The sequence below is a fragment of the Pseudonaja textilis genome, chromosome 2, assembly GCF_049901715.1.
Source record: "Pseudonaja textilis isolate UNSWEBS1 chromosome 2, rPseTex1.2, whole genome shotgun sequence".
In the NCBI taxonomy this organism is placed as follows: Eukaryota; Metazoa; Chordata; class Lepidosauria; order Squamata; family Elapidae; genus Pseudonaja; species Pseudonaja textilis.
Window position 1 is genome coordinate 73,259,856 of NC_141991.1, and position 136,097 is coordinate 73,395,952.

At 39.0% G+C, this 136,097-nt stretch overlaps 1 protein-coding gene across 3 annotated transcripts; it reads left to right on the top strand.

Annotated features, from left to right (window-relative positions):
* Window positions 1-12,116: 12,116 nt before the first annotated feature.
* PDGFRB (platelet derived growth factor receptor beta) lies at window positions 12,117-106,861 on the top strand. Of its 3 annotated transcripts, none has more exons than XM_026696600.2 (23): window positions 12,117-12,277; window positions 48,188-48,270; window positions 53,169-53,444; window positions 54,274-54,540; window positions 55,731-55,870; window positions 57,538-57,712; window positions 65,796-65,988; window positions 66,480-66,595; window positions 69,566-69,692; window positions 70,462-70,667; window positions 72,885-72,979; window positions 73,695-73,827; window positions 75,202-75,306; window positions 75,691-75,801; window positions 77,778-77,931; window positions 81,814-81,980; window positions 92,963-93,072; window positions 94,921-95,043; window positions 99,832-99,943; window positions 100,180-100,279; window positions 100,375-100,480; window positions 101,966-102,210; window positions 103,009-106,861. In XM_026696600.2, exons 2-23 carry the CDS (start codon window positions 48,219-48,221, stop codon window positions 103,115-103,117), a joined length of 3,222 nt encoding a protein of 1,073 aa, XP_026552385.2. In that variant the 5' UTR covers window positions 12,117-12,277; window positions 48,188-48,218; the 3' UTR covers window positions 103,118-106,861. The 3 variants fall into 3 exon arrangements, with proteins under 3 accessions (XP_026552385.2, XP_087780423.1, XP_087780424.1); XM_087924297.1 differs by lacking the exon at window positions 12,117-12,277 and adding an exon at window positions 16,967-17,025 and having other exon boundaries at window positions 77,778-77,937; XM_087924298.1 differs by lacking the exon at window positions 12,117-12,277 and adding an exon at window positions 17,014-17,043.
* Window positions 106,862-136,097: the final 29,236 nt, after the last annotated feature.

Here is a 136,097-nt window from a genome sequence, read left to right on the forward strand (position 1 = left end):
CAGAGTTATCTTCCAAAAATATCTATGCAGTAGGATGTTCAGAACCACGTGCTTGATTCTCAACAAAGCCCATGAAATAGTAAAATTGGGCAAGAGGAAGTGTGGGTGTGCCAAGTATGTTCCATAGCATATGCCAATATTCTAAAGTATATCAGCTTATAATAGAATATAGCTGAACAAGGAGTGGGCTGTACAAGTAAAACAGCTGTGTAGCAACTTTGGCATAAGCATTAATCCTATGCTGAATCTGCTTTACAATATCTCAACATATTTTCCCAGTTAAAGAACTGGTCCATAGACTGGTAGAGCTGTAAAGATCCAGATTTTGTCATGTATGTAGAGGGGTAAAAAAATTGTTGTAACACTTGATGTTCACCTGAACACCCACATACTTACTTGGGATTTTTTTTTAATCTCTCCATTTATACCTTCTTATTTGCTTAATACATTTTCTAGGACTGGAAATTAAGAAAAATAATGTGAGGTGCATTTATAGATACAATTTAAGTAATTCTTTACCATTAATAAATTTAGAAAGATGGAAAGATGAAAAATAGCAGAGCTGGAAGGAGGGAGGACACCAATCAATATTTTAAAGATGTAGGGAGGAAGGGCCCTGCCTGAAGGCCCAAAGGCAACCCACATTTCTAGCTCTGTCCAAATAATTTCAGTCATTTGGAATACTGCCTTTATTACTGCAATGAGGAGAGATTGATGCCTTCTGTTCCTCTGTTAGAACGCCACGCCCTTGCCCCAGAATAAGCCATTAAAAATGATAGAAAAAGCCTTATTTGCTTGTTGTAAGAATGTAACAAAGCTCTTATGACCTTTTTTTCACCATCTCAAGCAGTTTCAAAAGGCAATGTGTTGAAAGAGGTAAATTGCTAGAAACTGGGGATGCTTGCCAATGTTGGTTGCTTATCTCCTCCAAATTCCTACATACAGACCTGAAAACCTGGAAGGGGAATGAGGGAATGGCAAGCAACACAATTGGGTATGACAAAAATGTGTAAACATTTGTTTTTATAACTGGTGCATTACTCCTTAGGCATCAATAACTGTAACCAAACATTTCCAATAACTGTTGATCAAATCAGTTCTAACCATCAGCTTGGAAGAATTTTAGCCCATTCCTCCTTACAGAAGAGTTCAACTCAGGCAAAGATACTGGACTAAAATCCACACATGGTTGGAAAAAATGCCAAAAAAACATATAGATTTTAAACCAGAAATATTTTTATTGGGAAATATTTCTATATTTTACTGGAAATATAGAGAATTGAAATACTTGATTGTAAATGTATTAACAGCGGCTAGAATTGTATTTGCTAAAAATTGGAAAAAGGAGAAAATACCAATGCAGGAGGAAGTTATCAAGAAAATAATGGAATGTGCTGAAATGAGTGAATTGAAATTTGAAATTAGACAGCAAGAATACAAAACAACATTACAAGATATGGGATTTATTTTATCAATGGTTAGATAAACAAATATGGAAATGAAATATTTTAGAGAACATTACAATATAAAGATAATAGAATTATGGAGAATATAACATAAGGATATATTTTTATTGGATGGATTTATGATGATGTAATGAATGTTACAATATAAATTAATTTAAAATGTTGAATATGTCACATAAAATGATGGAATAATAGTTGTAGTCAAATAAATGATTAACAATGATAATAATATACATATATATACTAGATGAATAATATGAGAATTTGTACAAATTATAAGTGAGGACTATGGAGATGAACACAAAAGACTTGTTACCAACCGACCCACTGTATGTAACTGGAAGTTTTATGTTTTATGTTTTGTTTGTGTATGTTTGTCTAAAATAAAAAGAGTTCAACCCAGGGATATTGATGAACTTCCTTACACGAATGCTATTGTTTCAAGTCCTTCCACAACATGTCTACAGCAGTGGCCCCCAACCATTTTTGTGCCACAGTCCGGTACCGGCATCACAAAATGATCCGTGGCCCGGTACCAGCATCAGCACGCATGACAAGGCAAGGCGAGCTGAGCAACCGGCCAGCCAGCTGTCCCCCACTTCTCCCCGCCACCTTCAACTCCTCCTTTGTACCTTTGTCGATGGGCTTCGCTTCGGGACGACTTCAGGACGGTTGCTCAGCTCGCCTTGCCTTGGGTGCTGAAAGAATCCTCGTGCCTTAGTTTTGTTCAAAGCCCCCCGCCCTTCAATGAAGCTAAGGCGCAAGGACTCCTTCAGGACCCAAACTCCGCTTTCCAACCGGAAAAGCTCACCCGGAAGCACTTTCTTGTCAAACAAGATGGCGGTGCCCAGCAAACCGACGGCCCAGTAGGAAATGTTCCATGGACCGGTACTGGTCCGCGGCCCGGTGGTTGGGGACCCCTGGTCTATAGGACTAAGGTCAAGACTTTGATTTGGCCATTCAAAAACACTCACTTTCTTTTGCTTTAACTGCTATTTGGTTGATTTGCTTATATTTTGTGGGTTGTTGTTTTGCAGTTCTCACTCATGAGCTTCATTTCAGGGAAGGTACCCTGACATTTTCCTGAAGAATTTGGTGATACAATTTAGAATTCATAGTTCCATCAATGATGGTGGCAAACAATCTTGGTTTGATTAACCTGTGGAGATTGACAAGGGTATTGAATTGCCTCCATTTGTACACAGTCTGCCCAACGGTGGACAAATACAGTCCAGACTGTTTGGAATAATTTGTGTAGCCATTTTCAAACTGGTGAGCATCATCGGTTGTTTTGTTTGTCAGAAATCTCCTTTGTTTGAGGCCCATTAACAAACTTCCACGCAGTGCTGGGATTCTACTGGTTCGGACCAGTTCGGGTGAACCCCTTGCTCTGAAGATCAGCTGGCAGCAAACCAGTTCGCTGCAACAAGCACATGGTCCCGCCCGCCCCTGCTCTTTCCTGTGCTTCATTTCCTTTTGTTAGAGCATAGCTGATTCGCGCAGCAGAGCGGTTTGACTCAGCTCCGCTGTTTTAATTCACAGGGACTGCAGCAGAAGGTAAGTCTTAGAGCTTTTCTAAATGCGGAGCGTGCGAGCAGAGCATGCGATCACCAAACTGGTTGTTATACTGGTGGAATCCCACCCCTTCTTCCACATACCTAGGTTGTAGAATAAAATAGAAACTTTATTGGTTTAGTTATTTGACCATATCAAAAGTATAAAACTAAAGCAAATATACAAATGGAAGATCAGCCTTTCACAATCGAGACTCAAGACTTCTGTTCTTTAAATAAGGCAGGACCACCCACACTTGCATCTGATTGTCATTCCATTGATTGAAACACCTGGCTCTAATTTCCCCTCCCAATGAAATGATAATCCTAGAGATTCACATATTTTTGCCACACCCCGTATATAGCTACAGATTATTTTCCTCGATAAATTGATGAACAAGAATAACGGTCTTGACTCATTTGTTTAATGGGATTCTTTTTATCAGTTTTTAGGACTTGTGTGGAGAACATATCACATTTTTGATCATGTTTATAAAGAAATATCCAAAGGGTTCACAAACTTTTTAGCATCACTGTACAGCTAAACTCCAGGTTTCTTTCTGTCAATGGGTGGTGAAGCTCCAAAATGAGCAAAGAGAAACGGACTACTAGACCAATAGGTGTAGTGAACTGCCCCTCCCCTATCTTGGCTTGTATAAATCTTCAATATCTCAGTTAGCAAATGGTTAATCCTTTCAGCAAGTAAGTGCCTCCAGATGTGCTCCAATGACTGGGCAACCGGAAGACACTGCTATTATTACTCATATTGGAGCAGGGCTGCTGCCTCTGAGACTATTCTCCCACCAAGTTAGATATGCAAAGCACTTAAGTGTGGGGTGGGGGAGAGTTCTGGGAACAGCCAGATCTACAGACAAAAGGTCAGTGCCATTTGGCATTTGGAGGCTGTGCACTGTCCTATTGCGATGCAAGTGAAGGAACTGATGCTACCAGAGAGGGAGCATAGCGCACTGCATAGTGCTTCTGATTCCTCAAGAGGAAAGTTTCATTCTCCGTAACTAACTGGATCCACACAATCAACACAAGTAGGAAGAAGCCTCCTGCTTGCCTGTTACTTTTGGAAACAGACATGCATCAAACACTGGAACAGACAGTGAAGGAAAACATGACTTTTTCAGCAATGAGGCATCAGCAGTTCGCACATCTGAGGTCGCAGGGTTTTTCATTTAACTACAAACAAACAAATTCCATGTTTGTATAAGTGAACTTGGGACCAGACTGCCTTTTTCAGTTATTATTTAGAAGCTCCTTGGTTATTTCATGGGTGACGTATAAATCCCCTTAGTTAGCATGACTGCCCTTCTCCTGCTGCAGATTACAAGCTCAGGGCTGAGCAGGAATAAAGCAGGATTTTTTAAAAAGTTCTTCTCTGCAAAATGTAACAAGAGGCATTTTGTACTCTCTTGTGAAAAGATAAAAATCTCTTTTCCACAGGCATATAATGTTGAGGGGAAGAAGGAGTACAACCCATTTCCAATACTAAGACCTCCCCTACCATTAAGTCCAGGAAAGCATTAGTGAACAGAGTTTATGGGCCACGTAACTGCATTCCTGAGCCAGCTTGCTGTTCCTGGGGGCGGTAAAAGACACTGTCCGATCCCCGGTGCTGAAATAGGATTCAGCTGCCATGCTAAACTGCTCTCATATATGGTTTAAATGGGGCTGTCTTGCTCTTCTGGAAACAAGCACATTTACTCTTAGTTAGGTTCTTGCAACTCCATGTAATAATGGGTATTTTTCACCGGCTGCGACAACCCAAATAAGGTTTTGCACATGCTGTCAAATGAAAATGTGCACCTACATGCATATCTGAATTCCAGTCTGGCTTACCCTACTGCTTTTAAAATGGTATGCCAATTCCCAATCTGCCTGATATAGTGCTGTGTTGATCGCAAAATTTTGCTTACTACCCTACAAAAACTATTGAGGTAGTTTTACAACATTGGTAATGCTGGCCTCATAACAGGGATGTATTTTCTCTTTCCCATTATTCAGCATGAACAAAACAGGTAGGCTTTGTCTGTGCTGTATGTGTGTGTGTGTGTAGATAGATAGATAGATAGATAGATAGATAGATAGATAGATAGATAGATAGATAGATAGATAGATAGAGATAGAGAGATATAGATATAGATATAGATATAGATATAGATATATATTCATTCTTAAGTCTTCACGGGTACTTACATGTATGGCATTCAGCTTTGTTTGGGTATTTTCCCACATCATTGTAGTTGTGCTTTTAAAGTTGTAGCAACGTTTCAGCAGAATCTCATCTGCCACCATTGGCAGAAGCCTGATGATGGCAGATGAGATTCTGCCAAAACGTTGGTACAACTTTAAAAGCACAACTACAATGACATGGGAAAATACCCAAACAAAGTTGAATACCACACACACACACACACACACACACACACACACACACACATTTAACAAAAGGTGATTCTGGGCAGCATACAACAATGGAATAAAACAACCTTGGGCTGGTTTTGCTGGAAACATATGGATGAGTGAGGGAGAGAGAGGAAGATGGAAGGAGAGAGAGATGGAGAGAGAGAGAGGGAAGGAAGGAAGGAGAGAGTCCTAAAGTCATGACCGTTCTTCCAGGCATTGAGTTGGTCTCAAGTTGAGGGCCCTATCAGATTTTTTGGGGTGTGGATGTTGCTAGCCACCTGTGACATTAATTTCTCCCTAAGATCAATACATCAATATCTAACCACCAATTGCTGATGTTGGACATTTGGGAGACTTCAAGAGCATAGAGGTCTAAAGCACTATCCCTAAAATTGTGCCATGGTTTTAAATCTATTTTTGCAAAATTCCTTAAAAACACAGCACTGTTATTCTTATATTTTCTAGAGCATTCAAAAAGCCAGAAGAAACAGAAAACATTCTAATTTTGAATGGACTCAATGTTCCAATAAATATTCCTTGCCCAAATTACTCATAAGTAAGGAGTACAACATTCCTAGCAGAACTCAAACTCAATATAAGCCACACTTACTGGAGTCATATTTTCAGAATGAGGCATGAATTCAAGAGTGTTCCTTTAAAATGAAGATATTTTGAAGCACAGTTGAATATCCTAGTCTTATCACTAATTCTTGTCTCCGCCTTCTAAGGAATGAGAGGAGCAAGATAAAAGACATGACTTACACACTGTAGAATTCACATCCAAGAAACTATTTATCCTTAATGGAAAAATGTGTGCAGCCTAGTCATTTATCTTGGCCTGCTATACTCAAATCTATACAGAACATAAACAATGCAGGAATTCCCTCTCAAAAGGAAAAAAAAAATACTGTTTAACATCACACAAATTAATGCAACCTTCTTCAACTTGGCACCACTTTAGTTTTCCATCAATCCAGCAAGTATTTCTAAAGCTAGAAAAGATGCCGTCTAATACATCTGTAGGTGCTATCTGGGGAAATCTATTATGAGAAATAATGACGAAAGAAAGATTTCAAAGAATCATGTGCTATTCGTTTTACGATGCAGAGTCTGCAGGTTTTCAATTATTAAAAGGGGGAACATTCAGATGGGAATCCACCGGTATCAGGAGAGAGGTGGGCAGCATGGTTATCCAGGGCTGGGATATGTGATATCTCCAGACATCGCTACAGAACTTCCTGCTTCACTCTGGGCTCCATTTCAGAACATGTTGCCATTATTGCAGATAAAATAAACCATTTGCTCTTTCATCTCCGGACCCATATTGCACCAATTTCCAGACTGATAAAATAGTGCAAGATGATCTAGTTTCAGTGCTCCAAAAGGAGCATATGGAGCCTACAGAAAAGCTTTCTCTCTTCGGCAGCTATTGTTGTTTCCCTGTTGTGACTATTTGAGATGGCATCTAAGCTCAGGAATTAATTCAGCATATGGACTCCAACTATCATTGCGTCATTGTAATGCTACAATCTTTTCTTCCTTTCAACCTGTGACTAAATAATTGCAGTTCATCGCAGGTACACCTTATATGTGCTGATAAAAGAAACCCTCCAAACTTTGATAAAGATGTTGGACGTTTACAATTTCTACTTGTGCTTTAAGTTCTCAGGAATTTGCAACATGAAAATGTCATCTGCACAAAACACAGGAGGTAATCCTTATTTGACAACCACTTATTTAGTGGCTGTTTGAAGTTGCAATGGCATTGATACTCGCAACCAATCTTCCGAAGTCACAGCTGCTGCAGTACCCTGTGAATAGATAATTGTGATCTGGCCACTTGGCAACTAGCTGGCATTTATGATCTAGTTGTAGCTAGTTGTAGCATTCGATGCTCACATAATTGTCATTTGCAATTGCCATCGTGACTACCAATTGCAATTGCCATTTCTGGGAAAACGGCAGAGAAGGCTGCAAATTGCACCTGTAAGTTGCTCTTGCTGCTATTTCTCTTGAGGAGCCTGCTATGAGATTCCAGAGAATACCGCTTCCCTTGGCACTCCATAATGCAGGGCTGTCAAACTCTCAGCCCACAGTCTGGATGCGTTGCGCACTCCTCACGCCCTCACCTAGTTTAGCAAACGGGGAAAAAAACTCCCAATATGTCATCTGGCCATGAAGACAGGAGTTGATACACCTGCCATAGTGCCTGTAGAAGCTTATTTATTACTGTTAAGTTACTACACATTCCACCAAGAGAAGAATAAACAAGCAAGTGAATTAACAAACAGCTTGGCTCTAGGGGTATGGTCTGCAGAAGTTGACCTTACAAGAAGTCTAAGCTTTGTGCTTTTGGAGAAAAAAAATGACAAAAAAACCCTAATAAAAACAATTGGAACATGCTCAAAAGCCCTTCTGGGGTAAAAGAAATCAGCCAAGAAATCAGAAGATGAGTCTTTTTAAAGACTGACAAACTCAGCTGGCAGAGACTGAAGTTGTTTGTTTTGAACTCCATGTATCTTTCAACTGCTAAATAGAGAACCAGAAGAAAGAAGTGGAGTGTCATGAAAAAATTGTTACTGTAAGTTGCACTCAGCCACACTCATGCAGCAACATCACACCTCATTTGGCCACACTCCATACCACTCACCTGTCTGTTGGCCTGCTTGAAAACAGTGCAGAACTTACAACTCCCTGAGGGTTTCCCCATTGACTTGCCTGTTGGAAGCCAGAAGGAAGTCAGAAGTCAAAAGTCCTTGAATAAAAACGTGAGATCTTTGCTTACCAGCAGCAATGGGGACTGCCAGGATGGCTGTTGCTAAGTAACAGAGTCACATCACACTGTGCTTTATAACCATGTTGCTTAGTGATGGAAATTCAGTACTGTAATTCCTATTACTGTTGTTAAGTGAGGACTACTTGTAAGTCTGTTGAATCACATCCTCTGTGATGGCTTTAAGCTCACATTTATAAACTCAGTTTGCTTTAGTCATTCAGACCAACAAAATTAAGCTTAAAAAGGAGGCATCCAAGCAAGAATTCAGCAGCTTCTGGAAAACACCAAGTTTATAGAGAGGCCTCTGATTTTGTTTAGCTGAACAATTTCTATAGACACCCATTCAACACACAGTTCAGGACATCACTCAATTGATGAATTGTTCTTCATCGTTGAAGAACAATATAATAGAACCACCTAATTAAAAAGACATACAAAAACCAAGACATTTAAATAGAAAAAGTGCTGGGGGGAAAACAAAATATCATACCAATCCCAGACACAGACCTTGGGGAGAAAATAATAGGTCTTTAATGCCTTCTGAAAACTTGGTAGGATCAGAGCTAGCTGGATCCTGGAGGAGGAGGTGCCGTTTTAAAGGTCAGGACAGCAATGGAGAAGAAAGGTCTTCTGGGGAATGTTACAAGCTTTGTGTACAGAGCTTGCCAACATCAGAGATAATTGGAGATAAGCTGCTCTTGAAGGACTTTATAGATAAGAGCCACCTCCTAAATTACACCCAGAATCAAAGTGGTAACCAGTGCAAATTTATGCCTGTTGCTTTTCTGCTAAGCACTGTGTTTTCTCAAATTCCACTGACGCTAACCTAGGCAAACAAGGCTGCATTGTGCAACTTCTGAACTGAGTAAGTTAATTCTGAGCATAGAATAATGTATTTAGTAAATTGCCTGAATATGAATACTGGGGAATTAGCCCCATTTGTTTCAATGGGTTATATTATTCGAGTTCAGCCATACTGGTAGATCAATTCATAGTGTAGACATATGATTGTTATATGTGAAATCAAGATTTTATTTATTGTTTTATTTATTTGATATGTCAATCGCTTACATGATAATGGGTATAAGTATAAACATGAGTAAGAGTACCGGAAATAGGTACAAATAATTGGGGACAATAGGACAGGGATGGTAGGCACGATGGTTGACATTCCTAAAACTGAGTGGGTCTTCTAATGATACCAAATTCAATGATATTAGATGTGATATCTTTCAGTCACATTTATATATGCTACGCTGCAGAGAACATGAAACTGTGTTTATAGCCTTATGACTTTTTTTTTGGCCCTAAACAGGCTGGCTCAAAATATTTTGCAGTTGAAATCAAGGACAAAAGAGCACTTTCTTCCTTATCTCGTGCAGAAGGCATATGGACTGGCAGTGGGGCTGTATTTGAATAACAATGAGATAGCATTTTACTTTATTACTCTAAAGGTAATAAACTAGCTTTTAAAATTTGATTAAATTTATTGGTGAATATCCAAGGACTCTTAGAGAGACTAGGGAAGAGATTATGAAGTATTCATAGCTTTGACATTTCACTGCCATTTTCCAACAATTGCCCCTGGAAAGTTATTGTCTGAGATTTTTTTAAAAAAATTTCCCATCTTTGAACAAAGCAATTATGAATACTTATGCCCATGTATTTATAATTCTCTACATATTTGCCATATTCTCTCTCTCTCTCTCTCTTTCCCAATGATGTGCGAAAATACCTGAACAAAGCTGAATAACATACATATAAGTACCCGCGAAAACGTAAGAAATTTTATATATATATGTGGCATTCAGCTTTGTTGGGGTATTTTCCCACGTCATTATAGTTGTGCTTTTAAAGTTGTAGCGACGTTTCAGCAGAATCTCATCTGCCATCATCATCATCATCATCATCATCATCTGGAATATATATATATATATATATATATATATATATATATATATATATATATATATATATATATGTTAACATTATATACACACACACACACACATATATATATGTATGTATAATTTCTTAAGTTTTCGCGGGTACTTACATGTATGTTATTCAGCTTTGTTCGGCGGACACAACCAGACGGACACAACCAGAAGCCTGATGATGGCAGATGAGATTCTGCCGAAACGTTACTACAACTTTAAAAGCACAACTACAATGACGTGGGAAAATACCCCAACAAAGCTGAATGCCACATATATATATAAAATTTCTTACGTTTTCGCGGGTACTTATATGTATGTTATTCAGCTTTGTTCGGGTATTTTCCCACGTCATTATAGTTGTGCTTTTAAAGTTGTAACAACGTTTCGGCAGAATCTCATCTGCCATCATCAGGCTTCTGTATTGTGTTCGTCACATCCATATGGCAGATGAGATTCTGCTGAAACGTTGCTACAACTTCACATAACATTTCTGAAGTAGGATAATTTGACCCTGGTCATTTGTGTCTTGAGTGAGGACTCTTGGGATGATTTCTTTCACGATCTATTGATTTTCTTGGCTGGCCAGTATTCTCAGGAGTCTTCTCCAAAGCCTTGTGTATTTTTACCTAGCCGAATGGCTCCTTGAGGAATTTGTTCTGAGCTCATCAAAAAGCCCACACAACAAAAAGCGCCTCTCGTTTCTTTTCTTCATGCCTACACTCAAGCAACCCACCCATCACCCTATGGCCTTTTGTGTGCGAGGCCCTTGGAGGGGTGGTGGCTCTTCAACAGCCCCTATTCGGGGAAGTTATCCATACAGAAAGCAAACTGTGATTCACATGCGCAAGGCCCCCTCCGAGGGTCTGTTTGTCAACCAGCCCATAGTTGCCTCCTTCGCAAAAACTTTTTCAACAGCGATCCCTCCCCAGCAAACAAATAACAAGGCAGGCCGCTAACTCAAGGTTATCTCCGCCAATAAGCCCCACCACGTCCGCTCTTCAACCCCCTCCACCCCACTCCGGTCCGGACACTCCTCCACTGGCTTCCCACGCCGCGCCAAGAAGGTGCGAGGGAGGGGAGGCGAGGCGGGGCCAGAGGAGGAGGAGGAAGAGCGAACGGGCGGGCAGCGCTCCTCACATGTGGCGGGAGGCCTCCCTTCTTTAATGAAAACATGAGTCAGCGGCTGGCGTCGGCCGCGCATTTTCTAAACATTTCCTCATATCCTGAGAAAGGGGCGAACCGAAGGAGGAGGGAAAGATGGAGGCTGGTAGGAGGGGGCCGGCGTTGGAGGCGGCGGGGTTTGGGGGGGAGAAGCCAGAATAGAAAACAGGCATCCACACCAGAGAGACAGAAATGAGGTTGAGAAGCTCGCAACCCTTAAAAAATCCAGTTTCGAACAGATCGGCGCTATGAATAGACACAACGCGCACACACTGATTCGATTGAGATTGTTCCACTCGGAGGATGGGATTCGGACCCTTCACACCGGCTTCCCTCGTTTTCCTCCGACTTTTTTGACCTGCCGCCTCTTTGGGCTGCAACGTTTGTTGCGTCTCTCAGTTCCACTTACTTGAAGCTAACCTTCCCCCCCCGCCCCCCTTAATTTGCCCTTCTCCAGAAAGGAAAAGAAGCCAAAAGGGTTCTTTTTTTTCCTCCCTTTTCTATTCTTCCTGTCTCCGTCTGCGATTGCGATCCCAAAAGTTTGAACCCAAAGTAGGATTAAATCAACAACCGCAAAGCCTCATTCCTGGCAGAGGCTTCTTGTTGGTTTAAAAGAACCGCTGCAGAGCTGGAGCAAGGGCTCGGTTTAGGATCCTGTGACGAATACTCGGGGGTGGGGGGGTAATAAAAAAAACAAACCAGAGCCTCTAGCCAGGCAGTGGGCGCTCTGGGCACCCTCCTCCTCCTCCCCCACCCAAGTCCCGCCCCTTCGAGCTTCAGACAACCCTCCCCAGGCATTTTTCCCCCCTTTTCCTTTCTTTTTCTTTTTTGCAAGACTGCATAGCTCAGCTGAAGGACTCGGGGCAGTCGGAGAAACTTCAGAAGAAAGATAAAACGAAGTTTTGAAAGGGAGTCCCAGCAAGTTCTGGGTGCCGTTTGGCGAGAGCCCTTTCTGCAAAGTTAAAGGTAAGCCCTTCCGTGGTCTCCTTTGCTTTTAGCTTGTTTGTTGCACCAGCCTAAAAGCAAGATGCAAATGGAAACTCTTTTTTTTTTAACGAATCCAGATGTGGAGAGCTCACCATATTTGCCTTTGGGATCAGTTTCCAAAAGGGCAAAAGGCAGCATTTGCAAAGATTTAAATGCTTCATTTTCCGTCAATTTCTTTCTTTCACTGAGTTCCAAAGAGCATCTCCATATAAAGCAGAGTTACAAAGCCCTTGTTTTAGGAACTGAACTTCAAAAGTCTGACAGAGAAATGGGGACAAACCTGAACCTTACTTGAAAGTAAGATTCTCAAGGAGAGAAGCAACTCAGAACTAAGGAGGGATTTCCTGACAGAACAATTAATCTGTTGGAAAAACTTGCCTCCAGAAGTTGTGAACGCTCCAACGCTGGAAGTTTTTAAGAAGATGTTGGATAGCCATTTGTCTGAAGTGGTGTAGGGTTTCCTGCCTAAGCAGGGGGTTGGACTAGAAGACCTCCAAGGTCCCTTCCAACTCTGTTATTCTAATTCTAATAAGATATTCAGTGCCCTAAACTGAAATTAGGAGATGCGAGTCATTGGGCTGAAGGTTCAGGTTTGTCCCCATTTTTCGTTCAGACTTTTTCTCCTGTTTGTGTCCATCCAGTGAAATACAGTGGCTAGCATTTGAAACATAAATTATTTGCAACATCATAAGGACTCAAAAAAGAAAGAAAAAAGTCTATTGGTTTGCCTGAGGATGGGAGAAAGCATCTCCCTGTGTCCTGTTTACCACCCTTTTTTGTAATAGTTTTAAGCTCAGATTTCAAGAGTACTAATACTGTACTAGTTTTACTTTCATTAGTTAAAGATGAACTCCATGATGTGTGAAAACGGCTTCTCTAGAGAGCCAAACACCAAAAGTGTGAAAAGAGATACAATATTTTGTTCTCAGAATATTGCTGATCATTGCAGAAGAGAAAACTTTTAACATAGTTGCTATCCTGAAAAGCGAGAAATGGCTAGTTATCTTTCCCATGCTTCACGCATCTTCTGTATCCCCTGCTAGTTAGTTTTTCTCCTTTATAGACAGTGCTGGCATTTATGCCTCAAGAAAAATAAATTGAATTGAAAACTTTTTGAGGGGGGATACTCTGGGTACAAGTTCAAAATACCCCAGTTCAGATTAGTGATAACTTTTTTGTCTTTTCTGTAATATCCCATGCTGTTCTGACCAAATTGCAAGTATCTAAAACTCGAAACATCCCCATTTCAAAATCTATTCCCCCCGCCATTCTGAACACAAATTAGAACAATTGTGCATGAAACACTTCTGGAATGGCTGGAACAGTATTGGGATGCTTCCAGTAATGCTGGAACAACCTGTCTCGAATTTGAAACAAGTATTGTGAGCTCAGAAGAGCTCATTTAGAACTTTTCTATTACTTGACCCATGAACTCACCAGAGTGGGTACTTCATCACATCAGTATTTCTCACAGTGTGTAGTACATTCAGTGCATATGCGTTTGGTAGGGCATCTCCTTAACCACTGTTGTAAAAGAACACAAGCTACAAATCCTGATTCCAATTTCAAAAATTAACTTCCTGGGTGGTCTTTGAGAAACAACTTCATTTCAAATCCATCTGGTGATACAGCAAAATTAATTAGTCTGTAGAATGCCATGACGACACTGCTAATATATTCAATATTTGGGCATCTAGATTAAAATTCATAGGTAACTAAAATACAGCTATGAGGCAGGAACACAAATCCCATAGCTGTTTATTTGAACATCCCTCTGTTTATTTGAAAGAAACACAATTGTAACATGGGCCTGCTTTCTTGCTACTATAATCAATTTTATTCTTATAGTGCCACTCTCTTTTATAATGCTCCTTTTTGGGGCGGAAGGTGTGAACTAAACAATGTCATATATGTTAATTTTATAATATTAATGTTTCAAAGGGTCTATTATTTATTCCCAATAATATGAATTTGTGACTGAAAGTTTTTTTAGCTGGTGTTGGCCTTATTATGCCTTGAGTTCTTTCCAAGAATCTAGAATGCTGCAATGTATCAGCATGGTATATGTGCAGATCCAAGCAATATGGCCTTTTGCAATTGACATATTTTTTTCTCCATGTGCAGATTTTTTATGTGCCATCCAATAACAAGTGTGACTACCATGGCCAGTTTATGTCATAATCTTTCCATTTCTGTTTTCAGATCTTGATACTTTTTTTATTTTTTCCAATTCTTTGTCTTTTTTTTACTGTCCCCTAGTATTGCCACATCAATTATCCACACTTTCTTTGTTTCAACTACAGTTATATCTGGTGTGTGATGAGCCAAAGTTTTATCAGTCTGTATTCATAAAACCTACAATATTTTAACATTATTATTAATATCATCATCATTATCTTAAATTTATTGGCAGCCCAACTGCAATTAGGGTTTGATAACTTCTCATAATGCATTTTAGATAATTTGACTCTCCTCTGCTTTTCTGCAGTTTTTCTTTGAACTATACCCAACTCTGGGTCCTTCAGGAAAACAACAAACAGACCCTGAGTGCCAGAACCCTGCAGAGAATATGCCCTGAGCCCAGGACTCCTTGCCTAGATTGAATTTGGTCTTTTTTATTCTTCCAGCTAGGCTTCATTCTGAAGAAACACGGGAGAGATTTAGACTACTGGCCAGCCAAGGAAGCAAATGCAGCAGGGGATATGTTCCCTCTCCATTTCCATTCTCCCATTGCTGCTGTGGCAGCTACTTCTGAACTGCAAGGCTCAGTGCCTGGTCTTATTTTCTGCTTCTAAGCAGTGGATAGACTCCCTGGCTAGTCTGTTAGCTCAGCGATCTTTGCTGCCTCTGGCACATGTGAATTGCTCAAATGCAGCCATGAAGTTGAATAGAAAATGATATGCTTTTGTTATTTCCTACCTGCCAAGTACTGAAGAAGTGGAGGACACTGTGTGCTTTTGAGAATGCATTAGAATTATGGAAAAAGCAAAGGGGTTAGGTTATTTATTTCCCAGTCCTCAGAGTCCAAAGATATTTTCTAGGAAAAAGTTGAATATTTGCGTTAGAAGATCAGCAACTTCACATTTGTTTTCACTGCATTAAAATCTAAGTATCCACCCAATATCCTTGAGTGGATATTGTCTGGACCTAGTGATTTATTTAGTCATGATTTGTCCTGGAGGCCTATGATTTCATCTGTTAACCTCTGTTTGCAGTACTATCTTATATCTTCCAATTCCATTCCTTTCTGTAGAATATCTATTGTCAGATAGACTGCCAACTCCCCCAACTTGTCTTACTTCAAATGTATTATAAAACATTCTGGTTAGTAGTAGCTTCTAACTGTAAGTAGCAACTTCTAACTAACATTGCCTGAATGTGAGCAAAGAACTTGGCCTGTATTGGTTGGATCTGGATAAACCTTAAGTCCATTAGGAGCACACACATGGAAAATTGAAAAAAAAAACTTTGGAAAAAGGCAATGGCAAATGACTTCCACATTGCTCTACCAGAATTACATGGATGGATAACTATACTGTAAACACCAGTACCTAAACTTGACACAAGAGAGTCTCTAATCTTAGTTTTAGCTTCAATATACAGTATTTTAAGTAGCTTGTATGATGACATTTTAAAAATACTGAGATCTCTAAGCATTTTGAAGACTTGGACCTCTATTTTCTCTTTTAATTTTTTATTAATTAAAAAAAAACTTTACTATTTAGAGAAATTTGTTCTTTTTAAATCAAATGCACTAATACTTGTCTAGTTTGTTGTTGATGGTGGTGGTGCACTCATGTGTTTCACAGGAATTACATCGTAGTCACTATTTCCAATTGGTTCATTTGTCTGTGTGGTTATTGCTTATATTGCATAAAGCACCATAACAATCATTCTAAAATAGAAATAAAAGATCATACTGCGATAATACAAAAGTAAAAAATAAGAATTATTGGTATAGAATTGCAAAGTAAATGGATTAAGACCAGATAGAAATCTATAAATTATAATCTAGTGTCTAAAAGTTTTAATTAATTAAGATAGATAACTATACATAAAGAAGAAGTAGTGGGATCTATAAGATCTTAGGAGAATGTAAAGTTATCTCAACTTGTATTGAGCCTAGTTACCTGTTCAAGCTCTACTAGCAGAGGTGGTATTTAGCAGGTTCTGACCAGTTCTGGAGAACCAGTAGTGGAAATTTTGAGTAGTTCTGAGAACCAGCAAATCCCATCTCTGACTGGAGATTTTACAGTATCCTACTCCTGCCAAACCCACTAAGCCATACCCATAGAACCAGTAGTAAAAAAATTTGAATCACACCACTACCTACTAGAATTTGATTGGGATTATGACAGTTATGATTCAACCAACTACAGCAAGAAAATAACAAGATAAGACATGGAATGGTATGTGTATAAGGTAGATGGGATTATAAGAGTGAATCATGGCAACCTAGGCAAAGTTCAGAATAACTTCACTTTGGAGGAGCTATTTATGTTTGATCATAGCTCTGACCCCAAACTGGGCTTCATTATCTAAAATCTCTACCTTTTGGTCAGTTAGCAGCAGACAAAGGTAATCAGACTCCAGCCTGTCTGGGTATCATATGGTAAATGGGGAAATATACATTATACATGTCTTGTAGATTTCTATTAAAAAGGCAGCAGTAACACATGATCCATGTTTTCAATTTCCCCTTCACTGCAGAGACAGAGGAAGCAGAGGTAGGAGCAACTATTTAGGTATGGAATTAGTTATGGAATCTACCTTCCAAAAGGTCAGAGGGGAGGGCATTGCAGCAGGCAAATGTAAAATATCTTCTTGTGGTTTGAAGGATAGTATGGTACAGGTAATGTGCAGGAGCCCATTTTTGTGAGTTCACTTAATTAATATAGATCATTTTGCAAGACCATATATCTGGTATGTTGCTTGAAAGATGCTTTGGCCTGATCAGTCCCATTGAAATCAATGTATCAGAGAAGACTCTACAGTGCCTTAGGGTGGCACCAAGTAGTTTCCACACACAGTGTAAAACAGATTGTATAACTGTGGCAAGGGGGCAACCTCTAATGGTCCTAAATTCTTAGACACCTATATTTGGAAGTTTTAAGACAGCCGCACTATTACTTTGGCCTCAAATACTTTTATTCCACTAGATATGTAATTACCTTCTATCTTAGAAAAAAAATCATAGTATGGCAACTATACTTCTGACCTGTTATAGAGATTGAGTTTGGGGCCTCCACAAGCCAATGGTGTAGACAACAAGTCCAAGATTTTTGAAGGTCTGAACCTATTCAGTGTTATTCCCTTTTCCTTGTCTCCTATAATTCTGTCTAAAAAGCTTTTTGAAACAATTGTTTTTATTTTTTGCTAATTAATAATAAAATAGTTTGTGCAGGGCTTAGGGCTCCCTTCAACCCAATGGGTGAAATACAAATGAAGGCTACATTATCTGAATGTAAAAGTAGTACAGTAGGTCTACCAGCCGGGTTTGGAGGAGGATGCTCTAAATTTTGTGAGATGTGCTACCATATAATTAATAAATTAATCCTTGTATTTGAGACAGATACTAAAGATTTATATGGTTACTTTTGTTCTGGTCGGTTGGGTGATCTGGGTCATCAAAGATGTGGGAATTGAAACATCAGCCGGAAAACTTAAAACTGTAAACCATCATTTATGAAAATGAATTTCTGGATCCCCAACTGTCAAACATGCTGGAATCTGAAGAAAATTGTCTTCTAGGCAATACTTCCTGCCTGGAAAAATAAAACCTTCCCACCTTGATTATTAACAGTTGGATACATATTTAAACTAGTTGGGACATAGGAAGCATTAATTGATCTGAGAGTAAGAACAACTGTGAGGCATATGAAATTATATATGTAGTAAAGCTTGTATTGAGTAGAAGAAAAACAAAACCCCTTTGCATTGCTTTTCTTAACTGTTGCCATGGATTGTGGTAACTGAACTGTAATTCTGTATCTGGCTTTGGATATTCAACTTTCTTCTGGCTTGTAACTTGATTGATGTTCTCTCCTTCCTGCAGGAAAATTTCAAAATTCTGGAGTTAGAAAATCAAGAGATCTTTCTCTTGGACATAAAAAGTTGCTTCCTTTTTCAGAGTGAAATTTTTGTGCTAATATGCTGTCATAGAAAGTAAGGGTAGCAGAGGATCTAGGCTTAAGTGATAGGAAACTCAAGACACTGAGTTTAATGAGTTTTTCTTAATGACTTCACAGTTTCTGGCAATTTTACTTCTCTAGTCCTGAGTCTTGCATTTATTGAGGAATGTTACAGTTTGGACAGCTGTGGTCAGAGCCCCTTGCTGTTCTTTCATTTGGTGTGATCCTGCTTGCATTTTCCTACTGCTGTTCTACTAAAAGCACAACATTAATTTTGCCTGGGCTCAGCTTTAACCTCTAGCCTTTCATTGGTATGCCTGACCTAGTGCCTGACCTCTATGGTATTCCCCACTGACCTCTTCTGTTCTTTCTGTATCCCTAAACTTATTCCCAGCTTTAGTATGACAAAGTACTAAAGCTAACGTGCAGTGGGACATATGCAAGCATCCTGTGTCAGGCAATCAGAACTGTCAGCTCTTTGCAGTTACTATCACTAAGCTAGACAGAAGGCTTGGTACATTAGCCCCCTCCCCTTAATCTCAGGATTCTGGTTGCAAATGGCACAACTCATCTACTTAAAAGGATAATCTTCGTGTATAGCACGAAGTGCTATTGTGCAGTTCTTTCAGGAGATTCTTAGGTTATGACTACAATGTTTAAAGTTTAAAGAAACCACCTCTAGCATCACCATTTTATGGTTGGTCACATAGCCAGCCAAAAGTTTAGACTGGATTTGGCATTTTAGCCTTCCTATCCAGTCCTTCCCAAGGACCTGGGGTAGGCAGATTGATGATGATGAGGAGGAGGAGGAGTCACACAGTCAGCATAATGCTTAGGCTGGAGCTGGCATTTTTATCCATTGATCGAATCCTTCCCAAGGACCTGGAAGAGGCAAATGGTGTTGTTTGATGGTGTTAAAAGTACTGGATGTAAGAGGCTTCATGCAAAGCTGCCTTTTGCAATTGACAGATGCTGAGTTTTTCCCGCAGTTATGGTTAGTCACACAGTTAGCCAAATTTTCAGACTGGATTTGACATTTTTACCCCCATCTCCCAACCCCCACCTGGGATAGGAAGATGTTTTATGGTGTTAGAAGTATTCTCGCAGGATAATTCCACCTTTTTAAATGTATCATTCAGGGTGGCAAATATACCTAATACAAGTAGTCTTGTTTAGTAACTACCCCATTTAGCTACCATTCACACTTGCAACAGTGATGAAAAATAACTTTGCAACCAATGCTCGCATTTATGACCTTTTCAAGTCTATAAAACAAAGTATTAGCTGAAGTAAGATCATTAACATGGCCATGCTTTCACTTAGCAAGCACTTTGCTTACCAACCTAGTTGCCAGGTCCAATTATGTTTGCTAAATGATGACTACTTGTATTCCGGCCTCCTGTTTTCCCCTCCACAACCCTGTGAGATAAGTTTATTTTATTACTCCTTGACTCTGGTTTAAAAAAACACATACTGTAGATTAATAGATACTCTTTATTGCTAGTGTGAGTCTATGGCCTGAGAATTGTGACTTGAATCATTTAATTCTGCTACAGTTCAGGACAGTGTTTTCATTTTGTATACAAAATTAAAGTTTGATCTGACTTTCAAATTGTTCTGGCCTGGCTTATCCTGGCAGATAACTAAAAGACATAACAAATGATACTGGGAATTACATTTGTTCGTTTAAACAAAAAGGGGGAAATCCCTTTAAAATGTATGAAAGGAATGTATGTGTTGTTTATTGGCATTCCTGTTTAAATAAATCTATAGGGTCCTTTCTAAATGGATGAGTAATAGGGCATAATTAATTTTCTATTCAATTATGCATAATTGTCAGTTATTGCTTGTACACCCTCTGAATATATTAATAATACTTTAGAAACCATGAGTATACCCTCTGTTTCAAGCATGTACAACAAGCTTATTAGTATCCTCTTGGTATTCTACCCACCAGTTGCTACTGGAATGTGAAATTGCCAAAGTTAAAGTGCACAACAAAAATATTTGTCGCTTTGTTTAGATATTTGATTCCTACTTGTTGTTTATACAAATATTTGTTATCTTTTTTATTGTAAGGGAGCAGGAAGTCTAGACTAGCCAATTCAAATAGGTGGGGGGGGGGGGAAGCAACATGTAAACCATAGGTAATTGAACTTTAAAAACAGCTCATAAGAAGAAATTATCTTTACAGGGACAAAGTGTTTTCATGCTGTCAGATAAAACCGCATGAGAGCTGTGATCCATCATCTTTTATTAAAAGGAAATGTTTTTGTAAGCAAGGCATTCAAAAACAACAACAACCAAGGGACCAACGTGTCACTGAGGTGTAGGAGGAATCCCTTCTTTTTCATTCTTGATTACATACAATCTCTTCAATCTCTTTTGTCCCTGTTATAAGCACTAAGCTAAGAACAGATTCAGCCAGCCTCCAATGTTCCTTAAAAATTCATTGGATGAAGTGGAAGAAAAAGAAGCATATTAAGTTAAATCAGGAAAAAAAAGAAAACACAAGGGTTTACTCTTTCATATTCCCAGCAGTAAGAATAATTTCCTTTCTCACTGAGGTCTTTTGACTTTTACAGAGATTGGCTTGTTTTTAGAAAGAATGAAAGAATTAAAAAAAACCTTGCAGAAATAAAATAAAAGCTAAGGCAGTAGGATTTCTGCAAGTCTTAGTGGGTAGTTCTTTTGCAATAACTAAACAAAGAAATGCTTCAACTCATTCCCAGAACACTGCCTTTAGTGTGAATGCATTAAAAGCCTGTGTGATAGCTCTGTATCACAGCAGTGACAAAGTATCTCATGGTACCATAATTAATAAAATGGTAAATATATACAGAAGTTATCCAACTCTATCTACGATCCTTAAGGTTCATAAATCATGCAGTAATAAATGTCACAAACGCCATGGAACATGAAATGTCATGAAACTGAAGAAACATTTTATTATATGTAGTGACAAGTAAAAAAAGTACTGAAAAGACAAACATGGCGCTATAAAAAATTGGAAATCAAATTTGAACTGAAATCACATTTTTTCTTATTATATAGAATCCCAGGAAAAAAAAAATCCTGCAGAAAAATATATGCTCACAGAAGCAAAAACATATTTTGCCCAGCACTGGAAGAAAGATACAATTCTGAAAATATCTCTTTGGGAACTTAAACTTGGAGATGATACAAGAGAATTAAACTGGGAGTATATGGCTAAGAAAAGCCAGAAGTAGCGAATGACCCCCCAAAAATTCTGGGAACGTACATGGCCATATTTATTGAGATTTTTGTCATTCAATTATCTAATATAGAATAGGGAGGTTGATAGTTTGTCTAAATATCTTTCAGTATTTTTCTCCTTACAGACTTAGTATATACACACAATATGGATCGCTGTGATTTTCCTCCTGTTATGACAAATTGTATACAGTTTGTATTTTTAATCTGATGATAAATCCTCAGAGGCAGGGGAGAAACTTGGACATTGTATGACTTCAGCCAATGTTCATTTTCAGTAATCTACTGTATATAGGGTTCAGAGCTTTTATATCAAGTTCTGATATTTGGAGACTGAACAGTTAATGTTCTGGCTTCTCTAGCTTGAAAGAATTTTTCTTCTAGTTTCAACTATGTGTTGGAAAATGCCCAAGTCTGCAGTTCTCTAGAAAGTAGAATATTTTTTTTTTTAAATGTATCCACAAGCCTCAAAAAAAAAATGAAAATTTATTTTATAGCTTGTCCAGGGCAAGAGAGAAAGATAAATAATGCCATAGAACTGAGGTGGCGTCTTTAGAATGGAGACTCGGGATGATTTGTTTTCTGCTGGCCCTGATTCAGAGTAAACCACAAGCAAACATATTTTCAGTATACTTTCAGAATAAATAAGACAATGAGACTTGCCAGGAAAAGCAATTCAAACATGAATGTAGCAATTTAATTGGTGCCAATTACTGTGTCTTGGTAATGTTGAGAATTCAGCCACAACTCCTTAAAATCCTGCATGTCAAAGAAAATGATAGTACTGGAAAAGCCATATGAATGGATTGGTTCAATGTGTTGGGAATCTATTACCTGTTCAGGTTTCCTGTAAGTGAGCAGTTATGAGATTTACACAAGTGACATTTTGTCAGACTTTGTCACATATTTGATCCATCAGCAACTTCTTAGTGATTATTAGTATTTTAGGATCACCTTCTTGTATAGGTAATGTGAGGTATCAGCATTTCTTTTCCTGTATATCTAAATACAATTTTCATTTAAACTCATCTGATATAATGTGTTAGGATTTTATGTTTTACTTTATTTTTTTATCTCCATGCAAATACTGTGTCCTTATTTGCAGATTTAATTTGCACACTTACTGCTCAAAGATAAGAGCATTCAAATGTGCACAAGATATTTTAACTCACATGCTAGTCTCCTTGTTTTTATTGTTTTCCAATCTAATAGAGTTTAATCAAAATATCTTTCTGCCTGGTTTTTATACCAATATATCAATGCAAGTTACGACCTGCACTTTAGTGTAATACTCTTTTTAGCTTACTCATTGGATTTAAGTCCATGGTTCAAACAAACTGATGTAATTCACTGGGTAATCCAGAAAATAAAAGAATTCCTGTAAAATATCAGGAGGGGAAGCATCAATGCCTCAGCCTGGTTTGTGATCTGATGGGCTGATATTAGGGAGGAAACACATAATTGACCTATCCTGAAGCATTGCAGCATTCAAACTTGGAGGAGGTATTTGGTTTGCGGCCACACAGGTTGAAATACTGGAGTTGTATCCAGACCTTCTGATACACCAAACTACTTTGCAAATTAATGTTTTCCCACCAACTTATTATTGAGTCTCTTCACACTCCTCCTTTTCAGCTCCCCATCCATTGTGTCCCATTCAACTTTGTGGCTGCAATGTGATTTTCTTGCTCTGATCAGTTTTATACAGGTTTTGTGTCTACGTTAAGATGGTATATCAGTATAGATACTGAATAGTTTACTTGCTTACTTTTTTCATATATCTTTATGCTGAATTTTCAATTGGGCTATCAAGCACAAGCAACCAGAACAACTTCCAGAATTATAAAATGGGTTTCTTTATTGTTGATGACCAGTTTACAAAAATCTCACCAGATTATCTGCTTTCCCTTGGGAAACGGCAGATAGAAACCTAAAGTTTCCTCCCCTGAATGAACTCTTAAGCTGGAATGTCTTTTAACCCACCCACCTCCAATTGGGGCCCTGTCTCCTTCAGCTGGTGATTTCATCACACTTTCCCCATTCCAACAAAAAACTCCACACTAGATAAAATCAGACATAAAATCAGAAAATGTTTCAAGCAAAAAATCTGAAAATGTTAATCCAATGAATAAAAAATATATTTAAAATTGGTCAACAAAAATGTCTTCCAAGGAAGAGGTTTACAACATTTTCAGGTGAAAGGATTGGAATAAACAATGTGACATTCTTGTTTTAAGCATAATAGCCTTTACTTTATGATGAATAAAAACACAAAGTTGATTAGATGACCAAATGGGAATGAAGGCGTATTCCTATAACTTGAAATTTTATTTTATTTTATTTTAGCACTGTGTATGTATAAACTAATGATTCCTGTAATTTGAGGATGATTGGCATGTTTGGAAGACACCTTGGGGTGTTTTTGCAAGATGGCTGGCAAGAGGAATATGATTAGTTATAAGGCACTGATTTACTAGAATATTCCTTGCCAGCCAATTTCCCCAGCTCCCAGAATGCTCCATGCCACCTATAAAAGTATCAATTTTCTGAGCAGGTGGGGACAGTTCAAAATATGACTGGCTGCCCACCCTTCTTATTTTTCTAAAGAGAATATTATTTTCTAAGAAAATAAAACTTCATTTTTATAAGGTTCACTTAGAATCCAGAGGCACTTCTAAAAATAAAGGGGGGCACTGATGTTACTCAAGAAGGTTTGTTTTTAAATGTAAGAAATTGTATAGTGCCTGGAGGGCTTTGTGAGGTGAAAGAATTCCCCATAGATCTAAATCCTTGAATTTCTGGAAAACATTCAAAGATAAATCAACTTTATAAAGTACTGAAAATATAGTTTGTTTGCATTCTGATTGTAGGAATCCTACTGAGTACTGGCATGCATCTAGGGTACATAAAGTTCCTTGGTTTTCTTCCTACATTTAATATTCAGTCTTAATGGGTATTTCTATTAACCTTCTATTAGTGTGTTTATATTGTTAATGTTCTGCATGTCTGAAACAATGCTTTCTTTTTCATTTGAATAAGCAGTAAGACATCTTTGTCTTACCACTGTAACATGCCTTCAGTGAGAAAACACTGAAAATGATTCTTCTAGAACAACCTTCCCCAACCCAATATTCTCTAGATGCATGCTGATAAGGGGTTTGTGGATTTGCCATCTCAATATATCTGGAAATATATTGGGTTGAGGAAGTCTGTTTCCACATTATATGCCATCAATTGATAAAAGGGCATTCCTGTTAAAATAAAATACTCAGATGCAAATAACATGAAATAACAACTTATTCCAAAATAAAATAAGTTTTAAAAAACATGCTTTTAAAATGATGGAGATACTCTCTTTTATAAATGTTGGAAGAAAAAATCACCTGGCCAGTACTTTTTCACCTCCGAAAGTGATTGGAAATAAACTGGAAGAATAAACTAATTATGTAGCTGAGATAAGAAGGCAGGGTCTTTTTCAATGTATGAAGAGAAGTCAACATGGTTAGCTGCCAGGATTTAAATTTGTTTTAGTCCTTCCCCCTTCCTTCCCCATTATACTAAGGGCTGGTGCCTACAATTTCTTTTCCTAAATGTGGAAATGTCTAGGTAGATTTTTGACTCTAATTTGGAGAAAAGATTTTGGTAGCTGGCAAAGAACAGTTACTATGGAAACTATGACTAGCTGTTTTAATGTACCAGTTGTTAATACTAACTTTATCCCATGTTTTCAAGATGGGACCTTATGACTCAGGAATGTTCCAGACTGCTTCCACTTAGAGAAATTAACAATCACAAGCACTTGTCCCAAGAGATTTGGCCCAAGTTGGGAGGATACAGTCTACTTTCTAAAGGAAGAAACAGGCAATGCAAGTGAAAACTATGCTAATGCTGAATTTTGGCCCAGGAGTTCGCCAAAATATTTTGCTGTCTAGTTCAGCCCACCAACTAAAGTTACTCATATTGTTAGTGTGCAAATCTCCTTTTTTTCTGGCTGGGAAATGAAAGAAACATTTGCTGTTCATGATAGCCCAACTGGGCACCTGCCTGCCACTGCTAAAGCTTACCTCAGGATGGTGCATAAATACAAGTTAGCAGAAAGAGCAGCCCAGAATAGCATTAATTTATACAGATCTGTGAATGGAATTTAAGAAGCCATTTTCTCAACTTTATGCTGGAGTTAAGAAAAAAAAAGATATGGGAAGAGTTGTGGTGCTAAAAATGAAAAATGGCACAAGAGCTTCAAATAAGAGTAGAAACTGCATATAAACTTGTATACGATGTACATAAGCACACACATACATGTCATATAATATATATGATTGAAATAGTAGGAGCTTACTGTGTTTTCTGGAGATTAATCCAGCACTTGGCTCCTGTTCTCTGCTGCATTCTCAGGTACGTCAGCAGGCATTCTCTCTGCCTGACCCTTCTGCATCCATAAAGGTATTTTCCCATAATCAGTTCCAAGATTTTTTTTTTTTTGCCTGCTTTTCCAAAGCAACCTAATGCTCTATGGGACTGTTTCTTGATGCTAATAAGGAGAAAGAGGAAGCATATGCATTGAGTGGGGTGAATATCAATGCGCTGAGACTTATTTATAACAGTGGCATTTTGCCAAACAGATGTTTCATTTTATTTTAAGCTTTTACAACACAAGCCACTTCTTTTCTGTTTTCTCTCCTACCCCTGAAATGGAGTAGGAAGGTTATGACATGGTCCTGTATACTTTCTGAAGAATTAACTAATTCTTCTGAAGAATTTACTAATAAGTCTGTTCATGATCGCACATGATTCTTGCTCATTTGTTAGTCCTGCTCTGCACAGAACTGTTGTTCTGCCTGTTGTGCATAATTTAGCTCCATGAGAAAGGCTCACAGATACAAGCTCAGTTCTAGAAAGGTTTAAAAAGGTACATACAATACATATTTATATACTTGACATGCTTGCTTATTTATAAGTCAGAAGATATATCCAAATATACGCTAAATCTCCATCAGCTTCAGAGGCAATCTTTTTTTCTTATGAGAAAATAATTAAGATCAGAGGTGCTGAGTCACATAACAGGGGTCATGCACAATATATAAAAACAATCATAATTGTTTCAATAGTCATTTCCTCTATTGTAACTGTGTTGCTCAGTACAAATACTTGCCAAACATTTTCAAAGATCAGACACTCAAGCAGTGAACATCTGGACAGTCAGGACTGCTTCAGATGGATCTCACTGCATATAACAGTATCATAGGCATGCACAGGTAGGGCTTGCTTAACGTCATGAGAATGTTGACAATTGCTAGCTTGTCTCACTGCTGCCAGGATGAAAAATGTAGCATCAGACTTGGGGTTTTGTCATTTTTTGTAGTTCCTATTGCTGAAGAAGGTTAAATCCTCCAATGTGGCAGAGAGGTTTTCATGCAGCCAACTCTGAACCATGAAGTTAGCACCCTGAAGTCAATTTCCCTGCCTTTTAATATTTTCATTATTTTATTTTATTTTAGGAAATTTATATTGCTGCCTATTCACACATGGCGACTCAAGGTGGCTTACAGGAATATAAAAACCTCATATATAAAACAATAAAACTAATAAAAGAGAATAATAAAATAACAAAAAAAACCCACCCCAGTGACAACACATCACACGAGCCATTTAATGGGCTCCATCCTGTTCTGCATTCCTCAGGCCCACTGGCAGAACTAGGTCTTCAGCGCCTTCGGAAGAGTGTCACAGTGGGGCCATTCTAATCTCTGGGGGGATGATGTTCCAGAGAGAGGGAGCCACCACGGAGAAGGCCCTTCTGGGTCCCAGCAAAATTAATGTGTAATATTAATTTTTTAAAAAAAGTTTTATTGTTTTTTAAGACAAACAAAAACAAACACAACATAAAAACCTCAAACCATCTTCCATATATGTACATACAGTGTGTCGGTTGGTTTACAAATTGTTTTGTGCTTCTACTTCGTAGTGTTCAATTAGAATTACATTGTATATGTTCTCATATTGTCAATCAAATATTCCTAAATACATTAATATCATTATTAATCATTTGGCTGTACTATTATTCATGTTTTACAAAATAATACATATTTTACTGAATTTATTTTATGACAGTTCATATTTCCATCTCAAATCTATCCTATAATCATTTTGTAGATATATATATATATATATAAAAACATCTTTATATATTCATTATGTTCTAAAAATCTACATATTTCATTACCATTTTTTATTGTCTAACCATTGATAGAATAGATCCCAAATTTTATAAAATTGTTTATCTTCTTGTTCTCTTATTTCAAATGTCAATCTACTCATTTCAGCACGTTCCATTATTTTCTTAATAACTTCCTCCTGTGTTGGTATTTTCTCATTTTTCCAGTTTTTAGCAAATATGATCCTAGCCGCTGTTAATACATTTACAATCAAATATTTCAATTTTTACTATATATTTGAGGTAAAATTCCCAATAAAAATATCTCTGGTTTCAATTCGATATGCTTTTTTTGTCATTTTTTTCCAACCATGTGTGGATTTTAGTCCAATATTTTTTGGCATCCACGCACGTCCACCACATATGGTTGTAATATCAATTTTTAACCATCCTTTCCTCTATTTTTTTTAAAAAAATATCTTCAGTTTTTATATTTTTAACATTTTGCACTACCCAGAGCCACTCTGTGAGGGAGATGGGCAGTTTCTAAATGAAACAAACAAACAGAGAAACAAATACCTGGTGCTCTCCAGGTGTAATATAATAACAACTTTCAAAATTCTCGGTAGTTTGGCTGTCAGAGATGGATCCCTTATTATTCGGTTTTCCCACTCTGCTTAGTGATCGAAAGAAGAAAAAGGAGCATTGCTATAACAGGCCCTTGTTACAAAACTTGGTGAGAAATCAGGAAGAATGCGAACTGATAAACTGCATGACCTTCATTGCCTATATATTAATGTTTAGGTAATGGAGGGGATCCCAAGGTGAACTTAAACTCAAACATATGCTAGTAGGTATATGTGAGAACCACTTCTCACACAGTTCACAAGCAAACACCCTGGTGTCAGTTCAATCCCTTACAAAGTATTAAAACAAAAGATGGTGAAACCATCCCTCCCACAATGAATGTTTTTTATCATACGAATTTGAATTTTGCAGCTGGCTTTTTAATTAGCTGGTCCAGGACATACAGTCTTTTAAGATATCTAGAAATGTGATCACTTTGTTGTGTCCAGGATACTTATTTCCTAATATTTATCTGGTGTTCCTTGTTATCCATGCTGTCTCTTTTTTCAATGCCTCTGTAATTTCATTTTCCTCCATTTATAGGTCATCTTTAGCTTCTTGGTCAAGGGTAGCAGCAGAGACCTCATAATTTCTTGGTTCTGGACACCCAGAGCAATTCAGTGGAAGGGTTTTGCTCCATTTGTAAGTTCTTGTGGAAACCTCTTCCCTTTCTGACATGCAGGATATTTCTGCCCTTAGTATACTCCTCCACCTCCCGCCTTTTTCAAGAGACAACTGTGTTGTATAGGTTATTTGTATTCTGTGTTTCTCTAATGTCTGTGGTATTTTTTTTTCTTTCTAATCCTCCTTGGCTTTAAGTTCCAGGCACTTGCATATAAGCTCCTGAGCAGTCTCACCTTTTGGTTTTCTGTGATCTGCACATTTACCCACATGATCTCTGTTTTCTTGATTATTTGTCAGCTTTGGAAGCCATATTCCACGCTGCCACATCGCCTGGAAAAGTGAGACGGGGTTGATTTTAATTGAGTAGTTCTAAATAGACAAAATAAAATTCTTTTTTTAGTTCAAAGTTATTAAGTGTGGCGTAGCAGAGAAAAAGGATCTTACACTGGGACAGATCGTGATTGGTCCATGTGATGTGATGATGGGAGAAAAGGGGATGGATTGTAGTTTGGGACATTGTGGGGAGTCCGGGAAACTTTTAGTTTCGAGATTCCACAGATGTGCCAGGTGCTATTCCAATAAAGGTGCTTCTGAGATTATGCTAGTCTCAGAGTTACTGACTGGAATGGAGGTTTGCTGGAACACTGACATTATCTCGAAACTCTGACATTATTCTTACTTCTTAGAAAAATCACCCCATCCCCTTGCCGTCTTTCCGTCTTCAGGTTTGTTTTGTTTTCCAATGATCTTTTTATTGTGAAGTATATATAATCTGTTTCTCTTAGTTTGTATATGTAGTCTACACTGGCCAGAATCTCCTGGTTATTAGGATGTGTTATATAAGTACCATTAAAAAATGTACTCATCATATCACAATTGTTTCCCTTCCTTCCCGCTCAATATCAGTTTAAAAGCTACTCTACCATAAAAGTATATTACACACCAACAGTATAATATCCTTCTGATTCAAATGGAGCCCATCTTTTATAACCTGGCTTATTTCCAGTGCCTCAAAAACCTAAATTTAACCTGTTGGCACTCTTATCTAATCCATGCAAGGAATTTACTCAGCTCAGCCTAATTGCCCTGCTTGTGGAACAGGTAACATTTCTGGGAAAACTATTGTGTGGGTCCTGGACCCACACAACAGCCTAAATTTAGCTTTCAGACCATTTCTCAGATCATTGGTATCAGTAGACACCAAAATATTAGTTGCTGCCCAGCATTACCTCCCAGACTATCTAGGTCAGGGGTGTCAAACTCATGTCATCATGGCAGCGTCACGTGACGTATTGGGACATTTCCCCCCTTCACTAAACCAGGCATGAACGTGGCCAGCATGTGACGCATCCAGCCCACAGACTGGGAGTTTTACAGTCCTGATCTATTCTAGATGGTACATAAAGAGATGAGGAACTTGCACTTTCTGCACAGAATTTGAGGGAATAAGCTTAGCATTGTGGGAAGCATATGGGTTAAACAAGTAGAAAGAAGGTACTGGGTTAAGTATGTAGAAGTATGTCCTGCCAACTATTTAACCAAGAAGATAATGTGGATAATGTTTTCCCAAAACAAAATGCAGACCTTTCAAAGACCCATGAAGTAATAGTGACTGGAGACTTTAATTACCCTGATATCTATTGGGAGATAAACTCAACCAAGAACATTTCAGCAAGAAATTCCTCATTTGTCTTGCTGATAGCTTTCTCCTTCAAAGGATGAGGGAAGGCATCAGGGGATCAACTTGATCTGATACCAATCCATAGGAACCTTCACACGAGATGGTTATAATATTCCAGGGTTGGCTCCCTTTCTGGGAACCCACAACCTCATTCCTGTTCAACAGCTATGTACGGTATATTAAAATGTGCATGTGTTTAATTGTTATTAAAGGAATGAACAAAAGTCATAAGAGAAAAAATAATAAAGAACAGTAAATCATGAAAATAGAAAAAGAAAGTTTATAAAGACATGGCTCCTTGATAGCAGTTATACATTTTTACTTTGCCACCTCTAAGGCTAAATAATTATTTCCTTCTTTCCATAAACTACCCTTTCAAATCCATAAATCACAAGTTCATTTTTCTTTTCTTTTTTTTTCCCACCAAAAAATCCATAAGGGGTTTCCAGTCACTAATAAATGCAGTTGTTGACCTTTTTCTAATCAAACAGGTAAATTTCATCTTTGCTGCTAATTCTGAATGTATTAAATTCTTTTTCAGTTGTGGAACATTCAACAATGTTGCAAGTCTAAGTTTTCACTGAACTACTGGAGATTAAAAAGAGACAGTTGCAAAAAATTCCAAGTAGGAAATCAGTATGAATTTTAAAAGTATCTAATCCGTGCATATTGACTTTCTATTGTAAAAGTGGAAAGTGCAGAAATGTCATCCAGGAAGAGTATATACAGGTTACCCAGATTTGTAAAGATTTTTCAGGAAAATCTACTGCTCACAATGAGTTGAAGTTGATGTAAAATAAGAACAATGAAAAAAGACTTCAGATATTCTCTAAATTAAAGTACAATAGCTACTTACTGAACATGGCGAAAGGCTAATAGATAACAATGGAAATGAAATTTTATTCTGACTTAGTTTCTTGGGAATCCTAGAAAGGCTGCCTTCAACCAAACACCAGGAGGATTACTGAGAGTGTATGCTCTGTGATTAGAGTCATGTGCCAGTAAGGAGAATGGTCCCTGCTCTATAAAAAAAAAATATCTGGAATAAAATTTAGGAAGTTAATTATGGCATGATCTACAGTTTCTTGCTCTCGAATTGCTCATATGAATTCCAGCATATATATTCAACTCACCCGTCATAATAGATGGCCATATTTACACTATACTAAGAACCAAAACTTCTTTTCCCAATAATCTCAATTTTTATTTGCTGCTGCTATTTTAGATGCTATATCTAAAGATATAAATCGCTCTGTTTGCTTTGCTCTTTAAAATTTGCATTATATAATGAATTTTCTTCAGACTGTTGCCCTCCAGATGGCTCTAGCTACAACTTCCATAAGTTTCAGGCAGCTGCCTGTTGTACTTCAACATATCTAGAGGACTTGAGAAAACTGGGCCTGGATTTAGAATCAACCTGGTGCCTGGAGCAACAGAATAAATCTTCTGCCATGCTGATCTTTCTATTCATATTTGAGATAATATTTATTAATTAGTGACTCTCAGTCTTTGATTGGAGAATCAGATTTTTGATTATGTCTTAATTTATATACCAATCTTCCAGTAGTTTACAACATCTAAAGTTATTGGAAACTATATAACAACTTCAACCAGGAATATGGGATGAGAAATTAAATCCAAAGTCCGGTAAACATGATATGTCATACCCAATGAAAACCTGGGTTCATAACTAAGCATGTTCTGCATTGGTTTCAACTACAGATAGTCCTCAACTTACAGTGGTTCATTTATTGACCGTTCAAAGTTACAACGGCACTTTAAAAACTGATTTATGACTGGTTTTTACATTTACGACCATTGCAGCATCCCCATGGTCACGTGATCAAAATCCAGATACTTGGCAACTGATTCATATTTATGACCGTCATTGTATCCCAGGGTCATGGGATCAGCTTTGCCACCTTCTGACAAGCAAAGTCAATGGGAAAGCCAAATTCACTTAACATAACAAATGCAATGATACAAAATGGGCCAACAAATGTTTCACTTAGCAACATACATTTGGGGCTCAATTGTGGTCCTAACTCGAGGACTACCTGTACTAAATAGGGCTGATCTCATTCAAATCTGTTACACTTTGGATGATTTGCAGAAAAAAAATTCTTTTCATTTTCAGGATAATGTGAGGGAAATTATCCCTAATGTAAGTCAAAGACATTTTAAAGATAGCATAAACTGCACAACTAAGGATTAACGATTTGTGTGGCTATTACAGGATTAATATAGCATGATATCTGAATAAATGCCCACCTGTATCTTTGAACTTCATTGTGGGTCAGCTAGATGTTCTTGAAAACTTCTTGAAGTAGTCTTAATTATAGTCTCGTTAAGTCTTATCATTTTGATTGCCCTTATATTTGTAATTGTTTTTGGATTTCTATTTTTATTGCATTATAAGCCACCCAGAGTCATTCTGGATAACAAGATGGGTGGCATATAAATATAATAAATAAAAGTACAGTGGGTTACAATACAGATAATCCTTGATTTATGACCACAATTGAGCTCAAAATTTCTGTTGCTAACTGAGATGTTTGGTAAGTGAATTTTGCCCCATTTTATGGCTTTTCGTGCCACAGTTGTTAAGTGAATCACTGCAGAAGTTAAATTGGTAACACAGTTGTTACGTGAATCTGGCTTCCCCATTGATTTTGCTTGTCACAAGGTCACAAAAGATGGATAACATGACCCTGGGACACTGCAACCGTCATAAATATGAGTCAGTTGCCAAGGGTCTGGATTTTGATCACGTGACCATGGGGATGTTGCAGAAAGTTTGTAACTGAAAAATGATTTTAAGTCACTTTTTTCAATACCGTTTTAACTTTGAACACTCACTAAATCAACTGCAGTAAGTTAAGGACTGCCCATATTTCCATACTCTGAACGGGTTCTAAAAATTATTCTCTCACAATAAAAATCAATTCAAGGAAATCCTATTTTATTGGAGTTTCACTTTTCCCTAGGCTCGCACCTGCAGCCTCATACCAAGTGAACAATATAAACTGAAGCAGAGATTCTGCTAAACCAAAATGGCACATTTTCCTCTTTTTCTAATTCCCCAGGAAGGTCAAGATAAGTAAATAATCACTCTAGATTGAAGCTAAAGAGGAAAAAAAAAAACCCCTATCAGATATTGAATATCATGCATGCATTAAGATCACCAATCCTTCGAGATCCTCAGTCATAGCTTGGTTTCAAATTTCAGACTTCTGTGTTTTATTATCAACTGTTTATGCATTTCAAAGCCAATCCATATGTGTATATTCTTTTTGACTTCAGTTAGGGGTTGGGAAAATGTCTTTCTGATAGTAATCTGGCCTATGAGTAAACATAATGTCATGGGATTCTGAAGACCCCAGGGGACAGATGTTGCAATAACAGATGTTTCCGGGAAAAGAGGAGAAAAAAGCCCCTTTGATTTATTCTTTTTATGGAGTGGGAAAGAAATGGATTTACAGAGACCAAGTCAACCCAAAGGATGGTGGTTAAATTTACTGCAAAGGCGAGTTTTGCACTAGATGATGGATATTTAGAGTTTACCTCTCTATGATCCAGGAGGAATAATTGATTGCCAAAAAGTGTGAAATGTAGTCAAGCCAAATGTTGGATTAAAACCTTGAGAAGTGCCAAATACTAAAACTCCTGACATGCTTCCTTTCTACACATGGGCATCTATGATCTCACTTAATGACTCAGATTCATTTTTTAAAAGGAGAAATATATTGTATTTTATTTTCTCTTAATTTATAACAGCTGTGCTGGGTTTGCTTGGCAGAATCTCAGCCTGGCAAAGCATTGTGGGAATTACTGGAAATGTGTGCTGGCCAAGCCCATCTTTGAAAAGAAAAGAAAACACATAGAAAAGAAGTGAAATGCTTTTCATTTCCTTTATGTGATATTTAATGTGCTAGGAACGCCTGTTAATTGTTCAATATAATCTCTCTCTCTCTCTCTCTCTCTCTCTCTCTCATATATTGCGCTATCATCTCTTTTTGGTATTATTTCAAAATAGTTGTTTCTCTAAAAATTATGCATTCATTGAAAACCACAACAGACATAAGATATTATCTTTCTTCCTTAAGCGTATAAGGGAGAATACCAATCTTTATAAAGGGCAGTCAACTAATTTGTTATTTACTGAGATGTCTGTACTTGGTCCAAGCAGTAAAATGCTCATTGAAGCAACAAAGAGCGTGGAAATATATATACTGTAGCTTTATTCTATTTGCATGTCTTTATTTTTTTTTATGAGTCCTAGCCTGTATATTCCCATTTTTCTTTATACTTTTTCTTTGAAAATTTGAGATCCTTTGTTTGCTTTCTACCAATTGCTATTATCTTAGCACTGATGTATATGCATTAGGGTGTTTCTAAAACAGCCCTTATTTTTGATCTTGGCACAGAATGCTGTTTCCTTAATTATAAATATGCTTAGGAATTTGCTTAATTATATATTATACTGCATAAGTGATTTGTGAACCTTTTATGGCTCTACAGATCCTGTGCCTACTTTTGGGTATGGTTCAGCTGATCAGTCAACATTTAGGCAGCAGAAACTGAATGCTATTTTGTACAGCTATTAGCTGCAAATAATTAGTCTTTTTCAAGAGAGTGGGGAGTGGGAATTAAAGCTATATCAACCAAACCTGAACAGTAGGATATTTGAATTGTATGTTGGTCTATGTCCATAAAAAAGAGATTGAGTTTTGAAGCCATTATTTGTGTCGGCTAATAATAAGATACAGATGCTGGCAATGAAATATCTAGGTGTCTTCACAACAGGTTAAGTGGGAATATGTGTAAAGTATTATTTTATCAATGACTGGACACACAGCTTGGAAGTTAACTTGACCCAATACTCTATTTAGCATATATGTTCTTCAACAATTGGCTTTTGTCCTGGATGGAAAGGGTCAACTCTACTCTCATAGCTCTTATGAATTCCCCTAGCCACATAAACAGCAAGTTGAGTTCTGTAGTGATTTGGGGGAGGGGGGGTGAGCACTAAGTCTTTCACTTTCTTGGGTCCCAGAGACTAGAATTCAAGGGATTCCTAGCCAGACTTGTCAATTATCATGAGAAGTTCCTATGAGTAGGAAACTTGAATAGCCAGTCATGGGGAACAATTCCTTTTAAGTGACTCCAGAGTCAGTAAAAGACTTTGGAAAAAGTAAGAGACTCTTAATAACTGAATTTATTTATTTAGCATATGGCAAATACGATATGGAGTGGTTCATATGTTAATGTCCAGTCCACCTAGCCATTCCAGGACAGGATGGTCTGTGTTGAAAAAAAATCATATAATAACAATGATCGTGGCAAAAAATGCTTCAATACTTATCAGAAATACTAGATGTTCTATTATCAGGTAAACCAACTTAAAATACCCAGCTCTTTTGTCTATTAAATCTGTAAAAAACATTGAATTAAGAGAGAGAATGTATTATTTTGCAATGCAAAATGGAAGGAGAACAACAATTCAGATAGAAGTGGTCTATTTATATTTGCAATCACATTGATTCAATAGTAGATCAAATAATAATTTTTAACAATTATGACCAATTAAACATTGACAGAATAATCAGTCATGTTTACAGGATTCTTCTTAAACTTACATGTTAAATAATAATGCTGCTACTATTGACCATAGTGTATAAAACTTAAGTCAGTATTAAATTAGAATCTTTTTTTCAAGGATGATCAAATTTTATTTTAAAATTATTTTGAAGTATGTATTAATAGTATTTCCCCAAATTACAATGATAGTCAAAATGATGTGCATTTAATGATATTATCGTACAAATACAGGTAAGCCCTCAATTATGGTAACTGGAACCAAAGTTTGGTAAGAAGGAGAGGGTACTGATTGGTTGCTAGATTCTACATGTTCCCATTAGTCTACTGTAGTGGTTCCCAAACTTTTTCAGTCCACTGCCCCCTTGGTGCTACAAACTCCTCCTCGGTGCCCCCCACCCAGGTGTGGGATTCAAATTTCTGTGGGTGTGGCCTAATTTGAGGGTGTGGTTTGCTGGTCACATGACTGAGTGGGCATGGCTTGCAGGTCATGTGACTGGGTGGCGTGGCCAGGTGACTGGCAAACCAAATACATCTGGTCCTCACTTAATGACCAGTTGTTTAGCAAGTGTTCTAATTTATGACTGGCCTCCCCAGAGCTACTTGATCAGTTTTTGGAGTTTTGACAGCTTTAGATCAGGGATCTAAATCCCACCCCTGCCTGTGTGTGAGAGAGAGAGAGGGAGAGAGAGAGGTTGGATTGCCAGAAAGCCAACGTCAGTCAAAATTCATATTAGTGGTCTCCGGGATTTAAAATTATGAGATGGGTGGTCCCTGAGGTCCAGAAGTTTGGCGATCCCTGATCTAAAGGGATGAGCCTGAGAGAGGGAAAGAGAGAGAGAAAATAAAGAGAAAAAGAAAGTGAGAAAATAAAGAGAAAAGGGAAAGAAAGAAAAAGGGACAAAGAAAGCGGGGGGGATGGAAGGAAGGGACAGAAAGAAAAATAAAGAAGGAGGGAGGGAGGAGAAAGATAATGAGATATCTATTCTAGTCCAATCACCTGCTCCAGCGGTGTTAGGAGGGAGTGTGTGTATATGTGTGTTCTCCTTGTAATTTACCAGTACATTTTGGTTTTGCCTTCTTCAGAATTGGCACTGTAATACATTGGGGAAAAGTAATTTTTAGGGGTGGAGATCTGGTCCAATGGATCCTGTTTAAAGCCTCAACAAAATGTGAGGGCTTCCTGATAGTCTTGACCATGTTTCGTCCACAAAACCTTTAATAGAAGCCAAAGAGGTTTCAATGTGCTGGCAAAGAAGTTTCACTGTGGAAAAGGGCCTCAGTCTAAACTAGGTCTCATTCAATCTGATGCATCAGTTCTCTCAATGGGTGAACCTGCAGGGCTGGCTGGTGCCTCGAACATCCCCCTGCTGCCTCTTAGTGCCCCTCTGCTGGCCCCCTTGGGGACACTAAGAGGTGGCAGGGGGACAGTGCATTGAACACTGTCACGGCGGCACATAATGTGCCACTGCTTCCACATTGGAGGTGCCGGCTCCAGACCGGTGCTACAGTCAATGGGTGAACCTGCAGGACCGGCACCTCAAATGCCCCCCTACCACCTCTTAGCATCCCCAAGGGGGCCATCAGAGGGGTGCTAAGAGGCAGCAGGGAGGCGGCGCATTGAACGTGGCCGTGGCGGCACGTAACGCGGCCGTGGCAGCACCTCCACATTGGAGGCACCGGCTCTGGAGCAGTGCTATAGTCAATGAGGGAACCTGCAGGGCCAGCGCCTCAAACGCCCCCCCTGCCACCTATTAGCACCCGCTGCCAGCCCCCTTGCCTCTTAGCGCCCCCTAAGGCATCCCACCCCCCCCAGGGGGCAGTACCGCCCACTTTGGGAACCACTGTTCTGGATTACATAAAAGGTGAATAGGAAGGTAAATCTATTCTGCTAGCCAGTGCCATTCTGCCAGCAATGTCATAGGATGCCAGTAATTTTACCAAATTTATCAGCAAAAATCAACCATGGTAGATACAGCTGATAAAAAGAAAACCCTTCAATAAATTATCTCTCTTACTGTTACAATGTAAAATTCTTCACTAATCAATGGAGGATAATTATAATGAAGACCATATAAATTAAGAAAATGTATTTTTTTTCCTCCAAATAGTTTCAAAACTATCACAGGTTAGAGGTAAAACAGATGTTCACTGAATTTTATCAGGTAACTGCTTCACAAGGAGATGTGAATAAACATGAATATTTGGAGTTTGGTTTACAGAGGCATCTTGTCATTTCAGTTGCAATCTTAATCTTGATTGGAAATTGCAGGAATAGCTTTTGCTATGCATGTACTTATAATGTACAATTACAGTGTGGCTGACCAGATATAATACGTTGCTTAAGAACATAATACAGTGGAAAAAATAAACTAGAAATGTCTAACATCTACCCACCTTTTGGCTATGTTGAGTCAGAATAAGTTACCTTTTATTTATCTTAGACTTGAAGAATGTTTTTCTTCTTTGTTTTCTTCCACTGCTGCTTCTTCTGCAAACAAGGTCGGTCTTACATACCATACATCTAAAATACCAAGATACAAATAGGTTCTCTTCATTGGTCTCATTTTGCAATCTTCCTGGGGACTTTATCGGTTGTGCTGCAGATTGACAATGGCAATAGAAAAGCCATTATGAAATTTCAAAATAGGTACAAGATTGTAAAATCTTGTGTAAAACAGTACATTATATTTGTGTTTGACCGATATTGATGATTCAATATAATTATAGACCAAGAACAGATTAAATGATTCTGTTCTCCCAATGAGCTGTGACGCTTATGCATTTTTAAGGGGAAAAAAAAAGAATAAAGGAAATGTAGCCATGTCATTCCATGGACATGTTTGAGAAATTACATTTGAGATGAATTAAAGAAAATTAGATACAGGTTTTTAAAAAACACAATTCTCAACTATTTCTTAGGCCATCAAATATTTCTTAGACTGGCTTAATTTTTTAAATATATTTCTGAATACTATCAAATACAGTAAGTTATTATTCTACATTACATCTCTAATATTTGGAAGGTGATATATATTAAAGAGTGGTATATTATAAATTATATGTTTACAGGGCAATACGTATTTATAGAACAATATGTTATATATTTAAGATATATATCAAATATGGGTCTCAATGTTGAACTAATTATTCAATAATAATTCCACCTCAGGGGTACCTTAGAATAAAGCTGTATTTAAATTTAACATACATGCTGATACAGTGCAATGTTCATTATATACAAAAAGCATCTACAGTGCATTGCTTTCAAATGACTCTTTGCTGATGTAAGCAGGAGAATCAGAGTCACCTGTTGATTGCCATTTCAGTAGGCAGGAGTGGGCCTTGGTTGTAATGTGAGGAATGCTACTGGCTATTCTTGAAATAGTCTCATTTGAGACATTTGCAGCAGCTGTATTTTCTCCAGAATGGATTTTAGGGAGCAAGAAGTGCCTGTTTCCCACTCAAATCAGGCTGACCACAGAATGGAATGACCTCTCATCTAGTCACATTCCTTTGCTTTAATAACAAATAGTTCACTTACTGGTTCCCTTCAGTCCCCATGATGGGCTAGTAGTTTCCTATTTTGCAATCTGTGCCTAGGAACAATAAACAAGTGAGATTTTTTTTCTACTAGAGGAAAATATAGGTTCTGCTCTTGATTGTAAAAGAATAGCAATAGAAGAGAGCATAATATTGGCAGTCGGAACTGTAAATAGTTCTATTTTTGTTTCCTTGTTCATTTTAAAGGGGCATCTGCAGGGGATCAATTTCTGGGATATCAATAGATGGCATTGCTTAATTGAAAAAACCCGAAACTCACCAGCCAGGACCAATGAAATCAGTTTTACTTATAGCTTCATAGATGCCCTTATATTCATACCTCTGGTGCTTGAGTGAAAAATGAAGACTTATCTATTTCCATAAGCTGTACATTCCCTAGAAGGAAGAAAATGCCAAGCAATATGAGTAGAAGACTTAGGATATTGTTTTACAATTAGTTTGTTAGGGGATTAGTCCAGAGGTCTCCAAACTTGGCACCCCCAATAGTTCAATTGGCTCATCCAATTAAATGGTGATAATGGGGAATTTTAAGCAGGTTATCTTGATATGCATGGATAAGAGAGATCAATTTTAGTTAGAGATGTCGGTCCAGCAGAAACCCAAGAACAATGCCATATAGGCTTTCTAGGTAAAAAGCAACCTTTTGAATTGTACCCAGATATTTACTCAAACCAATGTAGCACTTTTATTTACTTATTTATTTATTTATTTAATAAATGTATGTATATGGTCACCCAACTGACCCACAATATAAGAATTCCAGTACTAAACTGAAGCACCTTCTAATACCTAAAACCCATTTTTTACTAAGTGAAACAGTAGTGAGCAATTCAGGACAGATAAAAGGAAGTTCTTCTTTAGATAGCACATAATTAAGGCGTGAAGTTCAATGCCCCAACATGCAAAGATGGAGACCATATTGGAGTGTCTGAAAGACACTCCAGCAAGTTCATGGAGGTTCTCAAGGACTGCTAGGAACTATACATTATACATTCCCTCTAGGTTAAGAGGAAAGGATGCCTCAGAGCATTAGTCACTGTAGAATATAAAGTCACTGTGGAATATAAAGGGAACAGCACTCGTATCCTATTGTTAGGCTTCCTATGATCACCTAGTTGGTCACTTTGGGGCAGGACATTATATGGACCTGTGAGATTCAGTTTGATGTAACTTAATACAGTATATAGTACAATAAGAAAATAGGTGTTTGCCCAAACTTGATCACCCACAGATTGCAATTGGAAAAGAGATATTTAAAGATGCCTAAAGAGATTTTTAAAAAAGTTCTTCTTTAATAAGATCCGGGGTTGTAAATATTTGCATGTTAATATAAGCATGGTCATCATTGGGCACACATTATCTAGCTTTGCTTCAGTTTCCACTGATTCTGCAATGCTTGCAAGCATTGCCATCTTTTCACAGTAATTTCTTCTCAATTCTCTTTTCCCAGGGTAACTCAAGTACTGTTTATCATTAAAACCCTTGTTATCATGTCTTGCTTATCCAGAGGCAACCTCAACTCCCTGATACGCCTCCCTATCTCCAGATGCAAATGTATGACGCTAATTATTTGTATTCTGTCTGGCAAGGTCAAAAAGACAGCATTTGATGGGATCCATATGGCTTTTGAATGAAACATGGATTTTAGAACTAGTCTTTAAAACCTTTTATATAAATAACAGGAGGGGCCAGAAAGAGCCACTTTTTCAAGTGTTGGAAATATTGCTTGTCTGTGGATAATGTGGCATGCTGAATTTTTTGGGGAAATAGAGATAGAGTGCTCTCGTAAGAGGAGTCAGTCACTTTATTGTCTTTCTCACCAAGTCAAAATTGGAAAAAGAAGTTGAAGAGAAGGATTTTTTTTTTAAAAAACCATTGTCTTACATTCTGCATATTGGAGGCCCTCCACTACAACAGATAAAAAATGGAAGAACCAAAATATCCAAGAGTGATACTCCCATTCTCTGGTACTACTTTTGGTAACTTCAATTGCAACTAACTAATAGAAGCAAGTACAGTTGACAAGTAGCAGTTCTTTAACTTGGTTCTTTACATAAATACAAAACTGATGCAAGAACCAACTTGCTTAATCCCCTTGTACAATCTGTATCAGGATCAGCACAACTAATGCTTATTCTTACAAGCATTTCTTTATATTGTCTCCAAGTATAAACGTACTAATACTTGTTCAATTCACATTTGTAATTCCATATCCTCTTCCATAAAACAGCTCAATTTTTTCTTAATATTTTATATTTCCTTGTTTCCTTTACTTTCCACAATCACATACATGGGTGAAGAGATGCTTGTCTGTTTTACAAACTGTTAAAAGAGATATGTTTTTACAAATTGTTTTGATAAACTGTTATTTCTCAACTGTACTTGCTTCTATTAGTTAGTTGTAATTGAAGTTACAAAAGTAGTACCAGAGAATGGGAGTTTCACTCTTGGATATTTAGGCTGTTCTATTTCTTAGCAAGTGTGTACCACCTATTCAGAATGGACTGTTCAGACTGTCCCCTGAGATTGACAAGCTACATGTATTCTCTCTTAAGATCAAAGTCACTTGGGACAGTTACCTTTCCTGTCCCTTTGCCATATATGTTTGGACAGGTAAAGAGATTATCCTTTTAATGGTAAACTAAACCTGCAGTATTGCCCCACTAAACTTACATAGTAATAGCACTTAGACTTCTATACTGCTTCACAGAGCTTTACAACCCTCTCTAAGCAGTTTACAGAGTCAGTATATTGCCCCCAATGATCTAGGTCCTCATTTTACAAACCTTGGAAGAAAGGAAGGCTGAGTTAAACCCTGATCCTGGTGAGATTTGAACTGCTAAATTGCAGGTAGCAGGCAGGCAGCAGAAGTACCCTGCAATACTGCATTCTAACCACTGTGCCACCAAGGCTACTTACAATATGACGGTATGTCAGGGAACAGAACAATTTCTTAAATTATGTGCCCATTATTTGTCATAACTTTTAGAAGTTTTAATTGGATTGTATCATTTTTAGTCGCTGCTCTTTGTGTTCATATAGAAATTTTAGTATCAGTTTGATGCTGCCTGAAGTTCATTTTTGCCAAACAATGGCCATGATGACCCAACATACATCTCTAATTTTTTTTAGTGATAGCTTATTAGTTTTCTTAAACGCATCAGATAAGAAAACTTCAACAGCAGTATTTGAACTTGTTCTGAATAAATGAAATATATATTCTTTTCACCTGCCATAACATTGTAGAATTTTAGTCTGGGAAAAATTAGGAGGAAATATAGAATCTGTCCATAAATTCAGATTGTAGTGGAAATAACTCTGAGCTGAGTGTTGTACAGTAAGACACTTAGTTTAGGTCAGGATTATTTTGAGTGGATTTAGATGTAGATGCAGTTAGGCAATTTAGGGCACAAAATTGTTCCCAAAGCTAAATAAACAGGAAATAAATTCTTCTTGTAGACAAAACCTGGGAAAGCAGGAAAAGAAAGAATCCCAAGGCTTTTGGGGGGGAAAGTTGCTGAATAAATCAGAAACACATTGGGATTTACTGGTAAATCAATTAATTCAAGCTGAGCAAGACAAAAATAGATGATGATCATATATCGTTTAAGTATTTATTTCTCTAGCATGCTGAGCATACAACCAACAGGCCATAGTATGCCCTGGTTCAAAAGCTGACACCCACATTCTGTGGTTGCATTAAAGTTTGGGTCTGGTTTACTTCCATCAAAAGCAAAAAAATGTTCACATCCTCGTAATCTTTCAGTTCTCCCTGAAACCTAGACTGTGAAGTGCACCCCAGTATTGGAAATAATAAGGTAATAGCCAGGGGTGGGCTGCTGGGGTTCGCAGGGATTCAGGAGAGTCCCTAGCTAAGGTTTTGTGCAGTTTGGAAAATCCCCAAATCCCACTCCTGGCTGGCCTCGCCCACCCTGTCCTTCCCCTCCCAGGAAGTCCCCACACGGCCCCATTTTGGATTCAGGTAAGTGCAAGGCATGCACGGAGGCTCAAACCCCACCCCGAGTTTGGGTAGGCCAGCAATGGGCCCGTTTCCAGCTTCCAGGCAGCCTCCAGAGTCTGAGGAGGCTATTTTTGCTCTCCCAGAGGCTCAAGGAAAACCTACGGAGCCCAGGGAGGGCAAAAACACCCCCCCACACACACACTATGGTGCAGGAGGCCGAATAGGCCACGCCCACCATGGCCATGCCCACCCAGCAACTAGGCAGAGAACCCTCTGCTAAAATTTTTGAAGCCCAACCTGGTAAATAGCATGATCACCATTTATTGAGCAAATTTAAAGGCTGCTGCAAAGGCATTTTCTTTTTATATTAAGAAGGAATTTCAGGGAGAACAGTTAGGGCCTGGGACAGAGAAAGGTTACACACTCTTCTGCTTGTGCTTCATCCTGTTGCTGTTCCTTAATTCCTGAAAAATAAAGGTCATCCAGAAGGCCATTAGTGCAATGTGTAGTTTAAATTAAAGTGATACTACTATCTAAGCATAAAGGAGTCGCTTTTTTAAAGAAATAGATGTCCAGTTGTAGAAATAGCTACAACTTAGGACATCTAGATATGCAAAATAAAAAGTTTTGTTTAAGTGTTAACAGAAAGAGTTAGATTCACAGGCAAGTAGCCCCTTCCTAGCTGCAGATAATTTTCAGGTTAATCTTCAAAACTGTAAAATCTCTCCTCTTTAACAGTAGGCAGTCAGCAGCCATTTATTTCCCAAGTTAATTCTACTGTTTTTAATAGCTGCTTCTAAGATACTTTTCCCTATATTATTCTGTGGTCCTCAGCATATAGTCCACGTTAAATTGCCAGTTTCTTCAGAATAGCAAAGGAAGCGTTGAGCCCTTATGCCACAACTCCATTCCTTTGGGGCATTGTCATGCCCCTGAGGAGGAAGATGAACAGCTGATAGGGAGTGGGAGTGTGGCTCCATTGGCTGTGGAGGAAACTGGGGAAATGCAAAATCTGGCTGGGCAGAGCAGGAGAGAGGTAGAACAAGGGAGAGAGGTCAGAGGAAGACTCAAGCCCACCCCCTCTTCATCCTAGGGCACATAGGGAGGAATGAAGAAGAGAGCAACGTGGGTTGTGTGGCTTATGGAGGAGGAAAGGGCCCTGATTCCCTTCATCAGCCACAGCTGGGGAGGGAGTTTAAAAGAGATGCATGCTGAGTGTGGCAACTGCTGGGAGCAAATGTGTGTTTATCTTGTGTTGACTTTGCTTATCTGTGTTCCTGGTGTCTTCCCAACCATGTTGAGTTATTGCTGTGTCTTCATGTCTGAAATTCTTGCTCCTGCCCTGCCAAACTAATTACCTCATTTTGCCTTGATTGGACTTATAGTTACATTTTTTGTTGACCATGTTTTAGACTTGATTCTCTGCAGTCAAAGGCTGTTGCTGGAAGAGTTTTTTCTAGCCAGAAGGTAACCAGGACATTGGGGGCAAAGTTGGAGCTAATAAAGGGACTCCTACTGATTATCTGACTGTGTTGCCTTTGTGCCATGCCCCGGGTCATCACAGGCATCTAGAGCAGCAGTCATCAACTGGTGGGCCGCGGCCCACTGGTGGACCGTGAGAAAATTTTGGTGGGCCGCAAAAAAATGTCACCCCCTGAGCACCCACCCCCCAAGCAATTAATCCAGGCTGTGCAGAAACACAAGGCTGCACAGCCCACATGGCCCATGGGAACCCTCCCCGCCCACTCACTCCTTACCTCACTAACTTGCCTGCTAAGTTGCTATTTTTCCTTTTTCCGACCATCAGCTGTTCTGCTGTGCCGGGAGATTTAGATTAGCTAGGAAGCAGGAAATGGTTGGATTTCTTCCTTTCTAGCTAGTCTTTAGATCTTTGGTTCTGCTTTTAAGCACAGCCAAACCTCCCTAAGGACTGAAGGTTCTGTTATTCAGTGCAGACTCACGGCAAGCAAATTTGAGAGACTTGAGCTAGCCGATGGCAAATAGATAGATCACTGAATGATTCTATGAGCAATTCAATCTGCTTGCCGGCTTTGCCTGATTTTGGGTTAAAGTTGCTTTTTTTAATAAAAAATTCAATATTTATATAAATATTTATAATATTTACATACAAGCCATGCCCAGCCAGTCACATGACCACCAAGCCACACCCACAAATTAGGCCACACCCACAGAACCGGAGGGATTTAAAATTATGAGTTTGGTGGTCCCTGAGGTCCAAAAGGTTGGCGACCCCTGATCTACAAAGTGGGTGGGGCATGTGTTGTGATGTCATGACATTGCTAACATCAGCTTTATCATCCCTTGTCCCTCTATGGGTATGGATAGTGCCTGGCATGATGCCATCTTTTGTAATTTGCATAATCTCTAAATTTATGCAACAATTCAAACTGACAGCAAAAAGGTAGGCCCTCTGGAGCATATAGAAGCTGCAGCTCCTTCTGGAGATCATCCAGGAACTACACCTCAGGAAGCAATTTTTTGCTTTTAAATCCAAAATGTAAGTCCTACTGGCCTTTCCAGGGTTTCTCAGGCTTTCATATTGCTACATGATGCATCTGCGTAATAATGATCAGCAACAGATGTTACATGTTACAGTTGACAGTAATAGGAATTCATGATCAATACTTTCCATTCACTCTATATTTTTAACCTCTGTGCTTGGATTGAAAAGATAGTTTCCATTTCATAATTTTCAGAGAGACATAGTAAAAATATTTTTTTCAAAACACTGTCAATGGTAATGTTGACGGTAACTAGAACTGTCAATGCCCTGTCATCTGATAAACTTTATATCCCTCTCATGTCTGAGTTTAGTGGGGACAAAGTGAAGCTTTAAAGCTTTTTAATTATCTCTTTTGAGAGAGATGTGAAAAATAGATAGATAGATGGTAGGTAGTTAGATAGGCAGGCAGGCAGACCTAACAGGATTTGTTTCATGTTGAAGGATTTGTACCCTCCATTACATTTGTACAGTTGTTAGGCTGCCAGAAGAAGCTATGGTTAAATGTGAAGGGAATATAGTTTTCTTTACAAAATCTACATAGAGCAGGGGTGTTAAACTCGTGGCCCACTGCCCGGATGTGTCACCCAGTTTAGTGAAGGGGAAAAAAGTCCTGATACATCACATGATGGTGATGATGTGAGTTTGACACACCTGACATAGAGCCTTGCAATCCTACTGTATTTCTAGATTTGTGTATGAAACTGTTGAGAAGGCAAATAAATATGCTTAAGGAGCTGGAATACCAGGAGCTATCAATAGTATCAGATGATGGTATCACAAGTTCTTTATTCCACTCTCTTCAAAACTAAGTATAGTTGCAAAAGAGTTTTCTAGTATGATGCAATTTTTTCCTCCAAATATTTTTTCTTGTTGGTGTTCTTCCATCTGGAAAATGATACAGACCCCAGCCATAAGAATTTGACTGTACTTGAGAAAGTGGTCTGCTCAGTCTAGTTTTTTGGTGTTCAATTTTTCACTTATGAAATGGAAAACATAATTTACTTATGGGCACTTTGCATGAGCATACTCACATAAGCACACACACTGTTCCCAAGACAAGAAAAGGGACTTCAGAGCTCTAGAACACTTATTTATCTCCAAGTTCAAAGCATTCATCCTCATCCATCTAGAGAACATGTGTGAAACTCAAGAATATGAATACAAAAAGAGGGTGGGGTTAGATATAGTGGTTTTCATAGATATATACCTCATTCAGCTGCTATGTCCAAATTGTAAAGTAAATTGACCTCAGATGACGTAAGAAATTATGAAAAGTAGTCACAAGATGCTTCTTATCTCATTACATTGGGATGTTGTGGTTATGATTCAGTGCCAGCACTTTTCCAAAACTACAGTCGTGCAGTCAGCAGTAATGGCTTCAAGCTGCTACTTGGATTTTGTGACTTCTTCCCACAACAATGAATGCTAAGCCCAATTAAACCAATATTCTGAAGAGAGTAAAAAAGCAAGAGACATTGTCTATTTTTTAAAATCAGTACCGAGCCTAACGATTTGCATTGTGGAGACACTTGGCACTAATACTGATTGTTCAAATTAAAGTCAAAATTAGGGCAAGGAATTTTCCTTGCCCATTGCTTTTCTCCATCAAAGCAGATAGTCACTACCTTGGCTGCCATACACAACCCTAAAGAAAGGAACGGATTAGTCATTCATTCATTGTATTAATACGATTCTAATGTATCAATATTTATTAATCTACCCATGGCCATGGCATATACTGCCCACTCTCCAGATTCGTATGCATTACTGGTTTGGGTTTTCTTTTTACAGGATACTGCATGAAACAGAACTGACGGCCACAATGCCTGCTTTCTTGCAGAAGATGCTAGTCTTCTGGGTCCTCTTCCTCACAAGTAAGCAAACATTTGGGCATATTATGGATGTACAAATGCTTCTTTGTAAAGTGCTCACAAAGCTTCCATTTTGTATAGAAATAAGCTGTGATTGGCTATCTTTCATGTAGAGAAAAAAGAAATCCTTCCGAATCACATTTTGTGACTTTATTGCCCATATACAATTGCTTTGACATCTTTAAAGAATAGCATTTGCTTCTCAGCTGCAACATGCACGTTGCCTTGTGCGCACATGCATGCATACACACATACACTTCTGTAACTCAGGCTTACAGAATTTGTTATATTAAACAAAAGTCAACCAATTCACCGTCCATTTAATATGTAAGTCCCATTCATTTCCATGAAAAATTACTTCAGTGTTGATCACCACTTTTGGATAGTCACCGTAAGGGCGGTGGTATTAGGTATAATCAAAGTTGGAGTTCAAAGATAGAACCCCTGCTGTATATGCAAACCATTTGTGCTTGTACATGGGACAGGCAGAGTTTGCCAGACTACTGGCTAGTCTGGTTAAGAGAAGGACCAAGAGAGACATGATAGCAGTCTTCCAATATTCGAGGGGCTGCCACAGGGACGAAGGAGTCAAGCTATTTTCTAAAGTGCCTGTAGGCCAGACAAGGAATTATGGATGGAAACTGAACAAGGGGAGATTTAACCTGGAAATAAGGAGAAACTTTCTGACAGTGAGAACAATCAACCAATGGAACAGCTTGCCCTAGGAAGTTGTGGGAGCACCATCACTTGAAACTTTCAAGAAGAGATTGGACTGCCATCTGTCAGAAATGGTGTAGGGTCTCCCGCTTGGGCAGAGGGTTGGACCTACAAGGTCCCTTCCAACTCTGATTATCTGTTAAATCTGTTTTAGAAGCTTCCCTAATCCTGAGGATAGAAAGATTAATGCCTTCGGGAAAATTGGGAAAAAAGCACTTATATGTTGAATTGATGTCTTTTTCTCTGAATCCAATTCAGTTGATAACACTGTGCTTTGTTTCAGTAGGAACACAAATATTGTTTCCCAAAAGAATTCTAACAACTGGTTTGTACACTATCTCCACTTTTACCATGAATAGTCCAATTTTCTCTTTGTAATTGTTTTACTAGAGATGAGTCCAGGATCATAAACATAAACTTTCTCAGCTGACTTCTACATCTTTAGCAGGTGTTTTTAATGAAGATAAGGCAAAAGCAGATACCAAAAATTATCCTGTGAAATTTCCATCTTCTCAGATGACAAACCTAGGATTCATTGGGCATGTCTCTGTTTACTTGAAACTCTTATTTGTTTTTTCAGCCTTCTCCTTTTCCTTCTCTCAAAAGAAGGAAAGAAAGAGCAGTTGAGTATTGGTAGGCCACAGACACATTGCAGTTCATGAGTTGGGATCATTTTCGGAGCCTGAAAGTTACATGGGTTTCCTGCAGTGGTCTGTTAAATAAACAGAAAGACTCAAGGCAGCTAGAGAAACTGTCTCAGAGACATCCTTAAGGCTGGGGACTCACAAAATAAAGATGCAGAGCCTTGACATAAAATGAATCAACACAACAGTTTCCAGTTTCCAAGAGCTCTGCCACCGTTGCTGTCTTAAATCCCATCCCTAAATTTTAGTGCTTAAGTTCCATTGCTGACTTTCTACACCCTATTTTATTTCTGCAATAATTATACCTTTTCATCTTTCAATTTTGTAAATAAAATAACAGTCAAGAACAGGGTGAGAATTCTGTTTGAAGAGAATATTCTGCAGACCAGTCCGAAGCCTGTTTAGATGTGGGAAAAGTAAAAGCAAACTAGGGCATTTGTTTATTTTAAAAAGGAGGAGCTCTTAATACTTCTTTGAGTTGAATTCAGAGTTTTATGGAGCAGAGGTCCACTAACTGAAGGTGTCTGAGGGAGTGAATATGGAATGAATGAAGGGAATGGCAAATCCTGTGGCCCAAAAGGAGGGAGATCAGGATTGGAGGGCGAAGACCATCTTGTGGGCTCCTGGGCATGGCAAAACATAATGATGGTGACGGGCATGGGTTGTTATGTGAGCCATAGGGCAGGCCATTGCAGCAGATGATGCCACCAATGATTAGTACCAACAGCATGTTCTGGCGCCCTGAGCTCACTCCCAGACACTGGAAATCCTTGGAGGCCTTGTGGTTTAGTTGTTTCTGATGAATGCCAGGTCAGTTAGTAGTAAGGAAGAGCGAGCTGACCTAGCACAATCACTAAGACCTGGCAGAGAATAGCTCTGCTCTCAGAGATGTGCCCAGCTGGGTTAGGGTTTGGCACCAGCCAAGACCCCAGTGTAGGAGAGGAAAAGTGGCAGTGGTCATTTGAGAAACTCTTTTGGCCTTCAGGGGCCGTGCTTCCCAAGTTGGTTTGGGCTGGGGAAACTGGGCTTATGGGACCCGTTCCTGCAGCTGAGCTATTGAGATCAGGTGGGAGTGTTACCTACTGTATCAGCCTTCCTGCTGCATAAAAGTTTCCCTGCCTGAGCTGCTGGAGGCCATCTCAGGGTTAGTAGTGGAGTTTTCCAGGCTTATAGTCCTGGGGGACCTCAATCTGCTATCTGTGGGTACGGCCTTGGAAGAGGCACAGGAGATCATGACTAGCATAGCAGCCATGGGCCTAATCCAAATAATCTCAAGTCCAATTCGGGATAATAGATACATGCCAGATATGATCTGCTTCTTGGAGCAATGGCAACATGATTAGTGGGGAATAACCTATTGGTATCCCCCATGTCACGGTGAGATCATGCCCTATTGGCCTTCAGATTCTCTTATGCTGTTCTCTCCATAGGGAGACCAGACCCATTTGAGCAATCTGTCCCTGGCAACTAATGTCAACAAAATGGCTTCCAGAGGGAAATGGGGAATATCCAGTGGGGGGAGGGAGGGTGCTGTATGTTCCTGCCAAAACTCTGGTAATGTCATGGAATCAAAGGGCAGCCATGATTTTGGACAGGATCATGCCTGTGTGACCTCTCTTGACCCATCACTTCCAACTCTTCCCATGGTTTATGGAGGAACTGAAGGTTCAGAAAAGTGTTAAAACACACCTAGAATGTCACTGGAAGAAAATGAAGGATGACTCCAACTAGATAACACTTAGAGCTGCTTGTGGTGGTAATAGTGGAAAAGGTTACTATTTCTCTACCCTTATTGCAGCCAAAGGGTCCACCCTCCAGCAGCCATGTTCAGGATCACCTAATGGGACAGGAGAACTGTGGTGAATATCTTTAGGAATGTGGTGAACATCTTTGTTCAACACCTGACAGATAGAATCACTTGGGTTCGTTCCCAGTTGGAATCCATACATAGTACAGATCCATGTGAGATACCTGAGGAAAGATCTTGTACAGTTATCTGAGAATAGTGCAAATCCTGTTGGACTTGATGAAGTGGACAGGGTCCTCAAGGCCATCAGTGCAACCACCTATCAATTAGAACTTGTCCCTCCTGGTTGATGAAAGTTTCCAGGACGTGACAGCCAATTGGGTTCAGGCAGTGATAAATTCTTCACTGCACATGAATCTTATAGCTTCAACTCTCTAAAGTTACTCTGTGAACTTGTAACTTTGTGAAGTTACTCATTGTGAGGACCTCTGACCAGATGTGTGCATCTGAGCAAGTGTAGTCTTAAAAACAGCAGTAATTTGAAAACAGCCATAATTCATCCTTGGTAGGTGCTTATGTGATTGCAATTTATTTTTAGAATGTTTAGTTCATTACAATGCTTGTTTTGCACTAGGACTTTTTCAAATTCCAATAGGACTTTTTAAAAGTTTGGGCACTGTCCTATTTGTATGAAAATTGCTAATTTACATGGACTGATTGCGTGTCTTTAGTTTGTGCTCTTCAGGCTGAAATTAGGTGGCCGACTCAGCTGGTATGTTTTGAATTGCTCTTCTTATCAACCCCCTCTTCTACAAAGACCCTGCAGGAGAAGGACTGTATGGACAACTATTGGATCTGGTTGGGTGAGAGCTGTAGATCATAAATATGATGGTTTTGGTGTGTCCCTGCATAATAGTTAAGTGTCTCTACTGAACTTCATAGGGATATTAAGGTGGCAGGTTCACCTGTTTGTGGTGGTGATGACTGAACTAGGCAGAGGATTGTAGTCTGCAAGGAAAAAGAGGTCTTGGATAAGGAAGGGTTGCAGGTGTTGTAAATCAGCAATATGTGGTGAGTAGGTTATCCAAAAGGAGAAGCCATCTTCTGGTTGGTGACTCAACTGTAAGAAGTGTCTATTTAGGAAAGGATGTGGAGGTTTGAAAGAGGTGAGTTGTATGGCTGGTGCTACTGCCAGCAGAGAAAAGAGGCACATTGTTAAGATTTGTAGGAAGCAATTCAGGAAAATGCTGTCTATGGTATCATTTCCCATGGATTTCCTGGCAATTTTCATTTTCATTTCACATCCTTAGCTTGTTTAGATTTCTTTAACACAAACCACAGCAGACACTTCAGTAACAGGGGTCAAAATTAATGGGCCAGAATATGCCACGTTCTAGGAAGAAAAAAATATATCCTTATTATACTGGAGTTTTCCAGTTGTTCTGTACACAATGCCTGAATTATACTCACATCGTGCAATTACTCATAATTTATTGTTCTGCTGGAGTCCAATCTCAGGATCTTCCTAGAAGGAAAAGGCATTAGATGGAAAACAAGACCCTTTCATTCATGACTATGAATTCATTTTTTATCAAACATCTTGACTGGCTGGCCTCTAACCCCTGCCTCCAAATGGAAAATGATTTTGCTTTTCAAGCAGTTCTAATGTTTAGATTATTCAGAAAGATGTTTCTTTGTTTTTATCCCTGTCCTTACATTCATCTCTGTACATTCTTCCGTGATGCCCTATGTTCTGTCGCTTGCTCATTTCATTTCCAAATGATCTCTTAAAGGTGCCAAAGAAATCAGCTCCCTGGAAATTACTCCCAATGCCCACGAAGTTGTCCTCAACCTCTACACTGATTTTACCCTGAAATGTTCAAGCCACGACGAGGTTATCTGGAAAACAGACAACAAGCATACCAAATTGGACACTGTCCTGGAGAAAAGGGGCACCATTTTTACCAGCACCCTCACATTAAGGAACTTGACTGGTTTGAACACAGGTGAATATTCCTGTACCAACGATCAAGCCCTGGATGGAAAGTCCATCTACGTTTTTGTACCAGGTATTGGCGATTACACAACTTTGATACTTTTAATCAAGTAACTTATGTTTCATGCATATGCAGGTATTTGTTTCTGTGGAATGAACAGAAAGTATAGGAAAAAAAAATCAAGGACTCTGTTGTAGATGCAAACATGGCTTTCCAGATAACTCGGTCAAATTTACACATTTTCCAGGCCACACTACTTTTCCTAGAATATTTTCTTCTTCCTACTAGCATCTACCTGCTGGGGAGGGCCTTCAAGAGCTGAAGTAGAATGCCTAGATGTAAATCTTTCTTTTGTTTTTTATATACTGCATACCCTTTGGCTCTGGCTGTGGCCACCACTGTAATGGAGACCCTACAAATTTCATCTATGAGAATAAAGACTTTGAGATGGAGGCAAGAATTCTGTTCCTCCTTTAAACCCATCTATGGTGTCAATACAGGATTAAGACACAGGGTTTTTTCTTTGAGATAAATTCCTCTGCCTCCATATATAAAAATTACAACCTTGCAGCCTGTTTAAACCCAATGCCTACTATACTAGCTATGGAAATGTACATGTATATGCACTCATACACTTATACACATGCCAAACCCCAAAACATATACACATCTATTATACCATGGAACGATATAATCGAGAGGAACCAAGCCACATCTCTCTGCAGAGAAAATGTCATTGTTGCATTTCTCTTCCACATTCCATACTGAGCTGCACTGGTCACAAGTGTATCCCTTATTTCATCTAAGATGTAATCAATAATCTGTCTTCAGTCTTTGTGATACTTTTTAGATACCTCCCTAGTCAATGCCAAAACCAGCTTCTCTCCATTCTTCTTCACAGATCTCTCCATGCCTTTCCTACCAAGCATCCCTGAAGAGACCTTTGTGTTCAGCCCAGGTTATGGTGAAGTCATTATTCCTTGCCGTGTGACAAACCCCAATGCCACAGTATCTCTTCATGAAAAGAGGGTTAATGATCCAGTCCCTGGAATGTATTTTCCACAGCTAGGCTTTAAAGGACGGTTTGAAGACAGGACCTATATCTGCAAGGCAATGATAGAAGATGAAGAGTTTGAGTCTGAAACATTCTATGTCTACACTATCCAAGGTGAATCTTGCATCAGTGTTTACATGTTTTCAATATTATGCATAGCATTAACCAGTGTGTGGAGCAGAAAGGATTCTCTGAATGAAAACAAGACATCATCCTAGATAGGGGTGCATTGGGAATAGCACTTAGACTTATATAGTGCTTTACAGCACTCTCTAAGCAGTCAGCATATTGACTCCAACAATCTGGGTCTTCATTTTACTGACCTTCGAAGGATGGAAGGCTGAGTCAACCTTGAGCCAATCAAATGCAAACTGCCAGCAATCAGCAGAATTGCCCTGCAATACGGCATTCTAACTACTGCGCCACTCAGCAAGTGTATCTGCTTCCTTAAAAATGTTGAGCAAGCTTTGCAAAGAGATCCATCTTTACTTCCTTTGGAAAAAATACTTCTGTTTTAAGTGAGAGCACATTCATTAAACAACTGAGAAGTGAACATGTTACAGTGGAAGTTACATCATTACTTGCCAAAGTAATGGACTACTTTTTGGCACTTGAGCAGGGCTGATATGTCTGTGATAGGAGGCTGAATCTGTTTGATCTAAGCTATAATATTTAAGCTGCTTTGCATTTGGGCATTTGTCTGATTATTATAATGTGAATTTATTTTTCTGACATTCTTTCAATCTGAAATTGAGGGAATGGTCATGTCAAGTCACCTTGTTGATTTGCCAGAGGAGAAATATACTCAGATCTCCACTGTGATTAAGTCCAATGCCAGGCGAAGGCCTTTGTCCTATTCTCCACAAGATTTTAAGATTTTAGGTTCTAATAGAAGAGAATGTATCTACCTCAGGATTGAATATGGAGTCCTTGGTGCTCTCTGAGCTTCGTTGTTTGCTTGCAGACATTTTATTACCCAACTAAGTAACATCATCAGCCTGAGGGGGTTACCTAGTTGGGTAATAAAACATCTGCAAGCAAACAACTAAACCAGAGAGCATCAAGAACTCCACTTTAGAGCCTCTTGTAGTTCTGTACTGGGGTAGTTATTATTCACTGTTAACATCTTATGCTTTATTAATACTGAAGTTTTCAAATTGTCCATGCAGTGAAACCCACAGAAAACTATTTTCTCACTCTGAGACAACGGCATATTGATTGAGGTTGCTGAAATTATTATTTTTTTCATATAAGTTGCTGTGAGCTAACTTTCTTCTCTATTCACTAGTTTGGTTCTTTTACAGTTCCTTTTCCTTCATCCTTCATCAATGTTTCTATCAGTGCAGTGCAAACTATTTTGAAACAAGGTGAAACTATTATTGTGACATGTGCAGTAAGAGGCATTGAGTTGATCAGTTATACCTGGCGTTATCCTGGACAGATGGTAAGCAAGTAGACATGGATCTTTGTGTGAGTGTTTGCATTTGTGTCTGTGTTTTCTAATTTCCACAACACTGTCTTATGCCCTTATCACTGTCTGATATCAAACCATGTAGTAGGGCTATATCACTATTATTTATCCTTATCTTTCATATGACCTATTCCTTTAGCATCTTATGACTATTACTTCGTTGTTATGACTTGTGCTGATTGTTTTATTTATTATCTTATGGCTATTACTGAGTTTTCCATCTTATGATTCGTGATGATTGCATTATCATTATGATCATGATTTATCACCTGATGCTTGTATGTACACTGAGAACTTAGGCACCGGAGAAAATTCCTTGTGTGTCCAATCACACTTGGCCAATAAAGAATTATATTCTAGTCATAGGAAATTAAATAGACCCTGAGATATCTTAGAGAAATATGCTTAGATATTACTGCAAAATGGCAATTAAACATTTGGTCCTCTAAGCAAAACAAAGACATTTCCTTTCCTAATTATTACAGAAAGAACTGCAGACATTCTTTCCTAATCGCAATAAAGCCAAAATGACAAAATGTATATTGTATATACTCTCCAAATTCATTCATGTTGGCCCCACCATAGGAAAAGCCTAATCTGTTGTGTTGGTGCTAATTATATTTAAGTCCCTAAATAATGGTCAATTATATGGGAATAGTCCAATAAGTAGCTTGGTCTCACTGTGAACATTTTGAATTGGCCTCAGACGAGAGCCAGCAAGAAGTGAAGCTATTCCAATGGGTGGGTTATTGTGGATAACCAGGATGTTTCTGCCCTCTGATCAACAACAGTTTCTGGATCCACTTTCAAGCACTGGCTAAACAACAGCTTTACAATTCACCAACCTTGTGATTATCACATGATTTACCAAAAGCAGATCTTTCTCCTTTACATAGGAGTGAACTTGGATTATTAGCAAATGCTGATAAAAGGCCCTCCTTATCATTGAAGTTATGTGACTGTCCACAGCATGAGTGCAAATCGAAGAGAGCCCCCAAATCCCTAAAGGAGAATGCTTTAAGGCTTATCTCCCCAATCCTAAAGCTCAGATCCAGAAATCAGCAGCATCTTCTCAGTATTTAATTCATCTCGGTCACTTTGCAAATTATTTTGCAATTTAGAGACGTTTTTTTCCCCTTCACTTCTCCTCTGTGTATCTGAGATTGGAATACTGCCTTGTAATATCAACACAGATATTCTGTGGCAACTCATGTTTTTTTTCAAAAAATATAACATGGAGGCTGAGAACGATGTGCATTTTATCATCCAGAGTAGCAGATTTATATTTTCATTACTATCCAATATCCTCATCAAAGAAGTGTTCTGCAAAAGAGAATTAGTCTCCTGCTTCTTGAGAAGGGAAAAGGTATACTGCGCTTTTATTGTGTATATTTCAGGTTTGCTATTGGTATGTTTTCTACTGAAATCTTCCGTGTCGCATGTGCCGTGTAACCATCAGACACTATGCTAAAAAAAAGAGGAACAATTGTCATATTTTCACCATAAAGAAAATATATTAAATAAAAGCATTTAATCATTTGAGACAGCCTATGTCTGTGTTCCTTGTTTGAGCTTTGGAACTTTAAATGGACTAGTACTGAGTATTACTTCCACTGCATTATTTTTACTATCTTTTACAGGTAGGCAAAGAGGTAAAACCCATGACGCACATTGTTTCAGGAGACAAACATTATACTAGTTCCACCTTAACTATTCACAATGCAGACTTGGATGATCAGGGTCTATATGCATGTGAGGCCAAAGACACGTATTTTGGACAACAAGAAGAACAAAGTATCTTCATCAGAGTGATTGGTATGTTAGGCAAAATCTTTTTCTTTGTCGCCAGGCTGATACCAAATCTTCCTGAAATAACTTTTATAGCTATAGGCATTTCAGTAGTGCTGATTTTCATAGGCACCACTGGAAAACAAATCTCTTTTAATTCATTCCAGTTGAAAAATAATAATACAGGTAGTCCTCTACTTACCACAGTTCATTTAGTGACATTTAGGTCATAGTTACAACAGCACTGGAAAAAGTGACTTATGACCATTTTTCACACTTACAACCATTGCAGCATCCCCATGGTCACATGATCAAAACTCAGATGCTTGGCAATTGGTTCATATTTATGACGGTTGCATGTCCTGGAGTCATGTGATCTGCTTTTGTGACCTTTCGTTGAGCAGAATCAATGGGGAACCCAGATTTGCTTAACAGACTAACTTAACAATTGCAGTGATTCACTTAACAAAAGTGGCAAGAAAAGTCATAAAAAGGGACAAAACCCACTTAACAAATGTTTCACTTAGCAACATAAATTCTAGGCTCAACTGTGGTCATAAGCCGAGGACTACCTGTAGTGGGTAAATCAGTTTACCACTGTCATTTTGTTTTGTTTAAGAAATGAACATTTGTCATAAATGACTATAAACAAAATTACAAGGCATCTCTTATATTTTGCTCAAGATGTCAGCTATTTTTTTCCAGGAAAAGATATAGATTGCATAAGTGGCACAGGATGGGGATTTTTCTTTTTTAATTAAACTGGGGTTGTGTTCCAGACCCTGGTTTTCTTTCACAAAGCCTTGTGTGATGATATGCCAAGCTTCCGCTCAAATTGCTCACAAAAAAAGCATAACAGTATTTTCTTATTAGTTGCCTGATAGTTTTGTTCATTCAGAAACACTGAGAAATATTTGTTTGCAAAATAACGCTTCATGTTGAAGGGGAACTAAAGAAAATCAAGGAATTCCTAGGAAAAAACTTGGCTTTGATACGAGGGAATTAACTTGGCGATGAGCCAGTGTTACTACTGCAGTTGCCTAAAATTTTGATGCATTTTGGTTGCTTCCATAGAGGGAAACTTCTGTCCATGTCCCGCCTGGCTTATGAAAGTTTCCCAGGAGGTGACAGACGGTGAACTCTGGCGGTGATTGATGCTTCTCTACAGGAGGGGATGGTGCCACAGCCACCTTTAAGAAGGCTGTGTTCTGCCCTCTTCTGAGGGATAGCATCGTTGGACTCCAGCTGGTTGGATAATTTCCAACCTGTCTCCAATCTTCCCTTTTTGGGGAAGGTGGTCACGTGGCAACTTCAGAGGTTTCTGGATGAAACAGATTATCTTAACCTCTACCAATCAGGATTCAGGCCTGGTGTCAAGCCTGGCCTACAGCCATGGGCTTGCCATTTCAGAGGGACAAGTGGTGGGAGGTGCAGCACCATGAGGATTGGCAGCGGATGGCATGGCAGCAGCATGAATGGTTGCATTAGAGGCCACGGCGCACAAGAGACATCCAGGAAGGGCCGCGTCATAGCTCCGCAACTCACCACTGAGCAGCATGTCACGTCAGAGTTCCACAATGCCCAAATGTGGCAGGTGATGGACGAGGCAGCCAGAGGCAGCTGGAGCAACAGGACTTACCCTGAAAACACTTACACAGCAGATGCTGTCTTGACCTTCCGCTGGGGATTGGCAGAGAGTGAAGAAACCAGCATGGGGAGAGGGCTCCTGAGTGGGTGGGCTGCCGGATGGGCGAACTTTTTAAGAAGGAAATAAAAGCAGTGCTGGCAGGCAAAGCTCCCAGAGCTAGCTTTACATGGGACTCACTGTCTGTTGTTGCTGCCCTATCAGATTTCCAAGGGTGTGTGTGTGTTAAAGGAAACACTGTATGTAGGTATGTGTCCTGACTTCTTTCTTGTGTCTGCGGGTGCTGGCCAATGGCAGTTTTGAGACCTGGATTTGGGACAATAGAGATGTTCATGTAACACCTCGTTAATGAGCTGCATAAACACAGCTGGGACTGCCTGGAGACAGAAATGGATTGGTCACATTTTTGGATGATCTCTGACGGGAGCGGAATGAGGATAGTGCATCCATCCTTGTTCTACTCAGTGGCTTTCAACACCATCAACCATTGGATTCTCTTGGGGCTGCTTTGGGGGATAGGAGTGGATGGCCTTGTGCTCTCCTGGTTCACTTCCTTCCTCTGCAGCTGCTCTCAGTCGGGGTTGATAGGAGGGGAGAGATCCAGCCCTCACCCACTGCTTTACGGATTTCTGTAGGACTCGGTACTCTCTTCGCTCCTGTTCAACATTTATATGAAGCCACTGGGTGAGATCATATGTCACCATGGACTGAGGTATCTCCTATATGCTGATGATACTCAACTGTATGTCTCAGCCTGTGGTGAGTTAAGTGTTGCTGTGTCCTCCCACTTGCAGTGCCTGGAGGCTGTTAGGGGCTGGATGGGGAGCAACAGGTTGAAACTAAACCCTTGCAAGACTGAGTGGCTTTGGGTTTGGGGTTCGTTGGCTCAGGGAGAATTACCACCTTTGGTTTTGGATGGGGTGGCACTATCCCAAACAGATCCTGTACATAATCTATGGGTTTTCCTGGACTCACAACTCCTGCTCAAAGAGCAGGTGGCAGTCATGGCCAGGAGGGCCTTTTACACAACTGTGGGTTATACACCAGTTACGCCCTTTCCTGGACCAACAGTCCCTACTCACAGTCACTCATGTCCTAGTCACCTCCCATCTTGACTATTGCAACACTATCTACATGAGGCTGCCCTTGGACAGCATCCAGAAACTTCAGTTGGTGCAAAATGCAGCATGGTTTTGTGCAGACCCCAGTGTGCACATGTTTCACCTCTCCTGCAGGACCTGCATTGGTTGCCTTATTTGCGTCCAGTTGCAATTCAAGGTGCTGGTTGTCACCTTTAAAGCCCTTCATGGCTTGGGACCAGATTATCTGAGGGACCATCTCTTCCCGGTCACATCTACCCAACCCATCAGAGCGGGGAGGCAGAGAATGTTGCAGGTCCATCCCCAAGGGAGATATACCTGGTGGGACCGAGGAGAAGGGCTTTCTCCATAGTGGCTCCCTCTCTCTAGAACATCATTCCCCCAGAAATTAGAATGTCCCCCACTTTAATATTCTTCTGGAAGCTGTTGAAGACCTGGTTCTGCCGGCAGGCCTGGAAAACCAAGATCAGGATAGAGCCCATTAAATAGCTTGTGTGATCTGCTGTCATTGGAGCAGGGGTGGGAGTGGGGGGGGTAATTTTGTTATATTGTACTTTATTAATTTATTTGATTTTTTTTTAGTTTTTATATGTGTTTTTATATTCTGTAAGCCACCTCGAGTCACCACAGGCAGCAATATAAATTCAATAAATCAATAAATAGTTCGACCCCCCAAAGGGGTTGCGACACACAGGTTGAGAACCGCTGATTTTTGAGGAATTTAAAAATGTACTTAGAGAAATGGAAGACTCTCTGGTCCACCTCGAGATGGACAAAGCAATGGCGTATTTAAGGTTCCAGAATGTGGCGGAAGCAAAAAATGAAGAATTGGAACATTTGATGGCAGAAATATTGGCTGAATGGTTAGGAAAGGAAAAAGATGATCTAATTAAAGAGTTTGATGAGGTATATAGGGCTAGCACAAGCTACGCCAGGCGTAACAACTGCCCAAGAGAAATTCATATCCGCTTCTCTAGGAGATGTCTGAGGGATTTAATTTTGAAAATGTCTAGGGAGGAAACAATATCATATAAAGGCAGAGAAATTAGGATTTTAAAACAAATTCCAAAGAAAGTGAGGATGATAAGACAAGATTATAAATTTTTAGCTAATGATTTAAATAAAAAAGGAATCCAATTTAAATGGTTAATCCTGGAAGGGATGTTAATTACGTGGAAAGAGAGGAAAATCAAAATAGAATCGATAGAACAGGCCCAAGATTTTTATCAACAGCTCATGGATACGAATGGTCAATCCACTAAAGAAGAACCTAAAAGGAGACTACAGGAGGACCGATATCATCACAGAACCCAAAAGGAACGACTTTCTCTAATTTCAGGAAGTGATAACCCACAACCTGGGAGAGAAGAGCAAATCCCACAACAACAATAAGAGAACCGAATCATTACTAGGCAAAAATCTAAGCAGATGTAGATAAATGGTGGAGGGGAAGAAGTTGCTCTCCATCAATATAAATGGATTAAATTCATTATCAAAAAGAAAAAGGATATTTTCAAAACTTATTCAACATAACGCAGATATAATATGTCTTCAAGAAACACATATTTCAAAAATGACGAAAGACATCTAATTTGTCCAAAATTAGGAAACTTTTACGGCACCGGCCGACAAACACAAGAAAAAAGGAATTGCAATTTATGTAAAACAAGATGTAAAGGCAGAATTAATCTGGTCGGATCCCGAAGGAAGAACTCTGATTATACAAGTTTGGATAAACCACATCACATTTTTACTTGTAGCAATCTATGCCCCAAATGATGACCAGGGGAAATTTTTAAACACCTTCACCAAAAAATAGTAGGCTTTGAAAAAGAAACATTTGCTTGATTGGCGATTTTAACTCCATTGCAGATTACCAGAAAGACCATAGTAATATGGGAAAAACAAGAAGGGGAAAAGGGAACTTTCCGCGGCATGTAAGGAAATGTTGAAAGAGTTAAATTTAAAAGATTTATGAGAGGAACGGAATCTTGAAGGAAAACAATTTACATACTATTCTAATCCACATAAGACTTGGACTAGAATAGATATGGGTTGGATGGATTTGGATTTGGCTAATGAAATAAAAGAAATTAAAATCCTACCGAATGAATGGGCTGACCATAGCCCAATACAGCTAATTTGGAGAGATAGGAGACGAATAAAAAAAAAGATGGACACTAAACAACCAAATTGTAAATGAAGAAGAGTATATTAATAAGCTGAAAGAGGAGCTAAACTATTTTCTAAAAGATAATAATAATGAAACAACTTCAAAACAGAACATTTGGGATACTATGAAAGCAATTATAAGAGGCACAACAATTTCCTATAATGCTATGAGAAACAAGAGAATCTATGCCCGACAAAACGTATTACAACAACAAATCCAAGACTTAGAAATACAATTACAAAAACCCCTAAGATCCAAGGACTACAAAACCAGTTAATATTAGCCAAACATAAGCTGAATTTAATTGAACAAGATAAAATAGAAGTTAGCTTGAGAAGGTCCAAACAAAATTACTTTGAACACGCCAATAAACCAGGAAGATGGCTATCTTATAAACTTAAAAAAGAAAAAGAAAAGAGACTGATACACCAATTAATAGACGAGAAAGGCATCCCACAACATGAGATTGAGAAGAAAAAAGATATTATATTAAACTATTTTCAAAGATTATATAAAAAAGAAGAAATCAATGAAGACAAAATAAGAACTTATCTGGAGAATACGAATGATAAAACAATAGGGGAAGGAGACAAAGAATTACTAAATAAGGATATTACATGGTCTGAGTTAAAATCCGCAATGGAAAATCAAAGTAATAATAAATCCCCAGGTCCAGATGGGATTCCAGTAGAATTGTATAAAGCCACAATAGATTTAGTAGGGCCTCTGATGCTGGAAGTGTTTAACGAAGTACTTTTGGCTGCCAAAATGCCAGACTCATGGAGAGGGGCGCTGATTGCGTTAATTCCGAAGGAGGATTTAGATGCCAGATATATCAACAATTATAGACCAATCTCACTTTTAAACGCCGATTATAAATTATTTACCTCAATTATAGCGAATAGAGTAAAACAAGTTTTAAATTTATACATTCATGAAGACCAAAATGGTTTCCTTCCATTCCGCCAAATTAAAAACAATTTAAGAACCATTATTGATGTCTTAGAATATTATGAAGCTCATCCAGAGAAACAATTTGCACTCATGTTTTTAGATGCAGAGAAAGCATTCGATAACTTACATTGGCACTTTTTAATACAAAAAATCTATAACATGAGTCTGGGCACTAAATTCGAGAACATTATCACAACAATTTACAATACCCAACAAGCTAATATACTAATTAATGGCGAACAAACAGGCCCATTAAGCATTGAAAAGGGCGTTAGACAGGGTTGCCCTCTCTCACCCCTCTTATTTATATTTGCTTTAGAATCACTGTTAACGCGGATAAGACAAAACTTTGAAATCCAAGGAGTTAGGGTCAAAGCAGAGGAATATAAACTACAGGCGTTTGCAGACGATATGGTTTTTTTCCTAGAGGAACCCATGGACAAAGGACATAACCTAATAGAGAACTGCTGATTTAGAATATCAATCATCAATGCCAAATCAGTCATAAAATATATATTTTCAAAATGGGTAGCCATATCTAAGTATTTTTCATTTGAATGAAAATAGTGATGTAGCACTAGATAAACACACTCCACAGCTAGGGTTGACCTTAAACTACAGGCAGCCCATCTTGGTTCCTAAACTCTACCAATCTTTATAATTTCAATTCCAAGTTGTTCAGACATTTTGATAAATTCGGTTTGGTTCTTATTGGATTGATGAAAAAATAGTATATATCTTATCAATAAATATTTTTAAATGATTTACTTGCTTTATTTCCTTTATCGAATCATCTAAAACAAGTTGGAGGTGATGGCTTAAGCAGTGCCTTATTATGATGTTTGAAAACTCTTTCGCTATTCTAGTGCTCACTCCAGATTTTCTCCCAAGCATAACATTGGTACCATCGGAACAAAATCCTATTAATTTTTTTTCTAGGTAGTTCTCAGTAAATAATTATAATAATTATTTAAACTTTCAATAATTGAAGAACATATTGTTTCTGCATCTTGTTTTTCCAATCAACTAGCTCAACAAAAATTGTCAGTGAGGTAACTGAATCATCAACTTTTAAGAAAAGTGTAACAACTGGTTTGCAAGATATTTTTGAGGCTTCATATCAAACATATATTCAGATTATTTTCAATAATTTTGGTAAATAATTGTATTTTAATTTCTTCTGCAATGAAATCAACTATTTTCACTTCAGTTTTATGTGAAAGCAATCCTATTCCCATATCTAGTCATGTGTGGCCAGAATTTGAAAACATTTAATATAGGAGGGTTTCTGACTAAAATGGTCCCATTGAGATCAGCATATGTGGGCCTGATTGGGGTAGATTGTAGGGGTGACACAGAAATACAATTTTATGTTATTTTATACTATTTTACATATTTATGTATTACATTATTGTATTTTATTCCATAATTATTGTATTTTATGCTATTCTTATTTTAAATTATTTTTATAGGATATTATTGGTAATACATGTTTGAATCTTGTATTTTGATATGGCCTATAGCAGTGATAGTGAACCTTTTTGTTGTGGTGTGCTGAAAATGTGCACGTGCCAGCACCCACAATACAATGCACCCTGCTCCTCCCTGCGCATGCATGTGCAATACCCCCATCCCGCTCCCTTTCCTGCACTGCCCATGCGTGCGCCTCCCAACTGATTTTCGGCCCATTTGAGTCCATTTTTACCCTCCCGGAGGCTCAAGGGAAACCTCGGGAGACTGAAAAACAGGCCTTCTGGGAATAACAGAAGTGCCTGTTTTCAGCCTCTGGAGGGCCTCTGGAGCCCAGGAGGGCCTCTAGAGCCATTTTCGCCCTCCCGGAGGCTTGAAGAAAGATTCTGGAGCTTCAGGAGGCTGAAAATGGACCTGTTTCCATACTTCCGATATTTCTGGAAGGCCTGTTTTTCAGCCTCCCGAGGCTGCAGAGGCTTCCTTTGAGCCTCCAGGTGGGTGAAAATGGCCTCAAACAAGCCAAAAATCAGCTAGGAGACATGCACATGCATAATGCCAGTAAGTTTGGCTGGGTCTCACGTGCCCACACAAATGGCTTTGTGTGCCATAGGTTTGCTATCATGGGCCTTTAAAACACATAGTTTTATGCTGCTTATTAAAATAATCAATTTGTGCCAATGAACTCTCCTCATCATTAACACACATTGTCAAACAAAAAAATTAATATAGGTCAATTTGTGTCTTTTTGATTCACCCTTTCTGACCTAGAGCGTGGCTTTGTGACTTTTCACACTGTTCTAAATGAGACCATATTTGCAGAACTGCACAAAAGTCACACCTTTTTGATACAGATGGAAGCCTATCCAAGTCCAACCATAATCTGGTTTCAGAACAAGAAGCCCCTGACTTCTGAGAGCAACAGTGATTTTGCTATCAACAGCAGGAATTTGTCAGAAACCAGGTAAACTGTTTCATCTCAACATTTTAGTATATGCAGCATTAAGCCATCTATTATTTTTAATTGATATACTGTATACATTATGGACAGGTATCTGTCCTCCCTTTACTAAGAAAAATCTAGTATCACTAATGGATTTCATAAAGCTTTGCATCTATATGGAAAAAGTGGATAATATCAATACAAGGATAAAGAAAATATTTTTTGTTTCCCTTTCTTTGTATTCATTGGTCCAATATAAATCAAGCATCCAGGAACATATATTTATTAAATTAGAAATCAGAGTGAGATGGCACACTATGTATCTTTTAAGTTAGCTCTCATTTAACACATGATGGCAAATTCTAGTTTGTCAAATATCACAATTCATTCTAGCTTAACTAAAATGGGTTTCTCTCTTGGGGTGGAAATTTTCCCTTTGAAAAGTAATGTCATTTGTGCTCCCATATAAGCTCCACTATTGTGACTGTTGCAAGATTATTTTTCCCACCCAGGTATCAGACTACTCTGACCCTCGTAAGGGTGAAAGCAAGTGAGGGAGGTTTGTACACTGTTCGAGCATTTCACGAAGATGACATAAAAGAACTCTCCTTTTATTTGCAGATTAATGGTAAGCCCACCACCTTGCAATCAGTTTTATTTACAGCCAAAAGAACCTCTTTGCAAAGATTATACTTTATTAAATGTATCTTTATTTTAAATCATCTTTTAAATATCCAGGACCGGGCAGTTAATTTTCACTTAAGGATACCAAGTGTAAGGTGAATCACCCTGGAGGTGCTATAACGGTTATAACTTGAGGACCTGGTCATAAGTAGAGGTTTTTTTTTGAGGGGGGAAGAGTCTGCTATAACTTTGACCGATTACTAAATGAGTAGTCAAGGATTACCTGTATAATACATGGACTCTCATAAGACTTTTGGGAATGCAAAATATCATGAGATTTCTTGCAAAAAGAAAAAAAAATAACTTTCTTTCAGAGCCAATTTTAGCACATAGTCTTGGCTATCCAAAGAGAATATGTTTCCCCTTGAGCAAGGATGGGGAGAAAAGAAACCAGTTGTGGCTTCCTAGGCTAACCACACCCCTACTTGGAACTTCTGTTCAAGAAGTGTAGCCATTGGCTATCATTTGTCAATGTTAAGGAGAGAATCCAAAGACAGTCCACTGGCAGAATGAAGAATAGACATGCGTAAGAGTCTCTGATTGAGAACATAATCCTATTTCTGGCCGATGCCATCTGGAGAATCAAAGACATTGACTGTCCTCTTTTGTTATGGTCTTTTCAGAACCTGGGCAGTTTGGAAAATGAAGCAAGCTGTGAATGTCTGCACATTCCTCCTTTATCAGCTACAGCTGAATATTAGCACGCAGTAGGGTGTCCCTGGTATACTTGCAGCTCCTTCATGCAGCTATCAAAGGATGAGGGGAATCTTATTAAAACAAAGGAGATTGAGAGAGGCTGCTTTCATCAGGCATGCTTTCCAAATATATTCTATACTCTCCTGCGGTTCAATAAAAGCCTTCCATCTAGTGGTTGTTTGGATGATTGCAATCTAAACAGGGAGCTGCGGTATTGGGTTCAAAGGCAAGAGAGAAAATTGTAAAATCTGTATAATGGGATTTGAAAGATAAGAATTTAGGATTGCACATTTTCCCCTTTTTAGCCAAAAAGGTAAACATAAATAGGAGGCATTGGAGTATTGGAGAAATAATAGGGGAGGCCATCTTAAAGAATAATGGCAAGAAATAAAAGGAATATGAATTAGAGGCCTCCTCTTGGATAATTTCCAAATTGCAAAACATTCTGTCCCCAGAGCCTGGCTCACATTGTTTCACTGCTCAAAAAAATGCTAAAACCTTTTATTTAATAAGGGAGAGTATGATGCCTAAGATACATTTATGGGCCATAGTGTATTCTTTATTGCTTTTTGTTTTAATGTTCCTTTTATTTTTATTGTTCTAAACTTCCCAGAATCTTTGGATTGGGTGTCTTTTTTTTTTTTTTGCTGGGGGAGATAAGTGTCTAATAAATAAATGGATCATTTTAACTTCTAGTGCAATGTTCATTTGACACAATTCTCAAGGGCTTCTTATGCCTCTTGAGCAAAAAGCTTCTTCCTTCCCTAAAAGCCATCACTTTCTAGTGAGTCTTGAAAATGTCCCATTAAGGAGTAGAACAGTTTTCCATTCTTCCTTCCAAGTGCGCTGTGTGGTTGTTACTCCAAACTTTCCTTTGTCATGTGTTATTGTCCATGTCCAGCTCCCTGGCTCAAAGTCAGTGAAGCTACTTAAGAAACTCAACATTGCATGACAAGAATTTCATTCAGGGCATCTTTGGGGGATGAAGCGATGGGGATTTTTTTAAAGTTAAATTCGCAGCCATAACAGTGCACCATTTTTTTTATGAGAGCCACATGTGCAACCCTACTAAAAGGGCTTCAACCAAAAAGTTGTGGCACCATCTTGACATTTAATTATTTATTAGGATAAAGCTGTGTTAATGAGCTAAATTGCTCTCTATCAACAGGAAGTGGAGATCCTTAGCTTATCTATGACCATTTAATTAATTAAAGGATTTAAGTTTTTTTTATGGCTTTCCCACAGTTTAACAATTACTTATCCTTGTACTTCTAAGCCAAAGTGATTGTGATTATAGTCTATAGCAGGGGTCTTCAAACTTGACAGCTTTAAGACTTGTGGACTTCAACTCCTAGAATTCCTCTTCCAGTATGTTAGTTCAGGAATTCTGGGAGTTGAAATCCACAAGTCTTAAACATGCCAAGTTTAAAGTCCCTTGGTCTGTAGTCTTCATATTTATCTAAAGGGTTCTGACTAGATTCATACAACATGCTAATCTGAAGCCTAAAAGCTATATTATGGCTTAGCATAACTCGTAAACCCAATCATTATTACTCAAAAACTATGGTTCAGCATACTGCAAAACAACCTAGCAAATTGTTTATGCAATAATTGTTAAGAAAAATCACACCTTGGCATGTTATCATAGTAGGTATTTGCAGTGGTTCCCATGAATGAAGATCATATAGCATCTTCAGTCTGCCATTTTTGTGTGTGCAGAATGATGGAAATTTTCTCCCATTGCTGTGCATGCATTAAAGTGTGTCTTCAATGCAGGACCACTGTATGCGTAATAACAAGTCTGACTATTAGGTATTAATATTGCCCTGTTTTCTGTGATTTAACGTGATCATTAATTTACTGACAGACTCATAACTATAATGCATCATTTATTTGCAACCTTCCAAGTAGTAATATTGCTCAATAACTGGTAACTGTGTATGTCACCAGCACTTTAGGGGATTTCCTAATAAAGTTAATTCCAGAGACGTATGGATATGAAACTAAAAGCACTCAGTTTATTATTATTTTTTAAATAAAGTATAGGATAAATGGAATATCAGTTGAGTAAGATATAGCAGTGAATTTAAACATCATGTTTCTAACTCAGAAAGTACCTTTTGTATTGTTCATTTTTCAGGAAGCTTTCCCTTACAAAACTGTATATCCCTGTAACCAATTATTTGTTATCTCATATTCTTTTCTCCAATGTAACCAGTCCCAGCTACAGTCACTGAACTGAGAGACAGTAGCAACAAAACAAATGGTGAGCAAACAGTGATCTGTACTACAGAAGGAATGCCCCAACCAGAGATTACCTGGTATACCTGTAATAATGACAAATGGTAAGGAGAACATTTGCACCAAACATATTGAGAGATTTTGCATTTAAAGCCCTGGGTGGGGAGAACAGCAGGAAAGAACTTGCCATGGGATTTTGCTGCAGATCAATCTTTTTATAATCTCATTATACGTGGAGTAAATTCAGATCTTGTGCTTGTTAGAATATGATTTGAATCTCACAAGAAGTAAAATATGCATCAAAATGTCTCAGTGCATTCCTAGGGGTACTGCTGTCCAGCCTTCCAAGTCCCCAAATATGCCCAATTCAGGCAGGTTATCCTCCATTCCTCCCCCTCTCTTTTCATTTTTTTCAACTGACCATCAACTTTTCATAGTTACTGAGCATATTCAGCCCTGTTTTGGGATGGTTCCATTATCCCATATATTTTTGAAGGGGGAGGTGGAAGAGGAGATGTTAAATTCACAAACCTTTCCTGATCATCCCTGTGGTTTCACAATGGCTGTTTTGGGGCAAAATTATTGGCCATTATGCTTTTTTACACAAATACTCTTGAGAGAACTGCAAAATAATTATAAGAATAATAGCTGCTGCTCAGATGCCTCTGGGCTGAATAATTCAATCTGTAGCAGGACAGCTTAAGAAGCTAAGCATGGAGCTCCTGAATGTACAGAACCTACTGCTGAGAAAACTTTTAGTGGGACTAATCTTTAGATGCGCAGACAAAGGAATATGCTACAGTAGAGAAGTAACATATTACTCAATATGATGGAGATACTGGTCAAGCTCTCTTTAATTGCTTTCAAAAACAGGTGTGCGGGGGAAACGACTAAGATCCTGGGAAACACCTCAGAAGAGATGAATCTGCAAACAAATTTCACTTATGAAGATGACAGAAAAGTATACGTTGTGACAAGCAAGCTCCACTTTCACAGAGTAGATGAGCCTATCTTTATCCAATGTGCAGCTCAAAATCTCCTTGGTGCTCACACTCAGCAAATCACCCTGGTCCCATACAGTGAGTCCTGCAATATCCATCTTATTATTTTTGTCACACATGTAGAAATGCAATAGTGTTATTGCACTGGTGTGGGCAGAAGTAGATTTGTGTCCCCTAGCTGTGCTGTACATCTGTTATAACTTGAGTAATTTCCAGTTTAGTTTTCACCCAGCATCATCCCAGTTAGTCTCTATATTCATATCATAGCAAGTACACGCCACTCAGCATAGCTAGCAAAAATATAACTTTATGCTATTTAATAAACCTCAGGAAATGTCAAAGCATTTAGCTGGCAAAACATGAAAAAGCCAGGGAAAGAGAAATATATGAACAACAGGCAATTTTTTTTACATTATCTATATATCTATCTTAAAGTACAAAAGTGCTCTGATAATGCCTCAGAAAAAGTACAGGCTTTTGTACAATTATGTTTAGCAGTGGGAAATGGATAAGGTCAGGAAGCTCCATGTGTATGAGATGTGGACACCCACTCCTTGGAAAATCTCAACTGGAGAAATGAGATGGAGACTATGAAATACAGGTTTGATGTGTTTTATGGTGAGGCAGCCACCCAACATGATGTCTGCATAGGGTCAATTCAGCCTCTCTTACACCATCTGCTGAAGGAGCAGAATGCTAGCATATTGGCTTATGGACCAACTGAAGCAGGCAAGACACACACCATGCTGGGAAATCCAGATCACCCAAGAGTGATCCCTCGAGATGTGTTGCAGATGACAAGAGATGATTCAGAAGATAAATGCAAATACTCTGTCTCTGTGCCCTATCTGGAAATCGATCAAGAAAAGGTTTTATTTATTTATTTTATTTATTTATTTTGTCAAAAGCTTACAACACAATAGAAATAAGAATAAATATAAGTTTAAGTATAAGAAATAGGAACTAATAATTGGGGACAATAGGACAGGGACGGTAGGCACGATTGTGTGCTTATGCACACCCCTTACAGATCTCCTATGAATGGGGTGAGGTCAATAGAGGTTAGTTTGAGGGTAAAGGAGTGGGGATTTGAGCAGGTGACAACAGAATCAGGTAGTGAGTTCCAGACATTGACCGCTCTGTTGCTGAAATCGTACTTCCTGCAATCAAGTTTAGACTGGTTTACATTAAGTTTATATCTGTTGTGTGCTCTTGTGTTGTTGTGGTTAAAGCTGAAATATGCATTAACTGGTAAGATGTTGTAACATATGATTTTGTGTACTATGCTTAAGTCCAATCTTAGCCGGCGTAGTTCAAGGTTGTCTAAGCCTAGAACCTCAACTCCAGTGGTGTAGGGTATTCTGTTACAACAGAGGAATACTTTTCTGGCAAAATACTACTGGACTCGCTCAAATGTATTTATATCTGATATACAGTGTAGATTCCAGACAGCAGAGCTGAATTCCAGTTTTGGTCTAGCAAAGGTTTTGAATGTCCTAGTTTGCAAATCAGTATTACCAGAGGAAAAGCTTCATAAAATTAAATTTACAACTCTTAAAGCCTTTTTGGCAGGGGTGGGTTTCTACCGGTTCTGTCCACCTCTGCAGAACCAGTAGCTCTGAACATAGAACCTGCTGGTGTTTTTGCTCACCCGCCCAACCGGGCTCTTACCTGATCTTTATTTTCTGATTTTTCAACTTCAGCTGCTGAACGAGGCACAGCTGCAGTTAAAAACCAGGAAAAGAGGGTTGTTTCAAAGGCTGCTTCTCTGCACACAGCTGATGACAATTTACAAACACACTCGCAGTGTGCAGGGAAGCACATCATAAATCACCGAACTTCGCAAATCCCGAACCCTGTCGTATCCCACCCCTGCTTTTTGTCAATACTGTTTCAGTGAGCTTTGGTGCTTAGGTCATTTGATATGAGAACTCCAAGGTCCTTGATAGTTTTGGACCTTCTTCAGCCCTCCCTCTGAGATTTGCCTATCCAGGATTGTAACGACAAATCCTGGTGCCAAAAAGCCATTGACCCAGAAAGAGATCACTAATTTTGCAGACTTTGAAAGCCATTGTTGTGGCCTGACAGCTGCCTCTTGAGAATCTTGACCTGGCTTTGGCTGAATGACTGCTATGATTAGAGGCCCTAGAGAAAGAAAAGGCTGGTAACGTTGTTATTTTAAGTCTCTTTGTAAGAGACTTTGCAGGTGAAAAATGGATTAAGAATCTAAATAAGTATATTGAGCCATAAATGTATATGTAAATGTAGTAATTCTGTTTATGTTTCTTGTTTTAGATCTACCTTTTAAAGTGATCGTTATTTCAGTAATCGTGGCTTTTGTGATTCTCATGGTTCTTTTCCTGGTGATCCTCATTTTCTTGTGGCGAAAAGTAAGAATCTGCTTTTAGTCCTTAGTATCTCAGATTATTAAATTCTCATCTTTTGAATAATTATGCTGAATTTCAGGAAACAATTGGCTAAACAAAGTCTACTATGCCAAGGTTCTGAGAATAATCTGAAATACCAATCAAAGATTACAGTACTTACAAAACTCTCCATACTGTAGGGCAAGTATATACTTGTTTATAGGAAATAATGTTCTTTTTTTGGTATTATTTTGAAATTATTTTCTCAATTTTCTTAGTGACAATGTGTCAACTTTTTAAATCTGTAACTATTATCAAAATGAGAATGTTAAAAAGAGAATGAACATTTTTCAAGTTTGTAAAATAATTTTTATTTTTATATCATGGAAGCTAACTAAGCTAATGGAGCTGCTTTTAAATGGCTGCTTTGTAAATGGGTGGGATAAGTTACAGGCTGCATTCCTTATTGAAAGACCCATTGATTTCTGTGCAGAAACTTCTGCTGATGTTGTAATGTACCACTTGAACTACTTTAGCTCTCTTAAGGAAGGGAAGGAGGCAGCCCTCTTCCCTTGGAGAAAGGCCTTTGTATGTAGAGACAGACTATAGGTTTGGGTGTGCAATAATACCTTAGGCAAATTGCACAAGGAGGAGATCTCCAGAGTGAGCCTCTTCTTGCAGTGGGGCTGCATCTTATGTAGCCCTGCCATCTTCTAACTATTTTGTTTCCTTCTACCAGAAGCCTCGATATGAAATTCGCTGGAAGGTGATTGAGTCAGTCAGCTCTGATGGGCATGAATATATCTATGTGGACCCTATGCAACTGCCTTATGATTCCAGTTGGGAAGTCCCAAGGGACAGGCTGGTTTTAGGTGAGAAGAGGAGGAGAAGGATAAGAGACAAGTTTAATACATAGAAGCTAGATACCACTAAACACCACCCTTATCCAACAGATAGAGTTCTTGCAATTAAAATTAGGGTTTTTTTAATGGAATTCTATGGGGAACAGAAAGCCTTAGTCCATAATGAAACCCTTTTACTGATTCTTCTCCATGACACCTGGGAGGAGGAGAGTTCATCTGTACAAGGTTGGGGAAGGTTGCATTCAGAATTCCAGGTCTGAGTCTTGTTTCTCACTAGATGGCTCTTAGACTGTGAAGCCTCATCCTTTGATCTGCAGCATACTTTTCAAAGGCTTTTAAAGGATGCTGAAAGATGGATGACAGGCATAATAACTATATTCAGATTGTAATATAATATGCATTACTTAATGTTATGGGAAAACCCAGTAATTCACATTTGTGTATCTATGCAGTGAGGTGCTTCATAAACATGAAAGAATTGGGCTGGGAGTAAGATGAAGGCCGAGTCAGGAGCTTTAAAAAAGAGGTTGCCAAGGAGACATCAGCCATGTTAATGCCAGAGGAGAAAGGCCCTTACATTGGTGGCTTAGAAAAATAATCAGCAGCTTGTATAAACAACATATGTTGTGGCACTCTGGATATAATGTAGTTGTTAAATTGTATTTCATGAATATCATCACAGTGGTTTTGACAGTTAAGACTATAATAATGAAGGAGGAATATTGGTACTGCTCTTTTTTTTAATTCTGTGAAGTTGTTCAGAAAGTAATCTGAAGTGAAGTGACCTAGAAATTTAATACATCGACAATACATCTGAGAATGTGAAGCTCAAAATATGTAATTACTCTGCCCCTGGTGGACTCACTGGAGAAGAGCCTAATGCTGGGGACAACTGAGGGCAAAAGAAGAAGGGGATGGCAGAGAATGAGGTGGCTGGATGGAGTCACTGAAGCAGTTGGTGTGAGCTTAAATGGACTCCAGGGGATGGTAGAGGACAGGAAGGCCTGGAGAAACGTTGTCCATGGGGTTATGATGAGTTGGACACGACTTCGTGATTAACAACAACAAAGTGGTCACATTTAGCATACTGTTCTAATCGGGATCACACTCTTAGCAGATCAGACAGGGAGAGGCCAGCCCTGGTCCACCCCTAAATCATTCCCTGTGGCATAGCGCTTTCTACTGCCCAAACTTTCATGTTAAGGACTATCCATACAACAATACTGTCAAGCCCTCCCCTATTTGTAGTTAGAGAGGAGGATGTATTTTATATTTTATTTTAATTTAATCAGAATTTTTGACTGTTGCAATCTTATTATTCTCAGCTATTTTATGGGAAACAAAAATCACATAGCTATTTGATCTATCTTCTGTTTGCTGCAGGACGTACGTTGGGCTCTGGAGCCTTTGGGCGTGTGGTGGAAGCAATTGCTCACAGCCTCAGCCATTCTCAGTCCACCATGAGAGTTGCTGTGAAAATGCTCAAGTGTGAGTTTGGATTGTTTCTTCTTCCTACCAGCACATGGAAATACAACTAATCATGCCGTCTTCCATGCCTGGCTTACTCCTTTAGGCTGTCTAACAATATATTGTCATATTTGTTGCTTATCCACTTATCTTTGGTACCAATCCCGTGGCATACATAACGGTGTCCATAATGTATAATATGTTATCTATATAATAGCATGCATGATTTATCTGGTTCAGTATCCAACAAGATTGCCCCAATCTTCCTTCATGTATAAACCCAGTGTGGATTGCATTTTAAAGCAATCCACCTCAAGTCACCATGTGCGAATAGGCGGCCATATGAATCTCTTAAATAAATAAAGTAGTATCTATATTTCATTACTGCATTCATCCACCCTACAGCCACAGCCCGAAGCAGTGAAAAGCAGGCTCTGATGTCAGAACTGAAGATCATGAGCCACCTTGGGCCTCACTTGAACATTGTGAACTTGCTTGGTGCTTGCACCAAAGGAGGTACTGTTTTCATTTTAATCTCTTCAACCCGGATGTCTGTCTCTACCCTTGCCATTTTCTTCTGGAACTGCAATCTTTTGATTTGGCGTGGAGTTTGGCAAATAGATGAAGATGTTCATGTTTTCATTAGTTAATGAGCTATTCCTGTGTAGCTATTTTCTGAAAAGGATATAACCTGCCTTTTATCACCCTCCCAATTTCCACCCAATGCAAATGAGAACACTACCATTTACCTCTTTCCAAACCACACATATTTCAATTTCTTCATTAAAAATCTAAGTTCAACTCCTGACATGGAGTTTACATGGAGAGATTTAGTTAGAATTTTGCATTAATAGTTTGTCTTGCCTTTCCGGGACTTTTTTTAAAAAAAAAAAACCATTCCGATTTAATATCCAACCCTGGATTTCCCAAGTGGTCTTCCATCCAATTACTAATCACAGTTAACTATGTTTAGCTTTTCAAGATCAGCCAAGGCCAATTGTGTGCTACCACTTAGTGTGTGTCATTTGAATGAAACCATCTTTGATATATAATGAAAGCCCTGTTAGTTTTATTGAATCCATTATACTCAACTTTATTTGCTATTTTTAGCCTTTTAATACTATAGAGACTGTTCTGATCAAAGAATAGATTCAAATGTTAATGGAGATCGGTTCTGAAAAGTCCTCTTTTCTAAATGCCTTGTATCAACATTGCTAGCTGTTTTTCATTTATGCTTTTAAGATTATGTAAATAGCTAGGTTTGTAAATAACACAACGATCATCTGATATAGCTACGGTACACTGAAATATATTTTTATCAAATAAATCTGTTCCTGCCATCTGCTAAAATGTTTAAAATCACATTATAGTTTTTAAAAATTATACCTTGCATGTCCTGCCTACTTTCCTGGTTTTGAACAGGTTCCAGTGCTAGGGGAGGTATGCTATGCTATGTAATTTGTGCAGGTATTTGCAACTCTTAAAGAAAAAAAGAAACATTACTTAATCCAAATGATGAAAGCAATGAGAGGGTCAGTGCAGGAAACAGGGTACAAGGAGCTGTTTCACATGCTGATCCAGTTAAAGGTTCTTGCTTTGTAGCAGAATAGTCAGCAGATGGCAGTTGTGTGATATGAATGTTCCAAGAGACAGCAGCACAAATCTCTCTGAGCAAGCAATATGTGCTTGATCATTTGTTTACAATCACTATTTTATTGTAATCTGATTGCAATGACAATCCATACTGATTTGATGATATAGATCAATAGTTATATAGATATTATGGATTCAGATACATAGGAACACACACATACACGTGTTTGATCTATTTATATGCAATACTCTTTGTGTCTCTTAATTGGGAAAAGGAGTTTTGTGTCTTCTGTTCTACTACTTAGAGAAGAATATCAATCAATAAGAGTATGAATTGATCCATCAGCTGTAAGGAGAGGGTAATTTGGCCATCAGATATCCTCAAAATATCAATCCATTGTATTATTCCAATATTTGGCAATAATAATGTTGCTCCAAATGATGTTTAATATAGTATTATTGGTTTTTAATAAAGAAAATTGGATATACATCTGGGAAATATGAGGGTATGTTTACAAGCTTCTACAAAAGCATGCAGTGACATTTTAACACTTTAAAAAAAGACTCAGAAAGAGGACATACAGGGAAAGAGTTGGAAGTCTACTTCCCACATCTAAGTAATACTATTTTACCTGGACTATATTCACTACACATGTGAGATCCCCCAAATACTTGCTTTGCTAAGTAAAATGCTCCATCACACAAAAATCTAGTATTCAAAAAAGAAATACTCTAGATGAGCTTTTGTTTGGAAATGGTAGTCTTGAAGTTTAGTGGAGTGCTCAGTTATGTCAACACCCCAAACAAATGCTTGTAAAGACTTGCAACTTCAGCAAGTCCATCATTAGCTTATGAACAAAAGGTATTCTCTGACTTCCTGAAAATGGCCTTCTGTATAGGTCCCATCTACATCATAACTGAATATTGTCGCAACGGAGACCTGGTGGACTATCTGCACAGGAACAAGCACACCTTCCTGCAGTGCTACAGTGAGAAAGCCAAGCAAGAAGCAGAATTGTATGGGAATGGCATGCGTGTGGACCGGCTGCAGAGGTGCCTGTAAATCTGATTACAGTATCTATTTATATAGTCATACTCAACTTATATCAATAGTGAGGCCGAGTTTATAAACACAAATATAACAAATTGAAAAATCCACTGATACAGAAACCTATGCAAAAATTCATTGAAAAAGAAGAATAGATTTATTCTTTGATGAGCCACAGCGTTGAGGATTAGGAGTTTTGTGTTCTTCCCAAACCCTGCTTCTTCTAGTTATAATTTTCCTAGTACCCTGAAAAAAGATCTTCAGGGATTACTTCTCCTTTATAAACAGAATACGATTAAAGTGAATTCAACTCAGTTTGGACTTATTCACTTTATGCTATTTTTAATCAGAATTCTCTCATATTGAATACCAAAAGGAACCGAAAGATATCCTGGCAGTTTTGCTACATGGCCCTACTGAAGCCTTTGCAACGCCCTGGAACCTAAGGCCCTGGATAGGATCATGCCTCTGCAGTTCTCTGCAGCTCTCTTGATCCATCATTTCCCATGGTTCGTGGAGGAGTTGTTGGCTCTGAAAAGGTTAAGAGATGCTCAGAGTGCTGCTGGAGGAAAGCTTAGAATAACTCTCACTAGATACAACTTAGAGCTGCTATTAAAGTCTATCTCATACAAGTTAGACTGGTGAAACAACATATTATGGCCCAACAGCGGCCAGCAGAGCTGACAGCAGACTTGGACACTAAGATGGTTGGGGAGGAACATGGGCCAGTCCTGGAGTCTGGGAAAGGCTTTGACGAGTGCTCTGTGTCTGAGGCAGAGATGGGGACAGGGCCATCTGACAGTTATGAGCTGCCTTTGGAGTCAGACATCAGTGAGGCAGAAGAACAGCTAGAGCCTGTTCCCAGTGTGCGCATGCGCAGAGATGCCAGAGGAAGGAAACAATTGAGGAACAAGGGCTGACTTGGGAGTAAAGCGAAAGGTGGACAGTGAATGGCCCCTCCCCTAGAGAATAAAAGAGGAGCGAAAGGGGAGTGGGGCTTTTCAGGAGACAATTAATTCATTCTGGCATGCTTCCAAAGTATTGCAGCATCTGAAAGATATCGGTCTGGCCACTCTCCAAGCCTGATAAAGATCTATCTTGAAAGACGGTTGGCTGGGACTTTGTTGGAGAGGAAATTCATTGTAAATTAAATAAAGGGGGTTTATCAGGATGAGGACTCGGCTTCGTGCTGTTGGGGAAGCCTAGGTCAGAACACAACATTATTTCTCCACCCTTATTGTATCCCCAGTGTGTCACCTATCAATCCTTTACTGGCTCACTCAGTCCCTCCTGGGACAGAGGTGCTCAGATGATCATCTTCAGGGCTGTACAGTGGAATATGTTAAACACCTGATGGACAAAATTGCTTGGATTCATTCCAGGTTGGATCTCATGCATGGAGCCAGTCCATATGATATGCTGGGAAGGAGTATTACCTGGTTACCTGGGAATGGTTTGATCCACCAGCCTGGACAACTTTTGTCCAGTTTCCAAGCACCCCTTTTTTGGTGAAGGTTGTAAAAAAGGTGATGGCCTAGCACCTTTCGAGGAACTTATATAAAACAAATGATCTAGATCCTTTTCAGTCAAGATTCAGGCCCCATTATGGGATGGAAACAGCATTGCTCACACTTGTCAATGATCTTTGGCAAGAGCAGAATGGGGTAGTGCAACCATCCTTATTCTCCTTGACCTCTGGGCGGCTTTTAGTACTATCAACCATGGTATCCTTTTGTATCAGTTATGGGGACTGAGGTTGAGAAGCACAGTATTGCACTAGTTTGGCTCCTTTCTCCAAGAAAATATGTTAATAGGAAGTGAGAGTCAGGTGCACCTTCGACATATGTATGTATGTATATATCTCGGGTACTGGAAAAATAAGCAGGCACACCTTCCAGGACTTTCGTTATGAGGGTGGTGAGTGAGAGAAATTCCTGGTGTGCTGGAGCCATTTCAGGGGGAAAGGGAGCAAGCTTTGCTTTCCACAAGCACTTAGAGACTTCATTAACCTGCTAAGGGAGAGAGACTCTTTGCCGGGTTGCTCCATGGTATCCTTTTGGGTCAGCTATAGGGACTGAGGCTGGGTGGCACAGTTTTGCGCTAGTTTCACTCCTTTCTCCAAGGAAATGTGTTAATAGGAAGTGAGTGTTCCAGTCCTCCGCAGTTATCTTTTGGTGTGTCACAGGGCTCAGGGCTCTCTCCACTCCTTTTGAACAACAGCATGAAACCACTGGGTAAGGTCATCTGTCACCATGGGCTGATGTATCTGCAGTATGTTGATCTCTTCTATCTTTTAATATTGTAAGCTGCTCAGAGTTGCCATGCAGTAAGATGGGTGCCTAATACATTTTACAATAAAATAAATATAATGGGGAGGTAGTTGTCTCCTTTAAGATGAGTGTTATTTCATCTGAAAATTACTTCTAAGTTGCAATCCACATATACAGAAATTGTCTCCAACATGAATCAGCAGACTTCCAAATATATTGGAATGTAGCTTATAAAAAATAACAATGAACTGTTAAGTCTGCTTTTATTATGCGCAGGATAGTACAAGGAATATTTTGCATGTGAATTGTTCTTATGCAGTGTAGGAAAGCAAGTATATATTTTTGTCTATATGTATCCTATATATATGTACATAAAAAATGAAAAGCACAAACATACATAAATGAAAACCTATTTTTTAAAAGTAATTTAAAAGCAAAAAAAAGAAAGAAAGAAAGCACATGCATTCCAATCAACATTCCAGAGTAAAATGTGTTGCATGTACCAAATGAAGAGAGACATTTCAAAGTTTTATGTATACGAAATCTTGCCTTGGGAAAGGATATTCAGAGATTCTTCTAGTTATGGTACGTTCCATGCACATATACAGGGTGTTCTAAAAGTCATGCCCCACAGACAATTTATTATTTAAATTACATTAAGTGTTTGAATTGGTCCTCTGATAGTCCTCTGACCTAGATCACAGTTGAACCCAAAATTACGGTCATAAGTTGTGCCAGTCATTAAGTGGGTGATCATGCACTATTTCCAACCATTAAGTGCAAAGTCATTAAGTGAAACTATTGTCCACAATGGTTATTTTTTTTTACCAGAAACTGAAAGTAAACATTATTTGAAGAAAAAAGCATAATAAATTGTGGTCATGTGACCACAGAATGCTGAAACAGCCATAAATATGAGTCTGTTGCTCAGCAACCAAAATGTAATCATGTGACCATGGAGATGGGGATGGTTGTCAGAACTTTGAATTCAGATTATAAATAGTCTTGGGAAAATCTGTTAGAACTTTGGTCACTCTGTGACCAATCATAAGTCGAGAATTATCTATACATTTAACTCCTAACTCATTTGAAGCATGATTTTTGAATATTCCTAAGTACCATAAGGTTCTCTCTGAAAAAAAAAGCAATAAAACATTGTAATAGGCCCATGGAGCTTGACTTTTGGTACATGCTGTATACAGATAATGCTCTTCAATTACTGATAACAGCCAAGGTGCTTCATAACTCAGATATTTGACCACATGCGCATGTTTGACCACATGTGAGACATGCAGTAATCTTTAATTCAGTTTTGTTGGTAAATAATGTGTGTATAAATCACAGCAATTAGTTAACCTTTCACTTGAAATATTTCTCTAGTTTCCATGAGGCAATCATCATATTTTGTTTCCTTTTCTTGCAAAAAATAATTTCTCTTGCACTTTCCCTTTTCTTTGCCTATGGGCAGAGCTTTTACTATTGTAAACAAATAATGAGGAAAGAAAATACTATTTAAGTTTTGATTCTTACCTTCCTGATTTTATGCTAGAGGTGACTTATTATCAGGAAACTGTTCTAAGGGTACAAATGGTTTTAAAAACTTATCCCTCTTTGCAGCCATACATCGGTATCCGTAGAAAGCGATGGGGGCTACATGGACATGAGTAAGGATGAATCATTGGATTATGTGCCCATGTCTGACATGAAGGGTGAAATCAAGTATGTAGACATTGATTCTTCCAATTATGGAGCGACCTATGAGCTAGACAGCTGTTCGCCTTCAGGTAAGAAATTACCAAAAAACAGTTTGCATAATTACAAAAAAATGAAGTTTTGTTCATTCTTAAGAATTCAGAAGTAGTTCAGAAGTAGTTCTCAATTTACAAACATTTGTTCAGCAGCCATTCAAAATTACAACAGTGTAGAACAAAAGGATTTACTAGCCTGTGGCCAAAGTTACAGCAATTGCAGTGCCCTCATGGCCATGAGATTGCAACCTGGGTGATGGAAACCCATCCGCACTTACAACCGGTTGCCATGCACCTCAAAAAGTGTGTTCCCTGACAGGCTTTGTTAGGAATATAAGTCACCTAACAGATATTTGGGTTAGAAATATATACACCAGGATAGACATTTTAATACTGTCTCTTTAAGAGCATGCTAAAAACTGCAATTGGGTGTGGTTACTCAAACGGCCATAAGATGGAGCCAGAAACCTAGGTTGTTTTAGTCTTAGTCTTAGTCTCAGAAGAGAGTGTGTCTGAGTGAGTATCTCTGTTTCCTTCTGTTGGAAAATATTGCCGTTCCTCCATTTTTCCTAATTGACTGATATTACTGGATTTAATGTAAGTCTGTTACTGAACTGTTTTTTGACACTGGACTTTGATATTTGGATTATCCCTGGATTGATTTAACTTGTGAATGACTTTGGATTGCTTATTTTGGACTTTGCTTAAACCTTTCTGGAAGTAAAAACCTACATTTACTGTACAGTGTATCTGTGTGTTCTGTGTGTATTATTCCAACACTACTCCCTCTACGTCTCCCTGTATGCGCTCATTCTCCTAACGGGGAATTACCTCAACAGGCTTCCCCAGAAAATAAATGGGGAAGCTGAGCTGGCAGGGAAGAAAAAACTGAAGCTCCACCCTGCACCATGGCCATGTCCCAGTTTTCAACTCAATCCAGCCAGGACGGATGTGAGTTGCTGGGGCTCCACTTCTATTGGAAGTGGGGGCCATTTCTGTTTAAAAGGGAAAAATGTTTTAAAAGGCTCTAAAGCCTCAAGAAGAAGCTGCAGCCAAGGAAGAAAGGCTTTTCGCCTCCATTCTTGGCAATTGCACTCAGGGTGGCTACCATGTGGAGCTGCTACCATGTGGAGCAGCTCCCAGCAATCAGTCCGATAAGGGCCTCAGCTGTTTTGTGCGGTAGTGCAGCAGCAGCACGGAAAAACAGCTTATGATTCGGGTTGTGTGCTTTCGTTTTCGATCACTGTGGCTGCGAAGCACTCAGTGTAGTAGCAGGCAGCAGTGGCTGAGAGAGCAATAAGCCCAGCAGAGGAGGAGGCTTTGCAGCAGCACAAAGCAAGCCGCTTGATCAGGCAGTCAGCCCGATCCCAACTGAGGGGAGCAGCTGTGCTTAGCAGTTGGCACAAGAAGGACTGGATCAACCACAGCTGAGGGCGCAGATTGACCACATTGCCAAGGCTGTGATTCCTGCTCCCGCACTGAAGTGATAGCGTGGGCACAAGTAGACCTGTACCCAGGTCCTTTAATTTACTGTGGTGACTAGCAGGGTGAGGCTGCAGCCCAGCAATAGGCCTCTCCACACCTGCTTTATCAGTTCAGAGGCAAGAGGATTTCCCTGATTTGGATGGGGCCTAACGTGACAAGGTAAGCAGTTATTGTGAAAGTAACTCCTCATCCCCTCCCCTTCAGGATCCATCCTTTCCCTCTGACTGTCCTGCAAATCTTAACCTTCCAGTTGGCGGATAAAGATCAGGAAGGTAATCACAGTCCCTCTACTTTAGAGGTAAATCTAGGGGCAGGCAAAAGAAAAAGGGCCCTCAAAGACGTTCCAGGGCAGAGGAGCAGGATGTCTTGAGAAGGCAGAAGGCTCTAGAAAAACAGGTGAAGAAAAGACAGCATGTTGCTGGTAGGAGGAGCTGGAGTTCACCACGCCCAGAGGAGTCAGATTCTTCTGCTCCACCTCTAGTTTTGCAGATGGCGCCTGGGCCTTCTGCCTCCACTAATGGACCCAACTTACAAGCCTGGTTACCTGATAACTCATCTGCCATTGTTAAACCACAATCTCTAGAGGGAGTTAGAGGGAAGGGAATCCCCAAGCAGCCTGCCAGGATGAATCTTGGGCACCTCTTCCTAAGAGATCCAGACCAGGAGTGGAGGCAACTTTTATGCCCACAGCTGCTGGCTTGTGTGATTCTGAAGGGGCAGGAACAGTATTACCTGCACACATGGAGCAATTATCTCAAGGTCCATAAGGCAAGACATTGTGGAAAACCTCTGGGCTATGCAAAGGCCTGAATCGGTGGTATCAGATCATCAGCCCTAGAACATTCCAGTCATGAGAGAAGCAGAAATCCTTGAGGGACAGGACTTCTCCTGACCCCTCTATACATAGTATCTCATTTAGAGCACCAGAGGGAGACAAAGTTGTGGTCCCTGAGAGACCTTCCTTCACCGGACTCTGATTCTCAAAAGTTCCGGGCCTAGTTGCTCAAGGCTAGGAAGACGACTCAGTTGGGGTCAGAGGCAGATGTTGGGGAAGTGGAAGGTGACACTACTTACTGTTCTTCCAGACCAATATTTCGATGAACCAACGGTTCGGCCTGAAATGGTTCCTGTGCCTAGATTAGTTTTGAACGTAATAAAGAAGAAGCTGGAATCCCCAGGCACATCTGCCATGTTATCAGGCAACAACCACTGCTACTTTTATATTGGGCCTGAACTAAGCAGCTCATTAAAGGTGCCATCAGTGGACAATCCAGTTGCAGCCTTGGTTTTTTCCTCATTAAATCTCACTGACCCAGAGAAGGCATTGAATGTGGAGGACAAGAGGATCAAACAATCCCTCCAACATACCCACCAGATGTCAGTCAAGGCTGCTTCAGCTGCCTCATTCTTTATGAGGGCTTCCTTACACTGGCTGCATCAGCTGAAAGGCAGGGTTCCCACCATGGATGTCCAAGTGCACCAAGACATCCATAAGCTGGTTGTAGTGGCTGAATTTACTGCTGATGCCACTTTAAACGATGTCAGATTTGCTTCCAAGGCCATTGCCACTTCTGTCGCTGCCCGCAGAACGGTCTGGCTAAAAAACTGGCAGACCGATGGGCAGCAGAAGTGGAAGGTGGCATCAGCCCCTTTAAAAGGGGATAGATTGTTTGGGGAGGTCTTGGACCCCCATCTGGTGGAGACCAGGGATAAAAAGAAACACCTTCTCTCTCTGGCAAGGCATTCTAATTTCAGAACAGTGCCTTACTCCCAAAGGTCAACTTTCAGTGCTGATAGCAGCGCCAGGACACAAAGGCCTTTGAGACAGGCCTTCAATTGCTGGAAACGCCCCCAGAAAAGAACGGCCAGAGATAGGCCTCAATTTCAGGCAAGCATCCCTTTCGTGGGAGAGGAAATTGCTGTTCCCAGCACTCCTGCTAATTGTGGCAGCAGTTCTCCCATTGAGGGAAGGTTATCTATTTTTGCGGGCCAATGGGAGGCTACTACATCTGACGCTTGGTTCTTAAAGACCATCAGACAGGGGCTTTTCCTAGAATTTAGGTCACGACCCCCCAGATTTTACTTGCCTTGCCCTGTTTCCAAGGAGGCATCTTGTAGGAAGCTAATGCAACAGGCCATCCAACACCTCCTGGATAGTCAAGCCATCCAAGCAGTTACATTGAGTCAACAGGGTAAGGGATTCTACTTCTAGCTGTTTGTTGTTCCCAAGGCTTCTGGGGGATGGAGAGCCATTTTAGACCTTAACTAGCTCAATAATTTTTTGTTTTACAAGCGTTTCTGGATGCATTCGCTACAGTCTATTCTGGAGAGTGTCAGGGAGGGTGACTTCCTTATCTCAATTGGTTTAACAGAGGCTTATCTGCATATCAGAATTTGTCAGGCATACAGAGAGCACTTACGCTTCAGCTACACTGGGAAACACTTCCAATGTAGGGCTATGTCCTTTAGTTTATCTTCTGCACCCAAGGTATTCACGAAGATCCTGGCTGCATTGGCAGCTTGCTTGAGGACCATCCCAGTAAGAGTGCAGTGTTACCTGGATGACATTTTAATCCAATCATCCTCTCATGACTGGGCCTTAAGGGATCTCCAAGCGACGATCTCCCTGTTACAAGACCATGGTTTCTCAATTAACCATAAGAAAAGCCATTTCTCACCAAACAGATTTTTATTGCATCTTGGAGCAAAGATTAACACTGTCTTGCAAGGTATTCCTTTCACAGGAATGCAAGGACAGAGCATGGTGGGGGAGGTCATGAGAACGGATAAATCCCCTTTAGCACTTTTATCACAACTCCTAGGGAAAATGATTTCTTGCATCTCCATAGTGCCTTGGGCTAGATGACACTCTAGAAAGCTTCAGTGGTTTCTCTTGCCCCACCAAAAGGTGGGCAAAAGTCACTCGTCTCTCAAAGTCATTGTTCCTGGGACAGTCAAGCAGTCCTTGTCATGGTGGGCCTCTCAGGCTTTGCACGAAGGTCACTTATTCAGAGAGCCACACTGTATGGTAATCACTACTGATGCCAGTCTCTCCGGCTGGGGGGCTCATTTGCAGTCACAGTTGGCTCAGGACCAGTGGTCTGTTTTAGAGAGAGGAAAGAACATCAATTGGTTAGAATTGAGAGCGGTAAAATGGGCTCTCAAAAAATTTAGAAACACTATCCAGAAGACACATGTCCTAATTTTAACAGATAATGTCACCACCAAAGCTCACATTAACAGGCAGGGTGGCACCAGATCAATTAATTTTGGAAGCTGAATGTCTGGCCCTTTGGGCAAAGAGGAATCTCCTGTCTATAAGGGCAGAACACATCTCGGGGGTAGAAAATGTGCAGGTGAACTAGCTTAGCAGGGCCAGGATTGACTCTTCAGAGTGGAGTATTTCCCCTTTTATTTCAGGAGCTGACACATCTGTTCAGACTACTGTGGTAGACCTGTTTTCATCTCCATCCAATGCCAAACTTCCCAGGTTTTACACCAGATTCATGATCCAGGGGGCAGAAGAGACCAATGCCCTCAAGAGGAAGTGGCCTCAGGGTCTCCTGTATGCTTTCCTTCCTCTTCTGCTGCTGCCACCAGCGGTAGTCAGAAAGATACTGGAGGAGGAGGAGGTCATACTTTTGGCTCCTTACTGGCCCAGATGCCCCAGTTTGCAGACCTAGTGAACCTCTCAACCACCTAGCCATGGAGGATCCCTCCTCTCATGGTGTTGTTACACCAAGGGGAAATATCTCATCCAGAACCTCAGTGGTTTCAATTGACTGCATGATGGTTGAGTGGAATGCGCTTAGGAGACAAGATATATCAGAGTGGGCTATACTTGCATTCTAGTGGCTAAGAGACCATCAACCAGTCGCAGTCTAAGACCAGCAGGCTAGGGAACAGCTTTTACCACATAGCAGCTTCCTTGCTGAACTCCTCAGTTCATTTGTTCCCACACATATGCTGATGCTTCCCTTGATAATATATGATGTATTTTGCATAATTCTCTGTGCATTTGTATTTATATTCAATGTGTCCATAAACATTTTGTACAGTTGTATATGTTCATATATGTGCAGTCACACTTATTTTTGTGTGCTCGTGTACATACATTTTGTTGTGTTTTCCACTGACATATTCATAGATGCCTTGCATATTTGCATACATATATTTATATTTTACTGTTGTTTTGCACTTCTGGTTGGATGCTAACTGCATTTTGTTGTATCCATGGCAATGACAAAAAAGTAGAGTCTAATCTAATCTAATCTAATCTAATCTAATCATATAGGGAACCACTTAGAAAGTCTTCTTCTAAGAGATCATCAACCAGTAGCATATATGGAACCACTTGGAAGGTCTGTCATGGGGCATCTAGACTAAGATTTTATCTCTTCGGCTCCAGTAGCCAACATATTGAACTTTTTACAAGAGGGTCTTTACAAAGAGCTCCCAGCAATCACCTTACGCAGGCAAGGGACTGCCTTTGTCTTCAGTATTATACATACATAGGAAGGAGTCCTTGTCTCTGAACCAAACCACCCGAAGATTTATAAAAGGAGCCTCCAACTTTAGACCAGCTGTGGTTCACAGATTCCCTACTTGGTATCTGCCTAAGAGGTCATGGGCCTTAAGGTATGACCCATTTGAGCCTCTCAGATCTACTAGTTTCACTTCCTATTTCTCAAGGTAACCTTTCGAGTAGCCATCTCTTTGGCTAGAAGGATCTCAGAGATAGTTGCACTTTCAGTAAAGGAAAATTTGTGTATTTTCCATCCAGATAGAGTTAGTTTGCAATTAGAACCATCTTTCATTCCTAAGATTAATTCTAGGTTCCCTACCCTACCCACAGTTTGGAATGGGCATGGCTCACTCTGGAGGCTCATAGATCATTAAAGATATAAATCCAGAGAACATATCTTATTTGAAAGTCTCGGGCTTTTTTTGTGTCCTTCCAGCCAGGCACATTGGGGTTGAGGGTGTCTCCATTGACAGTGGGCAGATAGATTAGGGTTTACATTGGTAGGACCTATCAAGGTCTCTTCCAGTGTCTCGAGGGGTGATGGCTCATTCTACTAGAAGTGCAGCAATGACTGCAGCATAGGCTACTCAAGTACCCATGGAAGAACTTTGTTGAGCGGCTACATGGTCTTCACCATCACCCTTTATTCAACAGTACTACTTGGAAATTTTGGCATTGACTGATGCAGCCTTTGGCAGGAGGGCTCTACAGAGAGTGTGTGAGTGCCAGTACATATGACATGGAAGGGGTCTTGCCTGGTTACCTGGGAATGGTTTGACCCACTAGCCTGGACAACTTTTATTCAGTTTCCAAACTTTTTGATGAAGGTTGTGGAAAAAGGTGATGGCCAAGCACCTTCTCAGGAACTTAGATGAAACAAATGATCTGGATCCTTTTCAATCAGGATTCAGGCCCAGTTATGGGATGGAAACAGCATTGGTGTCATGCCCCTGTTGGAGTCTGAATCTGAGGACGAAGACAAACAGCTGATGGAGTGGGAGCGTGGCTCCGTTAGCTGTGGAGGAAACTGAGGAAGGGCAGAGCAGGGGGAGGTAGAATAAGGGAGAGGGAATTCAGAGGAAGACCCATGCCCACCACCTCTTCATCCTAGGGTACACAGGTAGGAACAGAGAAAAGAGCAACATGGGTTGCATGGCTTATGGTGGAGGAAAGGGCCCTGATTCCCTTTATTAGCCACAGTTGGGAAGAGAGTTTAAAAGAAATGCATGCTGAGTGCGGTAGCTGCTGGGAGCAAATGTGAGTTTATCTTGTGTTGATGCTTATCTGTGTTCCTAGCATCTTTCCAACTTCCCAATGGAGTTATTGCCATGCCTTCACATCTGGAATTCCTTCTCCTGCTGTGCCGGACTAATTACCTCATTTTGCCTTGATTAGACTTATAGTTACAGTTTTTGTTGACCGCATTTTGGACTTGATTCTCTGCAGCCAAAGACTGTTCATGGGAGAGTTTTTCTCCAGCCAGAAGGTAACCAGGACATTGGGGGCAAAGTTGAAGCTAATAAAAGGACACCTACTGATTATATGTGTTGCCTTGGTGCCACGCTCTGGGTCATCACAATTGGTCACACTTGTCAATGATCTTTGGCAAGAGCAGAATGGGGGTAGTACAACCATCCTTGTTCTCCTTGACCTCTTGGCAACTTTTGGTACTATCAACCATGGTATCCGTTTGTGTCAGTTCTGGGGATTGAGCTTGAGAAGTACAGTATTGCACTAGTTTGGCTCCTTTCTCCAAGAAAATATGTTAATAGGAAGTGAGAGTCAGTGCACCTTCGACATATGTATGTATGTATATGTCTCGGGTACTGGAAAAATAAGCAGGCGCATCTTTCAGGACTTTCGTTATGAGAGTGACGAGTGAGAGAGACTCCTGGTGTGCTGGAGCCATTTCAGGGAGAAAGGGAGCAAGCTTTGCTTTCCACAGGCATTTAGAGACTTCATTAACCTGCTAAGGGAGAGAGACTCTGCCGGGGTCCTCTATGGTATCCTTTTGGGTCAGCTATAGGGACTTAGAAATTCTGTTGAGAAGAATTAGATTGAATCAGTAGATAAAAGGATTATGAATTAAGCAAGAAGAATACAAGGTTCAAGCCTTTGCAGATGATCTTGTATTCTTTGTAGAAGAACCAATAGAATCAGGACCAAATTTAATTAAAGAAGTAGAGAAATGTGGGGAAGTGGCCGGCCTAATAATTAATAAAGATAAAACTAAAATGATAACAAAAAACCTAACAGATAGTCAAAAAAAGGAATTAGGGGGAGTAATGGGCTTACAAATTGTTTAAAAAATCAAGTACTTGGGAATTTGGCTTACAGCAAGATGCTCAACAATAAAAGAGGATAATTATATAAAGTTAGTACAAGAAATAAAAAGAGATTTAGAAAAATGGGGGAAGATACAGTTATCGATGTTAGGGAAAATTGTGACTATTAAAATGAACATCTTACCAAGATTATTATTTCTCTTTCAAACGATTCCTGTAAAATTGGATATATATATTTTTAAAGTGAATTAAATAAAATGACTACAAAATTTGTGTGGGCAGGAAAAAGAGTGAGGATAAAGTTGAGTGCATTACAAGATAATAGATGTAGAAGTGGATTTGGACTCCCTGCATGGGAAATATATTATAATGCAGCAGCCTTAATGTGGGTTAAAGATTGGGTTAATTTGAGGAACAGTAGAATATTAACCTTAGAAGGGCATGATCTGCAGGCGGGGTGGCATGCCTTCATGTGGAACCCAGGAAACAAAACTTATACTCATTTTAATAGATATGTGATACGAAACTCATTAATGAGAATCTGGTGAGAAATTAAGCACAGACACTATATGAAAATTCCAGGGTGGATATCCATTATGGAGGCATTGATACACCCCAATGAACTAGAAATTGGAAGTAGGATTAAATATTAAGATGTTTTATATTCCAAAGGAATGTTTAAAAGAAACCAAGAACTCAGGGACCATGGGGTAAAGATGGAATGGTGGCCAAATTTACAGCTTAAAACAAGGTATAAAAAAGATGTAAAGGAACATGGAATAGACATAAAGCCGAATCAACTTGATAAACTTTTAGAGTGAACAGATGAAAAAGCAATTTCAAAAATGTATAACTGCTTATTGGAGTTTGAATTGGCAGAGGAAATAGTCAAGGTCCCAGTGATAGGATGGGCAAGGAACGTAATACATAATATCAATTTGGAAGACTGGGAAAGAATTTGGAAGCAAAACTATAAATTAACGAAATCGGCGGTCTATAAAGAGAACCATTATAAAATGTGCTATCGGTGGTATCTGGCATCTTCAAGATTGGCCAATATGTATCCAAATTTAAGCCCACTCTGTTGGAAATGTAAACAAACAAGGAGTGTCTTCTTTCACACTTGGTGGCTTTGCCCGAAGAGTAAAAAGTATTGGGAAAAAATATGAATATGGATAAGAGAAATCACAAGCATTCAATTAGAACTCAAGGCTGATTTTTTTTTTTGTTGGGAATAATAAAAGGTGAAATTGCAAAAGAAATAAAATATTTAATTTTACATATAATCACTGCAGCAAGGATAGTGTTAGCTCAGTGTTGGAAGGGTGATCAGATGCCAACAGATAACTTGATAATCCAGAAGATCTATGACTATGGAAATGGATAAACTCACCCAAAATTTAAAAGATGAAGACTCAAAATATTACACAGTTTGGGAAAACTGGTATAATTGGATAAAGGATAGAAACCAGCAAGTAAACAGATAGGGAAGGGAAAATATAAAGAGGTTATGATAGGAGTATTTACCAGATATAGGAAGTAAGTATTGAAAAATTGTTTGATAAGAACACACTGTCTAAGCAATTAGAAATGTTTATGTTTTTATGTTTATTGGTTATGTATATATTTTTGGTATTGTATTTTATGAAATGTTTTGTACTATGTATATATTTTTTTAATATTTAATAAAGTTTATTTTTAAAATTAAAAAAAAATGGTATCCTTTTGTACCAGCTATGGGGGGTGAGGTTGGGTGGCACAGTGTTGCACTAGCTTGGCTCCTTTCTCCAAGAAAAGGTATTAATAGGAAGTAAGAGTCAGGCCTGCCTTCGGCATGGTTATGTCTCCAGTACTGGGGGGAAAAGTGGGTGCCCCTTCCAGGACTTTTGTTATGAGGGTGGCGAGTGAAAGAGACTCCTGGTGTGTTCAAGCCATTTCAGGGGGAAAGAGAGCAAGCTTCACTTTCCATAGGCATTTAGAGACTTCGTTAACCTGCTGAGAGGGATAGAGAGAGTGATTCTTTGCCAGAGTTGCTAGTGCTCCTAATAAAGGGAATGTTTAGTTAAATAACCGTGTGTTTATCATGTTTGGAAACCAAGTCAGAACATCTGGCTTCCCAGCATGCACTTATTTTGAGAGTGCGGGCTGATGGGTAAAAGGGTTGGATCAGCTTCAAAACAATATAATGAAATTTGTCCCTCTGGCCACTAGATGGGGCTAGAGAGCACCAACACTATACAATAGAGCCTTGGGTCGTGACTATAATCCGTTCCTGGACTCTGGGCATGACCCGATTTGGTTGTGTCCAAAAGCATGACCAACTGCGCATGTGTACAGTTAAAAAAATTGGTGCCGATTTTGTTTACCACTTGATTTTTGAATTGTGACTTGATTCAAAAATCGGGTGGATTTTTTCTTCGTCACCCATTTGATCGCGAACAGGAATGTTCGCGACCCAAGGTTCCACTGTATATAAAAATTGTATGCTGAGGCATGATAGACTGCTTCACTCAGTGACAGATTCTGGCCTTAATTGTGCTTATAAGTTGCGGACTATCTGTATAATTCAATGTTGGGTGAAAGAAGCTTCTGATTCCATTGATCGTATTTCCAGAATCTTATATTCCAGCAAGACCGTTATAGTATATGTGTGCAGAAAGGTTTTATGTCTCTATCCTTTTAAGAGGTGATTTAATAAACATTGTATTATTTTATATTTCCAGCTTCAGAAAAAGCGACCTTGATCAGCGAGTCTCCGCTCCTCAGCTATATTGATCTTGTTGGAGTTAGCTTCCAAGTGGCTAAGGGAATGGAATTCTTAGCTTCTAAAAACGTAAATATATTTGCACTCAGGATTATATAACTATATTTATGGATATTTGGTTTCAAAGGAGAAGGGGACATTGTTGAGTATGTGTTTATGCTCAAGAAAGAAACAGAAACAGGTGGAGGTGAACAAGGGTGATTCTCTCAAAAGCATAAATAGGAGGGCTGTTAATTTAGGTGTTACTAGACTTTGGTATGTTGTTTGCTGAGACATTACTGCAACCTTTTTCACAACCAGCCGTGTTTACCTAATCCCCCTGCATGCACAAACCAAAAGCCATGACATTCAATAAGACAAGACTAGCTTAGTATGTTCAGATCCTTCAAGCCAGTCCTTCAGAATACAGATTTGATAGATCATGAATGGGAAGCTGACTGTTAGTTTGTATTCTTCCTTACCAATTAAACAGAAGATTTTCTGAATATATCTTGCTTTATATGCTCCCAAACCTGGTTAACTTGGAGGAATTAAGCCACCTTGGATTAAATGGAGGGGTTCCTCTCCTTCAAGTAGCAAAAAAAAAGTTTTGTTGTGCAGCCTAGTAAGTATCACAAACAATCCATTTAATTGTGTCACAAAGTTCATTTCAGACATAATGGCTCATTCATCAGCATGTCTGTGTTGTCATAATCTTGATCGGTGTTGAGCCATTTTGGTCACGTGAGGCATTTGGCTAATAGTGGTGGCAAGGGGATTTAAAAAAAGACTAAAACTTGTGCAGACAAAGAAACTGCTTCTAAATTACCACATAATCTGCAGTTGTTTTTCCTGAAGTGCATTCTCACAAGCCAGAATGTTACATACAGTATGTATGTCACAAGCAATTGCTAGTACCACAAGTTTTAAAAAAATATGGCTGAGCTGTAAGACAGAGAATTTATCAGGTTCTACCCAGCAATGAATTTGAATAGCAAGATAGGTGGCAGATAGAGTACATATAATAAATAATGAATTTGAAGGGTGAAAGAATCACAGCATCTCAAAGTACAAGGAACTAATTCTGCAACGTAGTATGAATTCAGCCTTCGTAGTTTCTAAAACGCAGCATGTTATGTGACCCAGGCAATGGTGGCTATTCAACAAACAGTGGTTAAGCAAAAGATGGCTTAACATGAAATATAAACTTAATGTTCAAAATTGAATTCTCTGATTTTGTATGATTCTGGATTCTTTGGAACCATGGGCATAAATGCCACAATATAGTAAACAATGGAAACAAACTATTTCTTTGTTTTTCTGTTCCCTTGGGACTGGTTGCAGTTCCTACTTCCATACACGTGCTTGTGTGTGTGAACCAAGGCAAAAGGTAGAATGGAGCAGCCTTAGATTTAACCCAAGACCTCTACTCTTTCTTTGAACAAAATGTTGCATTAATGGAAATATGAATGTGTACTGTTGTTTTTACCTAAAGGTTGTCCCAAAAAGTGAGGTGGGAAGTGTATAAATTTAATAAATAAATGTTAAACTGACTTCAAATATGCTTTGAGCAAACTGTGACAGTGGTGGGGTAATGGTCTTAAAAATAAGTATCGCAGCTAAGGCACTACTACTTGCATTTTTGTGGGTCTTCTTGCACAGTCTTTGCAGAGTATTTTAAAGGATAATAAAGTTAACAAAATGAGGCTGTGGTGTCAGAGGACAAAATTAAGTCTTAAAGCTTAGACAGCAGTATTTCCACATCTCCCTAGAACAGCTGCCTGAGCACTTCATCATATGCATTACATGTCTCACTGCATGTTGTGATGTTGCTTTGTTCTGAGGAACTCTGAGGCACAATAATTACTTCTGAAAGAAAAATTAGAACATCCGAGATTTATGTCTATATGCTCAATATGTCTTTTCCCTATTATCCAGTGTGTACACCGTGATCTGGCTGCGAGAAATGTACTGATCTGTGAAGGGAAACTGGTGAAGATCTGTGACTTTGGCCTAGCCAGGGACATCATGCGGGATTCAAATTATATTTCCAAAGGAAATGTGAGTAGCAAGATTACCTGGCCTATGGGTGGTCCCTTTGACCAAAATAGGAAGAGTTAAACATACATTTAGGATCCTTGCTCCACCTGACCATGGGAAGGCACATGCTCACAAATCTAAATTTCTTAGAAAATCTAAATTTCTTAGGGAAGGCACATGCCCACAAATCTAAATTTCAAATCCACAAGTATTCTGAAGATTTGTTTTGTTTGGCTAGCCATATACCCACATGCAGCCACCATTAAAAGAGTAGGAATTATGAATTCTCAGAAGACATCTTCTTTATTATGTTTTAATTAGACCAAATGTATCCTGAATAGTTATGGCTTTTTGATTGTTGGTGGTATCGTGGAAAAATCCAATGAAAGAAACAAAAGACAGCAAGACAAGACAACAATTCTTACTTTAAAAGTCAGAGGTTTATTTCACTAGTAATTTAGAACATAAACAACCATCGTAACAGAACTTATACTAATAACCCATTGCAATGAGATCCACTGTCATAGCTGGTCCAGGAAGGACAGCTGTAGGCCAGTGGCCCGAGCTGATCTCCAGCTCCAGTTTATATACCTTTCTTCTAATGGACACTTTCTTGCCACATTTCATAACTCATTTCCTTGTTCTTTCTTGCTGATCATTTACTTTCCACATATACCCATGTACATCTGAAACCTCTATCTATCTAATAAGTTTCCTAACAAAGATTTTGGGCCCGCAGCTTTCAAATACACTAGAAAGCAGTTAAGTCTTGTGTCTACAAAATGTACACTGAAAGTTCCACAAGTTTGGCAAAAGTTGCATGTTGGTGTCTAGGATGTCTTCACCAAATCATAGACATAACCATCTAAGACCAGGAGCCTCCCATCACAAAGCAAGGACATCTAACAATAAATGACCAGAGATTATTTTGGCCTCACCCACCAGATAATTGAGCCTGTTTTGATATTCTTCATGAAGATACTTCCATATTTCTAAGATTAGCTTTTTCCTGAATTTAAAAAGAGATTTTCACCAACTTGGCACAAAACAACGAGCATTACATATGCATGAAGGACAAGGATGGCAAATGATTCCAAGACAAAGAGGAGATCCTGCAACGATGGCAGGATCATTTCAGTAAGATCTCCAACATTGAATTCCCACATCCACCAATTCCAGAAGACACACCAACTTATGAGCCCATTTCACTCATAACTGAGGAAGAAGTCAACAATGTTGTGAACAGAATTAAGAACATGAAGGCCCTTGGACCTGACAATCCATGGACTTCTGGAAACTAAAGGAAGTGTGAGACATGGATACCTTGGCTGACTGAGTTCCTCAATGCTATAATCAGTATAATGAACACTAGCCATGTTCCATACTTGTTGATTGGTCAACAAGCCTAACAGTTCCCATTTTCAAGAACAAGTGTGACTCAGTTGACTATCACCAATCCACCTTTTGTCTCACACTATGAAGATCTTTGAGAGCTTGGAAGCAAAGTGAAGGAATAAAAGGGGCTTCGCCTGCTTTTTGTGACTGTTTATTTTGTATCCCACCCTGGGTCATCACACTGATCTGGTATGCCCTCCAGGATCATAGAGTACCTGAACCACTCATTGACTCAGCCAAAATGCTCTACAAGAACATCAGCAGCCAAGTGTGATGCCCAGCTGTCCTCTTCAAAAGATTCCCAGTGATGGTTGGGGTCCACCAAGACTCTGCACTGTCACCACTTCTGTTGATATTGGTCATGGATACCATCACACATGACCTGCAGCAGAACACACCCTGGGCTCTTCTCTGTGCTGATGATGTTATGCTTGCTTCTACCACCAGAGGCAAACTACAGCTGGAAGTTCAAATATGGAATGATCACCTCAACCATTTTGAACTCTGCCTCAACATCAAGCAAACTGAGTACTTGGAGGCTGTACCACCCCTGAAATGCTTCAAACCAATGGACAAAGCCTAAAGAAGGTGGATATTTTTCAGTATCTGGGATCCCACCTCTAAGGCAATTGTGACATCAATGGTGAGGTGCGAGCAAGGGTGAATGCAGGCTGGATGCATTGGCAAGAATTCACTGGTGGTGTTATGTGACAGACAAATGCCAACCCATCTTAAATCTAAGATTTATAAGACAACCATCCGCCCTGTTGCACTGTATGTCACTGAATGCTGGGCAGCAACAACAGGGACTGAAAGCTATCTCCATGCCATGGAAATGTGAATGCTCTGTTGGATATCGGGCATCTCCCTTCTTGACCACATCACAAATGACACGATTCGACAACATTTTGGTGTGGCACCAATTAATGAGAAGTTGAGAGAAGGCCAGCTCTGCTGGTGTGGATATGTCCTGAGAGCAGCACCTTCCACCGTTGCCAAGACTGCCTTCTGCCTACCTACTAGAAGTCAATAGCCAGCGACCTCGTGGGAGTCCAGAACTGAGATGCCAAGACACCATCAACAAAGATATGCAAACCACAGGCCTGCACCCTGGAGACACAGCTGACCATGCAAAGTGGCATTCAATGATCCAAAAAGTGGACCCTGCACTTGCAGGAATATGCTAGGAAGATTTTCACCAACTTGGTGATCTCCTTATATTTAGAACTATAATCTGTATAATTCCTTGTCATTGGTTATCCTAGGAAGACTGGTTGGAGTTGAAATCTGAAACATCTAATGAACTTCAGATTGCCAATCATTTCTTTTCAGCTAATATTTATATAAGGTAAAAGTTCCCCTGGCACATACGTGCTAGTTGTTTCCAGCTTTAGGGAGCAGTGCTCATTTCCATTACAAAGCTGAAGAGCCAGCGCTGTCTGAAGATGTCTCCGTGGCCATGTGGCTGGCATGACTAAATGCTGAAGGCGCACGAAACGCTGTTATCTTCCCACCAAAAAGGTCCCTATTTTTCTACTTGCATTTTTACATGCTTTTGAACTGCTAAGTTGGCAGAAGCTGGGACGAGTAATGGGAGCTCACTCCGTTAGGGATTCATACCGCCAAACTGCCAATCTTTCTGATTGACAAGCTCAGTGTCTTAGCCACTGAGCCACCTTTTAATATCTATATAGCTATAGCTATCTCTATACAGCTATATCATTAACACAGTACAACATGAACATAATATCATTATGGATACAGATAAGCAAGCTCCCAAATTCCTCATTCATAAAACTTAAATTACCCTATTGATCTTAGCATTCCCATGCTGATCACTTTGTTGAATTTGGGAGGGGGGGGCGCATATATACACTTAGGTCAAGGCTTTCAGGGGCTGAAACCAAAGTATGACCAGAGTTCCAATATGTATCATTTTGCACAGCTGGAAACCGAAGGCACGTCTCTAAATCTCCCTTACCCTGTTACTTTCTCCAGCAAATAGGAAACGAAACCCCTGGCTCTTTGCAATTCTTCCTGGAAATTATTTTTTTTTTTGTGTTGGTTGCACAACCGAGCTCTCTTTCACCCTAGAAGATGGTGATTAGAACAGCACGCAAGCTGCTAAAGGGAGCGGGGGGGAAACAGAAGCAGACTGATTTCACATGCCACAGAAAAGCATAAGCTTGGGAGAGGAATACAGGAAATAATGGTAACAAGCATAATATAGCTGCCCTTCAGTTGAGGGTGTCTTTTGCTGAACCAGTCCATTTTTTTTCTAACCAATTTAATATTACTCCATTATTTCAGGCTGTATTTTTTAATTTTTTTTTTATCTCTAGAAGTACACAACCACTCTTTATGTAGGATAGTCTTTGACTAACAGGATGTATTTCAATGCAAATAAAATCCATTAAAATTAGAAACTATTAAAATAAAACTATTGACATTTTGGGAAGCATAAAGAGCTACTTTGCACTTAAGAGGCACCAAAAGTCTATGGCTATATTGTCTTTCTAATATTGCATGAATCGCCAATTCTTCCTCACCACACTGTTGTATTTCACTATGGAAACAATCTAATACATATAATATTCACAATGTAAATAGTGGTCTCTATGAACAAGTTGCTCTGTTTGGATGCCTGCGTTAATATTTGCAGACTCAAGGATGTGACCAGAGACCAATAAATGTTACAGGCAGCATCCTCATTAAAGCCCTATTAGCTTTCAGTATGTGGAATTTTTTCCATACATTGTTACTTGTGAAGAAAATTAGTATTTGAAGTTTATTCTCCTTCCATCTCTGTTTTTGAAATAGCCATCCTTTCTTTGAAGTTGGATTTGGGCTGGGGGTCATCATCTAAATTACTTTTGAGGGAGCAATCCATTCTCTACATATGAAATTTAGAACTTGGTATTACTTGACTAAGTGTTTTACTGCTGATCAGAGTGACATTTTGTCATATTGCTATCATGCTAAACAGGACTGACAATAGCAAGGTTATAGTCATGAGATCCCTCTTGACTGGGAAGGACTCATAGTTCTTCCTAACAAGTTCCATTAACATTCACAGAAAAGTTTAGAATAGAATAACCGAGTTGCAAGGGACCTTGAAGGTCTTCTAGCCCAACCCCTGCCTAGGCAGGAAATCCTACACCACTTCAGACAAATGGTTATCCAATCTCTTCTTAAAAACTTCCAGTGTTGGAGCATTCACAACTTCTGGAGGCAAATTGTTCCACTGATTAATTGTTCTAACTGTCAAGAAATTTCTCCTTAGTTCCAAGTTGCTTCTCTCCTTGATTAGTTTCCACCCATTGCTTCTTGTATCATCAGCAAAGTAACCATTCAATGGTCAGTACTATGGGAAGTTTTTTAAAAAAATAAAATCCATTTTACTTTTTTAAATAGACCTTCTTGCCTTTGAAATGGATGGCCCCTGAGAGCATCTTCAACAACCTCTACACTACCTTAAGTGATGTGTGGTCTTTTGGGATTCTTCTGTGGGAAATATTCACTCTAGGTATGTCTCTGTGGTCAGCATTGCCAAATTAACCTTTGATATAATCCTTCCTCCCAAATATTCTGTGTTTAAAATGAAAAAATGTTACTTCTGTAGTATATCTACATAATCTTCTCTATTTATAGTAGTGTTTTCTATCATCCATTTTTCTGTCTGTGAGGGACCATTCTCAACAACCCTGTCATTGTGTGAAATTGAGAAAGAAATGGTGGTTGCTTAAGTTCTTTTGTTCTTAGGTGGGACTCCATATCCTGAACTGCCTATGAATGACCAATTTTATAATGCTATTAAACGTGGCTACCGGATGTCCAAACCTACCCATGCATCCAATGAAATGTGAGTGGTTTGGGTACACAATTGTCTTTAAGGGAAATGTCATCTACTTTTCAAGACTTTCCCAAACCTTGAAATCTTCTTTCATGTGTTTTTAGCTATGAAATTATGCAGAAATGCTGGGAAGAGAAATTTGAGATTCGACCACCTTTCTCTCAACTGGTAGTACTTATGGGGAACCTGCTAACAGACAGCTACAAGAAGGTAAACTATATTTGACCTGAACAGATAAAGAGGATCAGTTTTTGAACCAAAATCTATCTAGATTATATCTTTTATTTTACCCATAGAAAGGATATGGGACTGAGTACTTGTCTCCAAATCTTGTTGGCTATTATTTGGGAAAAGTACTGAAAAATATGTTTCCTATTAATTTAGCACTTTTGATGAGATTCTGATGATCAGTTGCCATCCAGAATTCTAAACCTTGATCTATTGTTCTTCATTGTCATAAGCTCTTAAAAGATGTTGGTTTTTGTATGCAGTACCCAGTGGCTTTCGATATAAGAATGAGCATGATAAATGGGAGCCAGTTTCAATAAGCAGCTCAACATCCTAATATCTGTTTCTATAAAAAGTATGCTATAATCATAACTAGTAAGTGAAGGCTTACTTTGTTGGGAAGTAGGAGGTGAGGAATTTAGTTGTATCAAAATTCTCCAGTTTGGTCTCTTTTGTAATATAGTAATGTTTCTAATCATGGATCATGTTGTTTACTAGGAGCAATAGTAGGAGTCCTGAGATGTATTGTTATAAATCTGTGGGCTGCGTGCCCAACCCATTTCTACATCAGCCTCATTTTGGGGGATTCTCAGGTACTCCTGAAATCTGAAGTAAAATAAGTGACAGGAAATAAAAGAACCATTGTAGAGGTGACACTGAATTAGTAGGGGTTGTTGGTTTTTTGTTTACTTTTGCAGCTGTTAAATATCTTAACTGCTATGAACTGCTGCTATAATCTTAGAAAGTAATGTACAAAATTCAAATCTCAATTGATTAACATTCCTGGAGGCAGGGAATGACAGCTAAATATTAAAAAAAAAAGTTTTTTACCAAACCTAAAATTTGGCATTTTCTGAATGATTCTATTCAGACTCCGTTACATTCTGGGGACCTCAACAAGTCAATCAGCCTGCTCGTGATTCTGAAATAAGTCAGGCATGTAGAAGAAAAGGAAATCTGATGAAATCTATTGGCTACAGATTGGTGCACCAGACTGCAACCAAGATATGCACTACAACCCCATTTTAAACCAGATTTCATGTGACAAATAGCTTCATTCATGGTCCTGAAGCCCTTCAAACCTTTGAAAGATAAAGATGGCATATCTCAAGTTAGCAAAGTATAGGCACATGACCAAAACAATTGGCTTATACAGTGCACTTTTTTTTTTTCAAAAAAGGGAAACACAGAGTGCATGCATAGTCTCCATGTTGGGACACACTTGACCTCATCATTTACTCCTGGAGATACAAGTTCATATATGTCTAAAAAATCTACTTCAAAGTAAGATCCATCCATTTTCAGTAACCATGACTTCTAAATCCTTGGAATTGCAGTGATAATATGTTAACTTTCTGCAACATCCAGATGTATGATAACTCAGATATAAAGCATTGTTCAATGTAGATGAATAGGTGTATGTACTTATCCATTCTTTCTTATTCTCATTGCCTTGCATGCGAGCAGAAGTATCAACAGGTCAATGAAGAATTCTTGAAAAGTGATCACCCTGCTATTATGCGTACGAGGCCCAGGAACACAGGATTCAGTCCTTCTAGGTCCACTGCAAGTGACAGTGTCAGTTCAAGTTCTGTCCTCTATACAGCTGTGGAGCAGAATGGAGTGGACAATGATTATATCATTCCTTTGCCTGATCCTAAACCAGAAGGAGACACTAATAACCCTCCAGAGGCCTCTAGCAGCAGAGCAAGGTTAGAATATTTTTAACTTGTATCGCCTACCGTGATGTTATTCCATCCCAACTGCTTGTTTTCTTGACTAGGAAAATATTAACAAATATGAAAAATGTTGCTGAAAATAATTTTAAGGTCTGCAGAATGCCTTCACTTGAAGAATATATTCATAAGAAGATGCTCCAGAGAGTTATTAAAAAAAAGCACAAAAAATCATCGGTTGGTCACTTTCTTCTTTGGAAGAGATTGCGAAGAACAGACTCCTCTCTAGAATACTAAAAATCTCCACAGACCGTTCTCATCCTGGACATTCATATTTTCAACTGTTACCATCAGGGAGGCGTTATAGGTGTCTTAAAATGAGGACTAATAGATTGAGAAACAGTTTCTTTTCCAAGGCAGTAATTGTCTGGAATCAAACAGTGCATTTGTGATTTAGTCCTATTATAATTATTTTAATTTTTAAATACTCTATAGTATGATTGTGATGTGGTGTTTGGGACACTGTGCTGGAGTAGCTTTCACATTTCATTGTATTCGTGGAATGCAGTGACAACAAAGGTATTCTATTCTACTAAATAACCCTCCCAAATTATCTTCTAGAAAATTATTTCTTTTTCAAAAATTAGAGCAGGTGTTCCTGAATTTTTCTGTCATCGCTCTCTAGCATCACTAGCTCATGATGATGATTCTGATGCCGATGACTATGACAATAGTGAGGATGATGATGATGATGATGATGATTCATGCCATTCAGCTACGTCTACCACAATTGAATGGTCCTAATTCTCCCTCTTTTTCTTTCTCAATTTTTAGTTCAACCCTGAATGAAGCAAACACTTCATCTACTATATCTTGTGACAGTCCTTTAGCCCCAGAGCAAGAAGAAGAACAAGAAGCACCTGAGTTAAAGTCAGATTGCTAGGGTTACCAGTGCTCTGTGCTCCTGCGTATGCTAGTACTGGGGAGTTCCACCCAGTGGGAAAACGTGCACATCCCCCTTCATTCAATCATATCAAAATACAATTACAGCTTGTTCCTCCTTCCTCTAAAACAGAAGCCTGGAATTATCGAAAGAGGTCTTTTCTGAGACCAGGAGTATTGGAGTAAGACCGCAGACTAAATCAGAACAATTCAAGTCAGTGTTGTGTGATAATTCTTGGTGGCTTCTGAACTGGGATTGCATTCATTTCAACCTTTAATGCAGAATTGGCTCTTCCGTCACCAGATACCTTAGTTCACCACACATGTTTTCACCTGCTAAATCAGAGTATCAGAAGAATACTGATACTTAATAGCCACAACAATTTCTGGATCAAACAGCTCTCCCCATGACAAAGCAAATCTCCACAAGGTCAAGCAAAAGGGCCTCCTGGGTTTCAATTGGGACAAATGCCTTTTGATTCGTGAAACTGTTCTTGACCGTTACTCGCTTACTGGATTATCAAGTGATGCTTTTAAAAACATATCCTTGGAAAGGATGGAAAATGGGACAGATGGGACAGGAGAAGTCCCATGCAGAAGTCACTTAGGAGACTCAGAAAAGTTTTGTCCATTGTTTAAGGTTTATAATTGCTGGGGCCTGCCTTTCTTCTTAGGTCCCCCACTTCTTTCATTAAGCATTCCAACATGGTAAATGATTTCATGAGTTACAGGTACTCAGATTCTGCAGCTGCCCAGGCAGTAGCTAAGGACAGTAGCTAAAGCAGCATTTTTTTAAGGGGAAAAAAAAATGCAGAGTGCGTGGAGATTCATCCAGAGATTCAGCTGAGAAGGAACATTTCAGTGTTACATTTCCAGCAGGCTGCCCTTTCATTGGATGAAATGAAGTGATTAAAAAGGAATGCTTAGATTTATCCAAGACCGTAAGAGGATGAAACATGGATCATACATTTTTTTTTCTTCTTTCTGCTTGTGCACTTTTTAAGCAAAAAAAAAAAAAAGCCTCACTGCCTGATGGGCAGCTATATCTTTGGTTTATTTCAGAGGGTTATTAGTAACCACCATTGCGTTCTGCTGAATCTTACAGGTGTTCAGTTGCAACAGGTAGATCTTGGAAAATAAGATTGGATCTAACTGGTCTTTGGTGGGACTTTAGCAACTCATGCAAAACCCTAAGGCTGTAGGCTGGTTGGGAAATTGAAAAAGTTTCTCCAGCTGCAAGAAGTTCTTTCTTTATTGTGGCCAGTGACATGCCTTTGTCATTTCCAGCAATCAGACTGGATTATCATTATTCAGTCTTTCTGAGGTTGGAGACAGCACTTAATAGCTTTGGGCTGCCGTATCCAAAATACCTTCCAGCGTGCTCAAAAGCGGATCTACTTACTAGGCAGAAAAATCTAGGAGATCCAGGTCCCATACCAGCTCCTATGATAAATGTGTCTTTCCCTATATAAATTGGAGGGCGGACCCCCGTCATTCATTTAGTGCCCTATCTGTAGTAATATGGCACAATGGTGAGGATTGCTTTGGCTGTGGCTGCCACCTTGCCTTTTTAATCCATTGATACCCCAGTACTCCCCCATCGGCTGCTACTTAAGATTTAATGAGCAGGTAGCTGAAATGCTTTTGCGCATTTCATGTTGTCCTTTGCTCTGCACAATGCAAACATTCAGAAAGCAATCTATTATAAAAAGGCTTTTTTTAAAAAAAAATTCTAGTGTCCTCTTTTCTACCAGAGGTAGTTCTAAAGTGCCTCATTATCCTCTTTTTAAAAAGTATTTTAGCTACTTTTGATCACATTGTATTAATTGTAGGACAGATATATTATATACTTATAGTTAGTGTGTGTGTGTGTGTGTGTGTGTGTGTGTGTGTGTGTATCATACAGATAGACAGGAGGGCATATAAAGTGATTATTTTCCTCTGGTCGATCTATTAACAATTTTTCATTTTTGAAATAATATTCATATTTACCTCTAGCTTTTCTCAGTGATATATTTTTTCTTTTTTTAAGGCACAGTCAGAGTATTTGTTATAAACATTCAGTTGATGTGGTAACAATAGAGTTAGGAAATGTTTGCAGGCAAACATGCCAATTTAAAGTCCAGTGTTATAATGGTTAAAATGAATTATTCTATAAATTATGGCCAGTACTATGTCTATCTCCTTCAAATATATTATATACTTTTTTTTTCAATCAGCTTTTAAAATTATTCTGTGATGACATTTTCTAATCATCACCCAAGTGATTATATCGTCTGTTGAAAATACAAAAAGCATCAAGTCTCTAATTGTTTCTGAGAAGGGGACCCATAGTTAGATCTCTAGTATGCTTTTTAGTCTTTTAGGAATATAGCATCACTACAGCTTACTCCTACATTCCTAAATGTTTTATTTTTATGATATATTTTTTTAAAAAATTATCCTACTTTATACAGGCAATTATAGAGTTTTTCATATGAATCACGCATTGCACATTTGTCACAAGCTGACTTAAAACAGGTTTATATTGAATAGGGAATAATTTCAGTGGTCAAATATTTTAGCTCCCAGGTAGGCCACCTGCCTTCAGATGAGGCCAGAATTCATTCTTTACATCTTTTCTTAAAATAATAAGGAGGCAGGTCAAAAGTTAGACAGGCAGCTAACAAAATGATAGGACGGGATGGGATATCAGTGTAGGTTTCCTTAGCTTTTTAAGAACGCAGGGCCAGATACACTTCACAGCAGTATTAGCTCAGCAGATTTTATTTTATTTTTAAGTTTAACAGTTTCCTGGAAAAGCTTCATTTGCCTTTCAGCACATTGAACTGAACAGTTTTTTCAACTGCACTTCTTGGGGTTTAAATGCTTTAGGTAAAATTGTTTCCAGCCAAGTGGAACAACCAAGGACACTGCCAATATAAGAGTACCACACCATCACCATTGTTTCACTCTCCAGTGTGAAGTACTAGTACATTATTTTAAGAAACATTGGTTGATCTAAGGTAAAGATTGGTTTCTTCCATAGAAAACTGTTCTTGCTGCTGCTGTTACTGTTTCTCCTCCCTCAAAAGCTAAATGACAGTTAATCTGTCAGAAAGAAAACTGATCAATCTTTCTTCCTCTAACCCCAAATTATTAGGTGCTATGCTTTTTTCAGATGCTTCCATTCATTCTGACTTGCTAGGTCTCCTGTCCCAAATGACACCAAGCCCTAGCTTCTCCTTAAGTTAGATGAGTGAGCATTGTTGATGAGACTTTCACATTGGCTAGATGGAGAGGAGAAAGCAAGGGTCGTTTAACCAAAGGGCCTTTATGTTGTCATGAATTTAATAGCCATAATTTGACCTAAGATAACAATATAATATTTTTAAACAGAATCATTTACTACGGTACTTTTATATTGCTGATAATTGGCTTGCTTGATTATTGGGTTTGTTTGTGGGTTTGGTTTTTTATATGTCCATTTGTTTTTGGTAGTATTAATAGGAGTGAATCAAAACGAACAGTTTCTGTCTTGAATGAAATGTGATAAACTTGGAACATCTATCAATTTTTGCAAACTTGGTTTGATCTTTATTAAGTATCCATTTTCTATAATGTTTTAACGTACAATTGTTGAAATATAGCTCATATATAAATACATATCTTTCTACATCCAGCAACCACTATTAGCCAGATTTCAGAAAAATATTGTCACACTAGTGTTATTTTCAAAATAAATAACATTTTTCTTAATGATGTATATACGATTTCTATTATTTGTCATTGGATTGGATTGTTTTTATTCACTGGAAGAAATAGGATAGGGTAGAGTCTTGCTTGTTGTATTGCATAATCTACAGCAGACTATTGACAAAAATGCAATGCATTGTCCAATTTCTCTAAAGCTTCTTTTGTAGATTAAAGCATGGGGAATGCAATGTAATTAATTGTTGGCTTGTTACTGGCATTTAAAGTCTTGATTCCGCAAAGTAAGTAAGCCTTTCAATAGCATTTTGAATTCTAGAATCAAGCAAGTGTTTGAGGAGGGATTGGAAAATCGATTTCTTCACTTCAGTCTATTCATTATTATAGATGTCTTAAACAAACTGGGAATCCTTTCAATTCACAATATTAACAGGCATAATCTTATATAGCAACTTACTCATTCCAAACTGAAATTTCTTTCCACCTTAAAAAAATAAGATTTAATTTAAAAAAATCTTTCCAGACATATATAAAGCAATAGCTAACAAAACCATAAAAGAACTAGTTGAGTGCTATAAGAAAATAATCTGAGCCTGCAGCATTGATTTCCAAAAAAGTGACCTTTTGTATTCTCTTTGAATTACAAACTGCGTAAAACACTGACTCATACAGATTTAGAAATTTACAGTTCTTAGAATTAAATTGGAGAAGTATAATTCCAAGAGCATGAAAATCCTCTGAGCAATTCTCAATAATTTGGAGAGGTGATTTTCATGTTACTTTACAATAATTCAGGGGAAAATAGACCAAAACAAAGAGTTTATAGCTGTCATTGTCAGATAAAATTCTGATAAAGCACTCTAATAAAATGTTAATCATCTCTGCATGATCATCTTTGTAATATTTTAAATTATAGTGACATACATTTCCTTCCTGCTTTGATAATATGATTTACAATTCTAAATGAGGGAAGTTGAGATTAAATATGGATTCAGGAGATTTGAGCCAAGATAGGAAAGTACAGAGGATGTAACTAAGCCAACATATTTTGTTCATGTTTTCTAGTGAGAATCATAGAGATAATTGATTCTATATGCACTTACTCTGGATCATATTTTACTTCTTGAAGTTTTCATATAAACTTCAATCACCTAAATTACCAAATAATCTAAATTAGCATTGCATGAAGCCATCTTCCTTTGTATATCTTCCCTTTTTTTAAAGAAAAACATCTTTAATATTGTTTTAGTTTTTTTCCTTTGTCTAACTTAGGCATTTGCAGTTTCCACTTTTTCAAAATTTTGTCACAAGATCCTCCTCAGAGATAGTTTAATGAGTGCAAAAGAAAAAATTCAGCAAGAGGTCAATCAAGTTTACAGAATCAAAAGTCAAAATAAAGTTTAAATAAGCGTTAAGATCCACTTACTTAGTGCAAGCCATGTTTTACTGAATGTAGACTAGACAATGGAAATAAAAATTAAGTGCTTTTTTGGTTATGTGAAGTGGCACTGTTGTTTTTCAGAATACTGCAATGTATTTAAAATCAGTAGGAAAATGCAAGTATCATTTTATTCAAAGCTGCCAACATGCCCACAATGTGAGATCTTACACAACATGTATGAACTTAATGATGGTACTAAATGCAGTGAAATATCACTGCTGTTTTCTGGGATCCTCCAGACAGACAAAGTGAACCTCCTTACACTTTAGAAATTTTTAATTGAAGTCATAATAATTAAGCAATGAGCATGATTTGTAGATCAGAACCAAACCATTGTACATTGCCTATATCAGTTCAGATCTCCAGTCTTTATGGAAGTGTTCAACTTTCCCCAGGGCTGGAGAATACGATGACTTGTCTGTCATTTGTATAGCGGGAACCCTTGAAATTCCAGAGCCAACCAAGGAGGAAGAACACAAGGCATAATAATTTCAGGTAAGAATTGGAAAGTAAAAATGGTGTAACCCACACATATTTCTACACAGCTCTTCACCAAGTAGTATAAATAGTACATACTGCCCTAATGACTTGGCTTTGCCAGCAGAGCTGGGCGACCCAGAGTGGGATGGAGGAGCCCATGAAATGGTTTATCTGACTGCTTTGTTGCTGGGAGGAATGGGAGAGGGGAGTTATTTTTTAAAATTATTTTTATTTTTTATACTGTGTTTTTACTGCTTATAAGCTGCCTAGAGTCACTGTGAGCAAGTAGGCGGCTATATAAATTTCCCAATTAAATATGCTTGTATCCTATTTTCATTTCAAGTATTACTTTTTAACATTCTTGGAAGTCTTCCATACAAACAAGCTGAACCCATTCCAAATTACTACCATCTTTCATATCCTCATGACATGTGGGGCTTCCAGAAGGATTCGTGTCCTGGGCTAATTTAGAGCTCCAGAGAAAATGCTGCAGAACAAAAGCAACAGAAAAACAGCATCTTTGCTTCTGTGGTTACCCAGAAGAAATCCTGGCTCCATGGGATACATCTCCCTTAGGAGTGAAAGTGCTTCTCCTCTGGGATGTTCTAAGAAGTTCTTTGCTTGCCCTTGCATAATAGCCATCTTCATATTCCTTCATATTCCTTCCATCCCCATGAAAAGCAAACGAAACAAGAGAAGTGGACAAGTAGAGGAGAAAAGCAGTTTGAATTGTTTCAATTGCGTTTCAAATTCCCAGAGGTTGGTGGGAGGAGCTGTTGATTGCTTGTGAGGGAGGCAGAGAGTGAGTACAAAGGAGAAAGATAGCGGCCCGCACACCTAATGGCGCACAAATCATAACTATAAACCAGAAATACCAATAATACTTGTTTTACAGCTGTCTTTCGCAGTACTCTTTTCAAATTTGGATACTGTCCTCTTCGTAAAAATTACCAGTCTATGTGGACAGATTACCTATCTAGAATCTCTAATCTGTGCTCTCCAGGCAGAAATTAGGTGCCCAATCTAGCCATCTATTGAGCTGCTGGGCTACCAGCTCCCACTACCACAAAGATCTTACAGGAAAAGGGCAGTATCAACAACTGTGGGATCTGGCAGGGTGAGAGCTGTGGACCATAAACACAAAGCTTTTGCTGTTTCCCAGCATAACAGATACAGTGCTCTTGCTGACCTTAATAGGGACACTAAAGTGACAAGTCAAGGTAGTTGTGATAATGATAACTCCAATAAGATCATCATCCTAGAAGAACAACTTTGGAAAGGAGAAAGTATGAATCAGGTTTTACACACCAGTCACACAAGAAGAGCAAGGCATCCAAAAAGAGAAGCCACATTCTGGTTGAGGACTCAATTGTAAGGGATGTAAATTTAGGAACGGATACTGAGGTTTTGAAAGAGGTCAGGTGTCTGCCAGCAGAGACAAGAGGCGTATTCTTAAGATAGTCAAGAATGCCAGTAAGGACTGTGATGTTGATGCTATTATACATCTTGGTACAAATGATCTGTCCCAGAAGGATGTGCTTTCTGTTCAGAAAGACTTCCAGAGCTTGGGGTATGAACTTAGTAATATGGGCTGTAGGCTTATCTTTTGAGAGGTTCTACCAGTATACAAGGAACAAAAAGGGACAGGCCAGTGTGTAGCAGAGTTTAATGTGTGGCTAAAGGAGTGGTGTAAAAGGGAAGGCTTTGGTTTTATTAGTCATGATGTCTACAGCTGGTCCAGTGAAAAACTGTACAAAAGAGATGGTTTGCATCCATCAAAGAAAGGGACTGAGTTACTTGGCATTAAATTCACAGATTTCCTGGATAAACATTTAAACTGAACTGTGGGGACAGAGAATTAATGGATACAGAACATTTCTGTCCCCAGCAACCTAAAATTAATAAGGATACCAATGCATGTAAAATAGATGTTTGTGCAGGTAAGATTATCAACCTTGCTGTCAACCAAAACCAAGCATTTAATAGTGAGTGCCATACCATGTGCATTAATCAAACAGGTGGCAAGAAAGTAGGGGCAGGCAGGCACAACACAGGTTATGCAGACAGTAAATACAGTGTCAGATATAAAGATCTCAAGCGCCTATAAACAAATGCACAAAGTCTGGGGAACAAACGGTGAACTCGAACTATGAATACATGAAGGTAGATATGATATAGTTGGAATAACAGAAGCTTGGTGGGATGAAACCCATGATTGGAACATACTGGTAGAAGGATACAAACTGTTCCAAAAAACCAGACCCCATAAAAGAGGAGGTAAGAGTTGCACTGTATGCAAAGGACCACTAATATTGCTACAGAAATGCATGAAACCAAAGATGAAAACCTATTAGAATGCATATGGGTCAATATAAAAGAATACAAGAATAACATGGCCATAGGTATATTATAGGCCACCCAATCAAGCAGAAAAAATAAATGTCCTTTTTGCCAACCAACTAACAAACATATGCAGGAAACACAATAGTAATAGGGGACTTCAATTATCCTTTTATCAATTGGAAAACTAATTCTGACAGACCGACCCAGGACACTATAGACCAATCAGCGTAACATCAATACCTGGGAAGATACTGGAAAAGATAATAAAAAAACAAATCTGCCAACATCTAGAAACAAGTAAAGTAATAACTAGCAGTCAGCACAGGTTTGTTAAGAACAGAGCATGCCAAACCAATCCTATTTCATTCTTCAACATAGTGACTAAATTAGTAGACCAGCAAAATACTGTGGACATAATATATTTAGATTTCAGCAAGGCATTCGACAAAGTAGACCACAACCCACTTTTTAGTAAGCTAGAAAAAAGTGGAAGAGATAGCACCACCACTAGATGGACTCCCAACTGGCTGACAAACCATACTCAATGAGTAGTCCTTAATGCATCTAAGTCTACATGGAGGGAAGTAAGCAGTGGGGTCCCACAAGGTTCCGTCTTAGGCCCAGTACTCTTCAATATTTTCATTTTTTAAAACAATAAACTTTATTGATTTTACAATTAAAATAAATGAACAACACACACACAAAACACAGAGACAAAAAAGATACAAAAAAAAGAAGGAAAAGGGGGGGAAAAAACCCACAAATATTTGCTACCCTCATAGCAAATACACTAAAAAGAATTCTGAATGAGTATATACATAAGGATCAAAATGGATTTCTCCCCAACAGACAAATTAGGAATAATCTAAGAATAGTGTTAGATGTCTTGGAATATTATGAAGCCCACCTGGAAAAACAAATAGCCCTTGTATTTCTGGATGCTCAGAAGGATTTTGATAATTTAAATTGGCAATTTTTAATCCAACAAATCTATAATATGAATTTAGGCACCAAATTTGAAAATATTGTAACTACAATCTATGCCACACAAAAGGTGAATATTATAATAAATGGAGAATATACTCAATTGTTGGGTATAACATTGATACACCAACTAAGTTTGGGTGAATAAATATATAAAACCAAGGTTTGGGTGTTTGTAACTTGTAGCTTTAAGCACCAAACTGCTTGTAATTAACTAATTAAGGGTGCGGTTACAAACGGCAATAAAAGGCAGTAAGAGAAACGTAATCTCTCTCTGCTTGTTTTTGTCTGCTTGCTACTGTTTGTTTGCTACTGTTTGCTACAACTGTTTGAATACCTGAACGAAAGGACTATTTTTCATTGATGTGCTGATATCCTGTGAATACTCAGCGTTGTCTTCAAAAGGAAAGGTATCAGAGGAGAAGATATCTTTACAAGCAGATAAGGATATAGAACTGACTAGTGAATGAACTAAGTTACTGAATGGATATATTTGTGAATGACATATGGACTGATTGACAATGTTTAAACTCTAATTGGATTAAACAACTATTTAAACTACAAAAAACAGTGTTTGTCATCAGTATGTGTAAACTCTAGGGCCCTTCCTCTCTCATTTGGCTGCCTGGCTTGACTGCTGCTGCACATTCTGTTTGGGGGTTTGTCCCCAATCACTAACATCGATCATTAAAAATAGAGAAAGGAGGTAGACAGGGATGTCCTTTATCACCCCTGCTCTTTATATTACCTTTGGAAACATTACTAAGGCGAATCAGACAGAACCCAGAAATAAAGGGGTTAAAGCTCAAGAAAGAAGAGTATAAATTGCAGTCATTTGTGGATGATATGGTTTTTTTAAAATTGAAGATCCAATAGAAAATGACAGGAACTGATGAAGGAGTTAGAACAATTTGGAACAGTTGCAGGACTTAAAATTAACAGAAAGAAAATGAAATTGATAACCAAGAATTTAACAGAAAAACAGAAATTAGAATTAGAAAAGGTGATGGAACTACAAGTGGCAAAGAAAATCAAACACTTGGCTTATGGCACAATGTAAGAAGCTAATGGAAAATAACTAAGATAAACTACTGCAACAAGTAAAGAAAGATCTAGAAATATGGATTAATCTGCAATTCTCTTTATTAGGGAGGTTTGCTACTTTCAGAATGACTATCCTCCCCAAATTCCATTTCAGACAATACCAATTAAAATACATAAAAACTACTTCATGGAACTTAATAGGACAATTGCAAAATTTATTTGGCAAGGGAAAAAAACCAAGAATAAACTTAAAAGCAATGCATGATATGAAAAGCGGAGGGTGGTATGGCGCTCCCAAATTGAGAGTTATATCATAGTGCAGCTTCCTTAGTATGGCTGAAAGAATGGGTGAATTTATCTAATAAAAGAATACTAGTTTTAGAAGGCCGTGATCTACAGTGGGGGTGGCATGCCTTTCTATGGGATACGGGGAAAACCAGCAGAAATATTTTCGTAGACATTTAATTAGAGATTCCCTACTGGCTAATTGGAACAAAATAAGGAAAAAACATTATTTAAAGATCCCAATTTGGATTTCAACAATGGAGGCGATGATAATAATTTGGATATCAATAAGATGATAAAATATAAAGATTAGATACACAAGGAGATCTGAAATCTTGGCAAGACCTTCAGGAACAAGGGCTACAAATTGACCGGCGGGCTTATTTCCAAGTGCAGAATAGATATAGGCAAGATAAGAAAGAAATCGGAATCTATATCAAACCACAACAATTAGATAAAATTCTATTTGGCCCAGATAAAAATATATAACAAAATTCTATAACTACTAATTAGAGATGGAATTAGAGGAAGAAATAGTTAAAGGTAATATGATAGCTTGGAGTAGGAATATAGGTCGCAGCATTATTTTAACAGAATGGGAGAAGATCTGGAACAGAAATAACGAAATTACAAAATCAGCAACATACAAAGAAAATGCTTACAAAATGTTCTGTAGATGGCACCTACCCCCTTCAAAATTAGTGAAGATGTTTTCCAACATGAGCCCGAAATGCAAATGCTGGAAGTGCAAAAAAAAAAGATGGAACATTCTACCATATGTGGTGGTCCTACACAGAAGCCCAAAGATATTGGCTGAGAATTAAAAAATGGCTGGAGGAAATTACGACAGATCAGATTGAATTTAAACCAGAATTCTTCCTACTAGGGATATTCAACAGACAATTCCCCCAAAAGTTAAATATATAATATTACATATATTGACAGCAGCCAGATTGGCCTTTGCACATTGCTGGAAGCAACCTTACACTCCACCAGAGGAAATGATTATCCAGAAAATATCAAGTTGTGTGCAGAAATGGATAAACTAACTTTAGCACTAAGAAATAAAGAAACATCAGAGTACTATAAGAGTTGGAATTGTTGGTATGAATGGATAGATCGAAGATAGATTATATAATAATAAATAATAATAAATTGTAAAGCAGGGTAAGCTATAATTGTAGTAATTATATATTTACACTAAAGACTATTTGTAACTATGGAACAAAATAATGATATAAATAAGGAACCACAAGCTGTCGATGATGAAATTGTTTTTCAATATCTTCATTAATGACTTAGATGAGGGAATAGAAAGGGAACTTACCAAATTTGCAGATGATGCTAAGCTGGCAGGAATAGCGAACACCCAAGAAGATAGGCTCAAGATCCAGATGGATCTTGACAGACTAGACTAGAACACTGGGCTGTATCTAACAAAATGAAATTCAATGTAGAATTTCACTGGTGATTCAAGGAGAGGAAGGGGAGAATTACACAACTGCATAGTACAATGCTTAAAAGACGGGACAAATGAAGAGTTGGAGCAAATGAAGTTTTCTGGAAAGTGCTTTAGTCAAGTCAACTAATCCAGGCAGTCTCACAAAGAGAACTCATGCTCATTTCTCCTGAGCTAGATTTATGCATTAAGCACTACCCCAAGTTTTTTGGTTGAAAAAATAGGGGGGGTTTCTTACAGGATCTGACAGTTTGAACAAGGAATACATTTTTTTTTCTTTCTTATAGTCTTCCCCTAAATTTTGACAGAGTTGAAAGATAAAAGGAAACTGATTAGGGTACAAATGTGTAATATTAGCCTGTATGTAAGACTTTCATTAAATTACATTTTTATGTTGGAAACTTTTCAAATGTTTTAAAAGATTTTTTAAAATTAAAGGAGATTCTTTTTAACACTGTTGTTTGTGATCTTTCTTGCTTATCCTAAGAATTGTGGGTTAACATTTCTCATAAGTTTTTTTCTGCAGTTTTTTCTGTTAGCAGAAAATGTTAATATGCTTAGTGTAATCCCAGGGCACAGAGAAAGCTTGTGGCACCAAGAGGAGCGAGACGGGCAGCTATAGCAAGAGGATAAACTAAAGAACATGGTGGGAGCAGGTGACAAATGGATAGCCCTAGTTATTGAGCAGAAGACAGATCATTGGGATGGATGGAAGGTAAGTCTGGAACCCCACCAAAAGATTTACTTGCAATGCCTTCACATTAATGGTGCATTAAATAGTTTTCTCCACCTAGGTCCCCTCCAAATATGTGCCTTTCAATTTTCACGAGTCCCCAGCCAGCATGACTAGCAGATCCATACCTCTAAAAGTCTCCAGGATAGAGCAGGGTTAAGTAGCTAGTGTGCAGTGAACAGGCTAACATGAGCAAACCTAACAAAGTCAAACGTCCATCTTTAACTTCCATCTACTGATACTGAACTCCAGAGCAGTTTCCTCACATCAACTTAAGGTCATTCTACATACTGGTCATAGAAATCTGTGAACCACCTTGAAGTATGTTAATTACAACATTAAATAATTCTGTACTTTCAACTAGAGATGAAAGTGTGCTAAGTTCTGAATCTTTGGACATAATATTTTAATTAATATGTTTGTCAACCAATAAAATTAAAATCAGTCCAAAAATATTTATTTTGTACTTTGAAGTCCTTAGAGCTCTCTGAGCTTTGTAGTCTGCTTTCAGATGATGTTCTTTGTCAGGGAATGAAACATCAGTACTAGTGAAGTTTATTTCTGGTTTATATACAGTACTTTGTCCCGTCACTGTTGATAGGGGTGTGGTTTTCTTTTTGGTAGTTCCTTGATTAGGTATTGTTTTATGTCTGATCACCTGGTATTAATCCCTGATTATTGGGATGTTGGTTGCTGGAGATGATGGATTCTGATCTTTTTGTCTCCTCCTTAGCTTTTTTAATCTTAGTCTCTTTTGAATGCCATGTGGTTTATGCTTCTATTGATGGCCGACATGTCTGAATGCCAAGCTTTTGGGATCCCATAGCATTTTGCCATTTAACTTAGTCTAGTATGCTCACATGCTGAAATTATGATTGAGTCTGTCCGTGTGTTGCTAATTAAGGAGTTATGTCTTCTTACTCTACTATTGGTTGGTGATTATGGATGTGCTAGTATTCTGCCCATCCTACATGATAGTTATTACAGTCCTTATATGTGTTTTAGAGATCATGTTTTCTTCTTCTTGAGCTACTGGATCCAGATGATTAATAGAACCTTTATCAAAAATGGGAAATAAAATAGCTGCCTTGAGTACCGAAAGCAGAAAAAGAATATTTTAAAAAAATCTACTGCCTTTAAATGAAGTTATAGTTTTGCTAGGATTACACTATGTATTCCTCTTTGCAACTGTTTCTAGTGGCATATTTGATTGTTAAGATGATTCAAATGTACACATGTGAGAGATGTTACAGTTTTGCAACTGTATTCACTGTTAAGGCCCTGAAATCAATCCCGCCCTCCCAAGGTCAAATAGCCTTTCAAAAGTTCCTGATGCCAAGAGCTGCTGTTGCCAATCTGGGATGCAAAAGAATCACTTGCCGAGATATAGAAATGGCTTTTTCATCAGGGGAGACTTGATTCATATGGGAAGTATGAGCTGTTGCAGACATGATGGGCCTATTTTGTCCATAAATAGTCAGTAAGAGCTGAGTCAATGAGAAAAAAATTACCGCCTTGCCTACCACAAAAACAAGACGTGCTTTTAAGCAACTCCTGCAATGGTTGTTTTCAGGAAGAAAGGAATAAAATATACCCACAAGTAGGGTTATTATGCTTCAACTTTCCAAACAGAAGTCACTGAAGAGATTTGTTTATGCAATGCACCATGCAAAACAGTTCCCTGAATCAGTTACAGTTCTTTTGGTTTTCCTCATTCAAGCCAGTCTTGAAACAGTATTTTGAAATTAAGCATCTCGATGCCCTATCTATTTGTGCTATGAAAGCACAAGCATTGGCCAGCTACGAGAGAGAGAGGGGGAGAGGGAGGAAGAGAGAGAGAGAGAAAGAGAGATAGAGCTGTTTAAAAGAAAATAGAAAAATGGCTCTTTTGAGTGTTTAAGGTTGCAGACCTCGGGTTAGGCAAACACCATGGTCATTAAGTGAACTTTGTGATCACTAAGCAAACACTGTGGTTCTTAAACAAGTCCATTTTACCCAGTGGACATTTTTAACTGGAAACCAGAAGGAACTGTTCGAAACTTGGCAAAAAACATAGAAAACCTCAGTCACAAGACTGTGTGGGATGTTGTAAATGATCATAAGTATGTGTGTGTGCGCACGTGCGCGTGTGCATATGGCTGTCAAATCACCAAAAACAGGTCAAGTAGCTCTAGGGAGCTCAGTCCTAAATTAGAACACTTGCTAAGCAACTGGCCATTAAGCAAGGACCACTTATATTTGGTTTGCAAGTCACATGACCACCTAGCCATGCCTACCCCAGTCACATGACCAACAAGCCATGCTCACCCAGTCACATGACCAAGCCATGCCCACCCAGTCACATGACAACCTAGCCACACCCACCCAGCCACATGACAACCTAGCCACACCCAACCAGCCACAACCAGTCACACCCACCCCATGTGACCATGGTTTGGTCATATGACCAAACCATGCCCAGTCAGCAAGCCACACCCACCCAGTTACATGACCACCAAGCCACACCCACAAATTAGGCCACACCCACAGAACCAGTTAAGAAATTTGAATCTCACCCCTGCCTATGAGGACATGGGTGAGACTTTCTATCTTCCTAGAACCAGAGAGATCAAGACTACAAAACTCTGCCATGCTGGTGCGGTACCAATGAGATTGGTAATTGTCTTGACAGCATTAGTCCTGTAGGATTAAACATGATTCTAAGATTAGGATCCTGATCCAGGCCTGAGCCTTAATACTTTGCACATTAGCTCCAAGCCTAATACTGAATTGAGGGTGTCCCAAAGGTGCTGTTCAAAAGGCACTGGATTTCCCATTTTTCCAAAGCATTGGGGGTGCATTTTGGAGTACCAAACAAGGTCCTGAGAAAACTTGATTGGATGTCTTCATGAGCCATCAGGTTTGTGTAATAGCCATGTTGTATCCCATATAATAATTGGTTTGTTAGACTCTGCCTCTCCCTATCACATTTGAATACAGCATTGTATATAAAATCTTGAATGAAACATTGTATATAAAACCTGCTCCACTCATCAATTCACTCACAACCAACAAAACCCTGCATTGTAGCTGTCCGTTCTTTGCAGTCTGAAAGCAAGTCCATACCCAAAACATCTGATGGTCTCGTAGATCTGGCCAGAGCCAGAACAGCCAGGTCCATCCCAGAGGAGCTTTCATTCTGGAAGGAGAGGCATTGTCAGTGACAGTGCCCACCAGGAAATGGTAAGAAAAAAGGCTTTCTTGACACAAGGGGCTCAGGGGGCTATTCTGCAAATATATTTTTCCTGGCCTTTTAGATCTTGCGTTTGAGCAGTTGAGATTTTTACAACCATGTTAATGTTCAATGCCTATTAGGTGTTAGAACAAAGTGATTTTATTTTATTTGGGGTTTATTTATGAAGCCAATGTATATAGCCACCTGTCTCATAAATGAGCAATTCTGAGCAGCATATAACAGACCTAAAATAGTTAATACACTAAAAAAAATGTAAAAACCAAACTAAAACAATAACAAATGGATGCTAATAACACAACCATCTTACTCAGCCATGCCCTGAGGGAGTTCCAGGCTTGCTGACACACTCACTTTTTAAGAAATGGTTGAAAGCTCAACCATTCTACCTCAGAGGGTAGAAGACCCTACAGTGCCACAGCAAAAGCCTCACCACATATGGCTCTCTAGGCAACAGAACCCGTAATGTGCCTTCTCTGCTGGATCTGACAGGATGAGCAAACGAATCAGGAAGAGGTGATCTCTCAAATAAGATCTTTCAGATCCTGTTGAATATTCAGTAGGGAGTGGATTCTGATGTCAAAATCCACTTATTGGAGCAATTTCTCTGGCAGGAAATTGAAGCGCTGTTAGTGCTGAAACATCAGACAGCTCCCGGCTTAAAAGCAGGGAGCGGGTAGCGGTTCAGGCGCTTCTTTCAGAATCTTCAATAAAGGTTAATTTTATTGTTCCTGAGCATTCTGCCTCTTCAATCAACCCCGACTTAACACTGGTGATGAAGGTGGGATACTAGAAAAGAACAAAGGATGAGGAACTCCATGTGGCATCCGCGGCCATCTTTGCAGCAACCACAACTGCAAGTGCATCTACCAGAATTCCAGGATAACCACCCACGTACCACCCGCTCCTTTTGACGTAGCCAATGTAAAATGGTCTTCCTATATGGGCCGATTTAGGATGTTTATGGAAGCCAATATCTCCAGGGTTTGGCAGATCCAAAGAAAAGGGCACGATTCCTCAGCTATTGCAGGCCATGAATGTATGAAATAGCAGAAACCTTGGTCTAACCCATGGATGTAGAGACTGTAGAATGGTCCATGCTGCAAGCTAAGCTTAAAGAATATTTTGAGACCTCTGTATCATCCCTGGCTTATAAGATGAGTTCTACAGCAGAAACCAGCAAGCGGGTGAGACCATTAATGAATTTGTGATGACTTTAAGGAAACTCACAGCTGGTTGCAAATTCCCAAACATTGAAGACATTATACGAGATAGGCTCGTCTTTAGGCATGAGGATCTTAAATTTACAAAAATGGTTACTAGCAAGGGAAGATGTCACCTTTAAGGTCAAGCAAGCCAGAGCAGTGAAACCTCCAATAGATCAGCTGCCAAAATCAGAAGCTCAAACGGTGTCCATTCCTCCAGAGGACTGCCTGCTGGACAACAAGGGAGCCCAGAGCACAATGAAAGTACCAAGGAAGAGCAGGATATCTATCATGTGAAGACCAGCAGGAAGGTAGGACAGGCACAATTGGGACAAAGATCCCTGTGGTGTGGTGGCTGTGGGGGAAATCATCCCAGGGTTGCTTGCAAGTTTAAAGACACTATTTGCAGGTGATGTGATCGAAAGGGTCACATAGCCAAAGCTCATAAGGCAAGCCAACCAATCTATCACTACCAGAGGCAACCTGGGTCCCCCATGTGTCCACATGGCTTCCAGATGGGTTTCTAGAAGATGCCAATTCAAAATTCAAACAAAGAAAACACCTAAATGAGGAAGCTAGGGGAACCCATCACACAATAGTGGGGCATTTTGACATGCATAACTCAAAAAAAAAATCCATGTCATGGTGCACATTGAAAGAAACCCCTGCAACATGGAGTTAGAAACAGGGTCATATATCTCCCTGTATCCTGGGCAACCATCAAGAAAGCAGTTCCAGATTTCATCCAGAAACAACTACAGCCGCAAAAGACACTTTTTAAAGATTATCAGGGAAACCACATCCCTGTGATAGGAAGAGGGTTCTTCCAGATAAAATTCAAAGACTTTACAGGCCCACTACCATTGACAATAGTGGAAAATGACCTACCCAGCCTGCTAGGAGTTGAATGGATCGAGGCCCTAGGACTCAGAATGTCTGGCATCAACGTTGTACAAAGAAATGGCTTTGAGACACTGGAAGCTAAATTCAGGGATGTTTTCAATGGCAGCCTAGGCAAGTACATGGGGGCCCTATGTCTTTCAATCTAGACCTCCTAATTGTCCATCTGACTGAAACTGTGAAGAGTCCCTTTTGCTCTTTGGTCCAAAATTGACGAGCAATTAAACAAGCTAGTTGCCCAGGGAGTTTTGGAGCCGGTCAACCACACCAGGTGGGAGACACCCATTTTCACCCCCATCAAACCAGATGGCTCTATTTGTATATGCACTGATTATAAATGCACAATTAATAAAGCCTTACAACAGAGTGCCTATCTGGTGCCAGTAGTGCAGCACCTTTTACATTCATTGGAGAAAGGCAATTTTTTTGCTAAACTAGACTTAACCTGAGTCTATCAACATCTGCCTGTGAATGAGGCCACAGCAGAAGCACAAACAATAGTGACCCACAGGGGAGCATTTAAGTGCCATAGACTACAATTAGGGGTAAGCAGGGGTGGGTTTCTACCACTTCTGTCCACCTCTGTAGAAATGGTAGTTCTGAAGAGCAGGAGGCATTAGAACTGGTTCTATGCCTGCTGCTGTTGTGGCCCACACCTTTGTGCGACACAGCTGCAGTCGAAAAAGCAGGAAAAAAGGGCTTTTCTAACTGCTATGCACTTGCATGCAGCACTGCTCAGCTGTCTGGGCAGCTCAGCAGGTTATAAATTGCACTCGCGTGACACTAATAGACAGAACCAGTAGTTATAGCAGTTGGATCCCATCCCTGGATGTAAGTGTGGCACTGGGGTCATTTCAAAGCTAATGAAATGTCAAGTCTTTAACATGGCATCCCGGGGATGGTACTATACTTTGATGATGTCCTCATGTCTGCAAGGGACCAAGAACAGCTAACCCAATGGTTACGGATAGCCCTGATTTGCTTCCAGGAAGCTGGGCTTAAAGTAAAAAAAAAAGTGCCAGATAGCCATACCCCAGGTTGAGTTTTTGGAATTCTTAGTAGATGGATCGGGCATTTGCCAGTGGCAAACTGAAAGCCAAAACAGATACCCTCACACCAACAAATAAAACAGATAAAACTGCAGGCATTCCTTGGCCTGTTAAACTTTTACAGCATTTTTCTGCCACAGAAAGTGATGGTTGCTAAGCCGCTGTGTCACTTGCCGGATACGAGTGCTGTTTGGACCTGGGGGCAAAAGGAAGTAGCAGCTTTCACAGAAATGAACTATTAACCTCTGATAACATCCTAGTTCAATACAATTGTTGCTCCCATGTGACAATGTTGATCCCAGTGCGAGTCGTCCATCCGGACCCACTGGTACAGTGTGCTGCCAAGCCACCTTGAGTTGGACTGGTCACTGTGCTCCATATTGTTTGATGTAAATTAGAAGCATAATTGGGATTCCAGATATTAGTTCTGCCAAAAGAGGCCGGGTAATGAGGGGGTGTAATGATGTATATGCATAAATACAGTAGCTTGTTAATGTAAGTGCAGAGCTAACTTTTAATATTTTGCTTGGCTGTTTCTTGTTGTCATTGCATGGAAAAGATTAAAGTACCTTCTGAATTGTTGAAGGACGTGACTGGTCTTTTTTTGGTGTAGTAGACCCACAGAGAAGCTGAGAACAAGGAGACCCTGCCACTCGTGTTAACGTGTGATGCTTCATCATTTGGCATCGGAGCTGTCATCAGCCACTGACTGCCAAATGGAAATGAAGCATCCATTTCATTTTACTCAAAAACATTTTCAAAGATCAAAAGGAATTACAGCTTCTTTGGACAAAGAAGCACTGGCTGCAGTGGCGGGGGTCAAGGGTTTCCATGAATATAGGAGGGAGTTCAAATTAATAACAGACCATAAACCACTGCTAGGCATCATCACCAAACCAATGCCAAATATATTGTCCCCAAGAATGATAAGATGGACTATATTTTTAGCATCGTATAAATACCAGGTCATCCACCAACCACACTGGCAAATCCATAGACCACACTGATGCCCTCAGCTGGTGCCCACTTCCAGACCTCATTGAAAACCCAGCCACAGCCACAGCTATCCTGCTGATTGAGGACATTGCAACTGGCCCTGTCACTGCAGCCAAGATCACGAGACGGACAGCCAAAGACAAGACTTTGACATGAGTTGTAAACTTGGTGTGGAGGGGATGGCTGGAAGAAACAGGAGGGAGTGAATTTAATCCATTTAAAAGTTGAAAAATGGAGTTGTTTGTATTAAAGTGGTGCCTGTTGTTGGGGGATAGAGTGATAATACCAAAAGCATTAAGGTAAACTGTATTAGGAATATTACATGAGGGTAACCCGGGTATCATGCGAATGAAAGCATTAGCAAGGAGCTATGTTTGGTGGCCAGGCATGGACAAAGAAATAGAAGAATGGGTTGCCACATGCCCGCCATGTCAGGAATCCAGACCAACACCCTCTTCTGCATACCCACTAGAATGAGAGAACCCCAATCACCATGGGCATGAAATACACAGACTTCGCAGGGCCAGTGCAGGGCCAAACATTCCTCATAATACTAGATGCCTATTCAAAGTGGCTTGAAGTAGTGCTTATGACTATGACCATGGCAGAAGCCATTATTAAGGAAACTATTTGCCACCCATAGATTACCTGGCATTGTGGTGTTGGATAATGGGCCATAATTCATGGCAAATCAATTCAAAGGATTCCTAGCAGAACAAGGAATCCACCATGCCCTGTCTGCACCTGGACACCTAAGTGCCAATGGTCAGGTGGAGAGGATGATGAAATCAGCCAAGGAAACCCAAGCTAGAATGGCCCAGGGGATTAGCAAGCAAAACTAGACAAAATGCTACTAGTACAACATATCACCCCTAGTGCCACCACACATAGAAGTCTGGCAGAACTAATAATGGGCCAGAAATTAAGGTCTACACTGGATAGATTACACCCGAATTATAATATAGACACACCCATGGACTCCACCAGTAAGTGCTGGTCCTTCAATGTCAGGCAATTAGTATATGCTCATGACTATGTGGGTGGCGCTACCTGGGTCCCAGCACAAATAATGCAAATCACTGGTCCCTGATCTTACCAAGTAGAGTTAGGGGATGGTAAGATCTGGAGTAGGCACATTGACCAACTCAGGGAATGGTTGAGCCATCCCACACTGGGACAGGCCAAAACAGAATCAGGAAACTGATATGGAAACACAGAACTATCCCTGGCAATAATAAACAATGAAAATCAGCTCAAATACTACCCAACTCTAATCTCAAACCCAAATGGTTAGGGCAATAACTTATCTGGAGAACTCCTGTGACCTCCAGCCCAGTGGAGCCAGCCATGCCAAGAACTGCCTTTGAGGCATTTCCAGGGGTGGGCTCTGGAGCAGCAGCAAACCTGACTGGCCAGGCTGCTGCTGCCAAAACAATTGAACTGCGCAGGTCAAGTCACACCCATCATAGTCCCGCTTACTTGCACAACTATGTACTGAACTTGCAATCTGATTGGTGATCACCCACCCAAGAGGGGGTGTGTGTTGAATATTCAGTAAGGAGTGCATTATGATGTCAGAATCTACTAATTGGAGTAATTTCCCTGGTGGGAAATTGAAGTGCTGTCAGTGGCTGAAACATCAAACAGCTCCTGGCTTAAAAGCAGGGAGGTGGCAGAGGCTCGGGCGCTTCTTTCGGGATCTTCAATAGAGGTTACTTTTACTGTTTCTGCCTTTTCAATCGACCCTGACTTAATGGGTCCTGTGCTATAAAGGGCTTTAAAAATATCAACACCACCACTTTGAACTGAACCTGAAAATAAACTGGTAATAAATGCAGCTCATAAAGCAAAAGTGTGGTATATTTTCTACCAGAAACACATGTAACTGCTCACACAACTGTATTTTATACCAGCCGAGGTTTCAGAGTATTCTTCTAGGGCAATCTTAAGAGTATGTTTCTCCCCATTTCCCCTTTTCACATCTTCTATTAGGTAGTTAACTGTAGAATTCAGTCCGAGGACTTTTATCATTATGAAGATTAAAAATTCAGCAAGGGCATATGACCTAGTAAGGAGAGTCAGTTTGCCACAATGGTTAAGGCACCACCCAAAACCATGTGTTCTAGTGCCACCTTAGGCACAAAGCCATCTGGGTGACCTTGAGTCAATCACTTTCTTTTGGCCCTTGGAGGCAGGGAATGGGCAACCTTCTGAAAAATCTTGTCAAGAAAATTGCAGGGACTTGATAGCTGCCAGGAGTCAACATTGACCTAAAGGCATACAAAGAGATGACCTACTAATATCTGCCTCACCTCTTCTGCAATAAGCATCTTTGAACAAAAAAAGCCCCCTTGATCTGCCATTGAGAAATAGTTTCCTTTTTCTTTGCAGTTGATTTAATATTTGTTCCTTTAAGTGAGTCAGTTCTCCTTAATTTGTTCCTGGAAATATAAATAGGGAAATTTTTTTTTTTCAAAACCTCCAGTTAAAAAAATGTTGATAAATGGTAAACCTGGCTCAAAACCTATGCTAAGATCTCCATTGGTAATGCACATAAAGATGTCTCTTTTTCCTCATCTTTCATTCACCACTTATCAGTCAATCCCTTGTGTGGCAGTTTCCCTCCCTCGGCTCCTGGACATCACCACGAGGCTAATAGTAGAGTTCCCCAGGTTTATTCTGTAGTTCTATGGGACTTCAATCTGCAATCCCTGGGTGTGGATTCAGAGGTAAACCAGGATTTCACAGAAACCATGACTTCCATGGGCCTGATCCAGGTTATCCAGGGCCTGACTGAGAGAGTGGTCACCACTGGATTTGGGTTCTTGTTGGAGCAGTGCCTATGTGACCTGCAATTGGTAGACCTGGAATTGGTGGAATTTGTACCCGACATGGTCAAATCACAGTTTGGTGGCAGTGAGTTTCTAGAGAGCTGTATCCCCCTGCAGGGAGGCAGGGCCTATTAGATTAGTCCACCTTTGGTAACCAGGTTCTAGAAGAAACTGAGGATTATAAATGCAGATCTGCTGCAAAGTCCTGTCAATCTCTTAGTCACTTTAGAAAAAGAAAGTAACTTGAGGGTCTGGATAGGATTGTGCTCATGCAACCTCTCCAAATCCATAGACCTCTTTGTCTTCTGTGATATATGGAGGGAATTGAATAAAAAAAGACAAAGACTTCTAGAGCACAGTTGGTGCAAAACAAGGGGTAAACTTGATCAAACATGGGTAAAAGCTGATATTAAGGTCTCTTTGTGGTGATTTGGGTGGCAGAAGTAACTAATTCTCCACACTAATTGAGTCTGCAGATAATCAACAGGCAACCCTCTTTAAGGTGAGCCACCGCCTCGCCTCTTGGGGAGGGAGGAGACATAGGTCACATAAAGGTGCTTGTTGAGGAATTTGCTGGTTTTCTAGAAGATAAAATCATTCAGCTTCATCCCCACTTATATGCCACCATTGTTGCTGGTCCAGTTGAACCATCTAGGGCAGGTCCTAACCCTGTTATTTGGGAATGATTTAAATCTGTTGTTCCTGAGAAAACAGACATTAGGGAATATTAGTGCCAGCACTTGTCTTAAATCCCATGCCCTTTCTGGCTTGTGAAAGCTTCCTGGGAGGTGATATACACTGGGTTCTGGTGGTGGTTAATGCTTCCCTGCAGGAGAGGTTAGTGCCACAGCATTTTAAGAAGCTGTGGTCCAACCTCCTCCTAAAAAGCCATTGCTGGATTCCATCCTGTTGGATAATTTTATACCTGTCTTCAAGTCTTCCCTTTTGGGGGAAGGTTGTTGAGAAGGTAGCTGTGTGGCAGGTCTAGATAATCCATTTCACCCAGAAATCTCTAGAGCTTTAGCAGTAAGGATTTAGGCCTGGATATGGAATGGAAACTGCACAGTCATACTTTTTAATGATCTCTGGGATGAAGGTAGTGCATCCATTCTTACTCTACTTGACTTCTAGACAGCCTTCAATACCATCAACCATTATATCCTTCTGGAATGGTTTCAGGGGTTGGGAGTAGAGGGCTCTGTGTTGTCCTGATCTACTTCCTTCTTCTGTGGCCACTCTCAGTTGGTGTTGCTAGGAAGTGAGAGTTACACCCCATGTCCACTGCTTTGCAGATTTCTGCAGGGCTTGGTATCTCTCTACTTCTTCCATTTAACATCTACACGGAAGCCCTCTGGGTGAGCTCATCTGTGGACTGGGGTATCAATGATGATACTCAGCTGTATGTCTTGGCCTATTAGTGAGTTAAGCAATGCCACAACCTCCCTCTCACAGTGCTTAGAGTCTGATAAGGGCTAGATGTGGAGCAACAGGCTGAAATTGAACCTTGGCAAGACTAAGTGGCTCTGGGTTTAGGGTCCTTTGGTCCAGGGAGAATTACCATCTTTGGTCTTGGATGGAGTGGCATTGCCCCAAACAAACCCAGTGCATAATCTGGGGGTTCTCCTGGATTCTCAACTCCTGCTTTTGGAACAGGTGGCAGCCATGGCCAAGAGGGCCTTTGCAAAACTGCACGACTGCAGTTATGGCCAGGAGGGGCCTGTTACATCCTTTCTGGGACCAACAATCCCTATTCCTGGTCACACTCTAGTTACCTCCAGTCTTTGATTATTGCAACACACTCTACACGAAGCTACCCTTGAAAACATTGGAAGCTCCAGTTGCTTCAAAATGCAGCAACCCACATAATTATGTGCAGACCTAGATGTACACATCTGCCACCTCTCCTGCAGGAGCTACATTGGCTGCCAATTTGATTCCAGGTGCAATTCAAAGTGCTGATTTCACCTTTAAAGCCCTTCACCATGGCTTGGGACAGTCTGAGTTATCTGAGGGATCATCTCTTGCTGGTTACATCCACCCAATTCACTAGAGCAGGAAGGTAAGGAACATTGTGGGTCACATTCCCTAAGGAAGTACATCAGGCAGGGCCAAAAAGAAGGGTCTTCTCCATGGTGGCTCTCTCCCATTGGAATATCATCCCTGAAGAAATTAGACTGCTCCCCCCTTTGACAAACTTTTGTAAGGCCCTGAAGAGTTGGTTCTGCCACAATGGGCCTGGGGAACCCAGAGTAGGATAGAGCTATCAAATGGCTCATTTACATTTGTTGCCAAGGGGTTGTGGTATTTTGTATACTGGGTTTTTACGGTTTGTAAGCTGCCCAGTCCCTGTGGGTCAGTAAGCACCCATATAAATCTTCCAAATAAATACATTTTGCTTCATGAGACATTTAAGTAAAATCAAGTGGCACAATTTCGTTTGAGCACTCAAGATCTACTACCTTCTTTCTGTGCAAGGCTTTATTTATTGTCAAATGTCTATTTCCAGAAAAAACACCCACCTCATTTTGTACAAAGGTTTGGAGAAGGGAGTAGGTTATTCTGCATAGCATCATAGTGACAACAAATTTGTTGTCCCTGGATTGTGGCCTTCCTTGTCCTAGACCTGTCAGCAACTTTTTGATCTCCTGCTGACTACCTGGAACATTTGGGCTTGGAGACAGTGTGTGATGATGCCTCTGCTGTTTAAGTGGGTAGTTCCATTCTGGGGGTTGGGATGGGAACAGGGAGAGAGTGGTAACATATGCGGTTTTCCCTATATCCTTTTCCATGTGCTATTTAACATCTACATAATGCTGCTGGAGAGTGAAGTAGCTGATAGTAACCCAGAATGTTTCACCATTCTATTTAAATAGAAAAGCTATGTTGTATTGCCTATAGGTCATAAAGGCTTGGATGAGTCAAGATAAGTTCCAATTGAAATCTCTGCAAGAAGCGTTTGTGTCAGCTGACGATAGATCTGCTGCTTGGATCAGGCTCTGGCTTTGGCTTTGGTTCTGGATGGAACAACATTTGCCCTAAAGAAATAGATCTTCAATTTGATATCTTCCTAGATTTGGTATTTTCTTCTAGAACCTGGTAGTCATAAGTCAAGAGATCTTTCCCCATCTCTGGCTGGTACACTAATTATGGATGTTTTGGGGTTGAAATGAAGAAGAAAAGTCAATCACTAATTCATTAGGTCTGTCCAGATAATAATCCAGTAGATTGACTTGCTAGATATATTGTAAATATAAACTGTACTTTCGCATATTGGAACTCGGAAAACCTCTAAAGCACACACTCAATTGTACAGTCACTCCCTCCATTCCACCATGAACGAAAAGGGGGAAATGGAACTCTGAATGTCACAGCTGTATGAATTTAGGTTCCATTCATTGGAATCCTTAACAATGTAAAAAGAACATTCTCTCAAGGCATGTTTATCTATTCCTTGCTCAATAAGAAGGAAGAGGAAGATGAATTGTTCTAGTATAGATTTGTGAAGAAACAATCAAGCTTGACCCAGATCCTGCCTCTTTATTCTTTTTAGCTTGATGGATATTTGAGTAGATTTCATACTTCCGAGATGATTTCATACTGGGGACATCAATTCATGTCAAATCTAATTTGTCAAAATTGTGTGCCCAATAACATCAAATATTATTAGGGCCCAAAGACCAAAAGTCATGTTAAATTTTATGGCCCAGACACAGTTAAACCAATGCTTCCCAGTCTTTTCCTTCAGGCGGACCATAGCATCATTAAAAATTTTGGAGGCTCACCACAGATGCCACAACTGGTATCACTATGACTATGGGTAGTATAATACATATGAGTTTCTAACGTGATATCAGCAAGGAGCCAGAAACAAATAGGATTTTTTTTTCTAAATAAAAACTTGGGAGGTCACAAAATTTTATAAATTTTTTTGGAAGAATTCCTCATAAAATTTGAGGAAATATTTCTAAATCTCATAATTTTTCAACCAGGAAAAGTAAGACCCACTGCAGAATAGTGGGTAAGGTGAACATAAATCTTGGGGTTTAAAATATACAAAACAAAATTACTTTGAACATGCTAACAAACCTGGTAGATGGTTGGCCTACAAATTAAAAAAAGAAAATGAGAGAAGAACCATACATCAACTATTAGATAAGAATGGAATTGAGGAGACCAATAGGGAGAAGAAAAAAGAAATTGCAAGAGAATTTTTTGAAAATTTCTAAAGCCAGGAAAAGATAGAAATAGGAAAAATAGATGAATATTTGAAAGGAGAAATACCCCACCCACTATTAGAAGAAAAAAGGGAATTATTAAACACTTACTGAATTAAAGGAAGCAATTGAAAGACAAATAAATAATAAAACCCCAGGGCCGGATGGCCTACCAGGAGAACTCTACAAAAATATAGGAGAATCAGTAGAAAGTGTATTCTTGGAAGTTTGCAATGAGGTATTGTTAAAAGCAAAGCTACCAGATTCATGGAAGGAGGCCTTTATTACATTAATTCCAAAAGAAGGTTCAGATGCTAGGCATATTAAAAACTACAGACTGATATCCCTTCTAAATGCTGATGTCATGCTCCTGGTGGAGACTGACTCTGAAGGAGAGGATCAGGAAAAACCGTGGTCTACCTGGGAAAAGAGGGCCATGATCCTCTTCATGGGTTGCAGCTGTGAGATCTGCGTAAGAATTTGGACCTGCGTGCTAACAAATGCTGGAGACAAATTAGTATTTTATTCCTAGATGAGATTTATCTTAGTTGGTGTTCTTCCAATGGACTGTACCTGGTTATCTTCCTGATGTTTGTAATTATTTATCCTGGTCTGTCGTGGAACTTTATTCAGTGTGATTTGAAGACTGAAAAAATTCCAATAGAAGAGGTGATAAAGAAAATGAGCAAATTGACATTAGCAATTAGAGAGCAAGAAGATAAAGAATATTACAAAATCTGGGATCTATTTTATCAATGGTTAGATAAGAAAATAGAGAAGTAAAATGTGTTATAAAGAATGGTATAATATGCAAGATAATATAATGTAATGATTGAATATAATTGATATAATTGAATATAATGAAATGAATTGTATGTTCTCAGATTGGTCAAAACTGAGATTTGCGAGATAAGAATTATGTGAATTTGTAGTTGAGTATAATGATGATATAATAACAATACAATACAATACGATATAATATGTTATAGTAGATTTATGTAATATGAATGTATATTTAGAAGGGACTGTTGATATTATGACATTGCACAAAAGAAATGTACCAACTGACATGCTGTATTATGAAGATGGTTTTATGTTGATGTTTTATGTTTGTGTTTGTCTTTAAAAAATAAAAAAATGTGTTGTTGTTTTTTTAAAGAAAGAAATGACCTGGAAAAATGGAGGAAATTACAGATCTCATTCTTAGGGAAACTAGCTACAATTAAAATGAATATCCTACTTAAATTGTTATATTTGTTCTGAACTATTCCATTAAAAATTAGATAAAAATTTTTTCAAAGAGCTAAGCAAAATAACTATGAAATTTATATGGTCAGGGGAAAAAGCACAAATAAAATCAATTTATCTACAGGATAGTAAAAGCAGAGGTGGCTTTGGACTTCCAAAATGGGAGACCTACTACAAAGCAGCATCTTTAGTATGGATTAAAGATTGGATTAAATTAGAAAACAAGAGAATCTTAATATTAGAAGGACATGATATGCAAATAGGGTGGCATGCCTTCATATGGGACCCCAGGAATAAGAACCACTCCTACTGTTATAGACATGTCTTGAGAGATTCATTGATAAATACTTGGGAGGAAACCAGGAAGAAACACTACACCAAAATTCCAGGCTGGCTCCACTATGGAAGCAAAGATCCACCCAAATATTTTGAATATCAGTAAAAAACTTAAATATTATCAACTTTTGGATAATCAAGGAAGACTCAGAACAACTCAAGAATTAGAAACACAAGGAATATTTATAGATTGGTGATCATACCTTCAAGTGCAGATGAGATATAAAAAGGATTTAGAAGAATTCAGATTCAGAACAAAAACAACCCAATTAGATAAAATATTGTTAGGACCAGAAGAAAAAATAATATCTAAAATATACAAATATTTGCTAAATTTTTATTTAGAAGAGGAAATTGTTAAAGGACCAATGTTGGCCTGGGCAAAAAACTTTGGACATAATATTGAATTGGATGACTGGGAAAACATATGGCAAAAAAACTTTTCCATGATAAAATTGGTTGCTTACAATGAAAATTTTTATAAAATGCTCTATCAATGACATTTAACACCAATAGCTCACAAAAATGTACCCCAAATTGAACTCAAATTGTTGAAAATGTAAGAAAACACAAGGCACCTTTTTTCACATCTGGTGGCTATGCCCAGAAATTAAGAAATATTGGATTAAGATACAAAGATGGCTAAAGGAAATGACCCACTACAGGTTGGAGTGGAAGCCAGAATTATTTCTCCCGGGAATCATTAAAGAGAAATATCCCCAAAAGATTCAATATTTGATTATACATATATTAACGGCAGCACTAATTGCACTAGCTCAGATCTGGAAGATGTCTAATACTCCGTCAAATGACATTATAGTTCACAAAATTTTGGAGTGTGCCGAGATGGATAGACTCACATTGAAATTAAGGGACAAAGAGGACTCAGAGTACTACTTAATCTGGAATATCTGGTATCAATGGTTAGACAGTAAAACAGGATAAAGAAAGGTCAAAAAAGGAAATAAAATTGGTATACTAGTATATACATAGGAAAAAGGAGAAACTGTAGAAAAGGAGGAAGTGTTAGAAAAATGGAGACTTAAATATCTATATTCGGATTCATAAATACCAATGTAGAAATATGTACATTGAACTATTAAAAATGTGTACTCCATTTCCCCCCATGATTACGGAATGTTAAAATGTAATACATAGATAGAAAGAGTCAGGAGTAATTATAATCTATCTATCTATCTATCTATCTATCTATCATCTATCTATCTATCTATCTATCTATCTATCTATCTTCAGTGTTAACATACTTCTTTTCATACTTGAACTAGTGACCTATAAAGATGAAATATTTATGTTTATTAATAGTAGCAAAGCACTGTGAATTAATATCACTAATACGATAAATAACTGTCAAATATTATGTGTATATGGTATTTATGGTACTGTCCAGCAAGTGATGTTGAAAGATATTGACATAATTTCTTCTACAGAAACTTTTGCAAATCTTTTTAATATTTTGTATTTTGTTAAAAACAAGTTAGTATCTTAAATTTCAATAAAGTATTTTTTTTAAAAAATTTTTTTAAGATGAACATACTACACTGACATGTGCAAAAAAAGCAATGCAGTACCAAGACTCAAGTCCACCTTCATCCACAAAAGTTCTCTAGGTGACTTTGGGCCAATGACTCTTTCCCCTCAATCTTCCTGACAGGGCGATTGTGGTAAGGAAGAATATTAATGCTTTAGAGGGCTCCACAACTAAACAGCCATTCTTTCCTGAATCATCTGTTGGTTAAATAGCTCTTGGTTAAATAGCTGACAAAATTCAGATGGTACAATGTATGTAGATATGCATTTATGTGAGTTATTATCCTGATATTCTTATTCATTTCTGAACAAGTACCCATAATTAAAATCTGTGTATATAATTTTCTTAGTAGAGTAAGTGCCTACATACAGAACTGCAAGTTCCTTGGCTTCTTGAAACTATCAGGTCTCTTGAAATGGCCATTTTTCCACCTTTCAACGGTTAAAGCAAGATTCCTCATAACTTATAAAAAAAATTGGCATATGTGTCATAAATTAAAAGAAAACAAGGTCACTGTAAGCTATCATGCGTCCCATCCTCTACTTCCCATTTTCAGCTGCTGATAATGCTTAAAAATTACCCAGGAAGGTGAAGGGTATTATTACCCTATGTTTTCGTGTCCTATGTTGTCTTAGTCTTTACTCTCACCAGCAGTTTGCCATAAATCCTCCGTGACCCCAGAGCAGGCTATATTATCATAGCTCAACCTTCCCAGAAACATCACATTTCATTTTATCGTATAAGGTAGGGTTGACATCACCTTCATTACCCATGAAAGCTAAAAGAGGTTCAATCCCATTGTCTTGGGCTGTTATAGTTGGAGACATTTCAGTCAACAGGAAGTAGCCATCAATGGTCATCACAAAGTTAGCTTAACAGAAAAACAGAACGAAATAATAGGAAGGGACCTTGCAGATCTTTTAGTCCAACCCCAAGCTCAAACAGGAGACCCTATATCAGTAGTCTCATTCTCGTGGCCTGCGGGCCAATTGTGGGCCGCAGGACGATATCCCGTGGCCCCCACTGTGATATGAAAGTATAATATTAGTGTATAATATAAATATAAAGTATAAGGTATAATATTATGCAGACCAGCCTCACCCAGACTGTCTCCAGTAGCCCCCAGGTAAATTGTGTTTGAGACCCCTGCCCTATATCATTTCAGACAAACAATAGCTATTACTTCCTGCCAGTGGGGGAAAAAGTGATGGTTTAGCTGGGATTAATACTATCATAGATAGTATTGGAGGAAGCTTAGCCACCACCAACCCTTGTTATTAAGTTATAACATCTGGCTTCACTGGGTTCAAGTAAAGTTTTTGTACGGGCCAAATTTCTCATGTTTTACTCAACGCATAAAACTGAAGGGAGGAAACTATAAAATAGAGTTTGTAGAATTTATCTGTGCTGGAAGCAGTAACTTCTTTTTTCTTACTTGGATGACGATATGGCTGATTTTAAAGGTTTGTTCACATGCCTGACAGAGCACTTGTTTGTATAGTAGAGATCCCTATCATTCCCAATGATAAATTCCTGCATACTATCTATTCTCTACTGTCCCATTTGGACTATTTTCACCTTTCTTCCCTGGATGCAATTCATCCAATTCCAGATGGTTCTAGTCCTGATGGCTTTTCCACATGGGTCAACCTCAAAGTTGATACTCCTCATTTTTCCTCAGTGCCAAAAGTCTGGTTTCACTTTGGTTTGTGCTTGCATCCCTGGTACTGAAGTTCCCAAGTCTGTTCTAACCAAAATTTTCTACTTAATTTCCACCTTTTCTTCTGTGCATTGGGAGCCCTTGGCTCCTTTTTTCTAGCTGGGCATGTATATGAGACAGGTGGCATTTAATTTCAAATAAACATTCAGCTAGAGATGCTGTTTCCCTCACTTTGCTTCCAGTATTGGCTACCAAAATATACTTATATCAGTGTATCAGCAAACAAGCCACCATGTGGCAGGCACTCTGCTACAAATTGAACTCTGCCATTTTAATAATATAATCATTCCTAGAAATTCCTCGATTCCCAGGAAGAAGGGGAGGGCAGATTCACCCATATTCATTGAAAGATGATGTAAGAATAACTGAAGATATAAGGTTGAGGGATGATTTGGGGGGGAATCACTATTCTGCATATTTGTGACTTTACTTCATGCAGTATTCTCCACTTTTGCTATTGGCTGTTTGTTCCTAAATAACTAAGCAAGTTTAATGAATGTGTTCTGAATTGTAGTCTTAATGTAGGCCATGTGCCACTTGCCCAGGCTGTGAAAACATTGAAAGACAGTGCTGAAATATTAACCATTTGAGGAGGATAGATAGCCATAGAAAAATTGAGAGATGGTGGTGTATGTAGTGGTGGTGTATTTTAGTTTCCAAAATATATTGTATTTGTACCCCATCATATTCAAAATACTCTTCAGTAGTTTACAATCCTCATTCCATAATCTACTTTGACTGCTTTCCACCCTTCAATTCTTCTTTCCTATGAAGTTGCAAAAGGAAAAAAAAATGAAGTATGGAAAATTTATGGAATTCCTTTTGTTGTCATGTTTTCTATCTCATGAGGATCACTGAAGCAGTATGACTTGATTTTACCACAGCATAAAAAATGATTTTTCATATACAATATATGGTTTTAGATGTGCATTTCTAAATTTCTCTAATGTAGGATAGTCTAGAGCTGAAGCTGCACTTGCCAGCTCTGGCCTCAGCCTCCATGCTGCCAAATTCTCATATGCATTGCAGCCATGTCCAGTTATATGATGGATCACATGCATCAGAACCTAGTACAGGTTTAACCTGAGCAATAAATTTCAACTATATTCAGTTGTATGAACAATTGTGAGCTTTCAGATCTCTTAAACATATGGTGTTTTAGTCAGGACAAATAGACACAATTTGCACAGATAAACACATCCCCTCCCCCTCGGCTGCAGATTGTCTCTAGGCGAGTGTCTG

Coding starts and splice junctions, on each gene's coding strand:
- PDGFRB (XM_087924297.1), top strand. CDS start 16,982: ATGTTTTCAATTTCCCCTTCACTGCAGAGACAGAGGAAGCAGAG. Junction 75,307..75,690: donor TGCTGTGAAAATGCTCAAGT/GTGAGTTTGGAT, acceptor TCCACCCTACAG/CCACAGCCCGAAGCAGTGAA. Junction 95,044..99,831: donor ATTATATTTCCAAAGGAAAT/GTGAGTAGCAAG, acceptor TTTTTTAAATAG/ACCTTCTTGCCTTTGAAATG.